Source organism: Xenopus laevis, chromosome 1L, assembly GCF_017654675.1.
Source record: "Xenopus laevis strain J_2021 chromosome 1L, Xenopus_laevis_v10.1, whole genome shotgun sequence".
Taxonomy (NCBI): Eukaryota; Metazoa; Chordata; class Amphibia; order Anura; family Pipidae; genus Xenopus; species Xenopus laevis.
In genome coordinates, this window is record NC_054371.1 from 52,967,390 (window position 1) to 53,095,725 (window position 128,336).

At 39.9% G+C, this 128,336-nt stretch overlaps 1 protein-coding gene across 3 annotated transcripts; it reads left to right on the top strand.

Annotated features, from left to right (window-relative positions):
• Window positions 1-9,035: 9,035 nt before the first annotated feature.
• Window positions 9,036-108,033, top strand: sh3rf1.L (SH3 domain containing ring finger 1 L homeolog). Of its 3 annotated transcripts, none has more exons than XM_018230913.2 (12): window positions 9,036-9,421; window positions 11,412-11,901; window positions 69,423-69,698; window positions 81,294-81,389; window positions 85,663-85,959; window positions 89,943-90,053; window positions 94,919-95,076; window positions 97,219-97,389; window positions 98,895-99,154; window positions 102,558-102,886; window positions 104,455-104,789; window positions 107,550-108,033. In XM_018230913.2, exons 2-12 carry the CDS (start codon window positions 11,479-11,481, stop codon window positions 107,716-107,718), a joined length of 2,625 nt encoding a protein of 874 aa, XP_018086402.1. In that variant the 5' UTR covers window positions 9,036-9,421; window positions 11,412-11,478; the 3' UTR covers window positions 107,719-108,033. The 3 variants fall into 3 exon arrangements, with proteins under 3 accessions (XP_018086402.1, XP_018086395.1, XP_018086410.1); XM_018230906.2 differs by having other exon boundaries at window positions 9,036-9,344; XM_018230921.2 differs by lacking the exon at window positions 89,943-90,053 and having other exon boundaries at window positions 9,037-9,344.
• Window positions 108,034-128,336: the final 20,303 nt, after the last annotated feature.

Below are 128,336 nucleotides of genomic sequence, written 5' to 3' on the forward strand. Positions count from 1 at the left end.
CCTTTGCTTTAAAGTAGGGATGCACCGAATCCACTATTTTGGATTCGGCCGAACCCCCGAATCCTTTGCGAAAGATTTGGCCGAATACCGAACCGAATCCGAACCCTAATTTGCATAATCAAATTAGGGGTGGGAAGGGGAAAACATTTTTTACTTCCTTGTTTTCTGACAAAAAGGTCACATGATTTCCCTCCCGGCCCCTAATTTGCATATGCAAATTAGGATTCAGATTCGGTTCAGATGGGCAGAAGGATCCTAGCCGAATCCTGAACCGAATCCTGGATTTGGTGCATCCCTAACTTTAAAGGGGTTGTTCACTTTTAAATTAACTTTTATTATTATATAGACATTTGATATTCTGAAACCATTTGCAATTGGTTTTCATTTATTTTTTGAGGTTTTACAGAGGTCTAGCTTTTTGTTTAGGAGCTCTCCACTTTCTAAAGGTGGCCATGCATGATGAGGTTGCCAAACGAGCAGATCTTAACCTGATATGCCCACCAAAGGCAGGGCGATATAGGGTTAATCCGATTGTTCTGCTTTAGGGCCAAACAATGAGATTACAACAAAGGAAATGGGTGCCAATGGGCCGTAGGGCCGCATCAATTATCTGATGTGGTCCTCGATCACAGGGAGACCCATTGGAAGCCCCCACACACAAGCAGATAAACTGCCGAAATTATATAATGGACCGATATTAGCAGTTTTAATCTGCCTGGGTATGGCCACCTTAATTTCAGCAGCCATCTGGCTGCTATGGTCTTGTTTACCCTTGCAACCAGGCAGTAGTTTTAAGTAGAGACTGGGCTAAGAACAGATAAGGGTCTAAATATAAAGATAAGGAATAAAAAGTAACAATAATATTAAAATTGTAAGCTCACAGAGCAATGATCTTTTGGCTTCCAGGGCCAGTGACTCCCATTTGAAAGCTGGAAAGATTCAGAAGAGAAAGGGGAAGAATTGCAAAATGATGAAGAATAAATAATGAAGACCAGTTGCAAAGTTGCTAGGAATAGAACATTCTGTAACATACTAACAGGGGAATGTAATAAAAGTCGCAAAGAGCAAAACAATTCGCACCAATAAGACTAAAAATCCACATCTTGCAATGTAATATTGTTCCTTAAACTGTTATTGCATTGTGAATTTTAATTGCGCATTGCGAATTTTAATTGCGCACTCTTAAGAAGTGCTTGAAGGTGTCGTAATCTTTTGGAGCAAACATAATGACTTTTTCAGTAAGAAGTTTTATTACATTGACTGCGCATTGGCGCAAACTATAAAATTCGCAAACGGTCTTTCAATGTCGGAAGTGGTCGCTAAACAGTTTCCGGGCTCGCAAAAGCTATATTAAATTCGCACAAAGCAAAATTTGTTCGTGCAAAGGCATAACTTTTCGCATTGCGAATAGTTTTTCCGTTAGCGATTTTTATTACATTCCCCCGTAAAAGTTAACTTTTAGTGGGCTGTAGCATAGTTGTGCCCATGGGCAAGTTATCTCCCAGGAATGTTGAATTCCACACTTCAGAGGGATACATGCACACCAACACATGGAAATGTGAAGTGATTGGGGCAAATCGGATTTTTAAATACCACATTTCTAACTGTAAGGACTGGGGGAGGGTCATACCTTCTGTGTCATGTGCCTAAGGGTGTTTTTGGGTGTGTTAGAGTAGAGTTGATCCACTAGAATGTGTGGACATTCGGGATATGTGCATGCCAAGTCAAGTGCCCTTTATTTCTTTAATTGCCTCTGACATTCTTAATATGGCAGGGGGGGGTTGCCATACTGCGCATTTAGTTACAGATTCTATATACAGAAACCCACTATCTCCAAGGTCCAAAATACAGAAATATTGTATCCTAATGTCCTATTTCAACAAACAATTCTTAATTTTTCACCAATTTGCTTTTTATGTGACAAAATAAGCCTGTAGCTTGAATTTAATATTAACTGAGCTAGCATTAATCCATGCAGATGCAAAAAAAAAAATTTTTTTTTTGTTTTTAAATGTTTTTTTAGTCAATGTGCAAAACTCCAGCTCCCATAAATTCTGCATTAAAGGACCTATACCTGCACCTAGAAATTTGAATTTTTCCATTAATTTGTTTACACCCCCATTGCATTTGGCTGTAGGCGATGCATGTGTTTTTCCCCAGGACTGACTTAATAACCACTGTGAGCAGAGGGTTAGTGGCAGGCACAAGTGGTGCCTATCAGAGATCCTATCTGCCTCCATTTGCTCCTGCTGCGGGTTGGAGGGGGAGGGGTTGTCTGGTTTAGTGCTTTTCCCTAGGGGCACCAGGGAAGGTCAGTGGATAATAGCGATACAACTTATCTCTGGCAGAAATGCTATTGCACATTGCTAGCTTCAGTTCATCATACAAATTCATCATCTTGCAGTATTTCTGTCTCCTATGCCAGGTGGAGAGAATGGTGGGAAGGGGCCTCTACCAACACAGAAAAATGCAGGGATTTTGTGACGGTAGTTCTTGCATTTATTGCCTATCAAAGCTCCATAAAGTGCCAGCCTTTAAGAGAACCAGGATTTTTCCTACAAAAATGGACAAAGCTAGATGCTGCCTGTCTACAAATATGGGGTTTCAAACCTGCCAGTTTTAATTGACTTATAACTCCCATATACAGAGTTGTCTGCAACAATAAAACTACCCTTTTTCTATTTTACCAATGATTAATACATTACAGCCCACTGCATGAAATAATGTTAATGCCGTCTTACTAATTTCCTGCATAGCTTCATTCTGTGCTGTTATAGGACCTTATCTCCCAATCAAATTAGTTTTCTGCTCATTAGATACCTTGAGTCCTGCTGGGGTTTTTAGCCTAACCTCACAAGTCGCTGTTCTTTTGTTTAGACCGGTAATTATCTGGCAAATCATTGGATTGTTAGTTTTAATTTCCTTAAAGTTTCTAGCCTTTCATTTTGTTTTTCTTAAGAAATACCGAGATCGTAAAGAAAGGGAGGAGAAAACTTCAAAATAAGCACAGTCCCCACATAGATTTTAATTCTTAATGGACCAGATTTCATACAGGATACATACATGACCAATAACTGACATAAGAGACAGAGGCAATCACATCATAAACTAGCCTACTTTATTGTAGTTTAATACAAAGAAAAGAAATGCAGATTAATTCACACTAAAGGTGACTATATACTGAAAGATTTGCCAAAACGAAGTGGCCCAACAATTTGATGTTTCCCTGATATGCCTACCTCAAGGGCAATATCTATTTGATCTGATAGTGATCGCAATGACAGGTATACAGGCCTTCAGGGCAAGGAATCAATGAGCTAATATGGCCCATGTCCCAATAATTTCAGGCCTGCTCAATTGACATCTGAACGATTTTTGCCCAGATATTGGTCAGGTAGATCCATTAGAGGGTCAGCAGCTTTTATCAGCTCATGTTTGGCCACCTTATGGATAAACAGAAAGGACAGAAAGGTTGGGGTGTAGCAGTTTTCTATCGGAAGCAGCCAAACTGAAATCATATATTCCTTTGAGAAGCGTATTCTTTCCATCCATTAGTGCTAAATGCGTAGTCAAGTGCTAAGTACTAAATAAGCAGTCCTCCAGGTAATAACTGGTTTCTAGGTTAGGCATCTTGCCTATCCCTAGTGTCCTAGCATATCATGGCTTCTAAAAGCCTCAAGCACTTACTTTCTGTTTGTTCGATCTAGTGAAGGTTCTGTTTTGTAGCATTTCTAGTCAACTTCACAATAAAGTTGGCTAGTAATGCTACACATTAGTGGTTATTTACTACGAAAAAAGCTTGCCCCCTTCGTGCTCATTGGCTTTGCACGCGTGACAAGGACAGAACTGCAGAGTGAACAGTGCCAGCTGCCTCAAGACAGACCTGTCCGGCTGGAAAGTACGGGGCACTTTTGCGGCCTACATCTGAATTACCTGCACTACCTAACTTTTGCTTCTATATGACACACCCCTTCCATGAATGCAGTGCTCCTCCTCTCATGAATGCTGCACCATTTAGTTAACAGAGAATGCAGGTCTCTGCACTTTATTTTGAAGTGGCTGACATGGATGGGGTCATAAGGCTGCTGAATGTCTCTGCTGGTATATTACATATATATAGTATAGAATTTCTAGCCATATTTATTTTTAGGCTTTAGTTCCCTTTTGTAAAGCCAAGGGCATACTAAGAGCATTGTCTACTTTTCTCCGCAGGCATTTTTTACAGAAGTGGCGGAAAGTGGATCTGCTCTTTAGTGCACACCACGTAGCTCCATTGACAGGCTCAGCATTGGGCTGTGTGAAGCTACACAGAGTGGGTATTGGCATGAATACACAAATGCATGCATATTTGCATCAATGTTAGCACCGTTTAACTCCACAGGTTGACACCCGGCTGACACCATGCCTGTCAATGAAGCTACGGGGGTGAATGCAGATTTGCTTTCATCCACATCCCTTGGCCTAAGTGCAGTTCCTAGAATTTTGAAGAATGCTCTCTTCTTGTGACTACTGATTTATCTTTCTGAACTGATTACTTTTAGGAGTTAATAGAACCAGTGTCGGACTGGACACCGGGATACCAGGAAAACTCTCGGTGGGCCAAGGTGTCAGTGGGCCCTCATGCTGCTAAACTTTTGGCCAATTTCATGGCCATTCCGTATTTCTATGAGAGCAAAGAGGCTAAATAGGTGGAATAATAGATTATAGTATGTAAAGAAAACAGACTAGGAGAATAGGTTGGGTGAGGAGAGGAAGAAAATAGTACTGAGGGTGGGCCCCTGGTCTAAAAACTTTTGGTGGGCCCCTGGTCTAAGGGTTATTGGTGGGCCCTTGGTGTCCCAGTCTGACACTGAATAGAACAATAAATCTGCATCCCCCTACAAAGCATATAAAAGTAGATGGTGTAAGAACCAAGACAAACAAAATAGTAGGGGTCATTTCTGAATAGTAAGACAATGTGCAAACTGCAAAGTACAAAAAAATGGTTGGAAACCACTATTTTTTTGCACTTTGCACACTACCTTCTTGTTTTAAAGAATTAATGCAGATTTAGCAGCATCTATGGACCTGCAGCCACCCCCATGAATACAACCCTGCCAGAGACACGTAGGGGTCCCCTAACCTGCACGTCAGTCAAATGGATCCCTGTCACTTCCACCTGCCTTATGACTAATGATACACTTTGCACCAGAGTTTTCTCTCTAGTGCAAGGTGCGGAGAGCAGGTAAAGCCTACGTAGAAGTACTATATGCATGAGCACTCTTGCTCTCTTTAATGCTAATGTACTGCTGCCCCTGGTCTACATAAATGACCCCCAGTATCTCTTACCAATCTGTATAAATAACAGTCAATTGTGAAATAATGCTCCAACTAATATTGTGCAAATATTATGCACAGACCTTTTCATGGAGTAAAAAATATAGATATATGTGAGGGTTGACCTGCCATGCAAAATAATTCATTTTATAATTATGAATACTCTGGAAATATGAAATAAGGGAAGTCTGACTATATCTTTCATCTTGTTCTTTTAATAAATATAAAAATGGAATAGACTTGCTGTGTGAAGGGGACCTAGAAACAAGTTGTTTCCAGGCATATTTGGCAAGATTTTTACAACTGCTTGAACAGAAAAGCTTTTCTCCAAAGCCCAATCTATTTATACATCTACATATGGACTTGCCTCCTATATCTGCTTCTCATGCCGAGTGTCAGTTTAAGGTATTTATAGATTTGCAAGTAAATGTAGGGCTGTCGAAAAACACTGATTAATTTCCAGGTCTGTAATTTGTCCAGGATCCATTACATTTAGTGACAATGAATTAAGAGGTGATTAAAGGATCTGCTGGTAATGGCACTAGAAGCATGTTGTATAGTAACTATATAAAGGAACTTCAGATACATGACCTGATATATTATTGAACACATCACAGTGGAAACTGGGGGCTATTATATATACTGCATTCCATATCTTCCATGTAGTTAACTGATTGAGGCCAAAGTCCTTTGGCAAGAAGAGACCATCAAAACTTCTTGAAAGACCTGTCAAGCTACACAGCCTGCAGACAATCCTACTTTGTTATTTATGACTTTATCTGGAAGTTAATGAAGGGATGCCAAACCTCCCCCACCCTACATTGTATTTTTCTATATGTGCCTCCCGACTAAATTATGTCTAAATATGCATGAACTGCATCCAATTCTCCCATGCGAGACACACAAAAAAGACATAGCTTAAAGACATATCTCCTAACTTTCTTTTTCTAAGACTGGTAGGACACAATAAGGACACAAGAAACATGGCCATACGTCTTAACACAAAAATGCCACACAACAAGGACTCTTCTATAGGTTTAGGCATAGCCAAGAGCTAATTCTTTCCCTACTCTCACACAAATGGCTCATCCACTGTTGCCCCCCTCCCTTGTTTATTTACTGCCAATTGACATGTCCAATGAACTTGTGCACAAAAATATATCCTGTAGTGATATCCAACTCTGTCCATGGTCTCTACCAATCCCACTATAATCCCATTGCCTCACACAACAGATTTTTTTCTTTTTGCTGTGCGAAATATAATGCCCATGGGAGCAGTCCCTGTATCACTTATAGTTATCCCCTCAGAACTCCACTTATGCCCATAGGCTAAATCCTTGCCCATTGTCTAAAGGTGGCCATACAGTGCCAGATGCAAAGATTGGGTCATGCACTGGGGCCTAAGCACTGATGTGTTCCTTGTCCAATGAGATTGTTAAACCTGTATGATCAATATATGCCAGATTTTTATCTAAAGATCAGTTGGGTAGGCCTGTCTGGATGCCCCATACATTGGCCAATAATCTGCCCACTTTGTCCAAAGAGGGGCCAAGTTAGTGGTCTGTGTATGGCCACCTTTACTCAACCAATCAAGCTAGTGCCCATAAGTAGTATAGATTTTGCAGGGGCACCAACTGCATTCTTTTAAACAGGACACTGTTATCCCATTGTCTACCCTGACACTGTCAATTGCTCTAGTCCTACGGTAATGGAGGAGACAAGGGGGGTTACCAATTTGACAGCCAACCACTGTTGACAACATCATTGATGTCAAAGGGGCTCACATAAGTTGTGCTAGAAAGTAAGCCCTACTTAAATGTTATTGCCACAGATCAATTGATCAGTGTTAGCCTAATGTTCCACTAAGTTCTGGTAGGCCATGAGTACAAAAGGTATGCACTTTTAAAAAAAATTTTTGTTTAGGCCAGTGGTTCCCAAACTGTGGTGGTGGGAGACCTGGAGCAGTGGCAGGTGAATTAGGATGAGATTTGGGTATAACACTCTCTCCTATGTACTCCTTAAAGGTAGGTCTGTAGGCGATGGATTAGTTCAGATCCTAAATTATGCGAGTTCTCTGTGTGCTCCACAATTTGCTGTATGCTGGATTTATCACTTGAGAAAAAGAAACATTGGTTTTAGTATTATTGTGCCCAATTATAAAAGCTATAAAATATAGTGCTACCTTTATCTACTGGCTGCTTGCAACACAGGCCCAAAGTGGCAACAAACAGTATCATAAAGTTCAGTGAATATTCTCTTGCTTAAGGTGCCCTATGAGGCCAGTTGGGTGAAACCAGGACACATTAGTGAAACCAGGAAATGTTAGTTTTAGTGTTATCAGTGCCCAATTAGAAAAGCAGTGTATTAAATCTATAAAATATAAAGCTCCCTTTATCTACTGACTGATTGCAACAAAGTGGCAACAAACACTATCATACAGTTCAGTGAATATTCTCTTGCTTAAAGTGTCCTATGAGGCCAGTTGGTTGAAACCAGGACACCATAAAAGCCATCCCTAAATACTATTGCTAATTTGGCCCAGTTTTAGCGCTGACTGCTCCAGCACACAGTTGAAATAGGGATTACTGCTCTAAAGCTGGCCATCGTGAGACCACTATTATCTCGAAACAACCGTACGAATTGTCCATCAACTAAAAAGACCAATTGTCAGGAAAACAAAGGGTAGCTGCCTGCTTGGCCCTGCAAACTAGTGATGTGCGGGTCAGGGTTTTCCTGACCCGCACCTGACTCTAACCCACCCTGCTCCAGCCCGCGCCTGCCCGCACCCGCACTTCCTTATATAGACCCGCACTGACCTGCCCTGCCGATAACATCACAATGACGTCACAAAAGGGGTGGGGTGAGCAGACACGAGACTATAAAACCGGAACTGGAAGTCGGATGCCAGCATTTGAAGGTGGCGGGTGGGGAGAGCAGGAGAAGTGCTCAACCCGCACCCTCCACCAGCGAGGAGCAGTGCGAGGTTGACCTGAACCCGCCCGCACATCACTACTGCAAACATAGATTGCACTGGGGCCGATAAAGATTTTTTAACCTGCCCGATCAATTTTCAGACAGATGTCGGCCGAAAAATCGTAAGATGTTCGATTGTTCGAAGTCCCACTAACTCCACAATAATTTCGAAGGATTGGTCGGACTTCGCTAAAATCGGTCGTTTGGCAAGAGAAATCTTTGCGTCTATGGGGACCTTAAGGGAGGGCAGGTATTATTACAAACCGATATTGTATTTCCAGGCTCTTCTCTAAGTGCCCAAGCCTAGGGCTGTGTCTGTGGAGTTGGGACATTTTACAGGGACAAGAACAAACACAGACTGGCGGCGCTAAGAAATAACAAACCTACAATTAAATCACAGTTGTGTGGAAACAAATTGGCTTTTAATGAAGACTATATTTTCATGCTTATAAAATAAGCAGCAGCAATTGATAAACTCAATATTGATTTTCTCTATTTACTAAGATTGCTATGTCGTGCACTGTTATCATGTAACTGGAGATTCTCCAAGTATCACATCAACTAAAATACAATACATCCTCGTCATATATAGTATATAGTAAGTAAATAAGATCATTCATCATTCGAGGCTTTATCAGCAGAGAGAGAGAGAGGGAGCACCGTGAGGCGCATGTGGAATGACTCTCCATACCCACACAGTAAGTGCCGTTGGTATGTCCCATGTTATCGACATACGGTCCCATCTCTCTCATTCCACATTCACAGCAGCAGCCTGAGCCCCTGCCCATCTCCTCCCCCTCTCTCCCCCTCCCATGGCCGTGACGTGCTCCTGTCGGATGGCAGGGAGGAGAAGGAGGGAGTTCGTGGGAGAGAGCCAGGCATACACTCACTGATTTTGCTGCAGGGACAAAGGCACAGGAGACACAGAGGGGCTCCGTGGATCCGCACAGTCCGCTCTTTGCATTGGAGGTGTTTCCCCAGCTCTAGGATTCCCCGGGGATAAGTGAGCGAGAAGCCTGTGCAACTGTGTGCCGAGCCCTGGGCTTCCTCTGCAGGTCAGTGCTGACTCCTGGGTGTCTGCTCGCACTTTGGCAAGACGTGATGGGAAGTGGAATGTTAGCAAGGCTCATGGGTGAGACTACTTTGTGGCGGGGGGTGTAACTGGCTGCTCTCACTCATTGGGGTGCTCTGGGGTTCAGGGGAGCAGAACCTGTTTTCCTTCCTAATCATGTAATAAGACAGTTACAGAGAAACCTAAAAGCTGCCCCCAGTTAATAAGGCACTGTTATCTGCCTGCATCCCCTGACTGCTGGAGGGCTACCACTTAAACATGCCTAGCGTTGGCACCCAATACAATTTGCATGAAATCGTGCCCTTCATTTTTATAATCCGTTGTTGTACTGCAGCTCCCAGCATTCTCCTTGACACTGAGGCTGGTCCTGGTAGTTGGACACATTTATAAAACAGTGTAACATATATATTATATATTACACTTCAGACATAGTGCGACATAGCCGGCGTATTTGTAGTCCTTACACGTGAGGCATAAGCCATTACAAACTGGGCATCTTTATAAAGGTGTGTCATTTGTTTTGTGCCAGTGCTAATTACACCATTATTTTACCCCACCTCCGCCCTGGCGCAACCCATTGAAGTAAATGGGTCAAATTCAGGTGGCAAAGAATTTGTGGCTCGAAAAGTGGTGTAAGTGAGATCACTGAATTGTACTAAATCACTGTACAGCTTTATAAAGATGTGCCGTTGCCTTAACGCGCCAGCATTCGGTGTATTTCAGCGCTAATTTTGCCCGCTTATTTTATAAATATGCGTGTGAGTGACAGCAGTTACAGGTAAACAAAGATCTGTGGATTATTTGTCTGCTCAGCTGCTGTAAGGAAGGACGTCGGAGCCATAGTATCACCCCCTGACTGAGCTCATTAAACTTTAATCTTTTTGCTCCAGGTGAGAAGAGGAGAAAGCGATATGGAATTTTCACTAGACGTGGGAATGGCTCCACCCCATTCACTATACTCGGTGTTCCAAACATGTAGCAGGAAGTGTGTAACGCTCTCCTCCTCGTACATTCCCTTGCATTACCATAGCAAAAGGGAAAGGCTGCTTGTGAAACTGTCCCTATATCACAGCTGGGTTAATGGGAGGGATTAACCCCTGTGCTGCCCCAACCATAACTTTGTACTAAACAAACCCTTTGACACTTGGACATCTGTGAGTGTCTCTCTCTGTCACTCTCCACACTCTGTCCTTTCTTTTGTGGTGAAGGGTCTTTTCCCTTCTATACTGAAGGGCTGGCAACAGGAATCTTTGTTCCTGTGACCGGTTTCTATAGAAACAGATAGCTAAATGCATTTATCTAGTCCTTCTACTGCATCTGGTGTGTGACTTCCAATCATTTGTTACCAGTGCAGCCTTCAGTATTGATTGGTCATAGCATTGTATTTATAAAGTGCCATCATATTGTCACTAATCAGGAGCCCTAACCTGGGGTTGGTGGTGCAGTTTTACCCTATTTGCTAGCTGGACATATAGTAGATAGGCATGTGCACATGGTTGCCAAGACTATAACTGACTACCAAAGTTCTGGGCACATGCCAATTTCTTGAAAGGATTTCCCAGCTGTCCCAATTGATATCTGACCTAACCCTGATTTCAGGACATTGTATTGTGTGGCCAGCTCAGCAGACAATATCTGCCCATATATATATATATATATATATATATATATATATATATATATATATATATATATATATATATATACTGTGAGCACATACAGTCTGACTGCAGGTGTTGGGAGGACTTTAAAAGCTTTTCCAAGCAGTTAGGAACAGCATTTGCAGCACATTCATTCATGTCTTGTCAAGTTGCATGTTAATCTGCTGTTTTTTAATACAAAAATCTTGCAGCGTGACTTTTTTTAATATGATTTTTACCTTGATAAATAAGAAAACTTGCATCAGCATTGCAGTCTGAAGTCACACGAATGAAGCCTAAAGCTCAGACTGTGTGTGTGCACACATAATGCATCAGGATAAAACTGCTAAAATCGAATACTGAAAAATAGAACTGTTGCCCAATGATGAATTTTCCTTCCTATCTTTAAGGTAACGAAGAGAGGTATGGATATCACATAATCAGCTTTATTCAAGACCAGCTCTGAATCTTTTACAAATGCTTCTATCCATGCAAAACGGTGTCGAGAAAACCATGGATGAGTCCGCATTGCTGGACCTCTTAGAATGTCCGGTGTGTCTTGAGAGACTAGATGCCTCTGCTAAAGTCTTGCCGTGCCAGCACACATTCTGCAAGCGCTGCCTTCTGGGCATCGTGAGCTCTCGGAATGAGCTGCGCTGCCCAGAGTGCAGGACTCTGGTGGAGTGTGGGGTGGACGAACTTCCAAGCAACATCCTACTAGTGAGACTATTGGATGGAATAAAGCAGAGGCCAAGAAAAGGAGGGACGGGCAGCAGCGCTGGGAATAGCACAAATGCGTTAAGAGCACAAAGCAGTGTAACTACTAATTGTGGCTTAAATGATGCACAGAATACTCAAAGTGGGCAACAGAGGATACAAGCACGAAGTCCTCCAGTAAGGGTAAGTAGAACCATAGTCTTATGTGATCATTGTTTTCTCAATATCACCATGGTGCACAAATGCACAAGGTACTGTGAGAATACAAAACAGTCTGAAAAAACAGTTTAGACTTAATTGAGTAGTTCACCTTTAAAGAACAAGGAAAGGCTTAATAATTGAGGTGCCAGTTTATTAGGCACCTCCCCCCAGAGATTATAATTAATAAACACAGATTCTGCTCATCTTCACTGAAACGCATACCTGACATGTGATCTATCTAGCAAGTGCCATGCCGCCCTCTTGCTTTCTGCCCCCAGGATCATTGCTGCTGCCCTGGGCTGTGAGCATGCTCAGTTGAGCAAAAGTTCTGCTTTTAGTCTATGAAGTTTGAAATTTACTCTATTGCACATGCACAGAACTTATGGCACCCTCCCCAGTGATTAAATGATCAGTAACACCAAAAATTAAGGTTTCTTAAACTAATGAAAATATAATGTACTGTTGTGCTGCACTGGTAAAACTGATGCGTATGCTTCAGAAACACAACTGTTGTTTATTATATAAACAAGCTGCTGTGTAGCCATGGGGACAGCCATTCAAAGCTGAAAAAGGAGAAAATGCACAGGATACACAGCAGATAACAGATCAGCTCTGAAGTATACAATGGGATTCTTCAGAATTGTTATCTACTGTATATCCTGTGCTTGACTGGCTGACCCCTTGGTTACACAGCAGCTTGTTTATATAGACTATAGTTGTGTTTCTGAAGCACACACACCAGTTTTACCAGTACAGTGCAACAGTATATTATGTTGTCATTCCTTTAAAACACTTTCATTTTTGGGGTTACTGTTCCTTTAAGCTTTTGCTTGTTCTAATATGACGTAGAGAATTCTTGGACAATTTGCAATTAGTCTTAATATTTTAATATTTTTGTTGGTTTTTTGATCTATTTCATTTGATCTCTCAGGCCATACATGTCAACTAAAATCTGTTGTTTAGGGCTTATTTAACCAGGCAGCAGTTTTGATGTCAGAAGGGAAGGTTAATAAGATAAAGCCTAAAAGGAAAGATAAGCAATTATAAATAATAGCAACAGTAAAAGTAAATTTAGACCGTTTTTTGGTTGCTAGGCTCCAGTGATACCAGCCAGAGATGATGTTTTCAGTTGCAGACTACAAATATCCATCATCCATACAAAATAAATAATGAAAAGCAATTGAAAAGTTGCTTAGAAAAGGTCCAGGAAGGTATATACTTCATTTAAAAAGTGCATAAAATATAAATTTTTCTAAAACAATATAATCTATTTTTACGTTGTCTCTTATTTTCCTAGTGATTTAAATTAACACTACTACTCTTTTACTCAATTCTATTAAAGTACCCCTGTGCTGCCATGGTTTAATAACAAAAACCTGAAAAGGAAACTTTGTTTTAAATATGAATATATATGGTCAGCATATCAGTACAGGTATGGGATCCATTATCCAGAAACCTGTTATCCAGAAAGCTCAGAATTACGGAATTGACTTCTCCCATTGACCCCTTTCTTTTTCAAATAATCCAAAATTTTAAAAACTATTTCCTTCTTCTCTGTAATAAACAGTGCCTTGTACTTGATCCCAACTAAGATATAATTAATCCTAATTGGAAGCAAAACCAGCCTATTGGGTTTATTTAATATTTATATGATTTTCTAGTAGACTTAAGGTATGAAGATCCAAATTACGGAAAGATCTATTATCTAGAAAACCCCATCTCCCAAGCATTCTGGATCCCAAGTCCCATACTATTTGTTTTCATTTGCCAGTGAGTAAGTCAGTAAAGTCATTTACCTGCTATGAAAAGTAATTTTCCATGCAGAGCTAAAAAGTTGCTTTGAATTTTCAGAATTTTCCTTGCCCTGCTCTGCTTCACTCCGTATTACACGGTGTTCGGAGAAGCTTTATTCCTTTAAGTCACAGTTTTTAAAATTGGACAATAAAAAAAGTTTATGATCCCATGTTAATGCTTATTGCCAAGTTTCGGAAAAGAACTCTCCCAGTGTAGAAGCCACGTGGTTCAGAGAGCTGCAGTGTGTGCAGATATTGCTGACATTCCTGTTTCCATTTTTGTTACTCTTGGTAGGGGGCGAAGTCTTGACACATGTCCCTTTGGGATGTAACGTTAAGATTGAGCTAAATTTGCCCACCTTTGACACTGCTAATCTCGCTACAGATTTGTTTGAATATCTAAGGATTTTCTGCTGCGATGGTTTGTCAGGATCGGGAAAAGTCTTTTCTTTTTTTACGTGTGATGCCAAACATCTGTCTGGTGATTGCGTGAAAAGGCGTTTGCTTATTGTGAGCAGCTGTCTATGAGGTCTGTGCTAATGTTGGCTGTGCTTTTATTAGCTTGTCTTTGTAATGTTAACCTAAAGCTCATTTTACAACAATATTCTGCCTTTGCTTAAATATTCATTCATGTGCAGTTTAGACTCTGGATATGACTTCAATGACTCCATATGTATGATTTTGTAAACGCTTTATAATTGCAGCAACGTGTCTGTTGTAAGCGCTAAGCTACAGGCTAATTGAGCTGCATAAAAAATGACTGTGCTGTTATCATAGAGATGAATTGTCTAAATATCTTTAGGAATGGGGAAATCATCGATCCTGCAGTTATTGTTGATCTACGTGGAGGGCTAGAGTTTTAAGTCATACGTGCCACATACTGTAGGTATGTGACCTGTTAGCCAGACCTGGGGTTTTACGTATAAGAGATCTTTCTGTAATTTGGATCTTCATACCTTAAGTAGCCCAGAAAGTCATGTAGATATTAAATAAATCCAATAGGCTGATTTTGGTTTGAATAAGGATTAATTATATCTTAGTTTGAAGAAAGTACAAGCTACTGTTTTATTATTACAGAGAAAAAGGTAATCATATTTTAAAAATTGTATTATTTGGATAAAATTTAGTCTATGGGAGAAATCATTTCTGTAATTCTGAGCTTTATGGATAACGGGTTTCCAGATAACGGATCCCCTACCTATAGCTTCTATGTGAAAATACCACGATAACAGCACTTCCGATTGTATGTTTTGAGTTTCCTCTTTGCTCTGTGATTAGTGTCATCCGCAGGCATGGAAAAATCTGTGAGCCAGCAAGCAAAGTGTTAAGTAGTTCCCCCTTTCCAAAAATCAGAGACACCAACATTGTTTTGTTAGCTGTAATATCCGCTCTTCCTTAGCAATGGTACATATATATGGCTTCATTCTCATTTTCCCACATTCCCATACTCTCTGTGGAGAGCAGCAGCAAGCAGGATTGTACACAGACGTGTATTCTGGACAATAGCTGGTGCTTGCGAGTGGAAAAATACACAAGACAGCTGTGTAGAATTCGCTTGGCATAAAAAAACAAGAACTGACTGCACAGAGAGCTTAAGATAATGGAAAATCACACTTCAGGGCATATTCATTAGAATCCAAAGAAATATTGCAGCGTATGACAAAGTTTATGTACATATTGCTAGACAGAGAATGAAGCATCTCATGAAGTCTCCTTTGAATTCTGTTAAAGTTTATTATTACTATTTACTTTCCATTTAATTGAACTCCAGTTTGGAGCACTACAGCAGAAAAATTGTGCCAGTGGCCTTCCCATGTTGAACCTCTTTTGTGGCGATTCCCTATCTAAACTTTGGGAAATTTGGAATGTGTATGTGTTTCTGAAGGCAGACCATTGTCCCTATGTAGAGAAGTAGGCAGAGGAGCTGACATGTAGTGATCATGGCAGGCATTTTTGCTCTTTTCTTTGGAATCGCCTGGCCTTTACAATCACATCATATTGAATGTGTTTGTTGAAAAGAAAAGCCAGCTAGCCTTTGATCCCATCCATTAACACATGTATTGGGAACCATCTGGCCTAGGGGCCGGTTTTTAGACTTACTTTAGGAATAGACTCTTTTCCTACATATAATGGTATATACTAAATTCCCAATTCAGAAAAATCACGGTGCTGTGCTAATGAAATGTTGATATTCTGACACCCTAGCTACTGCAACCAATGGTCCCTTGTGAATGGAACTTTCTCTTCAATAATGGAAGTATTGGATTTTCATCTTCAATTTAAAGGACTATAATTTTCTGTTAAATTGGGCATTGTACAGGGGTTTGTTCACGAGTTAACGTTTAGTATGATGTAGAGAGTGATATTCTGAGACAATTTGCAATTGGTTTTCATGTTTTATTATTTGTGTCTGTTATTTCATTTTTATTTAGTTTTTTATTCAGCAGCTCTCCAGTTTCAGCAATCTGGTTGCAAGGGCCCAAATTACTCTAGCTATCATGCACGGATTTGAATACGGTTCTGGAATATAATAGGAGAGGGCCTATAAAAAAAATGTAGCAATAACAATACATTTGTAGCCTTACAGAGCATTTGTTTTTAGATGGGATCAATGACCCCCATTCAAAAGCTGGAAAAAGTCAGAAGAAGAAGGCAAATAATTAAAAATTATAAAAAAATAAATGAGGAAGACCAATGGAAAAGTTGCTTAGAATGGGCTATTCTACAACATACTAAGAGTTAACTTAAAAGTGAACAACCCCTTTAAGGTATCTTCCTTTTTGTGGCCACCTTTCCAGTTCTGCCAAGCTGGGCTATGGCATATGGGGCATTTCGTCTGCCACTGCCATCTTTTGCCTGTCACCCTATGATAAAAAGTCCTCCATCTGATGAACACAAAATGGTGAGAAATGGACCATAGCTGATACAAGCAAAAATATGGAACTAAAAAAAAATGAAAACGTTAGTGACCATTTAATTTTGGGCACTCCCAACATGTTGATACGTGTAAATCTTTATAGAGCGTCTCTCCCATGAATGTGTGCTAGACCTGTTTAAAGGTCTCAAAGTCCACACGATATCTAGAAATCATTATCTTACCTTGTGAAAATAGTCATTAAGGTTTTATCACACATTGAAAACTATAACTGTTTTACTATAATGAACATGCAGTATTTTAAGAGGTTGTGAAGCGCACGTAGGCCTTGGAGGCAAATGAAATGTCTCTAGGATCGCTCTTCACAAATAGGTGCATTTTGTTTTGCCTAGTGGTGGCTTTAGAAAGAATACAATAATGTCTTTTAAACTGGGTATGCATACTGGGGCTTAGCTAAAATCTGTGGATAGCTGAATCACAATATTTTTGTAATTCATAATTTTTTTAAGGACCAGTAACACAAATCAGTGAGTGGATTTTGCATCCATTAAAAGGCAATCGCTAACCCAAATCAATTTTTTTGCATCATACAGGAAAATAAACTTCTAAATACCTTTCCTATTTACATTAAATATGTTCTGATTTGTTAAGATTATTTTAAATATATTTGCTTTTGAAAGTAGTAGCTGGCTGTTTTTCATTTTCTATACTACTTGTTCTGACTCTTGAAACAATGTAGCAGAAGCCAGAAGACTTTGTTTTTCTTAAGAGCCAAGTACACTAATTACATCACCTCCTTATGCTTTTCAAGTGACTGTCATCTGACAAGTGCTTGTACCAGTTTTCACCTACGGGTGTTGGGGTTGTCTTAGGCTACGTAAAGGGATTCTGTCATGATTTTTATGATGTAGTTTTTATTTCTAAATTACACTGTTTACACTGCAAATAATTCACTCTACAATATAAAATGTAATTCCTGAACCAGCAAGTGTATTTTTTTTTTTTTTAGTTGTAATATTGTTGTGTAGGCAGCCATCTCAGGTCATTTTGTCTGGTCATGTGATTTCAGAAAGAGCCAGCTCTTTAGGATTGAACTGCTTTCCGGCAGGCTGTTGTTTCTCCTACTCAATGTAACTGAATGTGTCACAGTGGGACCTGGATTTTACTTTTGAGTGATGTTCTTAGATCTACCAGGCAGCTGTTATCTTGTGTTAGGGAGCTGTTATCTGGTTACCCTCCCATTGTTCTGTTGTTAGGCTGCTGGGGAGGAAAGGGAGGGGTGATATCACTTCAACTTGCAGTACAGCAGTAAAGAGTGACTGAAGTTTATCACAGTACAAGTCACATGACTGGGGGAACTGACCATATATCTAGCCCCATGTCAGATTTCAAAATTAAATATAAAAAAAATTGCTCTTTTGTGAAACATATATCAGTGCAGAATTCTGCTGCAGCAGCACTATTAACTGATGCATTTTTAAATTCTTTTTTTTCCCCCATGACAGGATCCCTTTAAAATGAAGTATTTAGGCTTATGCTACACAGGGTTGAAACTTGGCATGAAAAACGCAGGCCGAGAATCAGCCCCTGTGCTGCCATTTGCTTCTTTCCTTGCCTGCACCCGGAACCATTGGGTCAGCCAGGATGCAGGCACAAGTGACATATTTTGTAGCCAAAATCTGTCAAGTATGGCTGCACCAGGGACAACACAATGGTTTGGGTGCAGGGAAGGAAGGAAGCAGTGTAGGGGCTTATTCTCGGCCTGTGCTTTTCTACAGGCTGAGTTTCAGCCTGTGTGACAAAAGCCTTAAAGCACTCGCACCAGCCTTAGAGAGAGAGCGTGATATTCTGAGACAATATGCAATTGATTTTCATATTTTTTTTATTTCTGGGTTTGAAGTTATTTAGCTTTTTATTCAACAGCTCTCCAGTTTCCAATTTCAATGATCTGGTTGCTAGGATCCAATTTACCCAGGTAACCATGCCTTTATTTGTGCAAGTGACTGGAATATGAATAGGAGAGGACGTGAATAGAAAGATAAGTAATAAAGGGTAGCAATAACAATAAATTGTAGCCTTACAGAGCATTTGTTTTTCAAATGGGGTCAGTGACCCCCCCCCCATTTGAAAGCTGTTAAGAGTCAGAAGGAAAAGACAACTCAAAAACAATAAAAAATATATGATGAAAACCAATTGAAAAGTTACTTGGAACCGGTTACCTTAAAGGCAAACCACTCCTTTAACATTGTCCTAACAGACCTGTAGGAGTGCTTTATAACAGAAAAAAGAAAACATTATTTTTTATTAAAAGAAAAAACCACTTTGGCTCTAAAGTACTAAAGTTTGTGATTATGTCACATATATAGGGTGAAAATCTTTCTACAAATAGGGCTTTTGCTGATGAGGGGCATTCAGCTTGCAGCTGCTGAGCAGAAATATATTATCCATAAACTTTTATAACACATTTTATATTTTCTGTGAGTTTCTGTTATTATCCATTATTTGTCTAGCACAAACCCCAGTGGAATTTAAGTTCATGATAGCAATAGGTACGTTTCCTTGCCTGAGTTTATGGCACACTGTGGCTCAGTTTCCCATCTGTACCATAAACAGCCTGTGCATCAGTGTTTTTATTGGCTTTGTGTGCAATTTGGCTAATGCACTGGAGTTGTAAACAGGACAGCAGTGAGCCTTGATGATGAAAAATAAAGTACCAAATGTTCTGACAACATTAACCTATAAATCTAAGACAACTTGGAAAAAAAAACCTAGAGAGCAAGTTAATGGGCAATTTATTAAGTGCAGATAAGTTATAAATGTAATGTGTAACACATGTGTGTAACAGAGAACATGTCTTTAAAGCATCCGATTTGCAGGACAGGGAACTGTCTCTGGTTTAAAGCCTCTCCCACAAATAGTCAGTTACTGGTAATTAGCCGATGGTTTCCACAAGGGTTTTAGCTAAAAAAAAAAAGAGTATATTACTTGGAATTTTTGTTCCCACATGAATTTGGGAAGTGATAGCATCTGAAAGGCAAATTGTACGCAATAAGTCATTTTCTGCCCCGTGACATTCACAGTGCTGACCATGTGGGGTGATCCCCAAGCCAAAATCAGATGTGCTCAAGAACGGTGAGCATAGATTTGCTGCAAGCATCTGTTTCTTAGAGTCTGGCCTTGTCTTTATAGTGAAGGGTCATGGCAGAGATCCAAGCCTGGTCTTCCAGCTGTGGTTGGAATTACAGTTACTATCATCATGAATGGGATTTATAATTCTGCCAAAAGTTGTCTGTGTTATACGGTGACTGTAGAGGAGTCTCCTTAAAGAAGCTCATGTGTTTTAGGCAGAGAGAATGCCATTATAATACACAGAAGATGCCTTAGCTGCATGTTGGTGTCTATATACATAATTGACTAGGCTCTGCTCTGTTGCCTTGTGCATGGATTGGCCTGTATCTTATTCATCAATATGCTCCTTTACACAGGAATCCTGTGTAGGTAGTTGTTATAGGTCCTCATGTGCACTGAGCCCTACCCATTATTAACAACATGATTTACAAAGACTTATAATTAGAATGAATATACAAAAGAATGGGAACATCTCTGCTCCTTCTTTAAGATTGGTGATATTCAATTTAACTAGTGCACTAGCCGCAGCAACCAATCGGTAATTAACATTGATCTACCAAGTGCAGCTAGAACTGGCTAGTTTCTGATGATGCACTGCATTAGAATCTGAATGTCCCTTAGTAAATGACGCCTTTATTTTGGTACTTCCTTTAATTTGTCCGTTACTTGTAATTTTCACAAACTTCTTCTCCGGCTAAGTTCTCATTTTAAATGGCATCCTTCAGCTGTGGTTTGTGTAACTGCCTCAGCAGAATCTGTTAGAAATGTCAACATATGTATTTTAGGCAGCTGGTTTGATTTGTTCAGTTCTGAGTTTCTCCCAAGGGCTCTTACAGACGAGCGTTTTTAGCTGTGCTCCCCTGCGTTCCGGTTTCATGCATTCAGCCACAGGGGAGTGCAGGAGTAGACGCACTGAATTCTTTTCAATGGGACTGTACTCACACAAACTCATGTAATGGCGAACGCAGGAAAAATGCAACATGCTGCGTCCCAACCTGCGTTTGGCGCTTACATGCGTCTGTGTGAGTACAGCCCCATTGAAAAGAATTCAGTGCATCTACTCCTGCGTTCCTCTCCTGCTGAACGCATGAAACCGGAAAGCAGGGGAGCGCAGCTAAAAACCACTCGTCTGTAAGAGCCCTAAACAAACCACAATCTTGGTCAATCTTAATATTCATGTAAACCAACCCGAAAGCTATCGGTAAAAGTGAACATGAGTTTTCATAGACTACTTAGCATCAATAATAGAAATTTAGTATAATTCAATGCCATTCAGCCATTTTAGGTTGATTATTGGGTTTATTTCTGGGTTATATTAAATGACAAATTAAGACTTCTGTTGATCTATGGGGCTGTAATTTCCTTGTGAAGGACTGCATCCTGACCATGGGCCTCCAGGAAAACCAGGATTCCAAATACTGCAAAAATTCATTGGTAACTTGGCAAATCCTGGATTTGGCACATCCTTAATACCACAGAATGTTGATCCTTTGTTCTGTGGAACCAAATCAGAAGTCATGTCACTTTAATGCTTTGGACAACTGAATGTAAGAACCTGTTATAGCTGTTTAAAACTTTGTAAAATGTTAATATGGTAGCTGTGGTTCGGATGCAGTTTATTATTCAGACAACTTTGGGGGATAGGAGGACTCGGCATGTGGCAGAACCCAAAAATGATGAATTTGTTGCATCACTAATTAATATTAATCATTTTTTAAGTAATCATGTTTTCAAACCAAATAAAGTGCAAATTCATGTAAATGTGTGCAGATAGACAGATGGGAATTATAAAGAGGCATTTCTCCTTGCAAACTGTTAGATTTAGCAAGTGACTCTCAGGCTGGGGACTATTGAAAGATTTAATCTAAGAATGTGTGTAACAGTGGTAGCACCTTAATGCTGAGAGCCAGCCCTGGGGATTTTCTGCGATGACTTTCTGTGAAAATGATCTTTCAGATTTCACACACTGTGTTGAGAATCTCTGCACAGGAGTCATCTGTTTGCATTGCAGATAACATAAACCTCATTTGGCACTGTGCCTGTGTGTGCAACCGTGACTTCCCCGGATTCTAACTGTTTATATAAAATAAGCGCAAAACAAATTAGAACAAAATTTTTGGCACAGAAATGCAAAGACAGACATACACAAAACAGACAACAGCTTGCAGGCAATTGAGGGTGGTTTCAGGCATGCTGCAAGTTGTCATTGATAATGCAGAGGGGGGCACAAGTTTGATATCCTTACTGTATAATGTGGAAAACAGGGCAGCAGGATGTTTATTTCCGGTGGGATTGCACTGCCAAATGTTTCCCATTATGTGTTGCTTGTTTGTCCCTTGCAGTGCAATGTCATTTGAAATGGAAAATATTCCTTCTCTTTTGCGTCAGACACCCCCTAAGCAATTGGTGTATTGTTATAATTAAAATCAGTACTTGTAAATGTGTTGGATTTATACTAACACCACAAATAACCTTGCTTCAGTAACTTTTTGTTTTGTGTCACTGTTTCTGTAAACATTCTACCGGTATATTAAAAATAAAAGTAGGCCAGGAGAGGTATTCAGAATTCAGAATTCAGAATTCAGAAGACTTGGATGTCGGTCGGGCTGGACAGAAAATTTTGATTGGGTGCCCAAACATCGGCCATTGTTAGTGCTGTATCATCAGATACAGGTTGAATTCTATTGTTTCTTCCTGTATATCTGATGATTCAGTTCTACACGTGTGTATTGAAACGATCGGCCTTTCTTGGAAAGATCTTTTTCAAGAAAGGTCGTAAATGTTATGTCTATGGCCACCTTCCATAAGGATTAATCATATCTTTGTTAGGATCCAATACAATGTACTGTTTTATTATTACCGAGAACAATGAAATAATTTTTAAAAATTCTAATTATTTGATTAAAATGGAGTCTATTGGAGATAGCCTTCTGGATAATGGGTTTCCGGATAATGGATCCCATACCTATACATAGTATTTTTGTTTTACCCAAAGGTTCAGCACACTTCAGGCTATCTGTCCAACATTACTGCATACCTTCCACCTTTAAGAGAGCCCAGATCAACTTTAATGATCATTCAACAAGAGGCTATAACTTTGCCTATGATCACTTATCAGCGAGAAGGGATAATATGTTCATTTTGAACAAGTGACCTAGAGGACATTGTTCTGTGTATCCAGTTCAGTGTCTGAGAGCAATGAAGCATACTGGCAGACAGATTGTCATTTTCTGTAAAGGAAACCACCTTTTTTCCATGTCACTGCATCAATTTTCTTTTCCACAGGTGAGGTTTCCTTGGGATGGATCCATTTCTTCTCTTATCCCCCATTTTTCTATAGATTGTAGGAGTCACTTCTTTTATGTTGCACCTTTGTAGAATATGACTTAGAGCCTACATGCACATTAAAAGCTTTAGAAAATCTACTGTCAAAATCTAGACTGTACCAACTGAACTGTACAGAGGTTTTTTTTTACCTTTTTTTTTTGCTTGAACAAAGAAGTCAATGTCTGCAAAAAGTTCTTTGCTGCTTTCATGGAAGCAAGTAAAGTGACTAGGCCCAAGCTTCATCAATTTTATCCTTACTGAGTGATCATGTGTCTGACTTCAGGTAATTCCAGATATTTCTGCTGTTAAAGAATGTTCCGAAATTGACAAGTTGAAAATGCATTTGTTGCATTTAGTAGAGGACTAGATAAAGTATACAGAATTTAACAGCTCATACTGAAATCAGCCTTATTCTGGTTCATATATAAATGAAGGATATGTGTTCTGCTACACTGATGTTGTCCGGTGTCAGTGAGCTGCATTGGGTTTGGTACCTGGGGTTAAAGGACCAGTAACATCAAAAAATTTTTTGTCAAAAATCGTTAGTACACATCAAAAAAAAACACCAACACAAATTATACTTTAAAATCATAAAGCCTTTATTAAGAAATAACTTACAGAAACTCCCCTTCCTGTCCTCTACAGAAAAGGCGACAGGGCGACCATCCATCCTGCTGCGCTCGATTTCTCCTCCTGGCTATTCTACTGACAGCTTGTGAAGGAGCAACATGGATGCCTCATGGATGCGATGCGATGCAGTGACTGCCCGGGCCCCCTCCTCCTCCTATACTCCTCCTGCACTATAGATGAGAAGCGGTCGTCTGGACATTGGAGGAAGCGGTGGTAGTGGAGGCGGTGGCGGGAGCAGCGGAACAATGTTGGCTGTGGCAGCGGCGGCCACTTCTCATCATCAGAGTGGCCAGGAGGATCAGTGGCAGCTGCGCCAGCCGCTTCCCATCATCAGCGACTGGCCGCCCCCTCCTTCTCCACCGATCCCTGCCTCAGTCGCTCCTGCTCCGCTCCCTTCACTGCCGCTGCTCCACTACTGAAAGTCTTGCTGCACTATAGATGGAAGCGGGAGCCTTGACCCCGAAAGAAGCAGTGGTAGTGGAGGCGGTGGAGGGAGTAGAGGATCAATGTCGTCTGCTGCAGCGGCCGCTTCTCATCATCAGACTGGCCATGTGCATCCATGAGGCATCCATGTTGCTCCTTCACACGCTGTCGGTAGAATAGCCAGGAGGAGAAATCGAGCGCAGCAGGATGGATGGTTGCCCTGTCGCCTTTTCTGTAGAGGACAGGAAGTGGAGTTTCTGTAAGTTATTTCTTAATAAAGGCTTTGTGATTTTAAAGTATAATTTGTGTTGGTGTTTTTTTTTTTTTGATGTGCGAAAAACTTTTTCAAAAAATGTGTTTGATGTTACTGGTCCTTTAACTGCAAAATAGTTGCAATACAGACAGACTATAGGAAAAAAGTTGATAATCCAAAATATATGTGTAAGCACAAGGACATCCACTTGTTGTAAAAAACTCACCAAAGTAGAATAGTGGCCCAGGTGCTCCTGCCCCAGGCCCTCAGCTCAGGGGAACTGACAATCCGTACAAAAAGAAATGAAAGGTTTAGGGCACACTAGGAAGCCACGTGTAGATCAGACCAAAAGTTGTTGGTTAAAAAGTAAAAAAATGTTTATTTAAGCAATCATCTCAAGCCTTACGCGTTTCGTGTGCCTCAGACATTTAATCATAGGCTTATGATTAAGTATATTAAGGTAACGCGTAAGGCTTGATTGTTTGAATAAAGATTTTTCTACTCTTTAACCAACAACTTTTGTTCTGACCTACACGTAGCTTCCTAGTGTGCCCTAAACCTTTCATTTCTTTTTTTATGGGAAAAAAGGCCTTGATTTCCTGGGTGGGGTCCTGTTTCACATCACTAGAACTTAAGATGAAAAAAAAAAACCAGAAATATTTTTGCTTGCCTACCCCTGGAGTGACAGAACTTCAAAGATGGTTTCTGGTAAAAGAATTATGTAGATCAAGTACTGATCCTAGTTTGGATAAAAATATGAGAGGGGATCACATGTCTGTGTCTTTCTATATAGAGTCTTCTCAAATAAACCCACAAATGTCTTCGTCTTTTATTTGTAGATGCAACCGCTCTGTTTTTAGATGGCTGGCTGGGGACCCTTGTATTAGGTAAATGTGTTACACCTTGCACTGTATATGTGCTGGGACTTACTTTTGTTTATTCCGTAGTACTGGTGGGACTTAATATTGATTTAATTAATAATTCACCTACAACAGTATCACAGTTTACAAGGTTAAGCTTACAGAAAAAGTTGGGAGTTTAAGTTCCACCACATGTGGTATGTCAGAGTCCCAGTATGTGGTGTAAGGAATTGAACATGTTTCTTGGCATCCAGAGGGTTAAATCCCGCTAAATTGTGCTTCCCAGTTGTTATGATCATACCGTAGCATAATCAGTGGCATGAAGTACCAGGGGAGTGATGCCTGTCAGATTAACAGGGAGCCCAGGACCTGTCTGGGCCCGATGCAAAACACGAGCTGTCCTCATTGAGTGCAAAGAAAACAGATACATCTCCAGGCTCTGTTCATTAATAGTGCGTGGGTACACCCAGCATCTTATTTTATCAGTCTGGATGACACAGTATGCATGACATATGGCGGGGCAAAGCCCAAAATAAAAGGCCCTGTTAAGTGGATCGTTTTCAGCAGCAGGCTTTAATCTTTACATGCCGCTGAGCTGTAGGCAAAACCGTACTAAACTTGTATTGACACGTCTGTTGCTTTCCCGCATGCTGCAAATGATCCTTCTCATTCATGCTCTTTTGGGGAATAGGAGCCAGCCTTTCAGATTCAGTTGGAGCCCTTGCTGAAATCAGAAGGCCCCCTGTGAAATACGAGGTGTTGAGCGAACAGAGTACAGGGTTTTGCAAGGCAGTGTAATTCTACCGAGATGTATTATTTACTGAATGGAGACTTGAATCAGCATGTCTGTCAGTGGCTATCGAGCTGGCCTTTAAATAGTCATGGCTCTACTGTAAGGTACTTAGGTTGTCTGTGGGGAGAGGTGCCTTCAATGAATTGCTTCCGTGTTTATTGCAAGAAGATCTAAACATCCTTTTCTCTGTGTGTGCTGCCAAATGTGCTGTAAATGTTTATAGCAAATTTGGCCAGCCTCGCAGCTGTTGTTGAACTACAGTTTTCTTGGGTTGGACTTGTTAGAGGATGCTGGGAGTTGCACGCACACAACAGTTGACTGGGTCGGATAGAAATCTGTTGTTAATCCCATTCAGATGATGATATATTATTTCTTTTTGTGCAAAAAAACAATTTTTAAGCTAAAAAATCCAGAATGTTGCTATGTAATATTTATTGCGTGTGATACGAGCTAATGCAGCTAAAATGATAAGAAGAATCCAAGATTTGGCAGTGACTGATCAAACCGTGGCCTGTTGAAAGAACAGCCGAAGGGCGTCTTACACACACAATAAACGCTTTAAAGCGAAGTAAGGAAAATCAGCTTAAAGTCTTTTTAATCGGTAATTATCATCAATTGTTTGTACCCTTTGTGAGTATGGCTGACACAGGGTAACCTATTTACCTTTTCAAAGGGACTCCTCTTATTAAAACAGGTGTTCTGAAATGTTTCTAAAGCAACCAATCAGCAGTTAGATTTTACTGGTTACCTGTTTAAAAGCATTGTTTACTGTGGCTTACTGTACCTGGGTAAGTATCAGGGCTTTTATCATATATGTGGTGCCCTTGCCCAAACCTTTGGCATAGAGAACAGTCCCAAACTCCCCCTAGCTTGTGTATCAAGTAGATGGTCCCATTTTGTTGCTTGCTGCGTCCACATAAATGATAGGCCGCAACATGAAATACATGTCGGACAGGGCCCTGAGATGTGCACGGTAGAGTCCTGCTGATAGGGTTTCTGGCAAGACCCAGATTACCTGGCCGTGAGGGCAGTCTGCGGGTAACCCGGCTGGGTGCCCGAAAAAGGTGCAGACTTGAGCTCTCCCATCCCCTGTACATTTTCTATTTTTGTTCAGATTCAGGTCCGGAGTAATGCCACTTCCTGTTTCGCGTCTCCCTGGGTCGGAAGGTAACTTGGCCTATTGCAGGTCGGGTTGGGTAGCGGATCAGTGGGGGAAAATTCTGGGTAGCAGATAACGGGTTGCGGGTATGGGTAGCGGGTATGGGTTGGGTACAGGTATAAGAAAATGGGCCAGCGCAGGACTCTAGTGCAGGGTCATTGCATAAAGTGGCCCAATGTTTTTTGGACAAAATGGACTTGTCGACATGATTGTGAGTAAGACGATGGTCCCTGAGAAATTTTCTTGTGTTCAACCATAGCATAAAATACCCAAAGAAAACAAATGGACAAACTGCTATGTTTACATTCAAGAGAATGAATCAAATCCATTGTATTTTGAACCCTGGAATTATGGTTTTGTGTAAGCACAGCCAGAGCACAATTGTGATATTGGAGGCAGCCTGCAATTTAACTGGCAGTGTACTATAATAGTCTCTGTACAACTGAAGCAGAGATTGTCTTTATTCTTGTACAGTACTCGCTTGTGCTGCTGGCTGAATACCCTGAGCAAGTACTCGTCATCCAACAATACATGGCTTGTTATATAAAAGCTTTGCTATTCTTTGGGTGTCTGTATGTATATGCACGCTCTTTTGGGACTCCCCATTTCTGTGTGTGCTTTGAACCTTCTCAGTGGGGCCCATTTAATGACTGTTAATCAGATGAGTGTCGTACTGTGAGCCAGTTTCCATTCATGGCAATAGGGTATAAGGGGTTTCTCTGTTTATGGAGAACGATTTTATGTGCCACAGATTTAAGGCATCCAGCAATCTTAAGAGTGTAGGAGAAGGACAACTATATAAGGCTCTATTGTACAACTATTTGGTGTTTAGTTTGTATTCACATTTAGGGGGTTCAAGGGTCAAATGTTATGTTTTTTATACCTTGAATGAACTCACAATTTGAATGGTATCTTATTTAAGAGAAAACACGAATGGTAAAAACTTGATTCTGCGAGTTTGAATTGCCAAACACGAAAACTCAAATGGAATAAACTTGTTTCTGCAAGTTTGAGTTGCCAAACCCGAAAACTGGAATGGAAAAAGCTTGATTCTGTGAGTTCGAGTTGCGAACCTGAAAACTTGAATTGATCGAGTTTTTGGAGGAAAAAAACATTGCTTGAATCATTCAAATTTCCAGGCAAAACTCTCAGAAGAAACCTTAGACATCATGCAGGCTATTAACATCTTCAAATGGTTGAAGGAACCTCTGTCATTGAATCCTACGTGACCTCGACGGGTTTTAGATGGTGTATTGTTGGATTTGAGATATTTCTAGGGTTGGGGTATAATATATCTCGAAAAAATGTGAGTTTTTTTTAAACCTGAAAATGTAAATTTTGACCTCAAAAACCCGAATTTTCGTGGAAAACACAACTTGAACCTTTAATAAATCTGCCCCTTAATTAACTCTTTTCTCTTGGCTAGAGCAAATGTAACTTTGTTGCTCGTACCACTTAGTGCAAGGAGAGCTTTGTTAATACATTTCTGTTCCTATGTATGTTCATATGTATTCCAAGACTAACACAGGCAACTGCAGAAATAGTCAGCAGTGGGATTAAATTTGATGTATGTCTTTATACCAGTGTCTCTGAATGGCTGCAGATTAGTTCCCAGAGTCTTTCCACGGTGTGTGTAGCCCACAGATTGACTCTTGCTCAGCTTATGTTTACATATTTCTGACACTATTACTATTAGCAGTGCATAGTTTGCAATGTTTGACTATGAATCATACAGAGCGCTGAAGCTTGGCCTGTTAGCTGGAGGTTGCCACTGTATATTTGGTGCATGACTGGATTGAGAGAGGCTGGCTTAATGCCAAAAGCAAAATAACCAAATTTTAGCACTCCAGCTGTGTCAGATCTACAACTCCCAGCATCCTTTGTCAGCTTCAACGTTTGGCTCTATATTTATACAGTAAATGGAGTGCCAGTAGTCAATGTTTGGCCTAAAGTCTCTGTAAACGTCTTCACTGATTGTCAGCAGAAAGCGCAGGTAGAAGAAACAAAAAGGGTAGGTGTTAGGGTCATTTTAAAGGCAGTCTCTAGCTTTTACTGCTGACAATACTATGTTGCAGATGGTATTTTCTTCAAAGAGTAATGCAAAATATTTGCAGATGTGTGTGTATATAAAAAGCATGGCATTTAAAATCAAATTTTCACTGTAAACCAAGCGGCTCATTCCATTTATTTAGCCTCTAATGTATTTTGATCTCAAATCTCCTTGCAAGTTGTTACCTCAGGTGCAGAACTTGCCGTGTCTTGTTCATAGTTACCGGTGCTGCTATGTAATTAGTCAGACAAAATGATCTGTCTCCTTCACTTTGATGCCTCCAGCTTCATGGCATACAAAATAAGCAAGTATGGCATTAGACTCACTGTAAAGACTACTTTCTTGCGGCTAATAGGGAAACAAGGGATGCACCCAGGGTGCCTGAGCAAATAAGCAAGGATTGTGCAGGAATTGGCACTACGTTGTTTACCCATTTTTTCAAAGTTATTTTTACTGCGCTTTAGTTTTCATGCAACCAAAAGAAAAATAAACTCTATTATAGGCCAAAACTTTGACATTAAATACAGTAAAATCCCATAAACCATACAGGTTCCCTGTTGCTGTTATATATTACTTTTGTATTAGGACAATAGATTGAAGCATGTGGAGTGTGTATGTGGAGTTCCAGGCAGTATTGGACTGGGCTGGCGGGATAGCGGGGAAAAACACAGTGGTCACCAGCCTTCATGGGCCTCGCCGGCCCAGGCCCGTTCTCTTCCCGAACCCCAAGCACACTCCCCCGTACCAGCCCCAAGCACGCTCCCCTGTACTTACCCCAAGCACACTCCCTCACACTTACCAAAAGCACACTCCCTCACACGTACCCCAAGCACGCTCCCCCGTACCGACTCCAAGAATGCTACCCTGTACAGATCCCAAGCACGCTACCCTGTACAGACCCCAAGCACGCTACCCTGTACGGACCCTAAGCATGCTACCCCGTAGGGACCCCAAGCACGCTACCCTGTATGGACCCCAAGCACGCTACCCGGTATGGACCCCAAACTCGCTACCTCGTACGGACCCTAATTACGCTCCCCTGTATGGAGCACACTCCCCCACATGGACAAGTTAAGTCGTGACGTTAAGAAGGAGGGAGGAAAACAGTATGGATAGGGTGGGCCAGGAGGAGGTCCCTTGCGTTCAGCCCTGGTGGCCCCAGATGCCTCAGTCCGATTTTGGTTCCAGGCACTTTATCTCAGTCTTTGTTGTTCTGCAAAGTTTAGATCATTGTTTCTGTGGTATAAAGAGGGTAATGGAATAAAAGGTGCAATGTTTGCTTCTGGTCTTCTATCCTATAGCCACCAATCAGCAGAAAGCCTTTACTACGATAGCTGTTTAAAAACAGAATTCTCATTGGTTTCTATGGGTTACTAGACTGGGGGAAAACATTGCTCCTTTTATTAGATTAGTCTGTAAAGGTTTGTTGCTTCTTCTGTGTATCATGTGTATTTGCTTTGTTGCCTTCTTTCTACTTTTGCAGAATACTGTGTGTGAGGTGAACAGTAATTTACACAAGTCCATGTGCTATAGAATGAGGCGGCAAGGTATTTTTCCCTTCAGTATGATACAGTATAAAAATGCTGCAGATTTAATTTGCTCTCTCTGCCTGCAACTACAATTTGTTGGAATAGCAAGCAAATCCTCTTGCAGCTGGTTCCCCCACCTGATGTACGGAAGTGAATAAGGCTCCGGATTTGCACTGAGAAGCACAACAATTATTTGTTTATTCTGTGCTCCTGCCTAGCTGAATTAATTCTGAGCATAATAACTCTTGGCAGGACAAATAGCAGGGTTCAGTGAATTAAATCAATGAAATGCATTGCAAATAATGCTCAACAGTTCATGTATGCCAAGTTTAGAGGATTTATTTTCATATCGTTTATTAAGAGCCTTTGCACTACACAAATTGGACACCAGCAAATGAACGCGATGATCGATGTATAAATAAATGCTATTTTGGACATGAAGCAGTAGGTCTTTTGCTGGGACTGACAATTAGATACCATTCCTGTTGGGAACGAGGATCCCCTATTGGCTAAAAAGAGTAACAGTTATTATGGGCAATGGTCTGAAAATCACAAAATGGACATTGTGCTCTGTTGACTAATATAAATACTCTGTTGACTAAAGTTGACTAATATAGTGCAAGAGTATAGTTTATAGTGTGCAAATATTAATTGTTTATTAGTACAAGTATGGGATCTGGAAACTTGTTTTCCAGAAAGCTCAGAATACATGAAAGGCCTTTTTCTCTGTAATAATAAAGTAGTACCTGCACCCAAACTGTAGTGGATCCTCAAAGATAATGGCACACGTAGCCCCCATTATATAAGATTTGCTGGTGTTCTAGATGGAATTACAAAGCTCTGGCCGATCAATGCATTTTTTCCAAATCAGTCATGGTAAAGACTGAGAAATGAAAATTGTTGAACTGCTGGAATGTTTTAAATTACTAACATTCATCTCTGCATGAAGTCATGAGCACCCTGTGCCAGTCTGGTATTCATTAGCATTTAGTCCAATGCCTAATATTAAGGTGGAAACTACTCATGCTTTTTCCAAACATTTAGCACTAAGCATTTTCATATAACAAATCTGTTCCCAATTAGTTTTGAATTTCAGGCACTGTTTAATTACAAAATAAGCAAGAGTGAAGTCATCATTTATATGACTCCCAATTACATGAATATACAGTGTATACAGTGTATATATATATATATATATATATATATATATATATATATATATATATATATATATATATATATATATAATATGTGTATGTATGTATATATGGATAATGTACTCATTATAAAATATAAGGGTATTATAAGCCACAGAGGAGTTATATGACCAAATAAAGGCGCAAGGCCAAATGCGGAGTGCTTTTTTATTCATTATAATAAACAAATTTTAGTGCGAAATGTGACAAATTAGTAAACAGTGATTTTAACTGACATCACTATTCACTAAGTATCATTTAGTAGGATATAATGTACAGGATATTTGTTTATTTTGTGTATTATATAGTGAATAAAGTACCCTTGTAAAATATAAGGATATTATAAGTTACCGAGGAGTTTCATGACCATATAAAAGTACGAGGCCGAAGGCCGAGTGTTTTTATACAGGTCATGAAACTCCAAGGTAACTTCTAATATCCTTATATTTTACAAGAGGGGGTACTTTACAAGATATTCATGGCTTTTTTGTATTTTCTATAGTGTTACTGGACAAGGGGATGATGTATAGTGGGGTTCCCCAACCCTTTTCACCCATGAACCACATACCGATGTAAAAAGAGTTGGGGAGCAACATAAACATGACAAAAAAGTTCCTGGGCGTGCTAAATTAGGACTGTGATAGAATATTTGGTAGCCCCTATCTGTACTGGTAGCCTACAAGAGGCTTTCTTTGGGAGTTCATCTGGTTTTTATGCAACTTCAACTTGCCTCCAAGCCCAGAATTCAAAAATAAGCACCTGCTTTAAAGGCTTCTGGGAGCAAGGGGTTGGTGGGCAACTTGTTGCTCACGAGCCACTGGTCGGGGATCACTGATATAGAGTGACAACAACTCATTCAAAGAAGGACAATATAAGTTAAGCTGTATCATTTCTGCTGTCATGAGCCATCTCTCAAAGAAAAGTTTTTGTGGGAGCGAAATAAGTTGTTAGTGCTAGTTGGGTAACATTATATATGACCTTAAATGCAAAATTTGGGAGGTACCATAATGTGACCAGGAGCAACAAAAGCTACACTATATATATCCTTAAAAACTGTCCCAAACCGAAACGTCGGGCATAGATACCATGTAATAATAAACAATTGGATTTTTTAACAGGGAGTGCTGGTCTGAGAATAATTGGTGTATACAAAATTACTGTGCACCCCTCCCTTTGTTGAAGCTATTGGCCTTGGAGTGCGGATACTCATTTGGAAGTACATATATATATATATATATATATATATATATATATATATATATATATATATATATATATATATAAAGCTAATCTTCATTTCACATGTTCATATTTCTTCTTGTTTTGTCTACTGTAATATAGAACATGACTACTCATTATGTATTTTCTTTCCTGCTAAGCACATATCAAATGAAAAAACAGAAGTAAATGCTTTGTGCAAAGATATTTTTTTTTTTTACTGAATTTTAATTAAGCAGACCAATTCTTGCTGTGGAAAATTCCCAGAGGAAATGAGACCAGGTGAATGGGGTTAAAAAGTGACCTTTGTTTGAATTTTTAAGATTGGAATAACTGTTGTAAAGCATTTGTATTTAAGTACACTCATCTTTGTGTTATTTTTATAATAAAGATATTCTGTCTCGGTTGTAAGATAATGTCATTTCTTTGGAGTTTTGTGCAAGGCTGAAACTGCAAGCAAAGTCATTAACCCCATTTATAGGCAAAATGAAAATGAGGAAAATTGCCTTTTAATATTTCCATTATACAGGTGCAAACGGGAGAATACAATTTGTTTTGAATCCAAGTTTCATTTTCAGTGTATAAATCATAAATGTCATGACAGTACTCACCTGAAAAAGCAGGTTTGCATGCAATCACAATACAGGTATCCTGAAACCCATTATACAGAAAGCTCCGAATTACAGGATGACCATCTCCCATAGACTCTATTTTAATCAAATAATGGCAATTAAAAAAAAAAATTAAAATTCTTTCTTTAATGATAAAACAGTAAATTGTACTTGATCCCAGCTAAGATATAATTTATCCTGTTGGGTTTAATTAATATTTAAAAGACTTTTGACAGATATAAGGTTTGCTGATCCAAATACAGGAAAACCTCTTATCCGGAAAACCCCCAGGTCTGAATGTTCTGGCTAGTAGATGACATACCTGTATAATTCTTACAGGGAGCAACAACACAAGGGCCTATTTTTCTGGTCTTCATCACATTTAAAAGTTGATTTTGTAAATATCCTCTTTATTTTTGAAAGCAAGTAAGATGGATAATTATAAACAAAAAATGTAAAGTGCAGGCTGATATCTTCTGAACTTTATTTAGAATTTAGAAATGTGCTATTCTTCAGGTGGGCAGCAGCTCCCATTAATATGTTTGCTTGTATAGAGCAAAATCAGTGGTATGCTTGGGTTTATGATTAATCTAAGTAGTTCTGCCTACAGTTTAATGTTTTCTGACTCCTACATGAAATTCCTATTCCAGACATATTTATGATCTGTTAAATCATGTGAATCAATGCATTGGGGTACCTTGGAAAAGGCCAACAAGTATCCTGATGATATCACGGTGTATACTGATGATGCCATTACTGACTGTCACGTGTTTCATTTAGAAGTTTACCCGAAGGATATTTTTTTGCGAAGCCTCTCTTGGTGCCAACATTTACACGTTTAAGAATATTTAATCAGAAGCGGCCTTGTAATAAAATATCTGCAGTCGTAGATGTTTCTTACATAAATGTTTTGATTAAGCTCTTAACTACTTATTGGCACGCTTCCTTTAAAAACACAGGTGTTGCCAGATCCAGGATGTAAGGGTCCGGCATTGGTAATGGTATTTGTTAACACGTCTAAAAGTCTTAATGGTTGTATTGTTTCTGGAATAACACTCTTGAAATTAAAGGAGTGTTGCGATGTCTTTCAGTTTCAATTAATAAAGATTTAAGCTGAGGTGTACAAAAGGCAGTCGTTAATGATTTTGTAGCTGCAATGCATTTGGCATTTTGCATGTTAGTTTGGAGGCATTGTAGTTTTTGATTTTGATATGCTGACAGACATCTATATAGGTCAGAAGCACAGCGTTGCCTACTGGATTAATTTACTAAGCCACCATTCCCATTATTTTGGGCAGTATGAGTAAGTAATAAGCCATCACTTGACTGTTACTTCCAGTGGTGTAACTAGGAGTTCCTAGACTCCCAACTGGGCCCCAGCAGTTGCAGGGTCTGCCTCCTCCATAATAAATCCCTGGCAACGTGTGTTAAGATAAAAAAGTGAAGCCGAGTAATAAAATATTAAAGGGATAGTTTACCTAAAGGGATTCTGTAATCGCCCCTCCAGCAGAATCCTGCATTGAAACAGTTTTTCCAAAAATGCAAACAGATTTTTTTTTATATATTTAATTTTGAAATCTGACATGGGGCTCGGCATTTCCCAGGTGCCCACAGTCATGTGACTTGTGCTCTGATAAACTTCAGTCACTCTTTACTGCTGCACTGCAAGTTGGAGTGCAAGTTGATATCACCCCCTCCCTTTCCCCGTCAGCAGAGCAATGGGAAGGTAAACAGATAACAGCTCCCTGACACCTGCATTGCTAAAAATGCTCCCATGCCCCACCAAGACAGGGTGGGGCATGGGAGTAGTGGTGTAGTGGCACAAAGGGAGATTAGTCGCCCAGCAACAAATCTTCTCTACTGTAGGCGACTAATCTCCCCAAATGCCTTCCCGCCGACAAGAATGTGAATCGCCGGCGGGATGGCATACGTATCGTTTTGTTTTATATTTGCCTCATGAGGAAACTTCAGGCGAATTTGGAAAACAAAAGCAAGGCATTTGGGGAGATTATTCGCCCACAGTTGAGAAGATTTGTTGCTGGGCGACTAATCTCCCCTTGTGCCACCACCCTAAGGCTTCAATATTAATGTTATTGTTACTTTTTATTGTCCTCACCTATTCATATTCCCGTATCTTAATCAACTCAGTGCATGGTTACCAGGATAATTTGCACACTAGCAACCAGGAAGCTTCTGAAATTCCAAACTGAAGAGCTGCTGAATAAAAAGCTAAAGAATCCGAAAACTAAAAAAAAAATAAAGCATGAAGACCAATTGCAGATTGGTCTCAGAATACCACTGTCTACATCATACTAAAAGTTAAATTAAAGGTGAATCAACCCCTTTAAGTATCTCTAAACCTGTAAGAAAAAAATATATACTATAGATGAATAGAATTATACATAATACTGTTAACCTTTAAATACATAAAAAATTTATTTCTGCATATGTCCGTAAGTACCCAATTTAGCAGTGTAAATAAACATTTTTAGTGCAGAATTGTAAACAGGCTTTTTGCGAAAAAATATTATTTTGGTCTCATCATGCTTTGCTTCACATGAGCATTCATAGAAAGAGAAATCTCAAAGATCCGTGGGAAACGGCTGTATGGGATTGTACAGCATTCAGTTTTCTTTTCGAAGGAATGCGGGGGTATTGGTGTGTTAATTGCACTGAAATAATGGCTGAGATTAGTCAGACCACAAATGACTGAACAATTGCACAATTTATATGTGCACAGCAGATATAGAAGGTTGAGTTCAAAGTAGGCTCATCAGTTTGTGTCTCGTGAAGGAGAAATTACTTTGAATCTCTTCCCTGAATTTAAATTCATGAATCCAGTGTATTTTTAATCTTAATGTCATTTATGTGTTTACATTTCCATGCAAAACACAGAAACTAGACGAGTATAATCACCCAACCAATGCTTATTGGTTGGTCCTTATTGGGGTCCTGCTGAGCATTCCAATACATGTGTCCAGAGCAGTTGTGTGACTGTTTGTGTTGTATTTCACTGGTTTTTAAGTTGAAGCCACACAGAGCTACTAGTAGCAGCTAATTGTCACTGCTACAAAATTGCAGAAAATACCCTGCCATAGACAATGCAGAGAATTAACTCTGCTATAACACACGTACGTAGAGACAGTTATTGGTAAAATATCAGTATTGTCTATTTTTGTAGCCGTGACAAGTAACTGCTACTAGTAGCTCTGTGTGTCTTCACCCATGGACATACACCCGACTGAAACTATATGATGTACTTGCAGATAGCAACATCAGGCACTTAACTCTACATGGCTGTCTGCAGTGTCAATGTACACAGCAAATTACTGCAGCCTAAAAACTGACGATTTCCTACAAGCCTTTGTCATGGTAATACAGCTAAGGAATGTTTGTTGCTCTCGTCAAATAGTACTAAATTTGTGTAACATTTGTTCCTTTTGTTTCACATATTTTTAATGGTGGGGTGAATACAAGGCATCTTACCGACAAAGCCAGTTATAATGCCATTGAGCTAACAGATGCAGGGGAAAACAGTCTTCTGCTATAAATTACCAAGATAGAGACCATCACATTTTAGAGCCAAACACAGAGTTATAAACTGATGCATACCATTAAAGGAAACACTTTACAAACCTTAATGGACTTTAGTAGCATTTTTATAACACATTACTAACTGAGCTCAGCAATCATGGCATAGAGGCAGGATAAGACTTAAAGGAGAAATAAACCCGTACTAGAAAAAACCTCTACCCCCCTACCCTGCATAGACCAACCTCCCTCCTCCTCCACAGCCTAACTGCCCCCCTGGGCAAATGCCCCTAATTTTTAACTTACCCCACCGTGCAGATCTGACCTCAGGAGTTCACGGCGCCATCTTCTTTTCTTGGTCTTTTTCATGAATGGAGTTTGAGTAAATTTCCGGTCCCGAACAACTGGGCATTCGCCGAAAAAGTCAAGAAAATTTCCATCTTTTTGTAAATTTTCATGCCCTCCGGTGCATGCACAGTTGTTGAAAAAAGATCTGCACAGAGGGGTAAGTAAAAATTAGGACCATTTGCCCGGGGGGGGGGGGGGCAGTTACGGGTTTTTTTTCTCCTTTAAAGGAAAACTATACCCCCAAAATGAATACTTAAGCATCAATATATCAAATTAAGTGCCGTATTAAAGAACAACTGTAGCTGTAACAGGAAGAAGTGTGGAAGCAAAAGACAGAACTCTGTTAATTTGTTCATGTGACCTAACAAGTATAGTTTGTTTGGTGCACCGTGATTCATATGATCCCAGGGGGCTGTCTTTATTTTTTAAAATGGCTGTTTTCTATTTATGATTAACCAATGACACATACTAATAAGAAAGTATATTATTATGAAAATGGTTTGTTTACATGAAGCAGGGTTTTACTTATGAGCTGTTTTATACAATATCTTTTTATAGAGATCTACATTGTTTGAGGGATGTATTTTTCATTTAATACCAATATGGAGATGATTTAATATCAGTCTTACAATACCTCTCAGTCTGAGATATGGATTTATTTTCAGTATAGTGAGGCATTTTATCTATTTAGCTAGTCACATCAGGAGCTATCTGTAGCGCAACATTCTCCAAAACATGCATTGTTGCATTTTGTTTCAAGATTACAGGTGAGTTGTGGAGAATTTTCTTAAGTTGGAAGACTCATCAGCTGCCAGGTTACACCAGGCCATATTTGCCTTGATATACTACAACTGGATGGGGTTATTTTGTCTTGCTTTTTGTGGTCATTTCAATATGAGTTAATAAAGATTTGATTTTATGATTATATGATGGTTGACTACTGTACGAAATCAGCCACAACGTCTGAAAATTTTGTGGGACAACTCAATTTTTTTTTATAGCTGTCTTTGTTCTTAGAAAGGCGTTTGTCAATGTCACACCTCTACTAAGTTTGTATCTGAATTACTAAAAGTTGTAATTTTTTGAAGTATATGTGGCAAGCATGTATTGATGAAACACATCAGCAATTGAGAGAAAAATTAGCAGTTTTCTAAATACAGATCCAGTATTGGAAGGGTGAGCTACTCAGATACCATTAGTATTTGAAAAGTAGTTACTGTATATCCGCTACAAACCTACTGGGAGACATTTAGCAGCTAAAACATACTTTTCCTTTGGTACTACAGGTATGGGCCCTGTTATCCACAATGCTTGGGACCTGGGATTCTCCAGATAGTGGATCTTTCTTTTGATCTCCATACTTTAACGGTGGCCATAGACGTAAAACAATTACGATCTTTCTTGGAAAAGATCTTTCCAAGAAAGATCGTTCGTTTCAATACACACGTGTAGAGCTGAATCGTCAGATATACAGGTAGATGTACGGGAAGCATCAATAGAATTCTACCTGTATCTGACGATTCAGCACTAACAATAGCAGATGTTTGGGTCCCTTCAAAGGCACCCGATCAAAATTTTCCGTCCAGCCCGATCGACGAGCCGACCGATATCCAAGTCTTCTGCTGATATCGGTCGGCTCTTTTTACACCATACACGCACCGAATATCGGACGAAAATTTTTTTGTACGATATTATCTGTGCGTCTATGGCCACCTTAAGGCTACTAGAAAATCATGTAAACATTAAATAAACCAAATAGGCTTGTTTTGCTTCCAATAAGGATTTATTATATCTTAGTTAGGATCAATTACAAGGTACTGATATATTATTACAGAGAAATAGAAATCATTTTTAAAAATTTGGATTATTTAGACCAAATGGAGTCTATGAGAGGCAGCCTTACTGTAATTTGTAGGTTTCTGAATAACTGGTTTCCGGATAATGTATCCCACACCTGGAATGAGGTGGCACTGGTTCATCGAAAGAATAGTAGTCAGACCTTATTTTAGCAGAGTTAAACAGCAACTGGGAAATAAATGTGGGTGAGGCAGAAGACTAATTAAGCACCACATATTTAACAGTAAGGTAAACACCCAGTGCAATGTGAATGACTCCTTGTGTTTAGGGAATTAGCTCAGCTGTACTTAATTTTTGTTGCACAGAACTTCTCCCATGGCAACCGTTTCCTTGTTCATTCTTATCTGCCTCTTCTGGAATTTCTGATTTATCAGAGGAGCAGTGATTGTATGTGTTTTGCACACTCCCTACCATTATTAATTCAAACTGTAAGTTTAAGAGCAACAGGTGAGGGTACAATAGGCTGATTAACTGACATAGGCATTTGCACCTGTGAAGTAGCCCATAGAAACCAATCAGATCTTAGCAACCAATCCGCCATTAATTTTAATTAATATACTACGAGTTAGAAAAAAAAAGAAAGCTATGGATGACTGGTTTAGCACCTTTGTTAGTAAATGGGAGTCTATGTCTAAACTGATTACATTTGTCTAAATTGAATCGGCTCCTAAATATATTTCTTTTAAAGGGCAAATCCCATAATATAGTATATAAAAAATAAGAGTTGTTCTATTATAGTATCATTTTTCCACCCATGCTTATTCAATAGTTTTTTTTTTTTGAAAACCTATTCTGTTTGGAGACACTGAAACATGCAGGTTGGCAGTTTGTTATGTTCACTTTTAATATGTTATAGAATGGCTAATTCTAAGCAACTTTTCAATTGGACTTTTTTTTTATAGTTTTTGAATTATCTGTTTTCTTCTTTTGACTCTTTTCAGGTTTCAAATGGGGGTCACTGACCCCATCCTAAAAAAATGCTCTGTAAGGCTACAAATGTATTGTTATTACTACTTTTTATTACTTATAGTAATTTGGGCCCTAGCAACCCGATTGCTGAAACTGCAAACTGGAGAGATGCTAAATAACTCAAAAACCAAAAAAAACCCAAAAATAATAAAAAAATTTGGCCAATACACTGTATGGCCACCTATCTGTTATGTTAGTTTGAGCTCACATCCCGAATGATTGGAATTGCAGGAAGTGCAGTCTGCAAATCGTTGAAACAACCAATATCCACGGCACAATACTGCGGTCAGGATCTTTTGGATCAACATGTATATTCTGATACTTGTGTTGTAGGATTTTAATAGGTATATGGCCAACTTTAAAGGAGAGGCTAAAATTAAGTAAGATTTATCAGAAATGTCTTTCCTTCTATTGTGTATACATGTGCTTCTGTATCAGACTTCCTGCCTTCAGCTTAAACCTCCAGGGCTAGGGCTTGAGCATGCTCAATTTGCTCCCCTCCCCCCCTCCCCACCCTGCTGTAATCTGAGCCCAAAGCTATGAGTGAGACAGGGAGCGACTCAGGCAGGAAGTTGTGTCACACCAAGGTAATATGGCAGCTGCTATCCTAAACAACCAGAGAGAGCTTCTAGAGCTGTTTACTGTGGTATGGTAAAGTATTCTGCAGAATAAATATAGTCTTATAGCTTGCACTATTGTGGCTAACCTATTGGCAATAAACTGTCTGTAATTTTCCTTCTCCTTTAAAATCTGTTGCAATGACACTATTAATGATCAAGTGCATGCAGTAGTTGGACCTGATCTGCCACAATCTCCAGTGTTCTCTGTATTGAGCTGCAGCTCGGGCTCTGTCCTGCAGAGCAGGGGACACAGAGCAAGTAACATTTAATTGATTCAAGCTGGCGGAGGCAGACAGCTCAGAGGAGGAATTTCAAGCTTAGTTACACAAATTATAGGAATAGACGATTAATATGGCAGGCAGAACAGCAAGGAATGTCACCTGTGGAACTTCAGCTGTTAATAAATTACTGGATAAATAAGCGCTATCTACTAATGAGAAAATGTGTTTACTCAACACACTTAGTGACAGGTAGGTGGAAACTCCTTTTTTTTTTCAGAACAGTTCATAGATTTTCTTCCAGACAGGAGACTTTGAGCTTGTTTTTGTGATGGAAAACTGTGTATCCAATCTAAACAGCGTATTGTAACAGTGTGTAACATTCTATGCATCTGTGTCACTCTGTGCTGCTTTTCACACCTGTTTTCCACTGCATTTTACGGCATAAAAGGATAATTTCAGTGTTTTCGTACTCAAAAATTGCCCCATGTTAGTGATGTGCAGGCAGGCTCAATACCTGTGGGTTGGGTGGGTTCAGGCTGACCCCAGCACATTGTTTGCGGGTCTACTGGCCTCCTGCTTCCGGTTTCTGATTTTATAGGAGCGCTCGCCCAGCCCCTTTTGTGACATCATCGGTGGGTCAGGTCAATGTGGGCCTATAAATAGAGGAGAGGATGCGGGATCGAGTCAGAGAGCTGGTTGTGAGTTTGCCCTAAGTAAGTTGTTCAATGCAATCAGTTTACAGGAGAATTGCCTGGGGGGTGGGGGGATGACCTGGAAAGCTGTTATTTAAAGAATTGTTTTTAAAAATCTGAGGCTTAAATTGCTAACAAAATACTGCCATCCTTAGTATATTAACCTCATGACTGATTTTCTGGGGGTGGCAGTTTTTTAAATGGGTTATTGAACTTTAAGTTAATTTTTTGTATGCTAATGAATGGCTGATTTGAAGCAACTTTTCAGTTGGTCTTAAGCTGGCCATAGGTGTGCAGATTTATCCTTATTGTCCGACAAACGATTGTGCGGTGACAAACTGCATTCATCTGAAAGTTATGTCCGACAAATAGTAATGGCAGTCACCCATGTATATAGTCAGATAGGCAATACATGCAGAGATATTATTGTTAGTCAACAGAAATCTTCAAACCTGTCTGAATGACTAATAACCAATCGTCCGTGTCATGAAAAATGTTGGGATGATCTACACACAGTCTGAAAATCATATGAAATGAAGATTCGTTTGACTTTAATGTTTTTTATTTTTTTTATTTTTATAGTTTTTGAAGTATTTGCCTTCTTCTTCTGCCTCTTTTCAGCTTTCAAATGGGGGTCACTGACCTCCACAGTCAAAAAAAACTATTGCTCTGTGAGGCTACAGTTTTTTTGGTACTATTAATTTGCTTTACTTCTATGCAAGCCCTCTTCTATTCATATAACAGTATACCATTCAAATCAATGACTGGTTTGGATGGTAAAATGGGCCCTAGCAACCAGATAGTTGCTGAAATTCCAAACTTGGAGAGCTGCTACATAAGAAGCTAAATAATTCAAAAACGACAAAAATGCTAATTACAATTGTCAGAATGTTAATCTCAACATCATACTAAAAAGTACATTTAAAGGTTAACAATCCCTTTAAAGTGGACCTGTCACCCAGACACAAAAATCTGTATAATAAAAGTCCTTTTCAAGTTAAACATGAAATCCAATTTCTATTTTTTATTAAAGCATTCATAGTTGTTGTAAACTCATTTAAAAATCTCAGCTGCCAATCAAATAGTGTCTGCCCCTCCTCTATGCCCTGGGCATAGAGGCGGGGCAGACAATTACTTTCACTTTCCATTCAGCGATTCCTACGTGTCACTGCTCTCCCCACATTCCCCCGTTCTCTTCACCATTTAATTGTGTAGCCAGGGCATGGAGATGGACATTGGGTCCCCTCTTTTGGTGCCTAAACACGATTCTGAGATGATGCAACGCTTTCCTTAAAAACAGTGTCCACAAAATGGCTGCTGCCTGCTTGCTATCATTTTGAATTCCCAGACTGAAGGAAACAAGATTCAAATAATTTATATAGTGGAATTAAAGTTCATTTTGCTTGACTAATGTGATAAAATAGGACTTTGAATATTTTTTTTGGATGACGGGTCCCCTTTAAGTCACCTTTTGGCAGTACGGCTGGCTGAATTTATCTAGGCCTGATTCACTGATTCCATAGTTTTCTGTAGAAGTGAGAATGTGTTATCCGCGTAGTTTGAGGCAAAATATTTTTCATTGTTTCCTGGAGGCACAAGTATTGTATCAACAGCAACTGAAGTCACGTTCAAGGTGTGGTGCATGTCTGAAGGATGCATTGACTGCATTCTATGCATAATACTTGCCCCTGGCACATGTTCTACTACTAAATGTCTCAGGAACAGGTACTGTTAGTTGGAATGGTGAATATTTGTCCCATATTCTGAATAAAGGATGCCTATCCAAGGTGTATCTGCCTCATCCTGAAATGTGCCTTAAACACAGCTTAAAATGGATCCTAATGCTTGTACTTGTGTGTTTAAGTACCTTAATAGGCCTGTTTATTCACGCTGTGTAAAATTATCTACACCTGAAATATGGTGTAAAAAGGTAAAATAAACGGTGCGTTTATAAAGCTGTGAATTTCCTTTTACTCTGTATTTAATGTTTTTATCTGATATATTTATGATGTAACACATCCCAATAAATGGGAATATAAAATATTATTGGGGTAATGTAATTAAAGTCACTAAGTTTGCCCAGGGGCAGTAACCTATAGCAACCAATCAGCAGGTAGAATTTACTGGTCACATGTTTAAAAGCAAACATCTTATTGGTTGCTACTGGTTACTGCTCCTGGGCAAACTTAGTGCATTTTATTACATGTGGGGGTAAATATTATATAAAATATTCTGGCAGCAAACTTCTACTTGTAAAAAAGTGACATTGGACAATATCTGTTTTAAAAGGGGTGAATCACCTTCAAGTTAACTTTTAGTATGTTAATAAATGACTAAGTCTAAGCAATTTTTCAATTGGCCTTCATTATTTCTTTTTTTATAGTTTTTGAATTATTTTCCTTCTTCTGAATCTTTCCAGCTTTCAAATGGGGGTCACTGACCCCATCTAAACAAACAAATGCTCTGTAAAGGTGGCCATAGATGCAAAGATCCTATTGTACGAATCGAGTATTCGTACGAATTTCGGAGCGTATGTGAAAAGTCCTGACATAGGGCCCAACGTTCAAATTACCCCCGATATAGCCATGCCCATTAGTGGCATATCGGGGAAAGATCGGCTCGTTTGGTGATGTCGCCAAATGAGTGGATCTTTTCGTCTATGGCCACCTTAAGGCTTCAAACGTGTTGTTATTGCTACTTTTTTTTTTACTCATCTTTCTATTTAGGCCTCTCTTATTCATATTCCAGTCTCTTATTCAAATCAATGCATGGTTGCTAGGGTACTTTGGACCCTAGCAACTGGATTGCTGAAATTGCGAACTGGAGAGCTGATGAATAAAAAGCAAAATAACTCAAAACCCACAAATCATAAAAAATGAAAAGCCAATTACAAATTGCCTAAGAATTTCTCTCTCTACAGCATACTAAAAGTTAATTTCAAGGTGAACAACCCCTTTAAGCAGCTGCTGATTTTTTGTGCAGAAATTTGAAGTGGAAAAATGTCCTGCTGAAAATGAATACTCAATTCATACTCCATTTTTTACACGACAATCTGTGACGTGCAGTGTATTCAATTGCTGTTTACAGTTTGATAAATAGGCCCCTTAGTGTAAAATTTCAGGTTGGGGGAAGAGCTGCAGTATTTGCACATGTTGCATTGTAACTTCCAGCCTTCATAGAAATGGTAGAGACTCCCAATGAGGTCAGAATATTATTTATTAGCTCATAGTGAATTTTTATATCCCAACACAAAGGGTACAGTATCGCAAATGATAAATTGTCTGTAAGCTCCAAAGTGGCCAATACACTTTAGGAAAGGGATTTAAATAAGAAAGCCTAGCAAGGTGTTTTAGCATATCCAATTTAATGAAAGCTGGATATCTTTATAAAAAAAACCTGCCTAAGGCTTATTAGCAGTGCATAACCGGGAAATATACATGTTTACCAAATGAAACACCGGGACGATACAGACCATTATAAGCAGTTTCTTGGAGACATGTTACAAACTGATGAACATAAATAGAAACCTGACAGACTTTAACCCTTCTAATGATTTGCTAGTGAAGCAAGTGAATAATAAAACGTCAAGTGAGAGCTGGCTATACGTGCCATGTTTGTTTATTTGGTTCAATTTTACTAAAAGAATGAATGAAACACATCTGCTTGTGATTATGGAAAGGGAAACAGCAGTGGATCCCAGGAGACATACATTACTATGGAACTAATGTGATATTCACTGGCCTCTCAACACCTTTCTACCCACTGAAGCTAGACATTCCTTCCCTTTCCCACACCTACAGCATCTGATGTCACTGACACCTCCACTTCACCAGTGGATTACTTTTTAATGACAGGTATCTGACTAATACAGTGACCCTGTAGCTTACAGTGCATTTTAATAAAACAGTATAATTTATGTCAGCGGAGCTGCCTCTTCTAGCCTGGAGGCCTGGGAAAGCACTTGCATCGTTTTAGGCGTTTCTAGATTTGTTTAAAACTAAAAATGTGCAGATTGTGGTGACGCTGGATATTGTGTGTTTTGTATACCACAAACATTGCTCAGAAAACCAGCCTGTTCACAGAATTGTGCAAACATATATTTCCCCTCTTTTTCCAATATTATTCTGCCTAATGTAACCAGGAGGGTTTACCCCCTTGATAAATGAACTGCAGTATTGAAATTCTAATTCATATTTTTTGGTCCACATTAAAGGAGAAGGAAAGCTACCAAAGCAGTTTATTGCCAATAGATTAGCCACAATAGTGCAGAATAGTGTATAATGCTTTTCCATACCTGAGTAAATGGCTCTAGAAGCTCTCTCTGTTTGTTTAGGATAGCAGCTGCCATATTAGCATAGTGTGACATCACTTCCTGCCGAGTCTCTCCCTGCTCAATCATAGTTTTTGCGTTATTTGCTTTCCTCTTCTTCGTCTTTCCAGCTTTCAAATGGGGGTCACTGACTCCGGCAGCCAATAGACTATTGCTTAGCAAGTTCACAGTCTCTTATTCAAAACTACTGTCTGGTCGGTAAGGTAAACAATACCCTAGCAACTATATAGCTGTTTAAATGCCAAACCAGAGAGCTACTGATCATAAAGCTAAATAACTGGAAAAAGCACAAAAATGTAAAAATGAAAAACCAATTGCATATTTTCTCAGAATATCATTGTCTGTCTTGCTAAAAGTTAATTTAAAGGTAAACTATCCCTTTGATTTGGATGACGCTATGGAAACCTACCCATAAAGATATATGGTTAGAAAAACATGTAACCCTTGTTAGACCCCTGTTGGTATAAATTATAGTAAAAAAAGATTTGCTGATTTCATATAAATGAATGATAACGATGATATCAAATCTTGAATTTGTAGTTTAGTGCTAGGAATACTCCAGAACACAATTCTAGCAATACAAGGAAATATAGAATACTCTGTAAAAATATCTTTATGGTCTTTTTGTAGGAAAATAAACTGGTCACAAGCTGTCGCTCCCAAATTGGCTCATAAAGATGAGTAGGAAATAGGCAATATCAAGAGAACATTGTCATTTTATGACTCCCACCTCCAGCTATCTGTGACCCATATAAAGGCAGCTTCTTTTGCCTTTTATTGTTACTTCAGGACTGTAAGAGGCTCGCACTCTAGGATGAGGGTGCATTTATGCCTTAAGAGAGTAAATTGCCTGAAAAGAGGGTCCCTTTAAGAGACCACTGTCGTTACACTAGGGATAAATGAGATTCTTTAGGGAAACTGAGTTGGTGGAAGGTCAAAGTTCATTTACACTCCGGACAGTAACTGTTATTGTCTCAGGCTGTGTAAGCAAACTAGTTTGTGTGTGACACAATAGGGTTTGTCTGAAATAAGGGAAAGCAAAGACAAATATTATGTGTTAAGTTTTCTCCCCATGGCAGCACCACTTTGCATATTTTTTTGGCCGAATCCAGCTCGAGAGAGCCTGTTTCCAAAGCCTTTGCCAGTCCTCCAAGTTTGAGTGCTTTACTTTTCCATCTAGATGGATGGAGAATTTAGAAGGATTTCCATTCTGCTTTGATCAGCTAAATTCTACAGCTGCCCGTCTCCTCTACAACCTAAGCAAATCCATCACCCTGGACTGTCAACTCCTTAGCAAGTCACAACGCTAGTGACTCATTACTGTGAGTGGCTGATGTAATGCACATGGGTTTCATACCATGAGAAGTCTGGCCTCCTTGTCATAACCTACTCACATTAAAATCACATTATTTTCCTATAAACGTTCTGTAAAACAAATAAGCACGGGCTATTTTGCACAGCGGGGTGTATTCATGTTATTTATTTATAGAAGTGGGAGAAGCCATGATTGCTCTAACAGGTAATCTTAAAGGGGAACTATCGTGAAAATGATAAATTAATATAAGCTTCGGCATACTGAAATAAGAAACTTTATAAATACAATCAATTAAAAATTCTGTACCGTTTTTTAAATACTCAAGTTTATATTCACTATTCCTCTCTCAGCATCTGTTTCTCCTCATTGTCTTCATTTAGCAGTTGGGTGTCAAATGAATGATCCAATATATCTTATAGGGGGGCTCATTTTTGCTTGGAACATGTATTAGAGCTCAGTCTATTAAAATCACCAGAAATCCTGTCTCTCTACATGCAGAATTTGTGCAATAGGCAGTTATTTTGTTAGATTTTGTTTGTACTGGAAACAATTATTTGAGTGAGCTAGATACATGTGCTAGGAAAGGGAGCCCCCCATAAGATATATTGGATCATTCACCTGACACCCAACTGCTGCAAGAAGACAGAATGAAAAGAAACAGATGCTGACAGAGTGAGATAGTGAATATAAACTTGATTATTTCAGAAACGATGCAGATTATTGATTGTATTTAAAAAGTTTCTTATTTCGGTATGTGAAAGCTTATATAAAGTGTTCATTTTCACGATAGTTGCCTTTTAAAAGACTGCAATGAATTGTGCCCTCCAATGTTATCATAAAAAATGCAAAATGCTTGTGCATGCTTGTTCTCCCCTCAGATTACTATCTGAATTACTCAAATTCAGCCTTCATCATCATCATCATCATCATCATCATCTTCATCATCATTATAATCATCATTATTTATTTATGTAGCACTTTACATTAATTACAATAAAATTATTGTCTTGCAATAATGGAACAAACAAGGGTTATCGAATAAAAATAACCTTCAGTCTCCTATCACTCAATTTTGCTCACTAAGAGAAGGGTAGGCAGCTGCCTTAGAGAAACATGGAAAGTGGAAAATGGAGACAACTTAGGTTGTTTACGGCTGTTTTTTTTTAATTGAGAAGCAATACAATATACAAATGTAGGAAAGCTTCTTTCTTGCACCTATAGCTCCTTTTAAGTTTCTTATTCTGATCTCTAAGCAAGACTACTGTGCCAAGCATGTCCATCATGTGTAGTACCTGCAGGTTGCAGAGGCCCTGTGTAAGTACCGGTATATATAAAAGATACATATTTTTTTTTTTTACACAGATTTTGTTTATTTTTCTGATACTGGAATTATAGCCTGATTTTGAGAATACTATATGGTAACCTAAAGAAAAAGAAACCAATGTATCAAAACACGATGCAGATGATATAAAAATAAATACCAACGGATGGTATTGGTGTTTGGAAAGGGGATTTTTTTTTTAACTTGCTCCACTGGAAATAAGTTGGTGTCCTTGTGTTATTGTAATGTCACTGTTTAATTCATTAGAAGAGGAACCGGTGAGTCTTGTAACTTTGGTAAGGACCTTCGCAGCAATATATGAACATATCATTCATCATCCTGTAGAGTCTGACTTGAGTGTGAGAATGTCTTCAGGTAGGGATAGTCCAGTCAGCGAATGGCTGCAGAGTGCACAGGTTATAGCTAGGGTTAAGTAAAGAGGCAATACAAACATATTTAGCTTAAATCTACATGTTGAATTTAACACAGGGATGACAGCAGCTACTATATTCACAATATTACCTGTAGCCCTATATTATACTAACTTGTGCTAATCTACATACATTTTCATATATATGGCAGACAAAGTTAATTTCTACAACCTTTTCAAACAATATTCCACCATGCATCAATTCCGAGGGATTATGAATTTTCTATAAACTTTATCCTTTTAAGTTATTAAGCATCTCGTGTGCTTTTGGTTCGCTCACAGTTTAGATGTAGTGGTTCGGGTGCAATATGCGCTGAACCCTGCTCCTATTAGTGTCCCAAAAAGGGGATTACACTTGTATCCAAAAATGCATTTATTTTCCACATATATGGAAATACGGAAAAGCTTACCCTTTCGGTAATGTGACCCGGGTGCTGCCGCCCCGAGTCCGTCGCTAAGGAGACAATCAGCCGTATGCAATCCAAAGGTGTGGGAGCGCACTTCCAGGGCCACAAATTGGTCGCTTTAGTTTTTCAGTAAAGTCACTTTTATTTGTACATCGTTAAAAGGAATTACATCAGCTTATGGTCTGACGCGTTTCGTATAAACATACTTCATCGGAGACCTTAGTTAATTTCTAAGTCTCCAGATGATAAAGGTGCATTACCTATCATTTAAAACTATACAGCTGGCTATAATTTAAAGTATTTCCCCAGCACTGTACAATAGAGGATGTGGACATATAGAGGCATATTTATCAAGGGTCGACGTTCAGATTCATATAAACTTATTAATAAAATTTATTAATAAAATCTAATGTTTTCAACTGGGATGAATTCGATGAAACTCAATTCGAGTCTTGTCTCCGAAAAAAAACTCGACTGTCAGGAAGGCTACAAACATCTCCAAATTTATCCCTGGACCTCTCCCATTGACTTAAACAGTAATTTGGCAATTTTTAGGTGGTGAATAGTCAAATTTGAATTCTTAAAGGGCTAGAGTATGATAAATCTTGTATTTGACAATTTTGACCATAAAATTTTTTTTATAATTCTAATTAGAATTTTCCGATTGACCCTTAATAAATCTGCCCCAAAGTGTGAGAGAAGGCCTTGCTCTTGAGAGCTTTCCATTAAGCATACATTACCTCATAATCTCTATCATGTGTGTGGAACTAATAATTGTCCCATTATGCTCATTCCTTCCACTTTGGTTATGGTTTGGAGGCATCTGAGATCTGCTATTTGGTGCACAGTTTATTTGGGGTATTACTGTGCTTATATTTATAAGATTGCCACCACTTTTGCCTGTTTATACCTAAGGGCTAGTCCACACGGGGAGATAGCGACGCGTTTGCGGTCGCGGCGACAAAGCGCCGCGACAGTCGCCGCGACCGGCGCAGGCGACAGTTTTGTATGGGCGCCTATGTAAAAACGCCTGTGCTAACCACACGAGGCGATGCGCTTTTCAACAGTCGCCTGAAAATGCCTCGCCAGGCTTTTTCAGGCGACTGTTGAAAAGCGCATCGCCTCGTGTGGTTAGCACAGGCGTTTTTACATAGGCGCCCATACAAAACTGTCGCCTGCGCCGGTCGCGGCGACTGTCGCGGCGCTTTGTCGCCGCGACCGCAAACGCGTCGCTATCTCCCCGTGTGGACTAGCCCTAAGAAATGGCTTGTGAACTAGTATTTGTTTTCTATCGGGAAGCCAGGAGTCGCAAGCTGTTGTTTACTTTTACATTTCAGACAAATAAAAGGTTAATTATATATAAATATATATGTTAGGCAGTCCTGGGAGGTCTCTTACCTCATGTATTGACATGTTATTGTAGTGCATCATAGTGGGTTCAATTTACAGCCTACATAGAACATAACATTAAACCCCTAGAGGCAGCTCCCTTCCTTGGTTCCCTTATTACTGCTAATATAGAATGTTTATTTAGTTAGTGTAACGTAACACACAACATACACCATATTGTGGCGAGTAGAGCAGATACATTGTGCCATATGTTCCTTCTGTCTTTTGCAGCCAGCCACTTCTGCTGTGCATTAAATTCCCCCCCCCCCCCGTCTTTTTCAATGTGGCCTTCTTTGAACCAGAAACCCTGCATCAGTTAAAAGGGCTTTGTGAATTCACTCCTGCACTAAGGCTCAGTGGCAAGGAGGCCTGACATTTCCATTAAAAGGGCTAAACAAGCATAATGAAATGTACGGTAGTGAGCACAAGTGATTATTACAGATAATCACCTTTGAACTATTAGCAGAAACTGTAACCGCACTGTATTCTGCTCTGGAGACTCCAGAGGATCAACATTTCAGTAGGTTCTATTCTCTAAATTATATTGGCTATTATCCAAGGATACCTTCGACCAGAGTCATCTTTATGGTGGTTTCATGTTTTACCACTGCTGCTTTCTGTTGAATCGGCCAGCTGGACATTTAATTCTACATTCTGCCTACTGGCTCTTAAACTGGTTTAGCTGTCAGAAAGTGAGAGGGCCCCAGAGAAAAGAAGAGCTTGGAAAGTCTCTGTTCTGGAATACCTTCAGGTTTCAATTATGCAAAAAGGAAAGTTCAGCACATGCTATACAGGGGACACACGGTACCATGGAATTGCTTCAGTTAGAATATTAGCATGCCGACTCAATATTTTTCCATAAAATAAAAGTCAAAGTGACATTTGAGATAAATAATTTTCTGAACATTGTCAATGTTTAGTCTTTTGTGGAACGTGCATTTGTAGTCTGTGGCAGCATATATAACCGCATCTGTTCTTTTGTTAATTGAGAGCTCTGGCCCTGCTTTGAGAGTGTTCCCTAATAATCTCTGCAGATATATATATATATACACCTTGTCCTACCCTTGTATAAACTGTATGTGAGATTGTAAGGTACAGATGTAGCCCCCTCCACCTCCCTAGCTGCTGAGAATGATAAATCAAGGAATCCCAAAGCAGCCTTTTTGTTCATGCTGGGGTTGCAAAATCTTAAGTGTTATTACTGTGTAGTCTTGCAGAATGCCTACTATGGTATGGTATCTCTATGGGGAATCAGAGGTCCTGTTGCTGCTTGCGTCCTGTATGGAACCAAAGAGAAAAGAAACCAGATTTTATCAACATATAGTGTGAGTAACGTTTATTTTGCTTGACTAACATCATAAAATAGTATTTGGAATTTTTTCTTATGGTGATAGGTCCCCTTTAAGTAGTGTTTAAATCCAATTTGTCTGATCCAATTTGTTCCATTGTTCTTAAACCAGCATACAGATCACTTATTATCTGAATAACCAGGATTGTATGCCAGTAATGGAGCCAGTTAGTCATTTTGGGCTTGTTCAGATAGACAAGAAAGGCTGAGTTTAGTTAGCAGCAAATATTCACCTGCAGTTGGGGAATTTACCACCTACAGTTAGGTCCATAAATCTTTAGATAGAGACAACTTTTTTTTCCAAATTTTGGTTCTGTACATTACCACAATGAATTTTAGATTGGAATTTGCTGAAAAACATCTAAAATAACCAGCACAGTTCTGGAAAAACATTCTTTGGACAGATGAAACCAAGGTCAACCTCTACCAGAATGATGGCAAGAAAAAAGTATGGAGAAGGCGTGGAACAAACAGCTCATGATCCAAAGCATACTGCATCATCTGTAAAACATGGCGGTAAAATACCTGCCAAGGCCGGGGCCGGTATTACAAATTTACCGGCAATGTAGCTGCTGGTAAATTTGTAATACGATCAAAAGGAGCCCTCGGCTTGCCCCCAATCCCCTGCAACTTACCTTTTTTTTTCCCTCTTCTAGCGTCCGCGGGTCTCCGTTGCGTGGCCCCGCCCTTTTTGAAGTCACGCCCGCCCCATTTGGCATCACGTCCCGCCCGTTTGAGGCCCCGCCCCCAGCAGCCGGTAATTTTTTTTTATAAAAGGTGGCAACCCTAGATGTGACACAGGACAGAAACAGCCAAATTAATTCTGATGTGTTCATGAACATACTGTCTGCTCAAATCTAGGTAAACACAGTCAAATTTATTGGGAGGCACTTCATAATACAGATAGACAATGACCCAAAATATACAGCCAAAGCAACCCAGGAGTTTATTAAAGCAAAGAAGTGGAATATTCTTGAATGGCCAAGTCAGTGACCTGATCTGAACCCAATTGAGCTGCATTTCACTTGTTGAAGACTAAACTTCGGACAGAAAGACCCACAAACAAACAGCAACTGAAAGCTGCTGCAGTAAAGGCCTGACAGAGCATTAAAAAGGAGGAGACACAGAATCTGGTGATGTCCATGAGTTCAAGATTTCAGGCTGTCATTGCCAGCAAAATGTTTTTAACCAAGTATTAGAAATTAACATTTTATTTTCAGTTTTTTAAGTTGTCCAATTGTTTTTGAGCTCCTGAAATGAAGCAATTGTGTTAAAAAAAAAAAAAAAAAGGCTTTTTTATGCAATCTTTTTGTTCAGCCCGCTGAATTAAAGCTGAGAGTCTGCAGTTCAACTACATCTGAGTTGTTTCATTTAAAATTCATTGTGGTAATGTACAGAACCAAAATTAGAAAAAAGTTGTGTCTATCCAAAGATTTTTGGACCTAACTGTGTGTTGATAAATGAGCCCTCATACTTATCAACTCTGGGCTCCCATGCTGTTCATATTAAAAAGTGAGTTATTACACAAACTGCTTCTTCTAACTGCATTGAATGTTCTAGTCTGCGTCAATGGAGAGGTCATCAAACAGTAGTACAGACTTATTTAGTGTTGTGCTTACCTGTAGATAGCATAAAAAAATAATATACAGTATCTGTATGCAATAGCTTTGATGCACTTTGTGTCTTTTCTCCTTTGTCTCACATTTGCCTCAGGAATATATGGCAAAGGCAATGTTCATTGAAATGCGCATTTTAATAAATATGCACCAAACTGCAATCCTTTTGTTTTGTTTTTTTTTATCATCTGTTCCTATATATAAAGAAAGCCGATAGCATTCATCAGTTCCACTCCTTGTAGATTTTTCAAAATATACTTAAATATTTATTTGACTTTGTATTACACATTTTTATGTGTTTTGAGAAAACCCTGGAAGCCCTTATTAGCCAGCGTTAGCAAGAACAATGTCTGATGAAGAATGTAAAGGGAGGGGGATAAAAACATTGGATATTGGATATATCAAATCGGGAATAAAAATAATACGTAGCAATATGTATTTTAGGCATAAACTGAGCATTTATTTTTATAAAGATGTACCTGTTTCTTACATCCTCCAAGTGTGTTTAATTATAAGAATGATTAACTGGTTTCATTGTTTGCATGAAGGCTGCTCATTTGCTATTGTTCCTGGGTGCTGTCTTCATTTTTGGAATGTTGCTGTTCTTATCTTTATCTGCATGTAATTGTTAGTTAAAAAGTTGAGTATCCCCCCCCCCCCAAATAGTATGTGTTCTTCAGTGGTACATTATGGGTTCATAACTAGTGAAAGAATAGCAGCCAGGACATTCACCCATTCTTTGGAAATGTTCTATCACAATGCAAGCTCGTTTTCCCCTTCCACTATGACTAAGGAATAATTCCATCATATAGTGTTTATGTGGGCAGATGAAAAGAGCAACTAAAAAGGAACAAAGGAATAAAAAAAAGTGATTCAGCTGGAAAGCAGCACATATTTTACCAATGTAACCGCAGGGGACAACCTGAAAGTTTGGAGGGGGATACTTTAGAAGCAAACAGAACATTTAGGGGCCGATTCACAAAGGGTCGAATATCGAGGGTTAATTAACCCTCGATATTCGACTGGGAATTAAAATCCTTCGACTTCGAATATCGAAGTCAAAGGATTTTAGCGATATAATCCTTCAAATCGAACGATTCGAAGGATTTTAATCCAACAATCGAAGGAATATCCTTCGATCAAAAAAACTTAGGAAAGTCTATGGGGACCTTCCCCATAGGCTAACATTGAGTTTGGTAGCTTTTAGATGGCGAACTAGGGGGTCAAAGTTTTTTCTTAAAGAGACAGTACTTCGACTATCGAATAGTCGAACGATTTTTAGTTAGAATAGTTTGAGTCGTAGTTGAAGGTCGTAGTAGCCCATTCGATGGTCGAAGTAGCCCAAAAAACACTTCGAAATTCGAATTTTTTTTACTTCGAATCCTTCACTCGAAGTTAGTGAATCGGCCCCTTACTGTACATGATTACTGCCTGTTTCTTCATTGTGTTTGGAAATCACTTTTCCGAAAGACGAGTGCAACAGCACTCATTGGCCAGTTCAGACTCTTCTGTGATCTGCTCTGTATCCGACCTCTTTAGATTAATGTCACAGAACACTTGATTTATTGTCTCAAAACCACAAACCTGGTCGCTTAAGTTAATTAATGGCTTTACATTAAATGCAGATATAGGCAAGGCAGCATTTTAACCCTTATCTATTTCCTCAAATGAAAGGCAATATTCCCCTTAGTGCAAGTTATCTTCAATAAAAGAGAAAGTATCCCCAATATAATTCCATTAACAAAAACATAAGGGCTTTAAGATATTAACTCCTACAATTCAGCACTGCTGACACTCTTGGCACGGGACACTTGTTCACAGATAGGGAGGGGTTCAATTTACAGCTCTCAATTTAAAATCAGATTTTTTTTGGGGGGGGGCACTGCAGCTAAACAAACTATTGTTCTATGTGGCTGTAGTTCAGAATATCATTACATCACACTAAAAATACATTTAAAGATGATCTATCTTCTATTGCCTGATTCATTGTTGGAACTTTTCTTTTTTCTGTTTGTCCCTAATTTGATGTTGCCTTCAGTAAAAAATTCCAGCCAGTAGTTACTCTCTGTGATCCGGAACCTTGCCAGACCATTAACAGGACAAATTACTGTGTGATCCGTGTCTTGCTTTGCCGACAAGCTTCCAATGGGCGATTATAAAGAATAAGCTTGATGATAGCATGCTAATTTGTCTATGTTTTGTTCCGAATGGCAAGGCAAAGTAATCCCCAGATACAGCTTGTATCATTTAAATGAGCTTTATTTGGTAGCCCTCTCTCATTTTAAAAAGGTACTGATGTGATGATATAATACGTATCATTCTGGTTGCTTTTAATATTCAGATCACATGCTTCGACTGAAACACTGAGCCCAGCTCTAGAGAAAAGAGAAGCTTGTGGTATTAACACTTTCCTTGCTAGACAAGCTAGAAAAATAATTTAGTTGCTGGATCATGTATTTTGCTCTTTCTGAATTGATAGGTCTTGGGAAATGATGGTGTCTTTTGCTCCTCATATCCCTGTCATGTTTAAAGGCTAAAATTTGTTATATCTTCATATAAAAGCATTTTGCGTCGGCAGTCATTCCTCCTATCTGAAACCTATTGTTTACTTGGCAACAAGCTCTTTGTTTGACTTACTAAGATAAAAAGTTACAGTATAAGAACTGTATATATTTAATACCAGAATATCTCATGATATTAATACATTACCGGTATGTACAAAACATAATGCTAATGATGGCAGTATCCCTATTTGTAAGGGGATTAAGCAGATGGCATAGGCAAGGTAAGCTGGATATGATGCTGTGAATTGGGATGTTGTGATGGATGATAAAATTGTAATTGATCTGTTGCATGTGATTGAGCCCGTATGAACAGATGTGATCCAGAAAGTGAGAGCACTGATGCGTTAAATGATACAGGGCGGGAGGGCAGCAATTTCCAGGGCTGCTTAGATGCAATTTAGAAACCAGCATAGCCATCATATTTTTCCCTTAAATTAATAAAGCATGTTAAAAGCAATTTTGGGAAAATAAGAGGCGCTAAGCAGACCCACATTTTGTCACCCATGGCCTGTTATTATATATGTTTGTGTTTTGGATTCCTTTTGTTTAGTTTTCTTTCTCATGTGATGCTCAGTAATACTGGTTCCTTTTCAGTATCAATCAGCAGTCAGTCAAAATCTCTGGCACTCCCAAGTACACTTAAAAATGGAAAGGGATTTGGGCTGCCCTATGCATTCATAGTGGCTTACCTCTTTATTGGAATCTTGTTATTCGAGTTTCAAAGTGTCTAGTTTGGAGATTGTTCAAGAAAAAATGCTTTATGTTGATGATTGTCTAGTTGTAGGTACATTAACCATCTTTAGCCATCAGCCTGCTTAAGTAATCCTAAAGGTGGCCATAAACGCAACGATAATATTGTACGAAATATTTGGTGCGTGTATGGTGGGAGGCGAGCCGGAATAGCCGCCTTTGAAGGCGCCCAAACATCACCCATTGTTGGTGCTGAAAACAGAGTTCTATTGTTTCTACCGGTATATCTGACAATTCAGCTCTACACCTGTGTATTGAAACAAACTATCTTTTCCAGGAAAGATCGTAATTGTAAAACCTATGGCCACCTTTATAAATTACATTGTTTAAGGATTTCTTATGTTCTAGCCCACAAGCCTATTTTATATCTGATAATGGTCTGTCTACATGGCATAATATGGAAGCATTTATCCAATTTACTGAGGATTCAAACAGGCAAAATCTACTGTAGCCTTTTGATATCGTAAAGGCAAAATGTTGCTTAGTTTAGTGCAGAGTCCATGGCAGGTATGTGCACCCTGGTTTTCAGGGTGACCATGTTTGTTAGTCTTTTTGTTTGGGAACATGGTAGCAACTTGAGGACCATACTCCTTGACCACAAATGGCTATTTATTAAATTCTACCACACAGAACAGTGGTTTGAATGATGGCCATGTGAAAACTGACATCTTAATTGCAGCAGTTTAGGCAAAAGTCTTCCTTGGCTGCAGCATTGTGCTGATTCTGAAACTGCTTCAGCATTGTGCTTGTTCTGAAACTATGGTACACTCTCCATAAACTCCCCTTCCTTTGTAATCCTCAGATCTACAAAGTTAATTTTAAATATTAGACAGCTCTCTCTCCTGATTCTGATAATAAAGAGAATACTGGGCTGGTCTGGCTTGCTATAATGAAACAATTTTTTAAATAAAAAGTTTTAAGATGCTGGCTGTGATCAACAACATGGAGAAGGGTGCACACAAAGTAGGCAGGATTCTCACTGGAGGTTCCTCATGTACAAAGTAGTGTGATGGCATTGAAGAAATTGGAAAAAGCAGTGTTGCTTTAAGAAAACATCCACAATGTTGCTGGACTGGCCTTATTTTAACTGTCTGGATAAGGAAATGGATATGTGAAAAATATAGTCTTTAGAATGTGTGCAGGTGGACCTGCCTTCTTCTTCTTTATTCAAATACCTTTATACTGAACATTGTATAGAGCATCATAATAAAATCAGGATATTTTGGGATGTAAATTATGTGCTTACTGTTTTTTCAAGCTCTGTGTATATTTTATGTGCTAGAGAAATGATACTACACACTACTTACAATTTTTTTTAAAAAAGGGTCTAGTCCACATCTACCCTATATAATGTTCAAGTAAATAATATATTATAGGCCACCAAGGAGACAGCAGTTTACACGGCGGTGTCAATCAGGAGCATTGAAGAAGGCCACAGACAGGGAACATAATCAACAAATGATATAGCAATACAAGAATCTACACCATTTGTGTGTGTGTGTGTGGGGGGGGGGAATTCACAAAAGTGCAGTTAACCTAAAACTGGAAATAGGGTAAAGGCACATGATTGTTTTGCCACACTGCAGTTGAATACAGTGGTGACCTGCGGGGGACAAAACTCTCCTGTCCACCTATCACCATCACGACTTATGGTGATGTAATGGTGAGCCTAATATAAATATATAAGCTATTCCATATTTTGATGTAACAATCGCAAATTTGTTTTATAAGTTATTTTGCAAAAAAACTAGTCACGCTGCAGACTCTAGTAGCATGTATTGGCTTCATTCTTGACACCAACAATACTGAATGTTTAAAAACTGCTGTGTTTTACTTTTTTGTCTACTTTTTTCCTAGATGCCACGACTTTAGAATAAAAAAAGAATTAGCGACAACTATTAGGGATAAGGTGATGTGCTGTTTCCTCACTAATGTGCTCCCAGGAGCTAAAACCAGAACAGGTGCTGCATATTTATCATTGCAAAGTGGGTAAAGCAGCCAAGAGCTCTCACTAACGAATGCATGTCCATATTCCTTAGGGTAGGGGTGTAGGAGGCGAAAGGCATATATATCGGCCACTCATTAGCAACAGTGCTCTAGTTGTGCTGGCTTGATGTCTACTGTACATAAGTGTTCTGCAGATGTCTCTAATATAAATGCTATGGCAGGTGTTAGACAATATTTATAGGCATGTAGTTAGCTGATAATGCCTAACCATGGTAGAATCTAGGATGCTCAGTGGCTGAAATTGCAATTTTAAGTATTATTTTAACTATATCTTTCTTATAAGGGATATATTATTTTTTATGATACACATGATCCATCTGACTCATGGGATTTCACCACCCACTTTAAGGTACATAAGCTTTTTCATGTTTTGATCATTCTAGATTTTGACTCTTTCTGCTTACTTACTCTTTACATAAGCCTCAAATTGGCACAGTGCAATGGCCAGAGACTTTGGGATCCAACTCCGTGCTTGGGTCTCACACAGCTGCACTGAGAAGCACGTATTATATAATGAGACTGATTAGTCACTGCTGGAACATACCCTATGTATTTCTTGGCCCTCTTGTCTAGCAGCTGACAAAATGCTGTCGCTTCTCGACTTCCACATAGCCAGTACTTGCTGTGGTTGGGGAAGATGCATTTGTCTCACTTTTTAACATGAAGAAATGTGTTTAACTGATCTCCCAGCTCTTGTGAGGCTGCGGGGCGCACCAAACTCACGGTAAGAGTGTATACACTGTTGTGTGACTGTAAAACACACACGGTATTGGTGATAGCTGTAAATTCCCCGGCACTGTTTATAGGGTCCATTCCACTACAGAGTGCCCTTAAAAACTTGGATCCAGTGCCCTGACAGGACAGTTATGGACACTTTATTGGCTTTAGAGTAAAGTTCAAAGCCATAATGCCTTTAACCCTCTCTTGCTTTATTAATCGGCGTTGTTACAATGCCTGCTTCTTAATTATTCTACAATTGTAATTTTCCCAGACTATTCACTGATTCTCCTCAAGCACTTATAAATTAATTTAACAATGGATATGGATATTAGGTGTTACAGAGAAGGCATCAGATTTGCATAGAAATTGCATTTGTTTTGCACCGCTGAAACAGCAATTGGTCTCAGTAACCAGTTAAAATCAGAGCAGATAATGGCCTATGAGCATTGCACATTTAAAATGCTAATGACATGGCATGTTTTGGATTTTTTTTTTCACGTGACCATAAAACATTAAGATAGGTCTTGTTAGTAACATAAATATACAAGAGGGTTAGACACACTAGCCCTTTTCGTTTGTATAGCTCTTCCTAATATATAATGAATATTAAACTTAACATGACAATTTGGCAATGCATCCCAAAATTGCTCTGTGTGCCATGCCATTCTCCATCTCTATTCAAAGTGTTACATAATCAATATCTTTGTAAATTATTATCTTCTCTGATACTCCTGCTAGTCCGTAATTTAACCATATGTTAGAACTTTGGGAAAACATAGTGACTAATACAGCAGAGCGTCACCTGAACTGCTTAATTTTAGGTTGTTAATGATTCAGAAGAGGCATTCCTACTAACATCATTATTATAAGGACTATGATGCTCTAAGGTTAACTGTTATTGAATATATCAAGAAGCCACGTATCAGGAACACTAACTAAAACTTGATATTATCGGTTTAATCTTATAAATGTTACCTAAATTATTATACACGTATGGGACCTCTTATCCAGAATGCTCGGTACCTGGGGGTTTTCCGGATAACAGATCTTTCCGTAATATGGATCTTCATACCTTGTCTACTAGAAAATCATATAAACATTAAATAAACCCAATAGGCTGGTTTTGCTTCAAATAAGGATTACTTATACCTTTGTTTGGATACAAGTTACGCACCAGCGTTTTTTCATTTCAGAGTCAGGGAAGGCGTTTGGGGAGATTGGTCGCCCAGGGACTAAATCTCCCCAAAACGCCCTGTGTGGCCTGACCCTAATAGAGCATCTAATGCAAATTGTAGCGCTTTTTTTTCATTCACCATTTTTTTTTAATACAGTCTGTATTCTGTAAACGGGCGGTCAGATCGCGGGACCGCATAAACACGCAATCTAACTGGATTTTTTAACCTGCCCGATCAAGATCTGTCAGTTATCGATTGGGGGAAGCCTGTCAGATGGCCCCACACACAGGCCAATAAGCAGCCGACTCGGTCTGTCAGCAGCTTTTATCGGCCCGTGTATGGGGGCCTTTACAAGTGACTTGGGAGCAACATGTTGCTCACCAATCCCTAGGATGTTGTTCCTAGTGGTTGGGGTCCCCTGGCCTATGGAGTTAGATCCTTGCCAGCCCATCCTACCCTGGTGATTTCCAACTATGGAAAGGAAGGGTTTCCACCAAAATGTTCAATCTCCCAATAATACGGGACTTCTTGCTGAATAGAGACTTCCTGTACTTTCAGAAAATAAATAGCATCTTATTTCAGAGATTTGAGACACTATGATCAAATCCTAGTCCCAAACACTGGACTTTCATCATACCTCACAACTTGGAGATGCAATTTTAAGACAATTTTGTCAGCTTGATGTTATTTCATTTTCACTAGTTTGCTTTCAAAGAGAATGTAATTGCTGTTGTACTTTGTGCTGCTCAAAAGCTCCCTTTGTTTCACTCAGGTTCTTCTCTACCTCAGGATGGCCAGAGCAGCCATCCTTTTCTGTGCTTGTTAGGGATTTGGTTTCAAAGGAAGAGGATGTGGTGCTGTTACAGCTGCTTTATGCACCCGGTATAAATTGACTGTCTCAGTGAAATGCTAGCAGCCCTCAATGTAGGTTGCAGAAAGCAGTCTGTTCAAAGTGCAACAGTAGCTGAAGTATTAGGTAACCGATACAGCAAGAGTAGTGTCTCTAGTTGGCTTCAATGAGAAGACAACAATCTGTGGCAACAGGAACTGTACAGGAGAGCCTGGGAAAATATCGAGACGAGGTTCAACAGGTTTCTTAAATGCTTTCTAGAAAGTACCAGCTATCAGAATGTAATGGCATCCTAGCTTTAAAGGAACAGTAACACCAAAAAATGAAAGTGCTTTAAAGTAATGAAAATATCATGTAGTGTTGCCCTGCACTGGTAAAACTGATTTGTTTGTTTCAGAAACACTACTATAATTCATACATACAAGCTGCTCTGGAGCAATGGCGGAAATTGAAAAATGGCTATATGGCACAGGTTAACTAATGGATAACAGATAACACCATTAGACAGACAGAGCTTATTTGCTGTCTGCTGTGTAACCTGAGCCTTTTCTCTTTTGAATGGCTGCCCCCATGGCTACACAGCAGCTTATTTATATAAACAGTAGTAGTGTTTCTGAAGTAAACACAACATTTTTACCAGTGCAGGGCAACACTACATTATATTTTCATTACTTTAAAACACTTATTTTTTGAAGTTACTGTTCCTTTAAGGGCAATTTCCATTAGATTTATGTCAAGGCAAACGGGGACATTTTTTACTTTTTTCCCCTTGCTGACAGCATGGTTTCAAACACCAAATTCACTGCAGTGGGAATTGTTCCAAAGCACCAACATATACAGTTTTGACACAATCGTACCTAAATATACACAATTTCAGGCAGCTGAATGCCCACATTCACTTAAATGGGAAATTATATGCAGCAAAGGTAACTATTTGTCCCAGAAATACTAACAGGCATATCTTGCTCATTGCTAAAAACAACAGCAACAACATTTTGGTGCATTTATATACTTTTTTTCAGTGGTGAGTAAAACCCTTGTATCAAAATAGTCTCTGTTGGTGTTTTAATGCATTACCCCTGCCAGCAATAGATGGCGGCACTTTTAGTATTTGAAGCCATTTTGCCAGCAGGAAACATTTTATGCATCAGCTAATGTTCCAATTTTTTCTTTAAATATAATGCCAGTATAATATCATTAATGTTCCATTAACAAAGCTGTACATAAGAACTCCAGCTCAGGATACAGTTTGAATTGTTTGTTTCTAGCCAAGCTAATATATGTTTTCAGCAACACCTAAAAGCGATCTAATCATGCACTGTCTGCAGACGATTTCGGAAAAGATCTGAGATTTTCCTGTATAGCTGGCAGAGGAAAATGGCAGATGCAAACTTGTGGGTAGACTGCTGGGAGTTTTCCCCCCTTTACTTTAATGCTTTCCTTTCATGTGAAGCCAAGTGAAAGGTTTGAAGTGAAATGTAAACTCAGCAGGCTTTGAGAACAGATACAGCATATACGGCTGTAACATTGCCGGGCCGCAGACTATAGCCAAGTTTCTGACCTGGTTGCCATTTATATTTAGAGTCAAAATATACATACCAGGCCTGATATTACAAAACAACCGATATCGCTTAAGCTTTTCATACTACGTAAAACAGATATTATTCATAAAACAGCGCTAGCATTCACACAATAAGGCGGAGGGCACTGTTTCCCTAGAGTCTATGGAGGAGTTTTCATGATTCATCATAGCAACTAGTATATGAACTTCCAGTGAATAGAAAAGAAAATATGTGTTGTGTATGAAACCCCTACTTTTCATGCTTGCTTATTGATGAACTTGTAAACATTGCTGTGTCTAGCCCAAGGATGGCCAACCCGAGTCCCCCCAGCAGTTGACAGTCTGAGCATCTTGCCACTTAGTCTGGCAAGTAGAATTGCCCGACCAGCAGATCCTTACATGTATTGTCAACTTAAGATACTAGTTGAAATAATGAATAATTCCAAAAGACTGTGATTTTAAAGGAACTGGGGGAAAATGTTCAGCAAACATTATTCTGCATGGAAGGTATGAAATAGCATCTCTGTGGCTACACTCTCTTTTTCAGTTTTGAGAGAGGCCAGAAGCAGTATGTGGCTGACCTCTTTGTTCACATCACAACCACAGACGGTGACTTCTGAACAGAAGAATGATGGGTGGGGATGTCAAATCACCATATACAACAGCTATGGACTATACTAGTGTGTGTTTTTTCTTAAAAACTAAAACTGTCCTTAAATCATTGTCAGATTTTACTTTCCTATGTGAAAGTTCAGCAGACCACCAGGAAAAGAGGTGATGCCCAGAGAATGCGTCCAGCCATCAGATAGCAGCACCTTTTTTTTTTTTTTTTTAAGAATCTGTTTTGTCCTGCAGATCTCTTGAAAGACTCTTTCAAAGCTGCTCCCTTTTAGGGAAGGCAAATATGCATCTCAATGCTTCTATTCAGGGCACATTTACACAGAAAGCACAAAATCGAAACAAAAATATAAAAAGAGGAGAAAAGAAGCAAAATACCAGCCTGTTAATAGCCAAATTACTTTGGTTTCCCATGTCTTTCTTTATTAGACATGTCCCAGTGAACCGCAAGCAGGCGGTGAACTTGTTCTTCGGCATAGCAGGTCTGGGTGACACGGAAATACCGATTGTTATGCTTTCTTCCACGGTGCAAGTGAATTCATTTGTACTGCTAGCAATATGCAGGCACATGGGAAGAATAATTTCATTTGCATGCTCTCAATACAATGTTTGGCAGTTGCATCTTTTGGTATTCATTCACAATATATCCGTTGAGTTTATTCTTTCCCCATTTTAATTTTTTAATTTTCCATTACATAGGAAGTAAATACCAGAGGCTGCTTAGGACTAAGTGTTGATGACTATTGATCAGTATGTACAGTACCAAACATTAATAAGTGCTAACTGCTGCTAGGAGGATAACATGTTGAAATTAAAAGGATACGAGAACAAGACAAAATTCTTAGAGTTTTTCTCAATTAAAGATAAGCCTGTGAGTCTTAAGGGTTGGGGCCGATGGGCAGATTCGGGGAGATTGTCGCCTGGCGACTAATCTCCTCTTCTGCGGGGCGACAATCTCCCCGAACTGCCTTCCGTCTGCCTTCAGCTTGCTTGAATGAAGAATCGCCTGCGATAATGCACTCGCAGTGCTTCGATTTCCGAAGTCGCCCGAAGTTTCCTCGTGAGGCAACTTCAGGCGACTTCGGAAATCAAAGTGCTGCGAGTGCATTAGCGCAAGCAATTCTTCATTAAAGCAGACGGAAAGCAGTTCAGGGAGATTGTCGCCACGCAGAAGAGGCGATTAGTCGCCAGGCAACTAAATCTCCCCGAATCTGCCCGTCTGCCCCAACCCTTAAGGTCCTGGCATTCTCAGCTAGTTATATTATATACTATACTACTATTATATACTATATTCAGGCCTGGACTGGCAATCTGTGGGTTCTGGCAAATGCCAGAGGGGTTGCTATAAGGTGCCATAGAAAGTCAGTATTTAGTGTACTGGTGGGGGCTGTTTGGGCCTCTGTGTGTGCTGATTGTTATATACTATACTACTATTATATACTACTATAAAATAAGGCGCAAACCCCCTCTAGTCCTTAATGGTACAAATTTGATGGCAATTTTCTTAAAGGGGTTGTTCACCTTCCAAACACTTTTTTTTGTTTTTTTTCAATTGTTCACCAGAAATAAAGACTTTTTTCAATTGCTTTCCATTTGTCATTTTTTTTACTGTTATTACAAAATTTAAGTTTACTGTTGGTGTCTCTGGTCCAACAGCTGCCTTAAGCGTGGTGGCACATGCTAGAGTCCAGCGCGGGTCCATTTTTTGGAACCCATACCCGACCCGTACCCGCAACCCAGACCCGCAACCCGCATTCTTATCCGCTTGGACCTGCTACCCGACCTGTAAGTACCTTATCCGCAACCCGGACCTGCGACCCACTGACCATCAAGAATCAGGAAGGGCTGTCATTGTAAAGTGAAATCATCGGAAGTAGATGTGATCAGAAAAAAGTACAATCACTATTTTGAGAAGATCCCCGGCCCGACCTGCGACCCACAAACCCGCAGAACCACCGACCCGCGTCTATACCCGCACCTAGAACTTCGAACCGCAACCCACAGGGGTAACCCGAGGGTACCTGACCCGCTGCAGGACTCTAGCACACGCAGCGTTCCTTGGAGTTTAGTCGCCCAGCGACAAATCTCCTTTTTTTCCTGCGACTAATCTCCCCGAAAATGCCTTCCTGCCGGCTAGAATGTGAATCGCTGGCCGGATGGCACTCTGATTGCTTCGGTGTTCTGGAGTCACCTCGTGAGGCAACTTCGGGCGACTTCAGAAAACAAAGCGATCCGATCCATCCCGCCGGCAATTCACATTCTTGCCGACGGCATTTTGGGAGATTAGTTGCCTGAAGAAGAGGAGATTTGTCGCTGGGCAACTAATCTTCCCGGAACGCTGCATGTGCCTCTCAGCAGGGACAAAAATAAGAATTGTATGAACTAAATGTAACAATTTAGAAGAGTTTGCAGTCGTCACACCCCCCCCCCCCCGAGCTGCTTTAGAAAGACATAAGAAGGTGAAAAATCAAACTTTACACTTCAATATTAGAAAAAGTCACAAATAGAAAGTACTGTAATTAAAAAAAGTCTTTATTTCTTATTTTTACCTGCTCAATTATTCTGTTTCATCGGGCACACTAGAGTGTCATCTGAGATACTTGCTTACAAATAGTGACTACAAGATGTTAGGAGGTCAAAAGTGATACTTTATGCTATTTCTCTTTTGCATTTATGTGCCCAGTATAAAAGCCTTTGGCTGATGCCCTTAGGGATCAGTTCAGTTCGGTTCAGTTATGTATTGTTAACTAGGATGCTGGGTTACTTCATTATAGGGTGCGAGTTCTAGCTTGTTTTGGTGGGAGTCTCAGCTCAGGAATAAGCAGTATGGCTAGGGGGATTGTCTCTTTGTGCTCAGGAATCGGGAAGCCTAAGCCTGACTGTACCACATGTGGAAGCCACATAAGCTTTTTGCTAGAAGATAAATGAATCCTGGAAGTTATGATTATCCTTTTCCTTTTTAAGTTACTCTTCCAGAACAAACCTGCTTTATATCCAAGCTCCTTGGTCAAGGGTTAAGTGCCTTTTTGTGCCCAAGTCTGCCTTCACTGGTGATGCCTGTACAGGTGATGTAAGCAGTGCATGGTCCCAGCCTTTCTGATGTGTCTGTGTGGCCCTGCAGTGCTGTGATCCTAGATACAGTGCCTCATATTTCTTACACTTATTCAGCCAGAATCTCTGCATAACATGCTGCATCTTAAGCTCAAATAGAATTTTCTATGATCCTTGCACAACAGTGAAACAGCCATGGGATGCAGTAGTATCTACAGTATCTACATGGTGGTTAGCACGTATGCTTTCCTGTGCAGGGGCCCTAGCTTTCATTCCAGGGCTCTATTAAATAAAGTTTCTATGTGCTCCCCCTTGCTTTTGTGGCTTTCCTCCAGGTATTTTGGTTTCCTTCCACACTCCAAAATCATACAGGCAGGATAACGGACTCCTGATAAAAACTGACCCTCGTGTGTGGGGTTGGGATTTCAAATGCACTGGGGCATGGACTGATATGAATTGTGTATTATCACTTAAAGCCTTGCCAAATATCTCGGCTTTATATAAATAAAGAATTCTTTTGGTCGGGCACTTTACAAAAACTGCTCTGTCATTATAAAGTGAAATTGACCCTAAAATATAGTAGTATTGCTGCACTGTCATTATAAGAGAAAGCAGTAGTATACAGGAGGGCTTGCTTGATTGCTGGTGAGAGCTCAGGAAGCAGGTATTGCACAGAGAAGCCTATTGAGCAGGAGCTTTTCTTGGTAGAAAGGATGAATTATATATACATTTAGAATCAACTAGAGGACATGCTTAGCATAAATACTGTTTTATGAATAGAGATATTGTACATTCACAAATCTGTTAAAGCAGGTCTAAGAATTGAAATAGAACCTGGCATTTCAAGTACACATTGGCCCAAACAGTCCTCCACCAAATAGTGACTGTCTATGGCATCTTACAGCAGCCCCTCTGGCATTTGCCAGAACCCATAGATTATCACTCCGGGCCTATGTTAAAGGCTTCATACACACTGGATCAGATTAGAATCCATATTTAGATAGTAGGCCTGGTACAGTGCAATGCAAATTTCTATATTGTAGCTATATGATCCTACTCTTAAACTAAAGCTCTGCAATGCAACACTAACTATGTATAGGGGGTACATATGGCAGAAGAGAAGATAATAGGAAGGGACTGTGGCTCTGTGGTTGTAGGGATAGTAGGGAGAGATGGTGCCTATAGTAGCAGTGGGTATAGTAGTCTCTGGGAAGGGACTGTAGCTGTGGGATAGCAGCTATAATAGGGAGAGATGGTGTCTATAGTAGCAGTGGGGATAGTAGTCTCTGGGAATGGACTGTGGCTGGGAGATAGCAGGTATAGTAGGGAGAGATTGTGTCTATAGTAGCAGTGGGATAATAGTCTCTGGGAAGGGAGTGTGACTGTGGGATAGCAGGTATAGAGGGGAAAGATGGTGCCTATGGCAGCAGCGGTGATAATAGTCTCTGGAAAGACTGTGACTGTGGTATAGTGGGTATAGTAGGGAGACATGGTGCCTATAGTAGCAGTGGGGATAGTAGTATCTGGGAAGGGACTGTGGCTGTGAGATAGCAGGTATAGTAGGGAGAGATGGTGCCTATAGTAGCAGTGGGGTTAATAGCGTCTGGGGAGGGACTGTGGAGAGTTTCTGAGAATTTTACTACAACCACTGAAAGCAATCTGCTTTTTATAGTAAAAATGGAGCCCCACAGTTTTTAGTGATAAAGGAAAGAGGGCTGTATACAGTAGGTAACGTATCACTGACAGTTTTGTCTGAGTCTGGTGTCTTTATAAAAATATATATGTATGTTTCTTCATACAGTTTCAGTTAAAAGAAATGACATTTTAATGTTACCTACTATAACAAGATCCTGTTAATGTACTCAAATGGATGCAGGGCCCTAAAGACAAAATATTCTTATTTCTATCACGATAATCTCTCCTGTGCAGTTTATTTCACAAAAGCCATTTCTCTCCTTATTTTATAGGGTGTTCCTCAGTTACCATGTGCCAAAGCTTTGTACAACTACGAGGGGAAAGAGCCTGGAGATCTCAAATTTAACAAGGGAGACATCATCGTGCTTCGCCGTCAGGTTGATGAGAATTGGTACCACGGGGAGATTAATGGCATCCATGGCTTCTTCCCAACAAACTTTGTGCAGATCATAAAGCCTTTACCTCAGCCTCCACCTCAATGCAAAGCACTTTATGACTTTGAAGTGAAAGACAAGGAAGCAGACAAGGATTGTCTCCCCTTTTTAAAGGTAAGGAGCCAAAGGGCAGCTGTGGTCTAGGGATTAGGGATGCCTTCAATAGTAGAACTCAAGCCAATTTGTATACAATATACATCAGGCAGATTCTGCCAGAGCATGACTAGGACTGTGTGAGTGTAACACTGTGAGGTATATTTATCAAAGAGGGAAGTTAGAGATCACCACAAGTGTTAAATTCAGCCACTCTCCATTCATTTCTATGGGATTTTTACAGGCTTATTTATCAAAGGGTGAACTTTAAGTTTCACCCATTGATAAATACTCTTTTAAAAATCCCATAGAAATGAATAGAGAGTGGCAGAATTTCACTCTAGCGGACTGTGTGATCTCTAACTTCACTCAATAAATAAACATAAATATACCCCTGTGAATGGTGTTAGCATGTATCAGACAAGGCATAAAGCTAAACACATTGGGGAAAATTCACTAAAGTGCGAAGCGGCTAATGCTAGTGCAATTTGCCAGCGTGAAGTCATTTCGTTACTTCACCGATTTACTAACGGGCGCTGGCATAAATTCGCTAGCGAAGTGGACCTACTCTAGCGCTACTTCGCACCCTTATGCCAGGCAAAGTTGTGCTATGGCGAAGGGATGTAACTACGCTAATTCACTAACTTTCTCATTTTACTGAACGTAACCTCTTGCGCCAGACTTGCCTTCGCCACCTCAGGCCAGGTGAAGTGCAATAGAGTAGATAGGGATTGCTTCAAAAAAAGTTTACATTTTTTCCAAGTCCCAAAAAACGCTGGCGTCTTTTCCATTTTTAAGGTTGATAGGCTGAAAAAGATCGTAAATTTTTTTGGGGGCACCCTCCTTCCCCCCTACATTTCCTAACATATGGCACCTAAACTATACAGTGGGCACATGTATAGGGCAAAACAACTCTATTTTATTTTATGAAGGTTTCCTGGGCTTGTGTAGTGTAATGTTTTCGCTGCTACTTATACGTCCATTGTACTTTAACTTGGTGCCGTATGCAAATTAGGCATCGCTAGCGTAACTTTGCTTTGCTTGACAAATTAACGCTATAGCAACTTAGCTACCATTCGCCTCCCTGAGCGCAAATTCGCATTTTTAGTGAATTTGCGTAGCGCTGGCAAAACTACGCCTGGCGAAGTGCGGCGAAGCTGTCGCTGGCTCAACTTCGGATCTTAGTGAATTTGCCCCATAGTATGTAACACATATTAGTAACACATATATAGTAACACTTTCCATGTAGTGCAAAATAACATTTACAAGTGATGCTAAAAACACACAAGAGAACAGATGTATTTTATAAGAGTAATGGTGATGGAGCTATAAGTGCTACCAGGGCTGGCATCAAGGGGGAACATGGAGTAATGTTGTCAAGGGCCCGTGGCAGAAAGGGGGCCGAGAGATGCAAGTGTGATTTGTGGGTCACACAGGGTGTGGCTCATAGCCTGGATTTTGGCATAATGGGTAGTTTCTGGTTAGATAGATTAGGCTGTTGTCAGGGATTCATTGACCGATTTTGTTTCATAAGGGCCCCATTCTACTTGTTCTCTAGGACCAGGTGACCAGTAGGTTAATAATTGGGGTCCCATGAGGCATAGGGCCCTGCTAAACTAGTAGTATAGGGACTCTATGATTCCTAATGGATTGTTAATGTTTTCTGTTTCAGAGGTTTCCAGTAAGCTATAAATTCAGGCAAAAATCTATTTTGAACTTTTTAACTCTACTGGCTGCAGTCAGTATCTGCCTTGTAGGCTGGGAAGATGTTTGTCCCTCTTATCATATCTATGCTTTTTACTTTGTTTGCCCTTACATCCAAAGAGTTTGGTCAGATTTTACTTATACAAATAAAAACTTCTTGTGCCAAATAACAATTGATAGCAGCATTTATTAGGAAATACAAAACAAGTACAAAGCATTTTTTATTGTTAAAGTAAGGGTGGTGGCACACATGCAGATTATCTCCTCTTCTTCGGTTGACTAATCTCCCCGAAATGCCTTTGGCATATCGATCGCTTTGGTTTTCCGAAGTCGAAGTTTAAGGGCTGGGACACACTGGGCGATTTGGGGAGATTTAGTCGCCTGGCGACTAATCGCCGCGACTTTCCACGACCAATCTTCCCCGAATGCTTCCCCTCGCTCTGCGCCTGGCTAAAATGAAAAATCGTCTGCGCTAATCACACGCGGCGATTTGTTTTCCGAAGTCGCCCGAAGTTTCCTCGTGAGGCAACTTCGGGCGACTTCGGAAAACGAATCGCCGCGTGTGATTAGCGCAGGCGATTTTTCATTTTAGCCAGGCGCAGAGCGAGGGGAAGCATTCGGGGAGAAAAGTCGCTGCGATTAGTCGCCAGGCGACTAAATCTCCCCAAATCACCCAGTGTGTCCCTACCCTTATTGTGAGGAAACTAAACAATCCGAATGCCATCCCGGCCTGCGATTCACATTCTTGCCGGCGGGACGGCATTTTGGGGAGATTAGTCGCCCGAAGAAGAGAAGATTTGTTGCTGGGCGACTAATCTCCCCCGAATCTGCACGTGTGCCACCACCCTAAGGCCTAAAAGAACAAGGTAAAAAATTCTATATCAAACTTACTACCCCAGCCTAGAGGTTCAGCAGCCCTATAACAGTTGTCCATAAATAAAGTTATCCTCAGCCACAGCAACCCATCTTCTGATCTTGTTAGGCCTCTGTTTGCCTCCCAGCGGCTATGTGTGTGTGTATATGTATATATATATATATATATATATATATATATATATATATATATATATAGATATATATATATATAGATATATATATATATAGATATATATATATATAGATATATATATATATAGATATATATATATATAGATATATATATATATAGATATATATATATATATAAATATATACAGTGTCGGGCAGATACAGAAATCCAAAACAAAAGGTGCAATATTTCTGACCTTATTCTTTTGCAAGGCCTTGCATATGTGAGTCATTCAGCACTACCTACAGCAGTGGGCATATAACACAATCAGTCTTATGTAGTTTAAGGCTATGGCCAGACAAGTCAGATCTCAGCTTTATGTCCAATTAGGGTTGCCACCTTTTCTGGAAAAAAATACCGGTCTTCCTATATTCTTGCAGTTTTTTCCTATTAATAACATTGGTAGCAAGCATTATTTTTACCGGCCAGGTGGCAACCCTATGCCCAATGTGCCTGCACCCAGATACCTAACCTCTGTTTGGATTCTAGGCAAATGTGGTGGATTTCTGCGCTGAATTGCAAAATTTTGCACCAAAATCTTCCTGCCTGCCCTTGAGCGAAGGGAATGATTCTGGGTGCTGGCACATTGGACAGAAGGGCAGCAGTGGAGGAGTGGATTCTCAACCTACGTTTCGCTGCAGGCTGGGGTCCTGGCCCTAGTTTTAGGGGACTTTTGCAAGTTAGCAGTTTGTGTCTGATCTGTTTACTATACCAGAAGTTCAGGTTCCAGAGGCTTGTTTAGCTGCGGGCACACTCCATCTTCAGCTTTACATGTTCATTCATACAGTGTCTCACTTCCCCAAACTGAGATTAGATGTGGAAGCCAAGACATAAGGTGATAAGAAAGGAACAAGCAAACATTAAAGGGAAAGGAGATCACAGAAAGTAAAATGAGTCATAATTCAGCAATCAAGTTAAAACTGTATGAACCTAATCTTTTAATAACTGTATCAGTATTGCTAGTGTATCAATTAAGATCGTAATCTTCAATCAGCTTTCCCTTCTGCATTAATCAGCAATCGTATGTATTCCGTATGTTTGATGTGTACCCCATTCTGTTGTACAGCGCTGCAGAATATGTTACGCTATTGATTGCCATGAACAGCAGTGCTTCTGATAAATGTCAGAGGAGCTGTTTATAGTATTAGATAATTTACCACTTCATAAATTCTAATAAATAATAAGCTATGAATATACCCATTAGGCAGATACTGATAAATAATTTGCCACTTAATATTTATATATACAATATATACAAATGAGAAATGAAAGTTGCTGTTATAATTGCAAATGGGATCGGATGTCTTGTAATATAGTTGCTCCTGCTGATGACAAAAGCTAATTGCTTTTAAAGCAGGGGCAACATTTAAAATCAGAGTGCAAGTTCCATTTGGGATTGCTGCAGCAGCTCCTCTCATATACAGTTAGGCCCATTAATCTTTGGACAGAGACACCTTTTTTCCTTCAGTAAAGGCCTGGCAGAGCATTAAAAAGGAGGAGACACAGAATCTGTTGATGTCCATGAGTTCAAGACTTCAGGCTGTCATTGCCAGCAAAGTGTTTTCAACCAAGTATTAGAAATTAACATTTTAGTTTCAGTTATTTAATTTGTCCAATTGATTTTGAGCCCCCTGCAATGAAGTGATTGTGTTAAAAAAAGGCTTTAGTTCCTCACATTTTTAAGTAATCTTTTTGTTAAACCCACTGAATTAAATCGGAAAGTCTGCAGTTCAACTGCATCTGAGTTGTTTTATTAAAAATTCATTGTGGTAATGTACAGAACCAAAATTAGAAAAACGTTGTCTCTGTCCAAAGATTTATGGGCCTAACTGTATTTGCACTGCAGATGAATCATGGCGACATAAGCCGAAGTTATTCTGAAATCATAAGGATTGTGTCTGACTTGCTAGACAGTTCTGAACATATTTCATTTTGGAACGTCAATTAAGTAATTTAGGGATTTTTTTTTCCTAAAGCACATGAGGTTTCCATAAGACCACAATGTTAAATGCTCCTTAGCTTTAGACCATGATTTCAGAGAGCCCTTCTACCTAATCTGACACATTCATCTGGCACTGAAAGAGTAAGGTGAGTGTGGCATAGACCCAGCTTTGTGAATCACCGGCTGACTATTAATGCTTCACGCTAGCCAAGCTTGGATAGATAGAGATCCCTGCAAAGGTGTGTTTGGCTGTGCACGCACACACTGGCCCAGAGAATATATGTATATTTTTGTATAAATTTTGTATAAGTTCATCCAGTTCTAAGTGCCAAAGCAAACAGGGCTCAGTAGGGCTGTGGTGAAGGAAATCTAATCCATCTTGGAAACTATGCATCAGTAAATCCATGAAGGAGTTAGCTTTACCTTGTGTGTCATGTGCTCTACTCTTTTCTAGTTTTTCAGTTTTTTATTACTAATTATGTGACAATGTGAGTACTAAGACTGACAGAACCGGGCCTCTCACATACTAGACATGGGATTAATGTCCTTTTGCATCTGCCACACGTGAGTTCTGTGCCAGTGGTGTAAAACTCTTATCCATCTTGTTCACGTGGAGTTCTGTACAGGGAAGTACCCTGTTTTTTTCTGATGCTGTAAGATAAAAGATAATATAACAAATTTTCATTTTTTTCTATTGGTCTTCTCTTTGATAATTTGACATGTAAATCCTTTTTCCACTTTGGGGGATAAGAGCAGGTTGCTACGGGGCTCAAATGTCACTATGAGTGGCAAACTTAATCACCGGTTAAAAACAATTTTATATATATACTATATATATATATATATATATATATATATATATATATATATATATATATATATATATATATATATATAGTGCAACAGGGAGTGCTAGTGGTGATAGCTTAGGAGTGAGCATCTTTACCACCACCCTTCACATTCATAGAAATATTTGGTTCCTCCAGAGTCTCAGAGTGTGTTTCAGAGGGTTCTGTCCTAAGGAGACCGGGATTGTTTTTTTTTCGTTACACGTTTGACCTAAAGCTAGCAATAGATGTACAGATATATCCATATATCCGACGTACGCTTGTTCATTGCAACCTCCCTACCTACCACTAACTATTCAGACTAAATAAAATAATACAAAGGACAAATCAGACGGTGTTCTGGCCAGCAATTCAAATACAGCAATCGTATAAAAGTTATGTGCGAAAAAATAGTAGTGACCCATTGATATAGTTAGGCAATACATGCAGAGATTTTTAGCCGACAGAAACCTTCTAATCAGTTCGATTGACTTAACAGCCGATTGCCATGGCACGAAAAATGTCGGGACGGTCCGAAAATGGTACAAAATGCTGACTTGTACGACTTTATTTTTACGTCTATGCCAAACTTTAGACAAGATCTCCCAGTGCTTTAGACACCACCAGAGATGTGGGCTAATAGCTTTTTTTTAAAAAAAAAAAAAGGCGGCCATGTTGTATAGTTTGTGTGTGCATAATGAGTGAATCTCCACACTTGCTCATTATGGCACTCACTCATTATGTGCATCCGTGTGCCCCAATATGGCCACCCACATCAGGAACTTCCGCCTGGTGCAGGCAGCCTAGCTCTGGCGTAAAAAAATTTCCCCCGACCAGAGTGTGTGCTCTAGTAGGCTGCGCCTCTGGTGGGGGAAACAAATTCCAGTGATAGGTGCCCTTTAAGTTGTAAGTGTAAGGTTAGCACTGAATGTTAAAAAAAAATAGATAAAGCTAATGGTACTAATTATCTTTTATAATTTTCTATTTAAAGATATTCTTTTCCTACTGCTGGAAAATGAATATAGAGATTTAGCTAAGCTTTAAGCACATGCGAAATCTACAGAGTATACCCCACTTTAAATCTGAAAGGTTAACTGAGGCCTGGTTACAATTACCACATAAATAATGGAAAAGAATACTATTTTTTACAGTGATATGCCTTCCCCTTTCATTTGAACCCCAGCCATGATAACAAACAGTTTGATTAAGAAAAGCTGTTCTGTTATCATTATGTTCCTGTAGGCTGAAGGGGCACCCCACATTGAGTTAAACACTGCAGGCCCTGGGTGACTTCCTGTTCCTAATCTGTTTATTCACTGTTTAGCCTCACTTCTTGTTTACACAAATTCATGGTTTTCACTAGTTCTCAGAATGCTGCTGCTATTGTACTGCCAGTAATTCTAGACCCTGAGAAATGAAGTATTTAAAAATAGAGGCAACCAGATAAACTCCCCCTCCTCTACTGATGTGGCTGCCTGTCTGGTCTGATATTATGTCCTTAGGCCCTTGCCAGTCCTCTTCTTTATCACAGAATCATCTGGTCCTGCCTAAGGGTGGTGGCACATAGGGAGATTTAGTCGCCTGATATAAATCTTCACTACTGGGGGAGACTTTTCTCCCTGAAATGCCTTCCCATCACAGGCGGGATGGCATAAGCATCTTTTTGGTTTTCTGAAGTCGCCCAAAAATTGGAAAACTGAAGCAATGCTTATGCCATCCCAACGGCGATTCCCATTCTTGTCGGTGGGAGGCATTTTGTGGAGAGTGGTCGCCCACATTAGCGAAGATTTATTGCAGGTGACTAAATTTTCCACCACCCTTAAATGTAGATCTGTTATAAAATAGTTGTGCAGCCTACAATATTAGTATAGGTGCCACTCTACTTCTAGCAGATCACTTATTTTCTCAGGGTTCCCAATTCCTGTTCCTGTGTTAATATTTATAAATCTGGGTTAAAAAACAAGCTCACTTATTATCCTTCGCCATTTCCTTACAACCTTTGGACAAGTTATATGAGACGTGGATTCTGTCATGATTTTTATGATGTCGTTTTTATTTGTAAATTACACTGTTTACACTGCAAATAATTAACTCTTATTTAAAATTTAATTCCTGAACCAGCAAGTGTATTTTTTTAGTTGTAATATTGGTGTGTAGGCAGCCTTCTCAGGTCATTTTGCCTGGTCATGTGCTTGCAGAAAGAGCCAGCACTTTAGGATGGAACTGCTTTTTGGCAGACTGTTGTTTCTCCTACTCAATGTAACTGAATGTGTCACAGTGGAACCTGGATTTTACTATTGAGTGCTGTTCTTAGATCTACCAGACAGCTGTTATCTTTTGTCATGGAACTGTTATCTGGTTACCTTCCCATTGTTCTGTTGTGACGCTGCTGAGGAAGGGGGGTGATATCACGCCAACTTGCAGTACAGCAGTAAAGAGTGACTGAAGTTTATCAGAGCACACATCACATGACTAGGGGCAGCTGGGAAACTGACAGCATGTCTAGCCCCATGTCAGATTTTAAATTGAAATAAAAAAAATCTGTTTGCTCTTTTGAGAAACTGATTTCAGAATTCTGCTGGAGCAGCACTATTAACTGATGCTATGAAAAAAAACATTTTTTCAGATTACAGTATCCCTTTAAGCTTGTTTGTGGTTTTTACTCACATCTCCTGCATCCTTTTAGGGCAACTACTGCAATGTTTGGTCAGTGTATCATTGCTGTCCCCTGCAGAGCTGGAGAAGGTCTTCTAGTCCTAGCTCAAATACCAGCACTGTCTGCTGATCACTGGGAGGGGGAAGTGGAGAAACCAGCAACTGTCATTTTTCCACCTCTGCCTAAAGCTGGCCATACATTCAAAGCTTCAGACATTCCAAACTTCCTACAAACAGCTGATGCGGTCATGAATATGGTACCTTGAACCCTGGGTCGTGGCCCTTTTAGCCACCCGTGTGCCGTTTTCTGGGTGGCGTGGAGGGGTTGCTGCTGAGTTTCATGGTCATAGCCTTACATGTTATGAATAGACACAGCACAACACTTTGTGACATTTCATCTTTAATGCAATAAATGAGCCAACAGCGGGACAGCCATGTGTAAAATGCCCCTGTGTTCACACAGAAATAATTTTAATGATTTACATTACAATATATCTAAGAAGCAATGATTGCTGACTAATGATCAATGTGACCGCATTGGGCTCTGTCTAGTTAATTATGGTGTTAACGTATCTGACTTCCCAGTTATTCATGTAAAACGCTTTCACAGGCTTCCGCAGTACTGTAGTTAATTGCCACTTGCAGCTATTATTATATTTATGTTCTGGGATCAGGATGGGCGGCTGCAGGGATTTTCCTTTGCCTCTGGCTACTTAAAGGGATACTGTCATGGGAAAAAAAAAAATTTTCAAAACGCATCAGTTAATAGTGCTGCTCCAGCAGAATTCTGCACTGAAATCCATTTCTCAAAAGAGCAAACAGATTTTTTTATATTCAATTTTGAAATCTGACATGGGGCTAGACATTTTGTCAATTTCCCAGCTGCCCCTGGTCATGTGACTTGTGCCTGCACTTCAGGAGAGAAATTCTTTCTGGCAGGCTGCTGTTTTTCCTTCTCAATGTAACTGAATGTGTCTCAGTGGGACATGGGTTTTACTATTGAGTGTTGTTCTTAGATCTACCAGGCAGCTGTTATCTTGTGTTAGGAAGCTGTTATCTGGTTACCTTCCCATTGTTCTTTTGTTTGGCTGGTGCTGATGAAAGGAAGGAGGGTGATATCACTCCAACTTGCAGTACAGCAGTAAAGAGTGATTGAAGTTTATCAGAGCACAAGTCACATGATTTGGGGCAGCTGGGAAATTGACAAAATGTCTAGCCCCATGTCAGATTTCAAAATTGAATATAAAAAAATCTGTTTGATCTTTTGAGAAATGGATTTCAGTGCAGAATTCTGCTGGAGCAGCACTATTAACTGATTCATTTTGAAAACATTTTTTTCCCCATGACAGTATCCCTTTAAGTGTCTGACATTTAAATGGGACACACAAAGGCCCCAGCAGCGCTCACTCTGGGCCTCGAGTCCAAGGGGCAATGGAGCTTCTAACCAGTAGTGGTAACTACTACTTTGTTCATGCAACCTTTGGGATTGACCAGCTGCACCCAGAGCAGAGGGTGGGCAGCATCCTGCCAGTTTGGATTTACATGAAAAAAAGGAAAAAAAAAAATAACTTGATTTCATCTGCAAGATTTTTAATGTTCAAGGGTTGTAAGTAATTTCTTAATGCAAGCAAACAGAAACATTTACCCTCAGCACTAACCATCATCAGCTTTTAATGACCATTAGGGCTGATACATTATATGTTTCCTGATGATTCCTGACACTCTCCGATTTTCCCTACTCTTTCTATTTCCACATTCAGGTGAATTGGAGACGGCAGGGAAGGCTTTGGTTCCTTCTTGCCACCCTCTGTGCTAGGAGCTGACCCATGTCTAGTAACCCAGAAGTGTGTGTAAACAGCTGATGATTAGTAGATGTTGTGCCTTTTATGACATTACCTTTTTTATGTGCAGATAACTATAATCTTATAATACACAAGAGCTATGAATATCTTGTAAATTATATCCTTATAATACACAAAAGCCATGAATATCCTGTAAATTATATCCTTATAAACGGTGAGTTCTGATGTCATCAGTTATAAACGGTGAGTTCTGATGTCATTTCTGTCACATGACTCACTAAAACTTGTGTATTATAATAAATAAAGTACCCCCAGTTGTAAAATATGAGGATATTAGAAGTTACCTCGGAGTTCCATGACCTGTATAAAAACACTCGGCCTTCGGCCTCGTGTTTTTATAGGTTCATGAATCTCCTTGGTAACTTATAATATCCTTATATTTTACAAGAGGGGGTACTTTATTCACTATATAATACACAAAAGCCATGAATATCCTGTAAATTATATCCTTATAAACGGTGAGTTCTGATGTCATCAGTTATAAACGGTTCTGATGTCATTTCTGTCACATGACTCATTGAAATTTGTGTATTATAATAAATAAAGTACCCCCAGTTGCAAAATATCAGGATATTAGAAGTTACCTCAGAGTTCCATGACCTGTATAAAAACACAAGGCCGAAGGCCTTATATTTTTTTATCCTTACATTTTACAAGAGGGGGTACTTTATTCACTATATTATATATAGTATCCATCAAGATGTCTGATTGTCAATTGCTGCCCATTGATAAAGTTCCCACGGGTGCTAGATCATTTTTTTATGTTTATCCTATAAAAGGCACATGCTTCACAGCTACCATGAATCATCCAATCAAATGGATTATTTATAGGTCCTGTGGCGTATGAATTTTAAAGGCTGTTGGTCATGCCACCCTGCTGATCTGATACGGAGCCTTGTTTATATCGATTCAACCTCTGCAAATCAAAACCTCTGCAAATTTCCTACTGACTGTCCAAGAACGTATACACCTCATCATTGAAACACAACTGTATGTGTGTATATATGTATATATATATATATATATATGTATATATATATATATATATATATATATATATATATATATATATACTGTATACACACACACACATTTTTATACAGTGGTGTTACTAGCCCTTATTTACCCTTTAGTTCTCCAGCTTCTGCTTTCCTAAAGTGATCTCTGCCGGCGATTAGTTTGGCAATATTCCATATTAAGAACTCTCCTGCATGTCTCATTTTTTTCCCTACAATTTGATAATTTATGTATTTGTTTAAAAATATTTGATACGAGTGAGCAAATCCAATACACATGTTTACTGTGTAGGGAGATTATCACCTTCTTCAGTTCTCTATCCCTGATGGATTATCATATTGGTATAGGGAGATTCCTTGTGTGTAAAGGATACAAGCCTTTCCTACTACAAGCATGCTCTACTACCACATATGTGACTCTCGTTATAGCTGTATTGATTTCTATCCCATACATTACAGTTTCCTATTACTTGGTATTAGTTTTTGTAATGAGGCTTAAATGATTGAAGCAGGGAGTAAATTCAATTCAGGCATTTGAAAAGATCATTCCTTATCTACACAGGATGACATTCTCACCGTGATCCGACGAGTAGATGAAAACTGGGCAGAAGGAATGCTGGGGGACAAGATAGGAATATTTCCTATTTCGTATGTGGAGGTAAGTGCTATATCTAGTAAATGTACTAACACAAATATTAAAAATGATATTCTCTTTTCAGAACGACAACAAACAGTGGGTCAGAAGGAATGTGCCCTACCTTGCAGATAAAAGGTTTTTTGTACTCCATCAAGCTGGATATTTATATGTGGATATCTGGTGTTGCTTGATGCTTGAGTTTAAAGAGATCACCACTCTCTAAACTGATACTGGAAATTTGCTTACAGTTACATTTTCTTTTGGGTAGAGATTCTCTTTTATCAGTAAGTAGGTAGAGATCCCAATGTTGATCATTGCTGGCCTGGTGTAGAACTGAATTTACATTCTACAATTATCAAAGACCCTAAACAAGGTGAACTTCAGGGTATTCTACATGACAGTATATCAAGTATATCATTTATCTTTATTAATTAATGGGGAAAGAGATTCAAACGAGTTACTCCTGTGAAACCAGCCACTGTTTGGAAGTGACAGACACATTTATCTGCCTTGCAGACATGCCACACAAGTAGTCGGCTCAGGGGGTCAGCAGTACAGTGGTTAAGCCCCTTACATTGTTCTACACTCCTTTCAGATTTCAAGAGTTGTGCTTGTTAGCAGCAGGCACACCCATACACTGCTTTACATAGTATGCCACATTCCTTTTAGGTAACAGTAAATACTTTTTACTCCAATACTTTTTATTGTGTTCCATTAAGGCAGGCGTCCCCAACTTTTTTTTTTTTGGTAACTATCGGCCACAAAAAGAGTTGGGAGCAACACAGGCATGAAAAAAGTCCCTGGGCAGCCAAATTAGGGCTGTGATTGGCTATTTGGTAGTCTCTATGTGGACTGGCAGCTTACAGGAGGCTCTTTTTGGCAGTAGACTGGCTTTTATGTGACCAAAAGTTGTCTGCCAGCCTGGAATTGAAAAATAAGCAAATTTTTTAAGGCCTCTGGGAACATCATCCAAGAGGTTTGCGAGTAACATGTTCCTGGTTGGGGATCACTGCTTTAAGGTTTGCATGGCCTGTAAGCAGGGGCCATATTATTAAATCTACGATCTGTAGAACTATTTTAGGTATATTTAGTATGTAGTAGCAACTAATATTATTGAAAGGGAGAGCTTCATGAGTCCGTATACCCACCCCTGTTTTCAACATTGGTTTAAATGAACAGTAACACCAAAAAATGAAAGTGTTTTGAAGTAATAAATATCTAATGTACAGTTGTTCCGCACTAGTACAATTAGTGTGATTGCTTCAGAAACTCTACTATAGTTTATATAAACAAGCTGCTGTGTAGCCATGGGGGCAGCCATTCAAACCTGAAAATGGCAAAAGGCACAGGATACACAGCAGATAAGCTCTGTAGTATACAATAGGATTCTTCAGAGCTTATCAGACTGTGTATCCTGTGCTTGAATGGCTGCCCCATGGCTACACAGCAGCTTGTTTATATAAATTATGGTAGTGTTTCTGAAGTAAACACACCAGTTTTACCAGTGCAGGACAACACTGCATTATATTCCTTTAAAACACTTTATTTATTTTGGTGCTACTGATCCTTTAATAAAGAGGCATGTGCTGAACATATTTTTGCCTGTTCTTTTAATTGAGAAATATCTATGGTTTTTGCTATTTCTTTCTCTAAAGAGGGAAACAATTGAAAATAAAACTAAAGCCACATTCTACTTCCTGATCGCAAAGAGCAAAGTTACCCAAGCAGCAGTCCACTGAGAAGCCTCTGTATAATGAGTGGCTCTTTATCTTAAAAGATAACAAGCTATTATTGGGGGAAGGGATGGGATTTATTTATACAGAGATTACTCAGTGGCCTGCTGGCTTGTTTGATTGTGCTTTTTGGGATCACTGCAGATGGCTGAACCACTATACCTGACTCACTAGAGCAGGGATCCCCAACCTTTTGAAGCCGTGAGCAACATTCAGAAGTAAAAGGAGTTGGGGAGCAACACAAGCATGAATAATGTTCTCGGGGTGCCAAATAAGGGCTGTGATTGGTCATTTGGCAGCCCCTATGTGGCTTGTCAACCTACATTGAGACTCTGTTTGGCAGTACACCTGGTTTTTATGAAACCAAAACTTGCCTCCAAGCCTGGAATTAAAATATAAGCATCTGCTGTGAAGCCACTGGGAGCAACATCCAAGGGGTTGGAGAGCAACATGTTGCTCACGAGCTACTGGTTGGGGACCACTGCACTAGAGATTGCTGGACATTGCATATTGGGATGAACATCCTGATGTTTTCTTAATACACTATTATCCCTTTAAAGCAACCGTAACATCAAAAAAATAAGTAAAGTAATAATATAATTCAGTGTTGCCCTGCACAGGTGTGTTTCCTTCAGAAACACTACTATAGTTTATAAAAATAAGCTGCTGTGTAGCAAAGGGGGGCAGCCATTCAAAGGAGAAAAGGCGCAGGTTACACATCAGATCATCTCAGTAGAATATAATGGTGTTATCTGTTATCCACTATTTAACCTGTGCCAAATAGCCATTTTTCAACTTCCACCATTGCTACTCCGCAGCTTGTTTATATGATCTATAGTAGTGTTTCTGAAGCAAACAGATCAGTTTTACCAGTGCAGGGCAACAGTACATGAGATTTTCATTTCTTTAAAACACTTTAATTTTTTGGTATTACTGTTCCTTTAGGAAACTGTGCTTTGGAGGTTGCTAAACATACTGCACAACCCCATAACTGATAAGTATTGAAGTCGATGCCAAAGGAATCCCTTATATTATACCACAAGTCCTTTTATTCATCCTCCATCTTCTCATATCAATTTCTTGCTAGGCTATCCTGTATCAATCATGGGCTGGATCTCCTTCATAAATATTTGCAGTTGACTAACTAGGATATAAGGAAAGATGTAGCAGCTACAAGCATTTATACAGTATATACATCCCAGCTGTAATATGCCTTGGCATGCTCTGCTGAGTACTTGTGAGTAGCCTGGCACAAATCAGTTAATTGCGAACTTAGTTGCTCTATTTCTTTGTTCAGTAAAGCCTTGGTACCTTGGGTTTTAGGGCTAGTCCACACGGGGAGATAGCGACGCGTTTGCGGTCGCGGCGACAAAGCGCCGCGACAGTCGCCGCGACCGGCGCAGGCGACAGTTTTGTATGGGCGCCTATGTAAAAACGCCTGTGCTAACCACACGAGGCGATGCGCTTTTCAACAGTCGCCTGAAAAAGCCTGGCGAGGCATTTTTGTCGCCGCGACCGCAAACGCGTCGCTATCTCCCCGTGTGGACTAGCCCTTATTCCTGCTGGTTGAGCTAATTAAGCAGGGACAGATCCATCTGCTTGCTCTTTGTGTCCATATTCTTCTATTTATCCATATTCTAGCTGAGGAAACGTCACTCTGGCACCTTGTTCAGATGGAGCCCAGGGGACAGTGAATCCCTTCCTGAAATAGAACTTTTCCCGGCACTCAGCGGGTGCATTCTTTCAGCTGTAATCATTCTGAGCCATAAACAAATATCTTAATTAAGTGGAAAAACACGCTGCAGGGGGAAACTGGCAAAACTCAAGGGGGAGGATTTCTTCATTCTTGTTTAATTGCTCTTCCCCACCAGGCGACTTTATTAAAAGAGCAAGGATAGAGCCTCAGGATATTTCAGGCTACCAGTTCCTAGGTGGTGGGAAAATCTGTCTCCTGAAACTGGTATAGGGTTCTGCATTTGCTATTAAATCATTAACACCATTGCTTGTCATTTCCAAACATTCATGTAGACTTTTATTGTTTGATCAAGCCAAGCCTTAATATAGTGGAATGCATTTGTCTGTTTACAACTGTACAAATTGCCTTTTAACTCAAAGTATTTGAAAATACCCATTGTTTCCAGCCTGTACTGAAACGGCAGTTAGGCTCTATCGAAATGTTCTCTCATTTTCAACATGATCAGACTGTGCTATTATTGCAGTGCTTCACAGCAGTCACCAGAACAGTAATTACTATCTGCCAAATTGTAGTTTATAGACACAACTGTGAATTTGACTACAAAATATGTTTTATTAGGTTACATATTATATAGGTATAAGATATAAATATTACATTGAACTGCATGTAAACCTAGGTATCCACCAACCAGAATGCATCTGGAATCACACCGCAACCCCACTAGTGTGGGAATGTGAAGTGACTAAAACGTATTGTATTTGTGTTTTTATTTTAATTTTGTTCCTTTTAGTTATATGTTTTTTGTGAGCTAAAAAATGTTTTTAAACGTTCCTGTACATTTACTAACTGTTCTTATTACTTATAGTTCAATGCAGCAGCTAAGCAACTAATAGAGTTGGACAAGCCATCAGGAGCAGACACTGGGGAAGGCTCTTCTGGCCCAGTGCATAGTGGCAATTCTCAGAAGCAAGCAGATGCAAAGAAGAACACCAAAAAGCGTCACTCTTTTACCTCCCTCACCATGTCCAACAAGTCATCACAGTCTGTGCAGAACCGTCATTCAATGGAGATCAGCCCCCCTGTACTCATCAGCTCCAGCAACCCCACTGCTGCTGCCAGAATCAGCGAACTCACAGGCCTTTCGTGTAGTGCCCCTTCTCAGGTAAGGGTTATATAACCTCTCAAAGGCATTCTGCCATAAGAATAAAGATTCTTGGTTGCTTTGTTGTTGCACCATTTGCCGCAATAAGCTGAAGCCACAACATTCCGGGTATACTATACACAATTATTCCCATAAAACATGAATGTGTTAAACAGTTGTTTCATTAGCCTTTGGTATACTCCATGGAGGAAGGAGTGGAAGTCGTACATGGAAGATATAAGAATAAGAGAAGGTAGGGTTTGAGCGGGAACTGGTATGTGTGGTGATGGGACAGACATTTGGGGGAAGAAGTATGAATGAAGGAAATGTCTAGGCATGGGAAAGGGAATTAGATGTTCTCCCACTTCTGCAGACCTGCTGCATTACACTTCTGATATTTATAATAAATATATTTGAGAATACAGGAGAAACAAAGGACATTTTTGGGCCTCAGGGTCTCAAATAGAACCATTTGATGTTGGTGGCTGGACTGGCAGATAAGCCCCTTTAAAGTCATTTCTAGCTTCAGTAGGTCTTTCCAACTGGCTGCTTGATGATAAATTGCTCTGTTAGTATGACATTATGGCTGGGAGCTGTGTGGTTTGCTAGCCTCATAAACCTAGGGACATATATGTGTTGTTAAGAAGATCCAGCTGCCTGTGTTGAAGTCTGAGATGATATTTTAGCAACCTCGCTTGGAGCTTTAGTTTGTCTTCATGTGAGCAATTTAATGAAAACTGAAGTAATTAGGTAATGTTGGTGAAGAAATGTTGTACCATTCTAAATTCATGTGGTGCTTTTATATAAATGAGTGTTTTTTCAACAACTTGATATAAAATCTTTTCTCATCTCGTATGAAAGAATAGTTTTAGGCTTTTTTGTGCCTAGATACAGGCACTTCATCATAGGCTATGATTAAGTGGCCTTATCTACGCACAAAGTATTCTTCATATGAGATGTAGTTTCTAAATACATTTTCCTGCATTCATTTCCCTAAGTGTTCTAGTGTTTATTGCTGAAATGTTGGTGCATATGCAGGGCTGGACTGAGAATTAAAATAGGCACTGGCATTTCAGGTACACAGAGGCCCAAACAGCCCCCACCAGCCCACTAAATACTTACTTTCTATGGGACCTTATAGCAGCCCCTCTGGCATTTGCCAGAACCCACAGATTGCCAGTCCGGGCCTGTGCATATGTGCTCTCTAAACTGTAAGGTCTAGAGCAAGCACAGCTGGACTTCAGTGTTCACCTTGGTGATTTCTGCTCTTTCCAATTGGATCAGTTTGTATAATGCCCCTTGAAAGCATGCGTGTCATGGAATATAAACACCCCCTAGCCAGGTTATTGTGATGAATTCCAGTTTTTGAACATGCCTATTTTTCATTTAATTTGATCAACATTATCTCTTCTGAACTCAGAGCTACAGCGGTTGTATGTATCATCTATGCTTGTAAATCAGTACTTCGGGCAGCAAAAACAATCCAAATTGCCTGTTTCTTCTGTTTGAACAAGGGCACTTTATTTAGAGTGCTACGCAATATGTTGGCGCTATATAAATACATGTTAATAATAATAATAATAGAGTCCTGCACCGAACCAATTTCTAAGACCTGCAGCCCGCGACCCGAACCACAACCCTCATATTTACCCACTTTGATCCGCTACCCGTCCCGGACCTGCAACTGCCTTATCCGCAACCTGACCTGCAACACGCTGACCACTATCAAACAGGAAGTGATGTTGCTGCAAATCGGAAGTGACATCATCAAAAGTGGGCTGGGACAGAAACAAGTTTTGTGAAATTTTTAAACTACTAAACTATAGACAATATAACATGAGATAAAAAATTTAGATGAGACCCGCATCTATACCCGCACCTGAAAATCCTACCCTCATTCCACAGGGTACCCGCTATTTTTGCGGGTGACTCGCAGGTACATGGCCCGCTGCAGTACTCTAACTTGGGTAACCTGCACTTGCTGAGGACACATTTTATGTGTAAGGAAATGAAAGACAAATCTAATAGAGTAGAAACCTGAGTTTATGTCGCTGGATCTTACATTTTCACAGAATTTATGCCGTTTTGTCATGGTCCTGTTCAAACAAGCTGCCTTTTTTTCTTTCCCGGATTTAACAATTTCCTAGAATTTACTCCGTTTTGACACAGTCCCCTGGGAAGTGTAAAATCAGAGTTCTCCTGTAGTTCAGTGAGGGTGGACTGTATGTGAGCTGGTTTTCTTTAGCAATAAAGCACTTTGCTGGTTTTATTTTTTTTCTTTTGTTCTAAAAATTTACAGAGACTGTTCTGCATGCAGCAAATATAAACATTGTTGAGAGTGACTTCATTAAGGGGCATGTTTATTATGTGGTGTAGAAACGGCAGAATAATTCGACAGAAATTGCCATGTAAAAAAACGGTGTAATTTTTGACATGTTTTTTCTTTGAGCAACTTCCCTCGGAACTCATGAATGTCTGAAGGAGTTTTATATAATGGCGGTAAATCTGATAAATTTGATAAATTTGCCATTTGTTTTACACAGCTTTTTACATCTTTTTTTTTTTTTTTGGACAATTTAGTTATACACAGCATAATAAATAGACCCCTATGTGTAGGTACAATTAATGAGAGCTGGTTTCTGAAATGGCAGAAAACAACTTTTTTGACCAAAGCTTAGATTTTTTGGGCTATCATAGGTGGTATAAGGTTCACTATTTGATATGTTAGTTGCTGTGTCATTTGTAATCTACTGAAGTTCATATCCAGCATCTAAGCAGTGTATCCTTTTAATAGTCTTAAAGGAAAACTATACCCCCCAAACAATGTAGATCTCTATTAAAAGATACTGAGTAAAACAGCTCATGTGTAAAACCCTGCTTCGTGTAAATGAACCATTATCATAATAATATACTTTTTTAGTAGTATGTGCCATTTGGTAATCATAAATAGAAAATTGCCATTTTAAAAAATAAGGGCCGCCCCCTGAGATCGTAAGATTCACTGTGCACACATACAAACCACATGTAAGGTCACATGAGCCAATTAACAGACAGAGTTCTGCCTTTTGCTTCCTCACTTCTTCCTGTTGCAGTTGGTGTTGTAGTATTTCTGGTCAGGTGATCTCTGAGGCAGCACAGATAGAGTCACGAAATGGTGGTTCAAGGCAAGAGATGTAAAAGGGCAATATTTATGTAAATATATATTCCAGTTTGGTAAGATTCTTTAATATGTCATTCAATTTGATATAAACTATCTGTTGCTTAAATGTTCATTTTGGGGGTATAGTTTTCCTTTAACATTTAACTCAATAAGAACTTGTGGAAATTATCTTTATAGAGGCCATTTTGGCTGTGGAGCTACTGGAATGTGTAATCCATATGTTAATGTAACAATAGGAAACAATGAGTAAACCTCTACATTTTATTTAAATATATCTACTGGTTAATCTCCATACTACTTTACCATTTTGACAGTTGTGTAGACTCTGAAATTTGGGAATCAGGAGTGACATTGCCCTTTAGGAGGAGTTGTGTACATTTAACTGAAGAAGCAGAGTATCTAGTATATTGTAGGGTTGCCACCTGGCCGGTATTTTACCGGCCTGGCCGGTAAAAATGATGGTTGATGCCAATGTTATTAATAGGGAAAAAAGATAAATATATAGGAAGGCCGGTATTTTTCTCCAAAAAAGGTGGCAACCCTAAGTATAATGTATTGGTTATCCAGCCATTAGGTACCATTTATTTAACAGGTAGAGACTCCTTGTGAGCAGGCAAAGGAAAGGCAACCCCATATTGTTATTGAAACACAGCTCCCTGTTTTCATACTTCTTGGTAAATAGTTAATACTCTCATCAGGAATGAAGCCTTGGGGGAAGTCTGCTTCTAATTATGGACAAACGAGTTATGTAGGATTCAGCATGATCTTTACTAACAAATTAAAGCCTTATATAGAAAATATGTTAAGTTAATAATTCCATTGTTTTTTTCCCCATTCTTATTAGGTCCATATCAGTACAACAGGGCTCATTGTGACCCCACCCCCTAGCAGCCCTGTTGTAAGTGGCCCTGCATTTACATTCCCACCGGAGGTCACATACCAAGCTGCTCTGGGAGTAAGTAGCAGGCAAACCCTCTCTCTGGCCTCAACAGCCTCCTCTCTCACATTCTGTCTATCCACTCCTTTCAATCTCCTCTGCTCACTCACTGGCCTTTCCAGCAGAAATTATATATTCACATTCAACCTGAATTTAAATGTAGTAAAGTATGACTTATTTATTGATAAGAAATGGAGCAGCCAAATTGTCTTCTACCCAACACAGGGCAGACATTGGCAGCTGACCTTGTTAGCCATGACCAATTTGCATTGTATTTGGGGCCAAAACCATGGCGTCCCAGATCAGAACCCCTTTAGATATAAACTGGGCAGACTGGAACTGCTAATAGGGAGCAGGCACTCAGTGAAGGCAAACTTGCACCAGGCAAATAGTTCAAAGTGAAGAAAGTTTATTGTGTCCACAGCCTATACGCATTTTGTGTCATAAACACTTAATCATAGGCTCCTAGACTGGAACTGCCGACTGATCTACACATATGTAGCTTGAGAGCTAACCCATGTGATTTGGGTCAGCACTTGGGTGGACAAATGGGAATATTGCTCACATCTGATGATCTAGCTGTATGAGCAGCTCTTACCATGTTTGCCCAGCTGTTGTCTTCTTTACAACAGAGACCTCTAGGGGTTAAATTGGTTGATAACATTTTTCCAATGATTTAGGGGTGCCTAGAAACATTACAGATCAAGGATCCCTGGCCAGAGCGCTAGAAGTTGCCCCACAGTATGCAGTAACATAGCATGTACACCGTGTCTTTATAGGATCCGATGATGTTCCGATGATCTGTTGCACCCCAACATCCCACAAACTTGCATTTTCCCCTTCCTTACACTAGTGAATTCATAATTCGAGGGAAGAGACACAAAAGAATTGCTAGAATGATGCTGATGAGACACTCAAGGGTGACACAGAAGGGATCACACAGGAAACACATTCTATAAATAAAACTCGGAAACAATGATGGACCTTATTTCAGGGCCAAGAAGACAAACACAAGAGCATTCTCTCTGACAGTTGCTGTGCTTACTCGACACTTGACTTGAGATTTCTTTTTACCCCCAGCGAGAAAAGTTATCAGGACAAATACCCCATTTGACATAAGCCTATAAATAGTGACTAAAATATTCAGTATTTCCGCAGCTGTTGTTGAATCAGGGATTCATTGTTACTCACTTAGTATTCACTGAGTCTATGGCCTTGCGAGCCAGGAGTCTCTCCCATAATCCCTCTGCTCAGACACACACTTTTTTTCAAATTTTTTTCTAATGAATGACTTTTCAGAGATGAAAAAGTCAAGTTGATTAAATAGTGTGCATGCCTACAAACAAGGATATAATCTTATAGTGGATTACGCAAGCTTGTGAGCTGGGAGGCAGTGAGAGATAAGGTATCATACCTGAGGCAGAGGGGAATTCAGTGAAGAGGATCTCCAGCTGGGATACTCACGTCAGCATGTTGCCCTCCTTCTGTTCTCGCACATAATCTGCTTTACTTATTTTTAGTCCTAAACCCTTGCTTTTCTGACACTATTAAACTTAAAGTCGGCCATTTCCCACAATGGTTTTTATTGTTGTGTAAGTGGTAACTCATATAGTTTATCCTCCACGGTCAGGGACCTTCCCATCCCAGAAACCCATTCAGCCCATGGACCACCAGCCATTACTTTGCTTTAGAGACTTTTTATTCATAATTATCATGATTATTATTCTACTTTTTTGCGTGCTAACATTCCAACCAATTCATTATACAGGTATGGGATCTGTTATCCAGAAAGCTCCAAATTACGGGACATCCATCGCCAATAGATTAGATTTTAAGCAAATAATTTACATTTTTAAAAATGATTTCCTTTTACAATAAAACAGTACCCAGTACTTGATCCCAACTAAGATAAGGTCTATTGGGTTTATTTAATGTTTAAATGGTTTTTAGTAGACTTAAAGGGATTCTGTCATGATTTTTATGGTGTAGTTTTTATTTCTAAATTACACTGTTTACATTGCAAATAATTCACATGAAACATGTAAAATTTCATACCTAACCCAACAAGAGTATTTTTTTTAGTTGTATTATTGGTGTGTAGGCAGCCACCTAGGTCATTTTGCCTGGTCATGTGCTTTCCATTTTGCCAGCACTTTAGGATGGAACTGCTTTCTGGCAGGCCATTGTTCTGTTGTTAGGCTACTGGGGGGAAAGGGAGGGGGTGATATCACTCCAACTTGCAGTGCAGCAGTAAAGGGTGACTGAAGTTTATCAGAGCAAAAATCACATGACTGGGGGCACCTGGAAAACTGACAATATGTCTAGCCCCATGTCAGATTTCAAAATTAAATATAAAAAAATCTGTTTGCTCTTTTGAAAAAGGGATTTCAGAGCAGAAGTTTGCTAGAGCAGCACTTTTGAAAAGGACGTTTTCCCATGACAGTATCCCTGTAAGGTATGGAGATGCAAATTATGGAAAGATCCCTTATCCAGACGACCCCAGGTCCCAAGCATTCTGGATAACAGGTCCCATACCTGTATAGAACATGTGGGTTGCATTGATATTCTCTGTTTATGGGAGGCCATGAGGAAGCCACTTTGCCTGGTGAACTTGTGGAGTGTAGAGCTGCAGTTCATGGAAAATTATACAGCAGCTTTGTTTGAAAATGCGTAGGAGTGTTTTCTGTTTAAATCAAAGGGTATATAGTTGTGGTCTTTTCATTTATAAGCTTGATTCAAGTAATAGCCTTATAATGGCTTGATTAATAAGAGATACGTAATAATTAATCCAGCACACGAAGTTTGCTCAAGGGTTATTACCCGTGTTTAATGTCAAGCCAAACAGGTTACAACGTTTCGGGGGCGTACCCCTTCGTACCCCTTCGTCAGGTACCTTTCGTTGGGGGTGCCGTCCTCCTATGATCCATGCACCGTGAACGTTGAAAGAGGGACCAGGTGTGCATCTGCATTTCGTTTGGTTGATTAATAAGAGACACTTAAGGCCCCCATACACGGGCCACAGTTTATTGGCCCTTGTGTTGGGCCCTCCGAAGTGCGCCCCTGATCAATATATGGCTGAAAGTCTGGCAGATGCCGATCGGGCAGGGTAAAAAATTGCGGGCGCATCTGTTCGTTGATGCGGCCCTGCAATCCGACTGCCCGTGTTTTTTCCATCCGGATCCGATCGGTGGGCCCTATGGCCCACGATTGGATCAGCCCGATATCGCCAACCTCAATGTGGAGCGGGTCTCCCTGTGTATGGCCACCTTAAGCGAGAGCTAAATTGCAAGAGAGGTTGCATGTAGCTGAACCTGGTGTTTGTATCACCAGCAGGTCTGTGGGCAATTTCTTTTGGAAATCCTGACATTTAACAAGTAAAAATTGTAAGTTGAAATTGTATTTGCAAAGGCTAACTGATTTCTTCTTGTACCCCTGTAACTTACAGAGAAACCCCACAGGGAAGTTGCCGTGCTTGTGAAGCTGCAGCTTTAAATAGATGATGTATATTATTTGCAGTCTCATAGATTCTCATAGAAAAGGAAATGCTCTCAGTGCTGGCACATCACTGGGATACATGGGAACAAATAAGACTAGTTATCAATTGTAACCGAATAGGCCCAGGGACTCTTCAGAACAAAAATGCTTTGATTAGCATGCCAGGTCTGTTGTCAGGGGCTGAATGGAGGCACTCACCAATTTGCTAAAATTAAAACGACATTTGTCTATCAGTATCGGGAATACTTGAACTCTTTCCAGGATGTCTTAAATTTTGGCTGCTGGACTGTTGCAAATGTTCCCAGACAAATGCTTGTGCATGGGGGCCTAGAAGAGAAGATCTGCTTGTGTGCCTCCTTAACCCCCTTCCTGCCAGTCAGTCCAATCATAACCAGCAACAACATTGGTGGAGTGAATGGAACTGGAATTTGAAGCTGAAGCTCCACTGATTCAGTCCATCTTGGCTGCTGGAGAATGCTGAGAGTTGCAGTTATCAGGAGCTGCTTTCTTTTCCCTAAACTAAACCTCTATAGACATAACTGTTAGAACTAGACCTCACACTTTTCATGCTGGAAGGAGAGCTGGACTTCCAATTGAAATACATATACTCCTTCCTACTCAGACAAGCCATAAGCTTCTGATTTAGCCTTGACTTGCACAACTGCCACGTGGATTCCAATATTTCATTTCAATTCTGATTGTTGAGGGAAATGTATTTGTGCTTTCCCTAATTAGATTATCTTTCTTATTCTCAGCGGCGGAAAGCTGTAAAGCCCCGGCTTAGAAATGTGGCTTTGAGGCTGGCCAGCTATTGTTTGTTTGTTTTCTCTGGAGTGTTAGCATTATTGTCTTGATGTTTTATGGATGACAGAGCCAACAATTGCACTGCTGAGTTTCAAAGGCAATCTCTGCCTTTTTAAAGGTTTCCTATCTACCGATACATGTCAAAGAGTTGTCAATTTAATAGAGAGGGAAACAAGGAGCGGAAATGGAAGCACAACCCACATCAAAGGCTTGTATATCCCCCCACAGCAGAGATTTAAGGTGACCTGCATTACATTACATCAATTCTCCGGTACAGCCAATACGACTGTCAGGGGATGCTGGGAATTGTAGTTAAATCACAGCTGGAATGATACAGGCTGGATTACCCGGGAGCAATTAATGACAAACAGGGTTCAATTTCTTTTTGTATAACTATATACCAGGTATGGACCCCACTTGATTGGGCTGGTGTGGGCCTTAGGGAAACCTGTCAATCGTAAAGACAAATGCCCAGCTAATGACTACCAATGTAAATTGTTTATTGGTGAGTGAGTCTATTTAAATGCATACTTAGCTATGTAATTAAAAATAACTTATATTCTTCTACTCTCTGCTTCCTACAGGATATGAATCCTCCTCTTCTCCCTCCTCCACCACTGGCCACTCCTGTTATCACGTCGGCCTCCTCCGGAGCTGCATCTGCTGCTGCCACGGGACAGAGAACTGTTAGCGGTCCTGCTGAGCAAGTTACACACTTGAGAACATCTGCCAGACCCAGTGTGTAAGTTAACGCTTGTGAATACTGTATCATTCTACACACTGCAGCAGGTCAGAAGATGCTTTGGTCCTTGTGCTCTAGTTTAAACAACAGACAATGATCTTACCGTTATTTTATCTGGTGCAGGCAATATTATGTGGGGGACACACAAATGTGCAGAAAGCACAAATCTAAATGTGGGGCTGTAGCCAATCACAGTGAGTATCTTAGCAGTGTTCTGCCTTGTATCAGATTGTCGCCAGCCTTAAGGTGCTGTTGGGTTCTGTTGTGTTGGAATTGCAGACTTGTATACTTGATGCTGAGGAATTGCAACCACCGCTTCCATTATCCAGAAAGCTCCAAATTACGGGAACGTCATCTCCCATAGACTCCATTTTATTCAAATAATCCAAATTTTTAAAAATGATTTCCTTTTTCTCTGTAATAATAAAACAGTACTGTGTACTTGATCCAACTAATATATAATTAATTGTTATTGGAGGCAAAAAAGCCTATTGGGTTTATTTAATGTTTAAATTATTAGACTTATGGAAAGACTTATGGAAAGACTTATGGAAAGATCCATTATCTGTAAAATCAGGCATTCTGGATAACAGGTTCCATACCTGTATATTCAAATGGAATCTATCAATACGTGGCATAGCTGGCATGCTAGTCAAGAAGCTTTAAATGAAAACTTTACCCCCAAAATGAATATTTAAACAACAAATAAGTTTATATCAAATGAAGTGCCATATTAAAGAATCTTATCAAACTGGAGTATATATTTAAGTAAATATTGCCCTTTTATATCTCTTGCCTTGAACCACCATTTCGTGATGGTCTGTGTGCTGCCTCAGAGATCACCTGACCAGAAATACTGCAGCTCTAACTGTAACAGGAAGAAGTGTGGAAGCAAAAGACGGAACTGTGTCTGTTAATTGGCTTATGTGACCTAAAATGTATTGTTTGTTAGTGTGCCCTATGAATCTTAGGATCCCAGAGAGCTGCCCTTATTTTTTTAAAATAGCAATTTTCTATTTAGGATTTCCCAAATGGCACATACTACTAAAAAAGTATATTATTATGAACATGGTTTATTTACAAGAAGAAGGGTTTTACATATGAGCTGATTTATTCAATATATTTTTATAGAGACCTACATTGTTTGGCAGTATAGTATTTGCACAAGGGTTTGTGTATGTGTTAATGCAGCCACAGTTGATATGGGCAGTGAAGCCTTTGAACAGAACATTGAGATTTCAGAGATCTGTCTGTTCGGTGTTGCCATGTGGAACAGAACAACGTTATCTGTCACATAGTAGCACATAAACTGGTTTATATCCCCAGATCTGCTGGATATTTCATTCTTCCTTTAACTAATGCCTTATCCAGTTTTATTTCTGTGATCCAGATGTTCAGTAGGAATATCTGTTCCTGATTATACACAAGGTAACCATTGATCAGCCAAGCAAATGTCTTCCTAGAATGTTGTCCTGCTGTTGAGGAGACCCCTCCATTTCATAAAGATAACCCAAGGAAAGTGGATTACGCTGATTGGGTGAGAGCATTCCTGCTCCATGTGTTTATCATTATATATTGCGGGCAGACTTCAAAGTTTGCATTTGAATGGAAACACTTGGACTTGTACAGTACAAACGCTTACTATTGAAAATGGTTTCGTTTAAGAAGCTAGACATATTGTGTCTGGTATTTTCAGACGACATGGTTAGTGATTAAAGGCAAACTTTGGTTTGTAGGCAATATTTTCCATGGCTAAAGATTCCAGGTGCTTGCCATGATGTCCTTACAGAATAAGTATTTCCTGAATCAGTGCTATTGAGGTCCAGGCCCAAGTACATATAATATTATGACTGTCAGGGCCTGGAAGTAGTGTATGATGTGATTGATAAGTCACCAGTTTCCTGCAGAGATCTATCTAAATCCCACCTGGAGCACATTTGTGTAGGCCTCAGCTGTATACTGAATGTAGACAATATGACAGATCTCCCAATGAGGAGGACATTTTATCCAGATAGTCTTGTGTTTATATCTCCGATCATTACAGTGTCTGCCTTCTTTCCAGTGCTTTATGCACCAAACAATCCACAGTTTTCAGTAGTCGTACCATGCAGAACAGTAAATAGTGAATCTGTCTCTTTTCAGGTTCGTCGCCATCTATCCCTATATCCCACGTAAGGAGGATGAGCTGGAACTGAGGAAAGGTGAAATGTTCTTGGTATTTGAGCGCTGTCAGGATGGCTGGTTTAAAGGAACTTCCATGCACACCAGCAAGATTGGCGTGTTCCCTGGAAACTATGTTGCACCAGTTACTAGGTGAGTTTTTACTCAAATGAATAGCTTTTAACCCACGTTATCTGAAGCAGTCACATGGCAATATTGCCTAAAGGTGGCCATACATACAGAGATCCGCTCGTTTGGCGGTTTCTTGAGGTGGGAGATATCGTGCCCTAGGGCCCAACGATTGGATCATATCGGCAGTCAGATCACGGGACCGCTTCAATGAACAGATTCAGTCCACGATCCCATGGGATTTTTACCCCTGCCAGATCTACATCTTGCCTATTCTCGGACAGATATCGACCAGGAAAGCCTGCTGGAGGGCCGTACACACGGTCCAATTAGCTGCCTTTTATTGGCCCATGTATGGCCACCTTAATCTTCACGAGGATAGTCTGTAGCACAATTAGAGGCTTTTCCTACCTTACACTGTAAGTAATTGTTTAGTAGGGTTTGGAGTTATATCAGGGATGCCCCGCCTGCAGCCCTCCAGCTGTTATTGAAATACAAAATGGCATAGAGTTTTTTGTCTTATATTGTGGGCCTGAGCTTTCCTGCATCACTCGAAGCCCCCCTTCCCCAACTCCTGCTTTGAATTAAGCCAAACCTAATATAAATGTTTATTATCTTTTATATGTAGTGTAATATTATGAGCAAGGGCTCTTAATTACTTGGCATTAGGCCGTCCAGAGGTTCTCATTTTTATACACGCACAGTGATTGCTGCTTTCCAACATCCACCTCCTTTCCAGAGACAAATGTCAGTAACTGAGTGCAGGGGCAGGATGCTTATATTCCCAGGGACCAGCATGATAAGTAAGAAGCGTGTGTGTCATGATCCAAAAAGCCTCAACTTACTGCCTAGATTGCCGGTGTCGTTACAGGATATGGAAACCAACTGAAAGCCAAGCATTCATAAAGCTGCCGGAGGAGAAAATGCCAATGCCAGCCGATAACACAAGTGCAGACTGTTATTGCTATTAATGGCAACTGCCTGTCAGACAGGGTGGATTTTGGGCCAAAAAATATGTTTAAAGCTAAAATCAAGCAGTTGCCATTAATATCAGTTGCAGTCTGTGTGGAGGGATCAGGTGCTATTGGCATTTGTGACATTAGCCTAGCTGTAATACTTTTAAATATTTTCTTATATGAAAACTCTCTTTTTGCATCAAAAATTTACCTAACTGCCATTATTTATGTCTATGTACAAAAGCAAACATAGAATGAAATATCTGGGAAATGGTATGCTTGTAATGGGCCTTTCTAGGAGTTACAGGTGCTGCCCTCACCAGTCTGTGGGTGTCACATAAGAGACTCTGAGCAGCTGACAGAACACAAAATCTGTTTCTCTACCTGCTACTCTGTAGAACCACTGGGTTGATATCTGATCATCGGCCATTTAATCTCTATTTGGCAATGGAATATTTAAAAAATGAAAACCAATTGCAAATTGTCTCAGAATATCACTCAATACATCATAATAATAATTCTAAGGGTGAACAACCCCTTTAACTTTTTACATTACCTATGTTTATTTTAAAGGGCATTAACAACTGCAACACCGGCAAAAGTTGCCATGGCCACAGCTAGTACCAGCAACGTGGTGAACTTGGTAACACCAACAATTCCGGGAGCTCCATGTCAGAAACTGCCAGCGAGTGGAGTGGAGTTTGCCAAGACAAATGGGGTCTCACCGGCTGGCATTCCAGGCTCTCATATCCAGACTAGCCCGCAGGCCAAGGTTCTGCTGCACATGAGCGGCCAAATGACCGTTAACCAAGCCCGCAATGCTGTCCGGACAGGTAATAAGGATGGTAATGCATATTGCATATCAAACTGTCAATTCAGTGATATTAGATATTGTGGGTAGTAGTTGCAGAGCAAAGCTCACGCATCACAAACAACATGACAAAGCCCGGCTATAGTTAGAATTCACTGTGATATGCCTTCAATGTACTGTCTTCATATTTTCTCTGTTAGCTAATAGTTTTCCTGGTGATGAAGCCCTAGAACTCTTTGGCAGCACTAGAAACCCTACTGCCGGCTGGGCTTGGAAGCACCACAAAGAGCAATTATTGACGTGTTACTTAGCAACGCACATTTATTAGTTATAAATTGGACCAATAACTTTTTTACAAAGTGACATCATTCCTATATAGCACTCTGTGGGCACTGTATGGGTTAAGGGAAGTTCTTTCAAAGCCAGAGCTCAATTCAGATTCAAAGCAGCAAGCTGAAATAATATGAGCTGCTTTCATTGGGTGCCTGGTGACATCTTGTTTATTTCCACTCTACAAACCAAGAAGCCGCTTTATGGCTCACGGAAGAACGTTCTGACAAATGCAGAAAATGCCTCGCTCAAAAGTGAAATTGTCAGCTTGGTTTTACTGCTGGAAGGGGAGCGCTGCCTGTAAGAAATCGCCATTTATAGCCAGATCCTATACATCTGTTCCTATGCTCGTAAGTTACAGAGCTCTTTATTAAATTCGCAAGTACAAATTGATGAAATGGCGACGAAAAAATAGTTCAGTTCTTTGGGAGTTCAGGCAAAGGCTGTGCTAAATATCACATTTTTACTATTCAGCCAAATACGCAGGATTGCGACGGTTACTCGGCTAAAGGCGAGAATAAAACCGCCGAAGTGGGTCTATAAAATGAGGCTGTGAAAACACTGTTATTTTCTCATATGTTCATTTAAATTTATGGGGCTCACGGCTGTTCTTAATTCCACCTAAATACAGGCTCTAATAATGAGAAGGAAAGCAAATACCAGCATTTCCTCCGCTTGTCTGTAAAAACCAGTTCAATTAGATGAAACAACTGTTAGAAAGGAATATTTTGAGCACATTCTGAGAAAATGAAGCCACTCTGGGTATGTGGGTCAGTGCGCATTACATTCAGTTTGGGGTGAGCTGTATTCTAAGGCTTTACATCCATTCAAACTTGTCCTTACAGAGCAAGAATGTCCGATCTGTGGCCTTCCAGCTGCTGTCCACACTTTCAACATCATTATCTGTAATGTTTGCTTTTGAATCAGAGCAGTGATCTTTTGTGATGTGTACAGCAGTGCATTTCACATTTATTGGACTGAAACCCCCATGTGTCATCCAATATTGATCAAGACTATGACAAGACTAAAGACTCATATGAACATTTCGTTATCAGTCACTCAGTTATGGTTCCAAGATGATCTACAATTGATCTCCCCATAATTGTCTCTAAAGCACAGTGAAAGTTCAATTCACAGGGAGGATGCATATATACATGGCCACAGCCTATGAATGCAGTAACTGCGAAAATTGGCACATTCCTGAAAATTGATTGGATTGCATCAGTATAACTACTAGTGAAAACTATTTACATTTTTAAAATCCTCCCTACCCAACTCCTGCAGCTCATCGATATTCTGCAATAATCAGAAACCTGTGAAGCTAGGAAAATACATAGCACCAGTGGGATCTATACCAATAAAACCAATATTTTATTCATATCATTAAGATACAGGAGCTTAAAGGAATAGTTCAGTGTGAAAATAAAAACTGTGTAAATAGATAGGCTGTGCAAAATAAAAAATGTTTCTAATATAGTTAGTTAGCCAAAAGTGTAATATATAAAGGCTGGAGTGACTGGATGTCTAATAAAACAGCCAGAATCCAACTTCCTGCTTTTCAGCTCTATAACTCTGAGTTAGTCAGCGACTTGAAGGGGGGCCACATGGTACATTTCTTTTCAGTGAGTTTGTAATTGATCCTCAGCATTCAGCTCAGATTCAAAAGCAACAGAAATGACCCATGTGGCCCCCCTCAAGTCTCTGATTGGTTACTGTCTGGTAGCCAGGGCAACCAGTCAGTGTAAACCAAGAGAGCTGAAAAGCAGGAAGTAGTGATCTGACTGACTTGTTATACATGAAATCACTCCAGCCTTTATACATTACATTTTTGGCTAACTAACTATATTAGAAACATTTTTTATATTGCACAGCATATCTATTTACCCAGTTTTTATTTTTACACTGAACAATTCCTTTAAAGGGATACTGTCATGGGAAAAAAAAATCTAAATGCACCAGTTAATAGTGCTGCTCCAGCAGAATTCTGCACTGAAATCCATTTCTCAAAAGAGCAAACAGATTTTCTTTTATATTTAATTTTGAAATCTGACATGGGGCTAGACATATTGTCAGTTTCCTAGCTGCCCCAGTCATGTGACTTGTGCTCTGATAAACTTAAGTCACTCTTTACTGCTGTGATGCAAGTTGGAGTGATAACACCCCCTCCCTTTCCCCCCAGCAGCCTAACAACAGAAAAATGGGAAGGTAACCAGATAGTAGCTCCCTAACACAAGATAACAGCTGCCTGTTAGATCTAAGAACTAGGGATGCACCGAATCCACTATTTTGGATTCGGCCGAACCCCCAAATCCGTCGCAAAAGATTTGCAGAATACCAAATCCTAATTTGCATATGCAATTATGCATATGCAAATTGCTTATTTACTTCCTTGTTTTGTGACAAAATGTCATGCGATTTCCCTCCCTGCCCCTAATTTGCATATGCAAATTAGGATTCGGTTTGGCCGGGTAGAAGGATTTGGACAAATCAGAATCCTGCTGAAAAAGGCCAAAACCTGGCCGAATCCTGGATTTGGTGCATCCCTACTAAGAACAGCACTCAGTTGTAAAATCCAGGTCCCACTGCGGCACATTCAGTTACATTGAGTAGGAGAAACAACAGCCTGCCAGAAAGCAGTTCCATCCTAAAGTGCTGGCTCTTTCTGAAAACACATGACCAGGCAATATGAAATGAGATAGCTGCCTACACACTAATATTACAACTAAATAAAAAATACACTTGCTGGTTCAGGAATAAAATGTTATATGATGGAATGAATTATTTGCAGTGTAAACAGTGTAATTTAGAAATAAAAAAAGCCAGTGGCCAATATGGCTTTTGAGAAAGTGCCTGGTAGCCACGAAACTCATCAAGTGTATGGTAAGGGGATGATGGTTTAAACTCCTTTATCTTAACGATATTAATAAAAGATTGGTTTTATTGGAATACATCCCGCTGGTGCTCCGTATCGTCCTTGCTTCTATGATTTCCCAGAAATCCGTGACATGTCAACTGTGCCTTTCCTTCCATAATGATCACATAGTGAATACTGTAAACTTCCTTTGTGACTTTCTTATTCTTTCTTTCCTCCAAAGCTGCTGCACACAGCCAGGATCGTCCAACAGCAGCTGTGACTCCCATCCAGGCTCAGATCCCAGCTGCATCTGTTCTCCCACAATTGGCTGCCACTTCACAGCAAATGCCACCTCCTCTTTCAGGTCCAGCTGCTTACATCAATGCGGCAATGAACATTAGCCGAGCAGGTGTGCCGGCGGCATCCGCAGCCTCTTCCTCTGTTCCCACCGCTGCATTTGAAGCAGATTCCAGTTGGAAGGCTGGCTCTGGACTTGCTGGGTGTTCCTTTACTGAAAATGTCTCTGCACCTTTAAATGCTGCTGCTAATAAGCAAGATAAAGATAGTAAGGTGGGTAGACTCTATTTATAGGCCATAGCCCCATCCTGCTGATAAATGAATCAAGCCTGACCATAGAAACAACCTGCAGTGTGACAATGGATTTCTCTGTAGTTGGGTATTTCTGTGTTACTGCTGGTAAAGCCAAACATATTGTGACTCTTCCAGGAGGCAAGTTCTGTTTTATATGACACAGATTATGAAGGCCTATTCATGTATCTAGTTGTATAGAGAGTGCAAAAGTCCTTTACTGTACAAGGAATCAAAGTTTCATTAACTTCTCATTCTGTCTGTCAATATCTCTTTACCCCAGGCTGTTTTATGCAGTAACTTAATGAGCAGTTACTAAAGCACAAACTTTTCCCTTACAGTCTAATCTCTGCCTGTTCTTGATTTCCAAACCTGCCTAATGACAGTACAGGTATGGGATACGCTATCCGTAAAACTTTTATCCAGAAAGCTCTGAATTAGGAGAAGGCCATCTCCCATATACTCAATTTTATCTAAATAATCCAAATGTATTTCCTTTTTCTGTGTAATAATAAAACAGTAGCTTGTACTTGATCTCAGCTAGGATATAATTGATCCTTATTGGAGACAAAATTAGTCTATTTGGTTTATTTAATGTTTATATGATTTTCTAAAGATACAAATCACGGAAAAATCCATTTTCTGAAAACCCCCAGGTACCAAGCATTCTGGATAACAGGTCCCATACCTGTATTACAAGCAGCAGCTTTGGCTTACAGTTTTCATGGCATAATGGTGTGGGCTAATAAAAACCAGTTTGGCCAATCAGCTTCAAGCTAATTTAATTAGCTATATAACAAAGATGTGGGCCCACCAGAAATAGTCTGGGCAGGACCTGCCTCAACACACTTACAAAAAAAAACTTACAGTAAAAAAAACTTAAACTAAAAAAACTTACACTTAAAAAACTAACCAATTAGCCTGCAGGCTGAAACAGTGGTTCTATCTGGCCATCCATATGTGTGGTATAAAGGACAGATATGTTGCAAAAATCTTATTGATCCCAACGTCTGATCAGTGCCACCAATTGGCTATTTTTTGTTCTTTATGTTCAAATAGGCTGTTTTAGCCTGAATATAAAATATCCACAGAAGCACCCAGAAATGAGTATAAAATATGCTCGGTTCTAGTAAAGTGGGTGCCACAAGTTATTTCCTGGCTAAATAAATCAGATTACGGTTCAGAGCGTGCTTTGCAATAAGTCGGTAACCCAATGCCATGGGTAAGTTGTTGAGAATGATGCCTGCGCATTTATTTTATTTACAGATGGCACATTATCTACATGTTATACAAACACTCACACTGTGTAACCATTACTGAAGGAATATCATGGAGGCTTTATGGAAAGGTTTGCTGATTGTGCCACTAATCTTTATTATGAAAATGCCAGTGTAAGCAGCAACTTTCTCATTTCAGCAGTCTCGTGTGGGAATTTCATGGTTGCTGGATGTCGTTTTCCTTGCTCAATGATACCCAGAAGATTTTAGCTATACAAATTGGAAAAGGTGCATAAATATACTTTTTGAGCCAAACGCTGCTTTGTTTTGCAGAAGGAAAAGAAAGGCTTGCTAAAGTTACTGTCAGGGGCATCTACAAAAAGAAAGCCTCGCTCGTCTCCCCCGCACTCTCCAACCCAAGAACTGGAACAGACAAATTCAGAAGCAGCAGCGCTGGAGGGAGCTGTAGGGCCAGACATTGTGCCAGTTGGTGGCAATGGCCGAGCTGCTTCCTGCACTGTGGATTGTGACTCAGTATCTGCCTCAACTCTGGCTCAGGATAACCGCAAGCCAGCTTCCTTGGATACCAACGTTCCCATTGCACCTCCACCAAGACAGCCTTGCTCATCGCTGGGCAGTGTTCTAAATGATTCCCGGCCTTGTGAAAGGTAAATTTGTTTTACTGTTTGTTTGAACAGCGACTGTTCATTTAGTGCATGTTCCGGAAGTACATGTAGTATAGTATATTGTAGCACACGTTAAAAGAATGTGTATCTACTCCTGTGTTGACCACTTCACTTCTCCTGTTTTTGCTCAGTCTAATATATGTCTTTATTTTACTTTATTTTTAGTAACCTCTTAAAGTGATACTAAAATATTCATTTATAAAATTAAGTAGTCTCCATGCAAAACTGTGATTGACTGGTGTAAGCATTGTGTCTGTGACCGTTTCACTGGGCATATTTTCCCTTTAGACTAAAGAACAAAATGTACTAAATATACTGTCACAGCTTGGATGGTTTCTCTCTAACATGTTAAAGGGATACTGTGTTTAAAAACACATCAGTTAATAGTGCTGCTTCACCAGAATTCTGCATTGAAATCCATTTCTCAAAAGTGCAAACTGATTTTATTATATTTAATTTTGAAATCTGACATGGGGCTAGACATATTGTAATTTCCCAGCTGCCTCCAGTCATGTGATTTGTGCTCTGATACATTTTAGCCATTCTTTACTGCTGTACTGCAAGTTGTGATATCAACCCCCCCCCAGCAGCCTAACAACAGAACAATGGGAAGGTAACCAGATAGCAGCTCCCTAACACAAGATAACAGCTGCCTGGTAGATCTAAGAAAAATCCAGGTCCCACTGCGGCATCTTCAGTTACATTGAGTAGGAGAAACAACAGCCTGTCAGAAAGCAGTTCCATCTTAAAGTGCTGGCTCTTTCTGAAAGCACATGACCAGGCAAAATGTCCTGAGATGGCGCCTACACACCAATATTACAAGTAAACATAGTAACATAGTCCATCAAGTTCAACCTTTTTACTTTTTTTAACCTGCCTATCTGCCAGTTGATATGAATAGGAGAGGGCCTGAATAGAAACATGAGTAATACAAAGTAGCAATCACAATTAATGTGTAGCCATACAGAGTATTTGCTTTTTAGAAGGGGTCAGCGACGCCCATTTGAAAGTTGCAGAGTCAGAAGAAAAAGGCAAATAACTATAAACTATAAAAAACAAAAATAATTGCAACCAATTGAAAGGCTGCTTACAATTGGCCATTCTATAACATACTAAAAGTTACTTTAAAAGTGAACCACCCCTTTAAAGGTGAAACACACACTGTCTTGAAGGGTAAGGGAGTCAGTCTACACAGTTAACGATCCTTTGGTGTGCACTAGGCCCCTCTGCAAAAATTGTCTTCAGAGGGTCCCATGCATGGTAATTAATCCCTACCTGCCCCCCAACCTTGCCCGCCTACTACCCACCCATCGGCAGCCCTCTCCTGCCCCCTCTGGTCCATTCTGATGGCTCCCTGCATTCTCCCTCCCTGGAGTCACCGCTCAATGCTAGGCAAGCGGCTGGGCATGGAGTTATGCCACTGTTTGATGTACGTTTGTATCTAGGATTAATGCTGTCCTGCTGTAGAGATACAATTGATTCATAATTACTACTAGTACCTAAAGTTAATGCAACTTTTTCCAGTTAAATAATATGGGATAAGGAGAAATCATGGTGGTCCCTGGTGCCCAATGCCCGCATGCTAAGGTTTGTAGGGATGTGTGTGGCAAAAGAGGGGTTGGAGAGGAGGTGGATAAGCTCTGTAGTATACAATGGGATTCTTCAAAACTTATCTGTTATCTACTGTGTCTCCTGTGCTTGAATGGCTGCCCCAGTGGCTACACAGCAGCCTGTTTATATAAACTATAGTTGTATTTCAAACAGTTTTACCAGTGCAGGGCAACAGTACATTATATTGTCATTCCTTTAAAACACTTTCATTTTTTGGTGTTACTGTTCCTTTAATGGCAGCACGGGCCTTTGGGGCCAGTTTTTCCAACACTGCAAAGGGTAAAACAGAGCCCCCTTCTAAAATCATTTAAGGTTAGTAAACATTTGTCATCCCAGCATCCCCTGGCAGAGCTGGGGGGGGGATTATGAGATTGTAGGTCTTTGACAGTTGGAATATTATTGGTGGCTTGTCCTTGAATTACGGGCTATTAACACTGATTTCTAACCCTAAATAGCTCTGAGTCTAGTAATAGTAATGTCCCTTCATTCTGCCATATTTTAAAGCAGAGTGCTGTGCTGAGGAATGCACTTTCTGTTCTGTTCTTAAAGGAAAACTATACCCCCAAAATGAATACTTAAGCAACAGATAGTTTATATCATATTAAGTGACATATTAAAGAATTTTATCAAACTGGTAAATATATATACTGAAGTAAATATTTTACTTCACCAACATTTTGTGATGGTCTCTGTGCTGCCTCAGAGATCACCTGACCAGAAATACTACAACTCTAACTGTAACAGGAAGAAGTGAGGAAGCAAAAGAAGTAACTCTGTCTGTTAATTGGCTCATTAACATGTATAGTTTGTTTGTGTGCACCGTGAATCATACGATCCCAGGGGGCGGGGCCCTTATTTTTTAAAATGGTAATTTTCTATTCATGATTACCCAGTGACACATACTACTAAAAAAGTATGTTGTATGAAAAATGGTTTGTTTACATGAAGCAGGGTTTATGCAATATATTTTATAGAGACCTACATTGTTTGGGGGGTATAGTTTTCCTTTTAATTAGCCTTTTTTGGTTATAGGGCTTATTTCCATGATACAAATATTGTCAGACAAAGCTGAGCCATATTGAATTGTGCTCTGTGCCTATAAAGTGTGACTAAAGTGCGTCTCTTCTGCAGATACAGAGTGGTAGTCTCCTACCCACCCCAGAGTGAGGCGGAACTAGAGCTGAAGGAAGGCGACATTGTATTTGTGCACAAGAAGCGGGAAGATGGTTGGTTTAAAGGCACACTCCAACGGAATGGCAAAACCGGCCTATTCCCGGGCAGCTTTGTGGAGAATATTTAACACTTATTTTGCTACAGAGTTAACGAATGAGCACAAGACACGCAGCCGCTTGACCGTAGCTGTCGGTCCTTTCCCGGAGCAAATCTAACTGCACTGAAGAACCATTCAGCATCTTGTAGCCCTATTTAACTACAAACGATCTGAACAAGACTGCTCCATCTGCTGATTTCATATCTCCATGGAATTTATTTGTCAATGTATTTGTGCCTTGTACTGTTAAGTTTATCATATTTTTTTATACTTGTTTTTTTTTTCCCCGAATAACAAATAAACTGTTGTTTACGAGGCTTTAGATAATAATAATTTATTTCTTGACATTTGTGTTGTACATTTTTTTGCAATCCCTGTCGCTATAGAGAAAACCATGGAATTATAAATGTAACCCTTTATTAATTTATGAAAAGCCACAAGGAGAGAAGCTGGATTGTTCTGTAGAACACTTGGATGCCAGAGACTCTTAGGTTCCTGGGGGGACATATCAGTGGATATGGTCAGTTTATGATGCTGATAGTGGGGCATTGCCCTGGGCTCTAGTTCCATGAGTGGGAAAATATGTTGCAAAAAAAAAATGTCATATCACAACAGTATGTCAGTATTTAGATAAGGAGTGTCCAGCCTGTGGCCCTCCAAGTGTCAGTGAAACTAGAGTAGTAGTTCAGGAACAGCCAGAGCTTCACAAGTTGGATATTCCTGATTATTTTATATTGGGGTCTCCATTCTTCCTGCATTGCTTGGGGACCCCATCATGTCTTTTACTCCAGTCCTGAAAGTATGTTATGCCAAAACACTTCCATTTGTTATATTTAGTCCATCTGCCGGGGTAAAAAGGTGTTCATGCTACGCTCCATTCAAGGGCATGACTTAAAGGGACACTGTAGATAAAGTTGCTTTGGTTATAATGGTATATGTCAATCAGGAAAAAACTAGACCTGTTTGGTTTTACATTTTGTTGAAGGTTTTGAAAAGCTTTTCCGTTTTCTCTCTCTCTCTCAACCTTAAGCTGGCCAAACATTGCCAAGCGAGCGATCTTTCCCCGATATGCCACTAACGGCATGGCTATATTGGGGGTAATTCGGCTGTATGGACGAACAATCGAATTACGATACGCCAAGGGGCTCCGACGGGTCGGTCGGGTAAAAATCAAACCTTCCCGATCGATATCGTGGCCAGATATCGATCGGGAAGACACGGGCAGATTAGCTGTCAAATTGGTCTAAATGACCGATATCGGCAGCTTTATCTGCGTGTGTATGGCCACCTTTAGGCCTTCTCTGTGGATAGATGGATGAACCCGGCCAAGTTTTGAAGGGAGACTACTGTTTTGGCCAGATGCATGGCTTAGCAGTTTGGGGTGATGGTGAGGGGCGTCCTCTACCTACATCCCTGTTTGAATTTAAAATGCTGCCTTCTGTTGCTAGAGCACACTGCTTCGTATGTATCAAAACTTACAATATGGTTTTGAAATACAGGTATGGGACCTGTTATCCAGAATGCTCGGGACCTGGGGTTTTCCAGATAACCGATCTTTCTGTAATTTGGATCTTCATGCCTTAAGACTACTAGAAAACCATTTAAACATTAAATAAACCCAATAGGTTGGTTTTGCTTCCAATAAGCATTAATTATATCTTAGTTTGGATCAAGTACAAGCTACTGTTTTATTATTACAGAGAAAAGGGAAATAATTGTTAAAAAAAACCCAGACTATTACTGGATTATATAAAATGGAGTATATGGGAGACTTTCCGTAATGCAGAACTTTCTGGACAATAATGGAACCCATACTTGTATTTGAGAGGTGGCCTTAACTGCCTTTATTTTGCGTTCAGTGCTGTTGGGAGGTTCTCGAATGTTTTTTTACTGCAACATTAATGGAAAAAGGTTTTGAATCCAAACAGTGTATCTGTAGATTAAGGAATGCAAATGACTGTTTCATGTAGGACATTGTCTAGCTATAATTTCCCTCTAACACAATAAACTTGTACTGTCTCTGTAGGAATACACCGTGTACACAGCAATAAGGAGGAGACTGTAAATGATCCCAGTTCTTTGGGAATTAAAGCAATATCTTAGAAGCAGAACCATTAGTATCAGACTGTTAGGGCCTATCTACCTGTACTTTATGCATTGTTGTGTGTGTAAGGTATATACTGTGTTATTGCAAATGTTATCATCGTGAATGGTTCCACTTTTAGACGAGTTCTCTGCTGATGAAAATGCTTTCCATGATATTATTGGTAGACAATGACTATTATGTTTGTGGGGCTGGGATAAGCTATAACAAGTGAAAACTGGCAGCATTGCCTACTCTGTAATACTAAATTGCATATGCTATTCTGCTGGCACTTAAGTCTATGTTCTAGCTAGTTTTGCTTGTATTTGCTTTGGGGTGTGAATAGCATTAACAGTGACTAATGTGCTTTCCATATGACCTCCTTTAATTGAGCCATTAGATTGTATAAAAGGTCTCCAAGGCCAGGGCCAAACGAGAGACTTCACAGCAATGTGACATTTACTGTAAATGCTCTGCAGCCAGATTTGTAATCACCAGCTCCCAACCTCACTGCACTACAATACTTACTGGGGTACAGCCGATCTACATAAGCCTTTCCAACATCAGCAATTACATCTCAGGGGCTTCCCTCTCCTGCCTGTCCATATCCCCCAAAGCAGCTACATGAGATAGGGAGACACTGGGCAAACTAGTCACCTATGTGGCCCTTGTCTTACAAACAATTCAGAGGAGCACAGCCTTCCACTTCTTTTTTTATTTGTGCTTTGTATTGGACTGCTGCTAGCAAACATTAGCTTTATTAGAGGACCTAACCGTAATTATATTTACATAAGTCTCCCCAAAGTGGCCATGTCCTTGGTGCAAGGACAAAATGTTACATTGATTTAAAGTATATGAGCAAACGTAAAGGGTTGTTCCTGCGGCCTGTAGTTTTCAACTAATGACTGATTTTCATCTGACCACACCCAGTTATGTTAAGCCACACCCCTTTCTTCTCACATTGAGTGTCAAGCCATGCTTCCCGCTAAGCTGTTACAATTATGCTCCACCCTTTCTAGGGCTGAACAGCAGGGGCCACACATGATGTTGGCAGTGTAAAATGGCTAATATGAAAATCAAGGGAAAAAAGTAAATCGTGACATAACTTAAACGAGCTGCAACCCCTACAATAGAAGTTTGTGGGGTCCCATTATGCACCCACAGGCAATCTCATCTCAGCTCACCCAGTTTGTTTGTGGCAGAAGCTGGGGAGGAGGATTACCATACAGCAGACTGTGCATACAGATATATGCTACCACTAGTAAATTGCAAGGTTGCTCAAGAGAGCACATTGACTATAATTATGGTTCTTTTTGACTGTATATCAAAGCTTTCTTCAGTTAGCCTACAGCCTATGTGTATAACTAGGGATAGTGCTTACAGCAGTCCTTGATCACATGATTATGCTAGTTCATGGCCTGGCTAATGTACACTGCTGAAATGGTTTGGTTCTAGGTAACACAACATGATTTATCCATTGATTCCACACCAGGGCCGAGGTTTTGCACAGGACCATTGAATAGAAATGTCCAATAGACTGACTTGAAGGCAGCCACAAATACAAGAGCATTGGGGCTGCAGATCATTCTACGGCCGTTATTAACCTTCTCGAGATATACAAGGAGGTGTATTTGTGTTTAGAGAACACATAATTACATATATTTAAATGAAATTTGCACTTTTAAAGGTGAGGTGACAGGACACCCACTTGTTCAAACACACAGTGAGACCACCCAGAAAGTATTTTGTTTGTTGCTGTTTAGAAAGTGTGTTCCTTGTTTCTTCTAATTCGCTGCAATCATTCAGCTTGTTTTGGTGAGGGATGACTGAGCGCTAATTTGGCTTTTAAAATGGAATGTTAATCGGGATTCTGGGACATAGAACTGCTGATCTTTAGAACGTTCTCAATATTTGCTGAAGCAAGTGGGATTCATGCTGATATACAACTTATAGGAGTACTGATGTTGAGGAAACAAATGTAGATGGAAAATGTATATAGAGATGTGACATAGGCTTGCCAAATCCCAGTATCCTCCACCAAATTATATACAGGTGTGGGACCTGTTATCCAAAATACTTGGGACCTGGGGGTTTCCCAGATACTAAAAAAAAAAAATCACAAACATTAAATAAACCCAACAGGCTGGTTTTGCTTCCAATAAGGATTAATTCTATTTTATTAAGTACAAGCTACTGTTTTATTATCACAGAGAAATAGGAAATCATTTCTAAAAGTTTGAATTATGTAATTAAAATGGAGCGATTAGAAGATGGCCTTTCCGTAATTCGGAGCTTTCTAGCTATGTTTCTGGATAACTGTTGTTATATGCTCTCCCCACTGAAGAAAGAAAACCCTCCACCAATAGCATATGGTATATATTACTTTGTTGATCTAAAATATATTCCATATATATATATATATTATACTGTATATATATGTATATATATGTATATATATATATATATATATATATATATATATATATATATATATATATATATATATAGAGCAGAAGGCAGTCAAGGTTGCTGGCAGTTGTAGTCTGAATCTGAACGGCTGCAGCTAAAGTCATGAATACCATAATGTGGGAATAGATTAAACGCCAGCTCCCAGATTCACCAATCAGATGGCACCGTTTTTCCCATTGGGTAACTGACAGACTTGTGTGCATGGCGTCACAGTTCCAGGTCATACTAGAGTTAATTACCTATAGGGAATTATTACTTTATGTAGAAATGTATTTTCCCCCTGATCAGTCTCTGTACTCAAATCATTTCGGCACAGAGCAGAGATGTCCCTAATTCAGACCCTCCGGCACAATTCCCAGCATTCTCATGGCAAACAAGTAGATTGTATTTGATACTGGCTGCTGCATATTTCTGACAGGAGTATTGCTAGGAAGGAGTACTTCCCCTTTATTCCCTGTGACTAGTAGGTGCCAGGGTTCAAATGGCTAAAATAACCATAAAACATTTGCACAAAGTGATTTTTTTTATGATTTTATAAGAAGTAATAGAAATGGCTTGTTTTCCTTAAATAAAGGATCTTTGACAACATTCCATCATGTGTCTATGTATCAGTACTGTGTCTGTATCTGTACGTGTTCTGTCCGTCTGTCCATACTAGCCGACTTGACTATGAAGCTGATGTGTAAATGAAGCTGCCATTGGCCTCCTAGCGAATGAGCTGCCTGGGAGGTGCGGCCCTGTATAAAAGCGCTTCATATATGAATACAATGGCAGCCGCCGTTAGCTACAGAATTTCACTCACAAACGCAAGACTGTTGGCGCTGTTCAAAATTGTCATGTTTTTTTATGATCTTTTTGATGTTTTTCAGAGGATTCTAGATGAATGTTTTGTAACAAGGATTTGTTGCATAGCAGTACATTTATAAAAACTGAATTCATTTTTTTTCATCAAAAATAAAATTAGTCTTAAAAACTGTGATTTCTGTGGTTGTTGTTTTCTCCATTACATATACGTTTGCCCTTCCTCAGGAACAAATAAACTGAACACGTCTTACAATGAAGTTATTTAAAAGTATTGGGTGTGATACCAACTATAGTGGGGGGGAACACTCACATTTTAGGGTCAGGGCACTCGCTCAGATTAGGGTATCGTTTTCTGAAGTCGCCCGTAGTTTCATCGTGGGGCAACTTTGGAAAACAAAGTGTTCCGAGTGCCATCCTTCGGGCGATTTATATTCTAACCGGCGGAAGTCAGTTCGGGGAGATTAGTCGCCCGGAAGTAGAGGAGATTTCTTGCCGGGCGACTAAAAATCTGAGCATGTGCCCTGACCCTGAATCGCATCACTAATGTCCATATATCTCCCCAAGGTGCAGAGCTTGCATATTTTATCACATACATTGGTAATCTCAAAGAATACATTATTTAATATTTACACTGATTCAGACCTTTATCCAATATGAAAATGTATTTTATGTGGGTTGGATTGGGCGGTCTGGAGCTCACCAGGGCTACCACCTCAGGGGTCCCACACCCACTTAGGGGGCCCCATCCCAATATTGAGCTCATCCAGAGGCCGCAACCCTCTCCCCTGACTCACATTCCTTTTCTCTTTTCTGTCATTTTGGATCAGGGGGAGCACGGTGAGTGCCCACAGTTTTCAGCAGTGAAGCAGGTCTGGGTAAGCAGGGCCCACCAGGTTTTTCCCAGCCCTGTTTGTGGATGATATTTCCATTCTGACCCTGTTTGTGGATGATTTCCATCACATGGTGTGATTAACCTGAAATGATATTGAAATTAAATATCTTAGTTCTTTAGCTACCCCCCACCCGTTACGTGATCCTGGTCTTGTTATAATTTGTATTTTACATTGGAATTAATAAACTTCCTGTGCACATGGGTGCGCTCTTTGTCGCTGCTCAGAAGTTACGTTTAAGAAATCCTCGAAGATGATCAAAACATGATCAGAAATTAGTGGATTAGAACCTGTGAGCAGATATTGCATACCAAACACAGTCGTCATGGGCCCCATAAATATACTTTGCATGCAGATTTTGGCGTTTCTATGCAGACAGACAAATGGCATAGTGTTGTTAAGCTAATGACAGACAAAGTGAAGCAGATATGCTGCATTCTGCTTCCTTAAAGGGATCCTGTCATCGGAAAACATGTTTTATTCAAAACACATCAGTTAATAGTGCTACTCCAGCAGAATTCTGCACTGAAATCCATTTCTCAAAAGAGCAAACAGATTTTTTTATATTCAATTTTGAAATCTGACATGGGGCTAGACATTTTGTCAATTTCCCAGCTGCCCCTGGTCATGTGACTTGTGCCTGCACTTTAGGAGAGAAATGCTTTCTGGCAGGCTGCTGTTTTTCCTTCTCAATGTAACTGAATGTGTCTCAGTGGGACATGGGTTTTTACTATTGAGTGTTGTTCTTAGATCTACCAGGCAGATGTTATCTTGTGTTAGGGAGCTGCTATCTGGTTACCTTCCCATTGTTCATAGTTTGGCTGCTGGGGGGAAAAAGGGAGGGGGCGATATCACTTTAATTTGCAGTACAGCAGTAAAAGAGTGATTGAAGTTTATCAGAGCACAAGTCACATGACTTGGGGCAGCTGGGAAATTGACAATATGTCTAGCCCCATGTCAGATTTCAAAATTGAATATAAAAAAATCTCTTTGCTCCTTTGAGAAATGGATTTCAGTGCAGAATTCTGCTGGAGCAACACTATTAACTGATTCATTTTGAAAAAAACATTTTTTCCCATGACAGTATCCCTTTAATGTGTGTGCAGCAATGGGATCAGCCCATCAGCAAACACACAGGATTTTGGTGTGGAAAATGATGCATTTTAGTATGTTGTGACAATGAAGGGCTGCACCATAGCAAGTAAAATGAAGCCTAGGCAACAATGTGATCTACAGCATATACTGTATATACCTGTAGCAAGTATCCCAAAACAATCATTGTGCATGACAACTGAGCACATGAACCCCTGTCACTATGTGAAGAGATGAAATCCACTTTATGATACAATTGCTCAGGGTCAGGGTTAGTTAAGAGTATACAGGGGCAGCTGCTGGTTGACTGACCAAGTTATCAGCCTGGGCAAATAATGTGTTCAACATGATGCTCATTAAATATGAAAATGTGCAGGAGGGATGATGTTTGATTATAAACAAGAGATAAAAGAATTGTGCTCTCTCTCCTGTTTCTGATTCCAGTATTCAGTTCCCCCATCCCACAACTGCAGGGAATATACAGGTGTTTGATAAATAAAAGATGAAAATAATTGCTAGTGCCTCAGGGTACAGGCAGCTATTGCTGGTCCCACTGTGTACAAGATTGAACAGCTCCCTCTTTGCTCTTCTCATTGCACCTCAGGGTGAGACACGTCACATCACAAGACATTACCCATAGCACACACATCACACAGACTTGGCAAACTACAATGATTCAGGCTTGCCCATTGTGCTGTTCACAGGAGGAAGTGCAGGAACAAAAAACACAGAAGGAGTTATTTCTTTCCCTATGCAATTAAAAAGGGAACACGCTCACACAACCTTATTCTGTCACCATTATTTCTATTTAACTTGTAGGGGTTAAAGCATAGTGATATTTTTGTTCACCCTCCCTGGTGGGAATCGTATGTAAGTCTCCAGCGCTGGTGTCTCCATGCAACTCCACTAAGGACAATGTTCTGATCTGCTACGGCACATATTAATAGTACTAAACACAGAACACAGGGACGGCACTAAGCAAAGGTCATACAGATGGGTTTGAATAATGACCACAAGAATTATAATTAAAGTAAAACCTGGTGATATATTAAATTAGGATTATACTAACAAATGGCCAAAAACAGAGATGCAGCAATTATTTTCCATCTCTGGCTCCAGAGTGACATCACTTCTGGTTTCGCGGGTCCCATGTCGGAAGGTAAGTCACCTATTCGTGAGCCTAGTGTAGCAGGGGATATATTGGGTGGTGGGTGCGGATCAGGTTGCAGGTCCTCGTGTCTGGGTTGGGTGCAGATCTATCCTACAAGATCCACTTAGGAACCTCTTGTCAGGGCCACTCAGCCAAATGCACAATAGCTGGAACCAAGGAGAAGGCATTATACTCAGTATCAGAATTTAAAAAAAGCTATTCTAGAGCAAATGCAGGAAGGCCAGGGCCTGAAATCGAGGAAAAACAAAATGAAGGCCCCACCCCCAGCTACAGCTGGAAGATGTTCAGCAACAGCTGAGGGGCCATATTGTGAGCGCCACATACAAGAATAGTAGTGTATTCTATATAACAATCATTTGTACCTTTTCCAAAGCATTTACTGGCAAAACCATAACCCTCTTCTAAAGGCCCCTAGTCCTAAACTGGTCCTGTCTAATCTGTAGCCAGAATAATGGTTTTTACTTACTGCACTGGGGCACCATATGGGCTAAAGCCAATTACTCTTACATTTCTGTTTCCATAAAGAAAATATGCACAGATGGAATGTTCTCTGTTTCACTTTATTCAAATGTAACCTTGTGCCTTCTCAGCTTTAATATATTCCTCTTCCATCTGGACAGTCCTAAACAGCCTCTGGCCAAACGGGCTCTTTCTTTCATTGTGTTTGTCTCACTGCCATGGAACATTATCAGCCTCATCTGCTCCCATTCATCCTTTTCTCATACAGAACCATTCTGAGATGGCCACTACCACAGTGTACTATTAATAGTATGCACATATATCGTTTGCAACTTTTCCTACCCAATTCTTTGCCCTGCCAGAGGGGTCGATCATCTGAACACTAAGTACAAAATGCAGACAAAACCCTATACACAGCACATGTCCTAGGATACAGGATTGCTGCACCAATTAATGTGCACGAGGCAGAACTCCCAGACATACAAGGGACCCCTTACACTTGGCCAGGGCCGCCATCAGGGGAGGACAGGGGGGAGAGTTGTAGGGGGCCCCGAGGGTAAGGGGGGCCCAGCCACGCCACACTTACTTGATTAGCCGGCCCCCCATCTTTGTGAGAGCTGTTGACTTCGGGAAGGCATGGACGTTTAACCAATTTTCTTATAATGTGGGGGGCCTGGCCACCAATTTTGGCCACCAATTTTTTTCTCATGTGGGGTCCTAGCCACCAATATTTTTTAATGGGGGGGCCCTGGCCAGAAATGTTTTTTATGGGGGGGGGCCTTACCACCAATATCTTTTTATTAACCATAGCCAACAATATTTTTTTTGTTTTTTTTACTGTGTGGTGGGGGACAGACCTGTAGGTGGGGCTTGCGGTGGGCGCAGCCCAGGGGGCCCAAGAAATTTTGTCGTATGGGGCCCTGCGATTTCTGATGGCGGACCTGCACTTGGCACTGGCTAGCACTAGGGCTCAATTACTAATATATCAGCTAAATTGCACAAGTGGGCAGCAAAAGTGGTTAGGGGTGCTGAGTTGAACTACAGATTGGGCACCTTGGGACACTATCTGCAAGTATTTTGCATATCATCCCTGTGTGTATGTGATTTCTCTAGATTTGCTTGTTTCCTTATACATTCCAAAGCATGATGTGAATATGATACAGACCTTAGACTGTGAGCTCCACCGGAGATGTGAATGACATATAATCTCTGTAAAGTGCTGCAGAATATACTGCACCATAAAAATAAAGTATACGTGATAAATTAGCTTTGAACAGGTTACAAGTTATAAATAAAGCAACGCTCAGCAGGAGCTACAGATTTGTATTTAGCAAATTTATATTACTTTACGTTAACTTTAACTTTTCTTTACATTAACAGGGACTTTGATGAGAACCCTCTTTGAAGTCTAACTTGTAATCTGTTATTTCCTTCATTTTATCGATTTCTGCAAAGAAATGTGTATATAATTGTGCATGTAGGATAACAAGGATGATACTTCTAAATAGCTGAAGTGCATTTTCAGAGTATAGTGCTTGTGGGGGTATTTTACAGATAAGGAGGAGTTAAGACTGAAAAGCTGCAAAGTGTACATGTAAAGCCCGACTCCAAAATACCTTATGCATTGCCTCTGTTTTGGGGTGTTGGTAAATACTGGTAAGTTATTGAATAATCACAAAGCAGAGGTTGAATGTTAATGCTGATGTGCTGGAAAAAATGACACATACCTTTCCTTTTTTTCAAGGAGGTTTCCTACAAAAAAAACCCCCTCATTAAGCCTAATGAGTGACAAATGCCTGCAAAGAGCTTGGCACATAGAATGTATGTGGAATAAGTATCTGGCGCTGTAATGAGCACTTGAGACTGGATAGCCGGCAGTTACCATTTCTATAGTGGGAGTTTAAAAGCTTTTTTGCCTTCAGGTTAGAGATAAATATCTAATTTATAATTTTACCAAGTAAAATATCTGGCTACAGGCTAGGGGGTGTAACTTTGGGGGCCTCCCTTAAAAATTTCACATTCATCATGAGTCCCCCATGCTACAGTTACACTACTTGTTAGAGCCCTAAGGCACAATCCTACTTTTCCTTTCTTCATGTTGTGCAGTTAGTGATAACAAAACAGAGAAGAACATCAGTGTAAAACAATGTGCGCTACAGATGAGGGAATTCTGCCTTCTGCACATGTTACAGGAAATTGCAATCCGTCAAATTACATAGGACGCTCCTCAAATGATACCCATCACATATGCACTGGCTAACAGAGTTTAATGTGTGTAGCTAATAAGAAATATATGTTCTGGCTTTTATTTGCAAGGGATGGAAATAATATTAGATGTGGATTTAATTTATAGTGTTTAATACTTCATTGGCTTTATGCAAATCCTCTGATCATGCTGAACTACTAAAATAAGATTTTTCAGCAGTGCACACACAAATGATACCAGTGCGTATATAAATAATCAAAGGTTTGTTTGAAGGGTTACTGGGATTCTTCATAATAACATTATCCGATTATACTATACTGCCGGTCTTGATAGTGGTAAGTGAGTCGTGGGAAATACAGGTATGGAACCCATTAGACAGAAAGCTCAGAATTACGGAAAGGCCATCTCCCATAGACTCCATTTTATCCAACTAATCCACATATTTAAAAAGGATTTCCTTTTTCTCTGTAATAATAAAACAGTAGCTTGTACTTGATCCCAACTAAGATATTGGAGGCAAAACCAGTCTATTGGATTTATTTCATGTATTATATGAATTTCTAGCAGATTTAGCAGAGATCCATTATCTAGAAAACCCCAGGTCCTGAGCATTCTGGATAACAGGTCCCATACATTAACTAGAAAGATGGCAGCGTGGTGCTTAGAAAAATCCTTGAACCAGTGCAACTTTTTCCAAACAAGCACCAGTCAGGGGAAAACGTTTTTAAACATGTTTTTATGTATTATTCAGGGAAAAAATCAATTTCATACAAATGAAATCATGAAATCATGACGACCGTTGGTGGGGAATGAAAGTTATGGATTTAATACACTGGGTATGGTAACTCCAGTGTATCCTTTCTTTGTTCTTTAAATGGAATATTCATTGAAATAACAGGTAGATATACTGTAGGTGGAATGATCGAATGGTGGAATGATAGTGAACATAGATTGCAAGAAAATCAAATGATTGGTAAAAAAAGGAATTGTTTCTGAAATGTTCTGCTTAAATAAATATTTGGAAAATAGAAAATCAGGTAAATATTTTGTGTTTGTCCAAATTTTTAGTGAAATAGAATATTCAGGTAACTGAACGTTATTGTGCTATTGCTTTCAGATATACTGATCAGAAATGATCCCAGCTGTGCTTCAAAACCCAGCCGGGAAGCTTCAGCACATAGGGTATTCCATCATTAACACTGATAAATAATAATTCAGCTTCAATTGCAGGTAATACCTGTATGGCTGAGGCTCCCCAGGAGGTTATAAAGCACAACCAGGGTCGCAGGGTAGGCCAGTGGTGGTGGTGGGGTCAAGTAAGACCTTCCTCCCAACATTTTAGAAATAAAAAGAGGGATAGAAAAAGATGGCGTGCGTACCGAAATGTATTTTGATCACGCCCATTTATGTGGCCACACCCCCTAATTACCATGTTCAATTTACAAAATTTGGCAGGTTATAAAAGTTTGAACATATTTCTGTGTTTTTTATCAGTTATTGCAGTTTTGCTAATGAAGGTGAATTGCCCTTTAAGCTGTGAGTCTAACTTTTCCCAAGGGACCTGTTACCTTATATTGTTACAATTACGTATTTGTTTATCTAGAAATTGTTACAAAAGTATCTTATCTTCTGCTGAGGCTGTTCTGGGCTCTCTACCAAAAGCCAATTAAGTTAGAAACATTGTTTCCTTTTCTGGCTGTTCAGTGCAGAGAAAAACGGGACTTTACAGTACAAACAAGGGACTGTGGGTTGAGCTGTCAAAAGAGGGACTGTCCCTCTAAAACGGGACATTTGGGAGGTATCAATAAGAATTTATTCCATTTCCCAAAAACCCAATTTCACTCATTTGTTTACCAACAATCCAGACCACTTAATATTCCAATTAACTGTACACTACAAATCTTATACATTATGTTTTCCTTTTCCTGAACATTCGATTTCACCAAATGTCTGCTTCACTGAAAATAGCATTTACCTTCCATTCTGATTCACTGAACAAGCCACTGCGCTAAACATTCCATTTACTGAATTGTAATGTTTCATTCAAAGGACTATTTGGTGGTACTGAATATTCAGGTCAATGTAATGTTCAGTGAAACCAAAAGATTTCCATAAAGGAATATTTAGTAAAACAGAATGTTCGGGTAAGTAGAAATAATGAAATTCAGGTAAGTACAGTTTCACAGATGAAACAAAAGTGCAATGGGTTAATTAGTTTAAACTGAATGAGAATGCTCAGTTAGGGGCAAATGTATCAAGGGTCGAATATCGAGGGTTAATTAACCCTCGATATTCGACTGCCAAATTAAAATCCTTCAACTTTGAATATCGAAGTCGAAGGATTTTGCGCAATTCGTTCGATCGAACGATCGAAGGAATAATCGTTCGATCGAGCGATTAAATCCTTCGGATCGAACAATTCGAAGGATTTTAATCCATCAATCAAAGGATTATCCTTCGATCAGAAAATTGTTAGGAAGCCTATGGGGTTATTGAAACTGATTTTTAAGTATCAAATTATCTTCACGTCTTTACTACTTTCTTTACTGACCCCTTTCATAGTGACTATTTACTGTGTCCCTTTCCAGTTAATAACAATTTATGGTGCTTGTTTATCAATTGGAACTCTAAGCATCTTGAAATTGCCTGATGTTTTCCAACCCCAAGCAACACAGGTGCAAGTTAGGGAGTGCTGGTGGGCACAAAGGAGCCATGTACCTTTCACTGGCCACAAGTCTGCAGCACAATGTACAATACATTTGTCTCCAGATAAAAAATAGTAAGTGTGAGGCAAAGAATGATGCAAATTCTTACTAATTGAGCACTAAGGGGAAAGACTCTAGCACTTCATGGAAATGAGGTCGGTTATCTTTTCATTTCTCGTTTATGAAGCGCAGTGAACGGAATTTAAATCTTTTTTTTAACCCTTTAAAGACGTTTTCCTTTTTTTTAATCAAAACATTACACGTTAGGCTCTGGCCACACGGGCAGATTAAGAGAGATTAGTCGCCCCAGCGACAAATCTCCTTTACTTCAGGGCAACAATCTCCCCGAACTGCCTTCCCTCTGCCCACCGCCGGCTAAAATGAAAATCGTCTAGGGGAAGGCACACGCGGCGCTTCATTTTCCGAAGTCGCCCGAAGTTTCCTCGTGAGGAACGCAGGTTGAGATTCTGCATTTTTTTGGCGTTCTGCGCCTACATGCGACTGTGTGAGTACAGCCCCATTGAAAAAAAAAAAACTGAATGCGCCTACTCCTGCGATCTGCTGCGGCTGAACGCATAAAACCGGAACGCAGGGGTGCGCAGATTCAAACGCTCGTCTGTAAGAGCCCTTAATGCTGAAGCCAGGCATCTGGCTAGAATCAGAGCAGAAACCCTGATCATGATGGGGTAATACCCAGATAGATTCACAAGCATGCCTGAAGGAAGTTGGGGACAAATCAAAGTGGTGGGACCCAGAAATAATCTTTGTAGGGGGCTCAGAGTGTGCAGGTTAAGCCCCTGTAGAAAGCCATAAATATTCTGTTCCCACTTATATGAACAAAGTAATTTTTGTTCAACTACTGGTGAAGGCTGAGATGCATCTCAAGTAGAGAAATATTACGTACAACACTAAAAACTGTTACTAAACAACAGCCAAACGCCGGACTGATGAGTTTCAGTTACGATTATTGAAACTAGTGCAACATAACAGCTGTTCATTCTTATACAGAATAAGATGAAAGTTTGTCTGATATGTGGGTCTAATTTTATCCCAAGCAAAAGGAGTATTACATCACAGATGGAATTAATTCAACATGATTAATTATAGATGCCGTAGGGATAGAAATTAGCTCCACACAGGATGGAAAACATTAATTGCATAATTAAAAATAAGTGTCAGATATATCATCACTTCTCCTTAATTAGGAGAAAGAGACGGGAGGCAGAAAGCACAATAAATTATCATTAGTGTTTCAGATTCTTTTTAAATAATTTTATTACTATAAAAAAAATGGGAGTTTGTGATCAGAAGCTCAGTGCATAATAGGAAAATAAGAGGTTGCAGAGCCTGGTAGGTTATTATTAATGAAAGGCTGCTTTTATGTTTCATACTGCGGCAATATTATTAATGTATTATACAAATGGCCATTTTAACGGTTAATGTCACAAAAAAAAAAAAAAAGATCCATTCTGCTTGTGGGGTGAATTTGAAGCACAGCAAAAAGAAATCTGGTGCAGATATTGGCCACACAGTTATTAAAACTTCTGCCCTAAATATAAATGAACTGCTCTCAGACAGATCTGCTTCACTTCATTAGACAGATCCTAGGTGATTGGTTGCTATAGGTCATTGCACTTGTCACATTTGCCCATTGTTAGTAAATAAGCCCCACTATAAAATGGCCGAGCAGAAAATCTACTTAGTGTCTGACAGCTATGACAAACAATTTCTGAATATATTCATTTGTTTTATAGGGAGACATTTCCTTTAACCATTAGTCCAACTCTAACTCCTCCATGATCCCAAATTCTCTGGTTTGAATGTAAGCTGCGTCAATTTCTGGTTCTAGACTACACCAATTGTTATCCCATAGTCTATGCATAACCCCAAGTAGACTTTTTAATTGCATCGTAAGGGATCCTTTCATCGGAAAACATGTTTTTTTCAAAACACATCAGTTAATAGTGCTACTCCAGCAGAATTCTGCACTGAAATCCATTTCTCAAAAGAGCAAACAGATTTTTTTATATTCAATTTTGAAATCTGACATGGGGCTAGACATTTTGTCAATTTCCCAGCTGCCCCTGGTCATGTGACTTGTGCCTGCACTTTAGGAGAGAAATGCTTTCTGGCAGGCTGCAGTTTTTCCTTCTCAATGTAACTGAATGTCTCAGTGGGACATGGGTTTTTACTATTGAGTGTTGTTCTTAGATCTACCAGGCAGCTGTTATCTTGTGTTAGGGAGCTGCTATCTGGTTACCTTCCCATTGTTCTTTTGTTTGGCTGCTGGGGGGGGAGGGAGGGGGTGATATCAATCCAACTTGCAGTACGGCAGTAAAGAGTGATTGAAGTTTATCAGAGCACAAGTCACATGACTCGGGGCAGCTGGGAAATTGACAATATGTCTAGCCCCATGTCAGATTTAAAAATTGAATATAAAAAAATCTGTTTGCTCTTTTGAGAAATGGATTTTAGTGCAGAATTCTGCAGCACTATTAACTGATTCATTTTGAGAAAAAAATGTTTTCCCACAACAGTATCCCTTACGATGCATGACATCTGTTGTATGCATTCAAATGTAGGCGTTTCTCCACAAGTTTAAAGCAGAAACATTTGACATTTCACTTGATCTTATTTAAAAAAAAAAAAAGGTGCATAACCACTGCCTTTATATTATATTATATATATATATATATATATATATATATATATATATATATATATATATATATATATATATATATATATATATATATATATATATATATATATATATATATTAAATTAAAAAATTATTATGTATCCAAGTGAATGAGCTAATGTAAAAGGGGTGGGGGTATTTGTTCCCATTAAGACTCAGATACATTTTTGGTTCCTTTTTTAACTGTTGGAAATATTAATCTTAAGGTGGCCATACACGGGCCGATAAAAGCTGCCGACAGACCGTGTCGGCAGCTTATTGGCCCGTGTATGGGGGCCCCCGACGGGCTTCCCCGATCGAGATCTGGCCGAAAGTCGGCCAGATCTCGATCGGATGGGGTTAAAAATCCCGTCGGATCGCGGCCGCATCTGTTCGTTGATGCGGTCCCGCGATCCGACCGCCCGTTTGGCGAACGCTAGGATCCGATCGTTGGGCCCTAGGGCCCACGATCGGATCAGCCCGATATTGCCCACCTCAAGGTGGGCATATCGGAGGGAGATCCGCTCGTTTGGCGACATCGCCAAACGAGCGGATCTATCCGTGTATGGCCACCTTTACTTAACCTTTTGTACAATCTTATTTTCTGTGCATAGCGGGGTTTCCAAGAGCACTCTCTCTGTACTCAGGCATCTTAATCGTGGTGGAGATTTTATTTTGTCAAATGAAGATGCAGCATTCCCTTACTACAGGCGCGTTGCATCGCATGACCAATCTTCTACATAGAATTTTGTATCAGTCCCATTATATTTTGACCAATGCAACTACAACCGACTTGTAGGATGTATTCTGTCTGACAAAACCTCCCATGTAGTTTAGCCCTTAAGGAGCTTCACTAACCCATGCCACCTTATAATATTGTATCAGTGTAAACCAACCATCCTTGAGGAAAAATATCAGGGCAATACATATAAACTGGGATATTTTTTAACAAATGGCTGTCCCTCATAATAAAATAAAGTTAGTTCATATCAAGAACAGGCTAAATATTCACACAGTGCAAAATACCTTGTCTTGGGATATCTTACTCCTTTGGCATCATTGTTTTGGCAAAAAATTGCAAACTTTGTAGAAAGAGTGACACCTAGTGGAAACTTGTGCTCAGTGAATCCTGAAATGAGATGCACAAATATTATTTCTACATTTCCATTGTCTCCAAGATAAGAAGAAATGCCTTAAGCTGGCCATAGATGCAAAGATCCGATCGTACGAATCATCGTACGATCGGACTTTCCCATCTCCCGACCCGCCACTAACCATTCAGATCAAAGTCTTACCAGTCAGATTAGTTAAAGAACAGATCAGCAATGTTCTGCCCCTGACAGCAATCGTACGATATCTATGTCCAACCAAAGCTAGTGACAGTCTCCCACTGAAAATCGTACGATCGGCAATACATGCAGAGATATTATCGGCAGCCGACTGAAATTTTCTAACCTGTCCGATCGACTAAACGACCGATCTCCGCCGGACGAAAAATGTCGGGACTCTCCACACACGTTCCGAAAATCGTACGAATCCTCGATTCGTACGATTAGATCTTTGCGTCTATGGCCAGCTTTAGAGGGGTTGTTCACCGTAAATTAACTTCTATTGTGATGTAGGCAGTGATATTCTGTGTCAATTTGCAACTGGTTTTCATTTTTAGTTTTTGTGTTTTTTGAGTTATTCAATTTCCAGTTTGCAATTTCATCACTTTTGTTGCTAGGGTCCAAATTATACTAGAACAAGATTACCAGCACACAAAACTCCATGTAAGTGGGGAGAACCCCTGCGTGTTTATTGAAGTGTAACGTTTCGGGGGCATGCACCTTTGTCGGACATCAACATAGACATAGTGTCCAAATTACCCTAGCAACTACTAACATAGTAACATAGTAACATTGTAACATAGTAATTAAGGTTGAACAAAGACACATGTCCATCGAGTTCAACTTTTTTTTTTTTTATTAACTACCTTTCTGCCAGTTGATCCAGAGGAAGGCAAAACACCCATCTGAAGCCTCACCAATTTGCCTCAGAGGGGGAAAAATTCCTTCCTGACTCCAAAATGGCAATCGGACTGGTCCCTGGATCAATTTGGACTATGAGCTATTTCCCATAACCCTGTATTCTCTCACTTGCTAAAAAGCCATCCAACCCCTTCTTAAAGCTATCTAATGTATCAGCCTGTACAACTGATTCAGGGAGAGAATTCCACATCTTCACAGCTCTCACTGTAAAAAACCCCTTCCGAATATTTAGGCGGAACCTCTTTTCTTCTAATCGGAATGGGTGACCTCGTGTCAGCTGGAAAGACCTACTGGTAAATAAATCATTAGAGAGATTATTATATGATCCCCTTATATATTTATACATAGTCATCATATCACCCCTTAAGCGCCTCTTCTCCAGCGTGAACATCCCCAATTTGGCCAGTCTTTCCTCATAGCTAAGATTTCCCATACCTTTCACCAGCTTAGTTGCCCTTCTCTGTACCCTCTCTTATACAATAATGTCCTGTTTGAGTGATGGAGACCAAAACTGTACGACATATTCTAGATGGGGCCTTACAAGTGCTCTATACAGTGGAAGAATAGCCCCCTCCTCCCTTGACTCTATACCCATTTAATACAACTCAAGACCTTATTTGCCCTTGATGCTGCTGACTGGCATTGCTTGCAACAGCCAAGTTTATCATCTACAAGGACTCCAAGGTCCTTTTCCATAATGGATTTGCCTAGTGCAGTCCCATTAAGGGTATAAGTGGCTTGGATATTTTTACATCCCAGGTGCATGACTTTACATTTATCAACATTGAATCTCATTTGCCACTTAGCTGCCCAGATTGCCAGTTTGTCAAGATCGTGTTGCAAGGATGCCACATCCTCAATGGAATTAATTGGGCTGGATAATTTTGTGTCATCTGCAAACACTGATACATTACTTACAACACCCTCCCCTAAGTCATTAATGTACAAGTTAAATAAAAGTGGACCCAATACTAGTGATGTGCGCTGGGCAGCCATCAGGGGGGGACAGGGGGGGATATTTGTAGGGGGCCCCGAGGGTAAGGGGGGCCCGGCCACGCCACACTTTCTTGATTAGCCAGGCCCCCCTGCTTTCTGAGAGCTGCTGACTTCAGGAAGGCAGGGCGGGAGCACAAGGGGAGGAATCTTCTGTCCATTACTTCCCCTTATTGATCATAGAGTTTAAGTCCCAGTTGAGCTGCTCAGGTATTGGATAGCTGAGGTATGAACTTCTCCTCCAGCTCATCCAATCACCATGCAGCTTTACCAGGACTTGAAATTCTGTGACCAATAAGTGAAGAAAATGCTGTCACTGAAAGAAGATGCAGCCACCTGTGCTCCCCTCCTCCCTTCTGTAGTTGGCAGCTCACTGACAGCAGGTGGACCACACTAATGAAGTAAGTGAAGTAAGTGTAACATGCCAGGGCCTTTATGGTCCCTGTTGTGTGGAGGGCCCTGGGCACCAATTTTTTTTTAAACTTCTGGGGAGGGGGGGAGCAAGTGTTTTTACATGGATGTTTAAGGGGGGCCCTGACCACCAATTTTCTTATAACATGGAGGGGGGGACCACCCGGACCACCAATTGTTTTTCCCCATGTGGGGTCCTAGACACCAATATTTTTTAATTGGGGGGGCCCTGACCACAAATGTTTTTTTTTTAATGGGGGGGCCCACACCACCAATATTTTATCATGTGGGAACCATAGCCACCAATATTTTTTTTTGTAGTGTGCGGTGGGGGGTTCGGACCAAGTTCTTCTTTTATGCTTTACCTGCTTGCCCCGCCCCTTTTGTGACATCATTGGCAGGGCGGGTCGGCACAGGTCTATAAAAGAAAGCCAGTAGTCGGAGGTGGGCTTCGGGCACTACTAGCAACCATGCACTGATGAGTTGAATAAAAGACTGGAATATGATTAGGAAAGGTCTGAATAGAAAGATGAGTAATTAAAAGTAACAATAACAATATATTTGAAGCCTTACAGAGCATTTGTTTTTATATGGGGTCAGTGACCTTCATTTAAAGCTGGAATGAGTCAGAAGAAGGAGGCAAATCATTCAAAAA

What these genes read in the sequence shown, in the direction of transcription:
- sh3rf1.L (XM_018230913.2), top strand. Translation starts at nt 11,479, where the DNA reads ATGCTTCTATCCATGCAAAACGGTGTCGAGAAAACCATGGATGAGTCC. An exon ending in TATGTTGCACCAGTTACTAG is followed by an intron (nt 97,390 to 98,894) that starts GTGAGTTTTTAC and finishes TTTATTTTAAAG; the next exon opens with GGCATTAACAACTGCAACAC. An exon ending in GATTCCCGGCCTTGTGAAAG is followed by an intron (nt 104,790 to 107,549) that starts GTAAATTTGTTT and finishes TCTCTTCTGCAG; the next exon opens with ATACAGAGTGGTAGTCTCCT.